The sequence below is a fragment of the Centruroides vittatus genome, unplaced genomic scaffold (genome assembly GCF_030686945.1).
Source record: "Centruroides vittatus isolate TY-2023 unplaced genomic scaffold, ASM3068694v2 contig_459, whole genome shotgun sequence".
In the NCBI taxonomy this organism is placed as follows: domain Eukaryota; kingdom Metazoa; phylum Arthropoda; class Arachnida; order Scorpiones; family Buthidae; genus Centruroides; species Centruroides vittatus.
The window spans coordinates 1,685,460-1,796,647 of record NW_027122255.1 but is presented as its reverse complement, the minus strand read 5'-3'; the positions used below and the strand labels follow the sequence as shown (position 1 = coordinate 1,796,647).

At 29.7% G+C, this 111,188-nt stretch overlaps 3 protein-coding genes, 1 long non-coding RNA gene and 1 other non-coding gene across 6 annotated transcripts; 3 read left to right on the top strand and 2 right to left on the bottom strand.

Annotated features, from left to right (window-relative positions):
• The first annotated feature begins 10,192 nt into the window (after nt 1-10,192).
• On the top strand, nt 10,193-17,503 carry MED20 (Mediator complex subunit 20). Its single transcript, XM_067272931.1, has 4 exons — nt 10,193-10,284; nt 12,977-13,119; nt 13,185-13,435; nt 17,265-17,503. The coding sequence occupies exons 1-4, from the start codon at nt 10,271-10,273 to the stop codon at nt 17,466-17,468; spliced, it is 612 nt and encodes a 203-aa protein (XP_067129032.1). The 5' UTR covers nt 10,193-10,270; the 3' UTR covers nt 17,469-17,503.
• Nucleotides 17,504-17,631: 128 nt separating this feature from the next.
• Nucleotides 17,632-39,519, bottom strand: LOC136977431 (urocanate hydratase-like). Its single transcript, XM_067272918.1, has 22 exons — nt 39,289-39,519; nt 39,084-39,214; nt 38,869-39,022; nt 38,615-38,805; nt 32,526-32,592; nt 32,194-32,250; nt 26,853-26,939; nt 26,693-26,781; nt 22,970-23,032; nt 22,775-22,883; nt 22,626-22,696; nt 22,459-22,556; nt 22,310-22,385; nt 20,649-20,681; nt 20,492-20,580; nt 20,355-20,425; nt 20,196-20,294; nt 18,848-18,947; nt 18,687-18,768; nt 18,060-18,108; nt 17,920-17,970; nt 17,632-17,858 (listed from the first exon to the last, which is right to left on the bottom strand). Exons 1-22 carry the CDS (start codon nt 39,415-39,417, stop codon nt 17,730-17,732), a joined length of 2,025 nt encoding a protein of 674 aa, XP_067129019.1. The 5' UTR covers nt 39,418-39,519; the 3' UTR covers nt 17,632-17,729.
• A 12,745-nt stretch (nt 39,520-52,264) lies between these two features.
• On the bottom strand, nt 52,265-67,561 carry LOC136977445 (uncharacterized). 2 transcript variants are annotated; one of them, XR_010881090.1, is made up of 3 exons: nt 67,424-67,561; nt 52,563-52,636; nt 52,265-52,492 (listed from the first exon to the last, which is right to left on the bottom strand). It is a non-coding gene; the product is annotated as an uncharacterized lncRNA (long non-coding RNA). The 2 variants fall into 2 exon arrangements; XR_010881091.1 differs by lacking the exon at nt 67,424-67,561 and adding an exon at nt 61,465-61,698.
• Nucleotides 67,501-110,401, top strand: LOC136977425 (leucine-rich repeats and immunoglobulin-like domains protein 2). Its single transcript, XM_067272907.1, has 20 exons — nt 67,501-67,874; nt 73,093-73,164; nt 79,042-79,113; nt 79,386-79,457; nt 79,854-79,991; nt 82,630-82,773; nt 89,226-89,369; nt 90,268-90,339; nt 90,418-90,489; nt 90,575-90,718; nt 92,601-92,825; nt 94,069-94,232; nt 97,756-97,892; nt 98,618-98,795; nt 100,305-100,586; nt 100,734-101,009; nt 103,606-103,869; nt 103,942-104,076; nt 106,869-107,381; nt 107,481-110,401. The coding sequence occupies exons 1-20, from the start codon at nt 67,705-67,707 to the stop codon at nt 107,675-107,677; spliced, it is 3,471 nt and encodes a 1,156-aa protein (XP_067129008.1). The 5' UTR covers nt 67,501-67,704; the 3' UTR covers nt 107,678-110,401.
• Nucleotides 75,549-75,676, top strand: LOC136977504 (U11 spliceosomal RNA). The gene has a single exon (XR_010881099.1). It is a non-coding gene; the product is annotated as a U11 spliceosomal RNA (small nuclear RNA).
• Nucleotides 110,402-111,188: the final 787 nt, after the last annotated feature.

Genomic DNA, 111,188 nt, shown 5'->3' with positions numbered 1-111,188 from the left:
ATCCGAACGGGTCGAATAATCCCCAGGAATTTTTCGGGGGGTGGTCCGTTCGGATATGTCGGGCCCCGTCCCTCACCACCCGGTCGCCCCATTGTGGGCCTGGCCGAACCCATAATGGGCCTACTAAAAGAGGCCCTCTTAGTGCCCACAGGGCGGAAAGAGTTAAAAAAAAAAAAAAAAAAAAAAACGTTCAAGTGGCACGAAGAATTGACAGAGGGTTACGTAAGTGTGGAAGATCGACTGCACTCAGAAAAGACTACCTTGTGGAAAGAACCTAAGGAAAAGAATTATTTGTGTTCATCCGAACGTGGCCATTTACCGTACAAGTGAATATTTTCCGAAGTCTCCGATGGTAAGAACTCTTTCGTTTCATTTTCAACACATCTTATTCTCGTATCGTAATTTACTGTTTTTCTATTTTAGACATGCCGAAGATGTTCTTCGATCACACACACACACACACGCGCGCACAGACATAACATCACTTTACACGAAGATATACAACGTTTAACCTTTACTCGAATTCTCGCACTCACGCACTTACACGTCAAGCGCCTCGTTCTGTGTATGTAATTCGACACAATGAAACAACCCGAACACTCGCTTCCCACAAGTCCAACCCCTGGGTCCTCGTCCCGGGAAGTGGAAACGCCAATTTTAAAGATTAAAAGACTTTAAATTGGCGGCCGAAGGGGCTCTGGTATCGCACATCTTGCATGGATTAAATAGAATTTCAGACATTAGCATCAATAATCGTTTTGTGATGAATTTTTCTGTTAAATTTAGTGTGGTAAGAAATTATCTGCGCACAAATCTCGCTCGTATTTCAGTATTGCTAACTCGTTAAAGATCTTCGTGCTTATCGTATATTTCATCATACTTGCAAGCATCATGGCAGCTGGTTTTGTTCATCGAGAACTGTCTTAAGCTGGGAAATTGATATATTTATTCACATTTTATGCGTCGCGGGCCGCAAAATATATGAATGCGGCCCGAGGACCGCAGTTGCTCATCCCTTGCGCTAGACCATCATGCGCAATTAACTGATTGCTTCTGGAAGTCGGCTTTTTACAGCAACGCAGCTTCCCTGTCATGAAATGTCACGGCACGCCACTGCATAGTATATGTTTATTTTATGTTTCTTTTTTGTCGGTTTGTGTGAGGTACGTCTCTTCCGCCACCACGCACGTACGAATGGACCCTAGGCCATCACTGGTGCAATTAACTGATTGCCCCTGGAAGTCGGCTTCTTACAGAAACACAGCTTCCCTATCATCAAATGTCACGGCACGCCACTGATTTCTTGCCTTTTACAATGCATTCTACGCTATTTTAGTTTTCGGTTTCGGGTATCGTTGAACTCGTCTTGGTCACCCGAGTTAAGATATATACTCAAAGTCCCGAAATTCCATAGGATGCAATCTAAACAACTTCCAAATGGGGCTTCGCATAAACACATAGTATGATTATAATTTTACTGTCGTAAAATTTTCCGCGATTCCTTAAATTCAGCCACACGTTCGTCTTTGGGGTCGCGATCCACAGTTTAATGTTACCCCATCGTCGGTTTCTGAAGATCCATAATTTGGGCTGCCGGACTGTCTTGACACACCAGGCACAGATCGCCCCGGGTTCTTCAGCAGACCGAAATCGATCTCAGAGCGGTAGACTGAAGTCTTAACAGCTCAAACATCCGGCCGTCATTGTTATACCAGGTGTTGAAAGTATAACAAGTAGCGGCACTTCCATATAAAGTTTTTTATTGTACACAGGACACTTGCACATAAATTGTTTTTAGTTGGTCTGCAATGTACCATATCTCTTACACAATATATTATTTCGGTGAGAAATTGAAACCATTTTGCTCACGACGCGTTTTAGGATCTTAAGCTAAACAGGTTGAAGAAATTCGTGTCCCCCCGCATATACACTAACATCTATATGTTACAGTAAAAACCTGTTTTTAGTGAAAACGCGTTTTAACTAGTTGAAACTAGTTTTTACTGGATGTCATTGTTAAAACTAGAATTTACTGCTAGTCAAAAATGAATTTCAGTTAAAACTAGTTTTAACTAGACAAAACGGGTTTTAACAAAATGGCTTAGTAAAAACTGTTTCGACCAAGGTCATTCAGCTAACACGTTCCTATAGTGTATGATGAATTTCGTATCGCTTTAACTTTTTTCCCCCTGACATCTTGTTTACGTTTATTTTGCGATCCCTTCTAAGGCAATATAGGTCAGTCAGGCGATATTATTTTAAAAGTTCACCAAAAATCAAATTATCATTATGTCTATATGAAAAAAATCACTTACATTTATTAATATCTTTAGTTTTAAATACGATATTTTTCAATGCATTTTATTAGAAAAATTTATAAGGAAAAAAATAATATATATCAGAACTGACACGCAAACTTGATAATTTGTAACATTTTGTGAAAATTAACATTGTCTAGTTGATTGATGTCTAGTGCCAGCAAACAACATAGTTGTTTGCTGGCACTGAGCCAGAAAGTGTGAAGTCCCAAAAACGGGTTAACATTAATTATTTATATTAGAAAATTGTTAAAACGAATGTAGAAAATCGTCCATTGTTAAAAGGGACAAAAGCCGATCAAAGATCGTATTTGACGCGTTAGTCATTTGAAACCGCGACGCATGAAAAAAAAGGAGAAAGATGTCGAAAGACAAAAAGGCCTAATGTAAAATAAAACGCAATAATTGTAATGAGTAATGATTGTAGACGAATGTCCTCCAGTATAGATGGACCTTTGACAAGTCGCTCGTATACGAAATTTAGATCATTAAAATTAGGAAAAAGGGAAAAGTTAATTATAAAAAGGAACTTCATAACAAAGCATTGAATTTCAAAAATCTCTCAGATTAGACAACAATGGGGAAAATATGAGCGCAAGTTTCAAAGTTCCATCAATTCTTTCCAACCTGAGTAAACGGACGGTGTCAAGTAGATTTGTCGAGGTGGTTCTTTCTCGTGACTAGAACAGGGGTCGTTTTTCGCTTGGAAACAAGCGAGGGACCAATCGAGAAGAGAGAAAGGAAGGACGTGGAGCCAATCAACATGAACAATACGAAAAAGAGAGATTGAAGTAATCGCCGAATTGGAAGGACAAGAGACTTTTCCGAGAGGTTTCAAGGGAGACAAGAGGTGTTCCAAGGTGTCCATCGAAAGGTCCGCCGACGCCAACCGACGAGTCGCTGCACCAGCCGCTGCCCCGGGGCCTTCTATCGAGCGACGATAGGAAACACATCGGCACAAAAAACGTTCGAACGTTCACCTTTGTAACGATCTGTGCATAGTGTGAGTTGTTTTATGTTTAAATAAACGGGTTTCTTTGTGAGACACTTATTGTCTGTGTCACCTCCCTCACACCCACACGCGAACGACCCTAGACCATCCTGTCGCGGGATTAACGATCCCCCCCTAAAGGTCGGCGAACTTACAAAAGAGGTAGAATATTGTTTTGTACAGTTCGATATAACACTTATGCATGTATGTTTATTCGTTGTGAAATTATCGCACATTATATCAAACATTTGTTTGAAATCAAAATTTTATACTGCTATTAACTAATATAACGAATTATTATACTTTATTCACTTCATATCGAACGAGATTATATCTGTTGTTAATAAATTTTACAAAAATCGATATTTCGATTAAAAAAAGTTAAAAAGTTAATGTTTGATTTTAGTTTTATCTAAAATGAAAACATGTACAGCAGTAAATTCTAGTTTTAACTAGACAAAACGAGTTATAACAATGACATCCAGTAAAAACTAGTTTCAACTAATTAAAACGGGTTTTTACTGTAACATATACATATGGAAATTATCCGGAATTTTTTTTTTTTCATTTCGCGACGTTTCAAGGACCCTTGAGCCAAAAAATGTAAAAATCTGAAGGGGGCTGATTATGCCGGATCGCCGGATACTTTTCCCCGGTTTAAACAGCCGGAAAACAAAAATTATACGAAAGGTAACGAATTAAATGAAAACTATATTTTTTTTAAAAAAATAAATGACATTAGTTTATCAGGTGAATAGGCGGGACGATGCAATATTTTTGTTCTCCGACACGTTTCGTATTATTTTCTCACGTTTATTCAATATATGTTTAGAACATAGCATAAAACAACTTTAATTTAATAATTAAAGTTGTTTTATGTCCATTTCCTATATCCAGAATGTAATAACATTCTGGATATAGGAAAAAAGAATTGACTCATCGCATTGGATAGATGCTCATCACAAACAAATGCCAAAAATTATTAAATAGTATATTAAATAAACAAATAATAATAACGAACGGTTTTGTACATTAAGAGACAGGAAAAAAATTCCAATACTCTGGTGTCAAAACGGAAAAACGATTAGTAATTTTAAGACAGGCCCGCGGGGACGCTCTCGCGATGTGTGGCGCGTGGGGGGTGGTTGTAGGCCAGTTTCAAAAATCAATTTTATAAAAATCATAGCGTTTTCGTGGTTTTATGATGTTAGATGTTTGTGGGATTGTGTTTTTGATGTACTAATCAAAAAACTACTCAAAATATATAATTTTCGTTTATTTATAACGAAAACAAATAAGTATAACGTTTCAGGAATTCTTCAGGAAAAAATCGTCAACTCTAGAAGCGGATTTTACAAGCTGTAAACAAGTCTGTTGCTATATAAACTCTGATTCGCTTTCCTGTATGTGTTTTTTAACTATCGCAACCAATAAATGCATTGTCACAAACCCCGGGCCAAAAATATTTCAGTATTTCCAGAAATACACCCCCTAAAATTCTATAGCGACTAGAGGTAAAAAGGCAGATTATTGACAGATAACATCGATAGTAAACTTCTTTTACACTCTAATTGGTTAATATCTTTGTCTGTTATTAGATCCACCAGTAAAATCAATTGTCTGAAAAATTCCCGGAAAATGCCACACCCCCGCAGACTACTACTTCGAATTATGTAAACAGTCGCTATAAAATCACTTGTTTTAATCGTTTTTTTTCACTTTTAATTTGCTAACGAAAAGTTGTTTGACAGTATTTAGACGAATAAACATGTTTTCAAAACCATTTAGCAATAAATATTCCCATGAAACTCCACCTTTCAACCTTTCAATGCTAAGTCTATGAGACACCTTTCTGCCGTTAATTGGCCTTAAAAATCTTGTTTTTACGCCTTCTATGCTCTAATTGGTCATTTGTATTATGACTGAACCGATATCAAGCAATGAGCGTTCTTTCGAAACCTTAACTCGGTTCCCCCCCTCCGTTAGTCGCGTTAATAAAACTTCCTCCGTTAGGCGCGCGAGGTACCGTATATATGTTACCCCTGTGGCTTCCTGTGAAAATTTTTTCGAACAAATTTGAAGTTTTTTTCAGTGCGATCTTCAGTACTTTGAAGGAAGGTACTGAGGACATTGTTTTTCAGCACTTAATAAATTAAAAAATACGCGCATTTAAAAATGGCTAGTCTACACATGTACCCCGCGCGCCTAACGCAGGTAAACGTCGACGTCATCACTCAGGGGAAATTTCATTTCTTGTAAGAGACAAAACATGTTATAAATTCTTTGGAAATTCCGTACGCGAGAATTTATAATCTAAACAATTGCAATTGAATCATCGTTTAGGTAGTTAAACGTCGGCGTATCATAAAACTGCTTGACCGTAACCAGAAATGAACATTCACCATTGATTAGGCATCAATCGTGATCACAGAATAACGTCAGAATGGACGAGCGGTCTAAGGTGTCAGACTCAAGGTAGACTCTTCCTGTATAATGCAAAACCGTGCTTTCTGGTCCGAGATAGTTGGCGTGGGTTCGAATCCCACTCCTGACCCGAGTTTTTATTTTTTTATGTGCGGTTGATTGAAAATGTCTATTTTAGTGTGACGTAAGCGCCTGGAAGACATTTTGCAATTCATTTGGTTCGAAACTGTAATGATAATTGGGTCAGAAGTGTGCAACATGTTGAATTCCGTTTTGAGACCATGGCAAAAGTAGAATAAAATTATTGAAACATTTAGAAGCCTCGAACAGAAATTCTGCTTCGCACATAAGCAAACACCTGCGGCGAAACAGAGTTTCTGTTCAAAATTCAAAGCAAAAGAAGTTTCCGAATTCTACTGTCGCTGTCGCCTTCATTTGCACAAACGATGACAGGAGCGAAGAAGAAAATTTGCGACACTCAAATTTCCGTTGCATGCAATAATGCCTGTTGGCATGCTGATTGGCTTTTAAATGGTCTTTTGAGAAGCGGCTCGTGCGGAGGTTTCATGGTGTAACGGTAAGCACTCTGGACTTTCAATCCAGCGATCCAGCGAATATTATTTATTTAAATTAAATGAATTAAAAATACTGTACGATTAAAAATTGCAGCCTGGCATTATGAGGATGTCACAGTAAATAATTGCTCGTTAAAACTAATAAATAATTATACAGATATAAGATTTTTGTTATTGTCCTTATTTTCCATTTATGTTTTTCGAACAGATTAACACTAGGATTTATCGGTGAAAAACAAAACTGACATTTGTGCAGTAGGAAAAAAAAAACATCTTACAACGATGCCTGGTATGTATTAGGTATATAATGAATGATATAGAAAATGTTCCTTTTTATGATTATACTTACTAAAATATGAAAAAACACATAAAAGTGATGTATCTGTAAATCTTTTATACTCTTAATTTTTAATCCGAAATGGCCGGGCAGCCGTTTTATCAGAGTTTTTGGTTACCCGATTTAGCATTGGTCCACATTATCTCAGATAATAGGAATTCTACTGTATTCAAATTTATAGATGTAAGCCTGAATGGAATACAGTTTGTACACACAATTGTTAATTATGTATGCGTAGGAATATACATGTATAATGTACATATTCATGTATAATGTACAATATACATGAATATCGACTACTATTATTACTAGTAATACTACTGTTGATTAATATTTGCTACGATCTGATTCCTAAATAGGCTCTGAAAAGAGCCTTTTGGTTGCTAATTTGTAAAAAGCAAATATTTATAACAGAAGACGAATTTCTAGAAAAAATTTCGTTTGGGCCAATTTTTCTTCTTCTTACTTGATTTTCTCTAATACCCGTTCGCACTAGGCCGGATGGCCGAGCGGTCAAGGTGGCAGCCTACCGCTCTGGGGGACCCGGGATCGAATCCGAACGGGTCGAATAATCCCCAGGAATTTTTCGGGGGGTGGTCCGTTCGGATATGTCGGGCCCCGTCCCTCACCACCCGGTCGCCCCATTGTGGGCCTGGCCGAACCCATAATGGGCCTACTAAAAGAGGCCCTCTTAGTGCCCACAGGGCGGAAAGAGTTAAAAAAAAAAAAAAAAAAAACCGTTCGCACTGAGCATTTCAATCTAAATTGTGACCAAAGGTCGGCGACTATGCCGTAGTGCGACCTCTCTCAACCGTTTCAATTTCGACTGAAACGAGGTTCAATCGCGATCGACTCAAGAGAGCAATGTTGCCACGTCTACCGAATTTTCGGTAGATCTACCGATCTACTGATTGAAGCACCAAATCTACCGAAAAATTGACGATAATTTAAGAAAGAAATTTTCATTTTCAATGTATCTAAAAATTCTCAATAAAACATTTCTTTGTACCTTCATTTCTTATATATTGTAAAAGACTTTATTGCAATACAAAGTTATTTCTGCTGATCTGTTTAGCGTCCTCTATTATGTAGTAGCATAATCACTGGTTACATTATAACAGAAAAGATTACTGGATTCGTACATATAAAAAATAACCAAAAAGTAATAATTGCAAGAAAACGAAAATTGGAATCATCGGCGAAAAAAGCGTACAAATACCAAACAGCGGACGTGCAGAAAGAACTCTTGAAAAGCGGACTGTTCGCGCAAAACCGCAGACGGTTAAGAATTTCATAATATTTTATTCTAGTTCTGGCTCCTCAAAAGTTGATTTTTAACCTGTCACTCCTTCGAAATGTTCTGCTTATTGAGAGACACTGGACCTGACCTAACTGTAATATATACATTGTAAAAAGCCTTCTTAGTAGACTTGGGTAGTTCATGAACGAACTAGTTCGAAAGATCGATCTCTCAAGTGACTGGAGTGAACTAGTTCACAACTGCTCACTTTTTTAGTTCTTTAGTTCGCTTTAGTTCCTGACCGGTATTATCTAGTTTATTGTTATGTGTGTGTGTGCTATATTCAAGTGTTGAATAAACTAAATAATTATTCATTTTACACCTGTGGAACCTACTCCTATTCGAGGTAAAATCGGTGTATATAAAACTATACATTCTTTTTCGTTGTTGCAAGCGCTATAAGGGAAAAGTGCCAGGAAAACTAAATTTTAAATAAAAATTGCTATACACTAGTGAATGCGGGGAATCGCATTATACGGGGATACCAACTAAGATACGATAAAATATGGACCGAGTATATAGCCCAATATATGATAGCATATTCAAAGTATATACCAAATTTCAAAAATTAGACATAGAAACGAATGCTGTACACAGGCAGTAACCTTTTTTTTTTTTATTTTTTATTTTAACTCTTTCCGCCCTGTGGGCACTAAGAGGGCCTCTTTTAGAAGGCCCATTATGGGTTCGGCCAAGCCCACAGTGGGGCGACCGGATGATGAGAAACGGGGCCCGACATATCCGAACTGATATATATGTCAGTCCTTATTATATATACCGGTATATATGAATTATCATATACGGGGTGTCTCAGTTAAACGTTTCAGAACTTCTAAGAGGGGTAGGGTGACTCGGAATCATATCGCAATGTGGGGTCGGAAATGCTCTCCTGGCACGGTAGATTATGTTGCGCGAAAATTCCGAGCGTTCTTGCAGGGAATCGTCATTTCGCACAAGGACACAGAGTTACTAGGATGGCTAATTATACGAACGCAGAGTTAGCCGATATGCATTTGGTGTATGGGGCTGCAGATTGTAGTGGGCCAGCCGCACAGTGCTTGTACGTGGAACGATATTTGGCCAACATTGGATTGGACGTGGTGGTCCCGTGCATTGGCCTGCTCGGTCACCAGACCTATCATGTCTTGATTTTTATTTCTGGGGCATTTGAAAACATTGGTTTATGACACCCCCATTGACAATGCTAAGGAGCTGGTTGCAAGAATCGCAGTAGCTGCCGGAAAAATTCGAGATGAGCCTGGATTATTCCAGAATGTTTGGAATCCCATGTGCCGTAGATGTGAGGTTTGCATTGCAGTCAGTGAAAGAAACTTCGAACGTTTTCTTTGACCCATGTTCCTTTTGTTTTTGTACATTTATTATTAAAACGAATATTCACTTACGGTCTTTCGGCTTCTTCTTTATGATGTTTCTGTGTACATCACCGCTTCAGGAAAGCATTTCCGACCCTTCATTGCTATATGATTCCGAGTTGTCGGGATGCACCCTACCCCTCTTAGAAGTACTGAAACGTTTAACTGAGACACCCTGTATACCTAAAGTCAGTAAACGAAACGAACAAAATACACATAGTTCACAGGTGATCTCAGCACTGTATGTTGATCTGAACTAACTTGAACGAACTATGTGAATTAGGATGCACAAGCAATTTGAAGGTCAGTGAAGTAAATGAACTAAAAGAGCGAACTAGTTCATTGAAGTGTAATGAACTAAACTGACAGATCTTTAAAGTGAACTAAAATGCACAAGACTACTTTTTAGTGCCCGCTAATTTGACGGCCGGATGGCCGAGCGGTAAAGGTGGCAGCCTACCGCTCTGGGGACCCGGGATCGAATCCGAACGGGTCGAATAATCCCCAGGAATTTTTCGGGGGGTGGTCCGTTCGGATATGTCGGTCCCCGTCTCTCACCACCCGGCCGCCCCATTGTGGGCCTGGCCGAACCCATAATGGGCTTGCTGTAAGAGGCCCTCTTAGTGCCACTGGGCGAAAAGAGTTACAAAAAAAAAAAAAAAGTGCCCGCTAATGACTGTTCCTACAGAGTGAAAATACTTTTTAAGTAATACAACTATTTTATTATATACGAAGAAATTTGGAGAAGATTTTTAAAATATATTAACATAGCTTAAAAGCATTAAGTAATACGCTTTAAATTTAATGTTATAAAATATATCCTTTATTTCTCATATTTTATTTTATTTTATTTTATAATCGCATTTTATTTTTTGACACTAGAGGGCTCTATAAACAAACTTTCAAATGTACGGTACACACGTTTTTCTGAAGACATATACATTGGATATAAATGGGAGTTGTAAGGTAATATATAGCGTTAATTTTTTTGACATTAAATACGGAATTTTGGTACTTTTCTGTTAATGGGACTTCAGCCGATATGTACAGCTACGGGTAAGATTCAAGCTGTGAATGAGGGGTTTCGCACCAGCCCCAGCATTGTTGATCCTTCGTGAGGTATTCGCCTCCAATGATCAGTTTTAACATGCATCAGTAAACTGCCTATTCTACATGCTTCACATGTAGTCGTGCGCTTCAGTGTTCGCTATCGCTCGCACCTCAGCACCCGATGGGTGTGAGGCCCTACATCCCCTACAATTATATAACATCAAGTACTCCACCAACATCAGTTGGGCTACTTGAAGCCAGCACAGTCGCTTGGACTAAATAGTTAAACGCGATAGTCTTAGTGGATGACGGTATCGCGCATCAGAATAAAGTTACAACTAAAGTTAACAGAAAAGAAACGAAATTTTCGAGTAGTATATAAATTATAACAAAAATTAAGTTTAGATGAAAATCTTGCTAATCTCATTACATTTTATCGTTTGCTGATAGAGGTTATTTAGGTACAATTGAATGACATACAATGTGAATGACTCCGTTGGGACCTTAACAGATCTATAGATCATGTCCATAGGAGCAAAAACGTCAAAGAAACCATCCCTCTTAAATGGGAGCTCATGCCCACCTGGGCACTGAGGTGCTCGACTACATGTGAAACATCGTCAAGGCAAGTGAAAGCAGGCCTTGATGATGTGGAGCATGCAGAATAGACAGTAGTGCTGGTACACGGAAAAAACTGTTTTCGGTCAATAAAAGTTAATGCATTTATTATGTTATAGGCACTGATCACTGGGCCTATAACATAACTTTCTTGCAAGCCTGATGTCCTGCAAGCAAGATGACGACCAGAACTGCTGCCTATGGATTCCACATTGGGAGGCAAATATCTCACAAAGAGTCTGATGTTTGACTTTTCTTTATTCTTTGCCAATAAATATCACTAGAATGTCTTATCATATGCTGTGCTGTCTGTTAAACACTCAATAGGCTTAGTGGAGCACACAGCGTGACTCCTCACAGAACCTGGAAATAGACTTTAGACTGATTTCGGAGGGCTATATCTTGTGAAGAGTCACATTTAGAGGTCTAGTTCCTTTGACTTTTTTGCTCCTATGGACATGTTCTACATCTCTGTTAAGATCCCAACAGCATCATTCACATCTGCAATCTTACTGTTATTTATGGATGGATAACCATTCATCAATGATGCCATGCTAAAATTTCACAATTTTTAACCCCCTTATATCATTCATTGTTACATTATGACATTATTATTATCATTATATTTTTACATTATAAATGAAGTCACATTGGTTGTCCCATTATTATAACATTAAAATACTATGGCAGTTATATAATGATATTAACATAAAATGATTTATTTACACTATCATCAATATGAAACTCTATATGACAATAGCATTACATTAATCAAAATTTTATTTTTACTATAACTTGCTAGCAAGTTATTTCATTTCCATGGCTTTCTAAGGTGTTTTTTAATTGACACAGTGGAAATGTTGGAGGTATGTGTGTCACTTTCTGTTAAGATGTTCTACTTTTTGACTGTAAAATTTTGAAGAGATATTTTTTCGTTTTTTCCCCATTAATTACTTTATACTTGATCAAAAATTCTTTATAGGCTTGCACAGATAGAACAAAAGAGTTCTGTGTAAAACATTATTTTCCAGAAACGACTTCAAAGTTTTAATGAAATTATCATATATTGTTTGAAATGTTTTTTGCTTATTATTTTTTCATGGTTAATTTTGAGACATATTTTCTTTTATTCACATGTTTATTGATATTTTCTTTTATCAAATGGATAATAGATTTTTAGAAAAAAATTATAAATTTTGCAAATATAATTATTTTTCTTTATTCTTTATTTTTAGCAAACAAAATGAAACTTTAGAGCAGTGCTACTTAAACTGTGGTCTGCAGACCAGTTCTCCAACAGTTTACTACTGGCCACAATGAGATTGACTTAAAAGTTCACAGTTTTATTTTAAATTAATAAACCTGTTTAAAACTTATAAATCATCTTTAAAAGCTTTCTAAAAATATGTTTTTCTATTATTTCTATTTCTTTTTTTATTATTTAAGCACTTACTGCCAATTGCACTTGGACTAGCAATTGAAAACAGCCCACCTACCTACCCATTTTTACAAAATGACTAGAACCACATTTTGTCGCTGTATTTTTCCTACTGCTTCAGCCTAAAAGTTAAAAAAAAAAAAAAGAAAACAAATGCATTTAAATTCTGTTTTCTCTATTTTATAATTATTTTTATTTAATTTCACAAAAGTACTACTCTGCAAGGGATTGAAATGAAAAAAAAAAATAGTCCATGAACACAAAAAGTTTGATAAGCACTGCTTTAGGCTACAATAATACTTGATTTTTAATAATCATAATTTAAACAGTTTTAATATTTACCTGAGATAAAAAAATTAATTTTATTATTAATTATTAAAGAATCATTTTATGAATCAGAAATCATGATAAATTTCTCACAATTCTAGTTACTAAAAAATTCTCAATACTAATTCTGATTAATCAGCCCATCACTAATATATATGCATATGTTTGTGTGTTTGTTTTATAACGAAAATATTAGATGACTGAAAATCATTTCATTATTTACAGTATTCATCAGTTTCCAATACCCGAAGGAAAAAGTGGTCAACAAGCTGCCGAAATTTTACAAAAACGATTAGAAACAATTGGATGTGTAAAAGCAGGAACATTTTGTGTGGATTGTGAAACATATTATTCTGCTCCACATATAAGTAAGAAGAATAAATAATTATTAATAGACAGTAATGAAATATTTAATTTAAATTATTTTCTACAGATCCAAACAGAGCAATTAATGTAATCCATGATAGTGAACATCCAGCAACATGTTTTGCACTTCTTGATACAGGTACATGTCTTGTTGCTGATACCCAGTTTGATATGTTAATGTTGAAAATGGCTGGAATTTACACACCAAAGAAATCTACTAAAATAGAATCTAAAGGTCCCAGATATGAAGTAGCTGATTTCCTTGTAAAAGTAGGAAGTGTTTCAATGGGTCCCAGTTTCAGAGGAATTCTTGTTGAAGTGAGTATTCAACAAAAACTATTGTATTGTTACTTTGACCGAGAAAAATTTGCTGTTGATAATCAATCACATAGAAATAGCTTGAATTTTTTCAAAATTTTCACATAGTGCAGAAGGAAAAGAGAATTTCCAAAATACAAGCTTAAACTAGGAGCCGTATTCTGGTTGCCGTCTCTGGTCTCTCGTCTCTTACAAGCTGGTCGCTGATTGGCTAATCCAAATGATTAGTCAATCAGCAACCAGCTTGTGAAAGACTGTGACCAGAATGCAGCACAGGACCTTGGAATCAGAGTTGGTAAAAAATGCACCAGCTCCAACTCTAATCTCTATATAAACTTAAACCATAGACTTATGCATAAATATAGGTCAGTGGTTCCCAACCTTTTCTAGGATGCGGAACACTTTTGTGAGCAATTTTCTTTAGCGGAACACTTACTTAAGTTAATATGAAATACATAAGCTTGTCATCAGTTATTTTATTAGAATTGAGCAGTTATAATTCAAAATCTCTACTCATATTATTAATGCCAATTCTAAGACAGGAAAAAATATACCTAAATAACTTTAATGGGAAACTTGTGCCTGATGTTTTTTACATATTTCATTCAGTTTTTATCATTGCCTTTATCTTATTCGAAACAGTAGTACACTCCATAAGTACGAGTCATACATATATATTTAAGTTTATGAAAATTTTATGATTTTAATTTTTTGATATTCGGCGGCTCAAATACGATTGTACAATTTTCAATTTGCGACTAAATCTGCGGAACACTTGGGAGATGCTAACGGAACACCAGTGTTCCACGGAACACCAGTTGGGAACCACTGATATAGGTTATAAGTTTTAAAAAATAGCCTGATTATGTGATAGTGATAAAATATCTTACAGTATCATTTATAATCATGCTACATATTATTAATACATATTGAGTTTTTATGGAGTCAGAGACCTAAAAATTGAAGATCCAGAGTTGGAATTGATGATTTTGTGTATCAGCTCTACAGACTTGAATTGACATTCTATTAAATCATCTGCAGGATATTTATTATATAACAGGCTAATTTTATTTTTGATTAATTTATTTTATATACAGCATTTATTTAACTAATATTAAATATAGAAAATAATATCAATGCCTAAAAGCTCTTTCAATCACATTTATCATTACATTTTGGCATACTTCCTGGATTTCTTGACAAATGTTTTCTTTAACCTGTTGAATTGTCGTTAGCTTGTTACTATACATCCTTTCCATTAAATACCCCAAGTAAGGGTGACTTATTTGGGGTATTTGACTGCTCTTGGTTTGACTCAGGAGCAGTCAAACCAGGTGAATGGAAGACTAATCAATATCACCAAATTTTGACATTAGAGAGCCAGGAAATGAATTGTGCAGAAATTTGCATCACAGCACAAACCGTGTGATGTGGCATTGCCCCATTGAAACCAAATATGCTGTAGACCTTGTCAATTAATTTCAGATTAAAAAAGTTTGCAGCCTGATTTACACCAAAAAGTTCATAATGGATGATCCATTTTGATAAAATGTTTTAACTATTATTACACTGTTGCAGCATTAAAGGTTCCACAATGAATTGTTAATATGTGAACTACATAGCTGACTGAGGCATAACAAACAGATTTTGTGACAAAACAAAATCATCCTATTATATATAAAAGACACTGTATATCATATTTCTATTTAATCAATTGTTCAGAAATGATTGAAAATATTTCAGTATAAAAATGTTTAATATGAATATTTAAAAATTTAACTTGCTTTCCAACAAAACTAAGTTGCATGTTAGTTAATGTAAGTTTTATGTGCAATGTTTATTAACAGATACCAGTTTTGAAAGTAAACTGATTTCTTAAAATTGATTTTACTTTCCTGGCTCTGTTAAATACAGGGTGTATCAAACTTCACTAACTATTAAGAGAACTAATTGGAATTATGAGAAAGAGTTTACGTATTTTATTTTTTTAGTAATAAGGTCTGGAATATTGCTGTTGATGCAATTATAAGTATTTCAATACACTTGTAGATAGGAATTGCTGGATTGGTTGTGGCAGACTACGATTATGAACAGCATGCTCCCTTGATTTAACACCTTTAGATTTTTATGCTTGAGGTTTCATAAAGTAAGGTGTACACTGATAGGATAATTAGCAAAGATGCTGAACTTAGAAATCTTATTACTGATGCAGTTCAAAAGATAGGAACACTTTCAGCATTTGTGGTGTTATCACTTTGAGCTATGTAGAACCATGTGGAGCATTAATTATTTGTAAAATACATTTTGAATAGTTTTTCTCAAAGTAAAATCTGTTTTTCAAAATTTCAATTATTTCTTGTAGTAGATAGTGACTTTTGATATGCCCTGTATAACATAGGGATTTTGTGATTTGTCAAATGACCCACCCCATGATTTTTACATTTTTGGACTCAGGACCTTGAAATGTTGGGAAATGCAAAAAAATTTGAGAGTTTTCTGTATATATGGATGTTAGTGTGTACATGTGACATGATTATGTTGCTCTTTGAAGCTTAATAACTCCTGTGCTTTTTGTCAAAAATTTCTAAAGTTTTGCAGTGAAGTTTGTGTATTAGGAGATTGCTGTTATTAAATTTTGGCAGATAAAGGTTGATGGGATAGGAAGCTAAAGAAGGATCGTGTCATATCTCAAGTAGGGTGTAACTTAATGATGATTTTACTCATTATTAGCATTTACAATTTTTTATAAAACTTATTCCTATCATCAAAATTAAGCTTTTTGCCATTTTATTATAATTAAAAGTATAAAAAGTTTTTTAATAAAATATCATAACAAATGGCACCACACATGCAGTTTTAAATATTACTAGGAAAGTTAAGCAGCTTGTTGCTGGATTTTTTAACAAACATTTCTGTATTAACTGTGAATTCAAAGTGAAACATTGAAAGAAATAAAAGATTATTATATGAAATGTTAGAAAGATTATGACTGCTTTAATGAAAATATTTAAGATTTTTTTTTCGAGTTTTTTTATAATAAACTGCTAAATAAAATGACTATACTTAAATTGATACATAATTATCAATTTCTCTTTATTTATGCAACATGAAATATTGCTCAATGTTTTCTTAATATTTTGTGTGTTATATGTGTTTACTGGATCAGTGTAAACATTGAGTTGTTTTATATCTGTACTTTGTTCCCTTAAAGATAGATCTGTAATCTAAAAAACATTTAGTAAAATTTTCTATATCACTCAACAATTTTAAAGCAGTTTCTATAATTATTAAACTTTTAATTTTCTTTTCTTCTTGTTCTCTCTATACTTTATATATTATTGTTGACTATCTTATACAGTTTTTTAATTTGAAATTTTTACAGTAACAAAATCTATCTGAAGCAGGATTATGTTTTAATGCAATCTTTAAAATTTTTTGCTTTACCAAGAAAAACAAATGCTAAACTGATTAAAAGAATTAAAGTTTTTTATTGGATTAAACATTTTTTGAGACTTCTCTTATTTGTGTTTTTAAAACTGTTTGTACATTTGAGTTTCTTCTGAAATACTCAATTGAAATCTATACACAGTTTGATTCAAATATTTTACTTTGAATGTTATAGGATCTGATAATGAAGTCAAAGAATTCTAAAAATTGTTAAAGGATTCAACATATTCTAAAACTTTTTTTTTTTTAACCTTAGCCCACAATTAAATATAATTGATATTTTTAATGTGATCTAAGGTGCTGTTTGAATATATTATTTGATAACAAATTATTTAAATCTAATTTGAATATTTGAATCTAATTTTAAAATTTAATATTTTAGGTAGAATATTGTCCATGTGTAATTCCTTCTAACTGCTGGGATTTGATGAAAGAGTTCTTACAAGGATTTATGGGAAATTGTGTACAGTCACCACCTCAATATCTACAAAGTAAAATGAATGAATTATATACACCTGTAGATACTGTCCAACAATATATGGAGCATTTCAATTCTTTCAGACGAACCACATCTGGTGGAAGGTGAACAGTTATTTGTATAAATTAAATTTTTTTCTTATACATTCTTGAATTTGTATGATTTGAGGATTAAATTATTTTTAGTAGTTGAAAACATTCAAAAAGAAAAAGTGTAAATATTCAACAATTTTATTTTATTGTTAAAAACATTATATATCATTCTAAAAATCATTTGAAACTTAAAAATTTTAATTTATTTTATGAGAACAAAAATATATAATTTAGCATTTTTCTTTCAAATGTAATAAATTTATTATTTTGCATATATTTAAACAATATCTAATACTGATTGGTCTACTGCATCCGGCAAAGTCACTCGTAGATTTGAGTTTTCAGACATAGTAGTGAGTATAATATTTTTTGCATCAGTATTTCCTGACCAACTTCTTCTTGCAAGCTGAAACTGGATATTGAAATATCTTGTTTTTGTGTAGAGAATATAATTTGAATTTACTTACCCCATTACTAACATCCCAAGAAAGCATCATATATGCTTTTGTTGCTGCATCCTAATCAATATAAAAATAAAATTTAAAGTTCAAAACTTTTTATTGTATTTTTTAGAATTAAAAATGCACTATCATCTTAGCTTGCTTACATCAGTTCCATCAAGGACCAATCCAAAACCTCCATTAATCACTTCTCCCCTGATAAAAAAAAAATCAAGAACATTTAAACTTCTCACTTCAGCCAATAGTAACATGGAAAAAATGTTGCTATTGATTTACATTATATGTTGTATATTAATAGTAAAATTTGTTTAACACATTTTGGTACATTTTTCTAATTGTTAACTAATTACTAAAACCTATTTTGCAATAATTAATATTAATCATTGAACTTAATGACTATTATGCTTTAAATATGTGAAACAAAATTTGCAAGAATAAAAGTATTTCTTTTACTTTTTAATTTATAAAAATAAAAAGTTTAGGTATTATAATCTTGGATAATAATTCATTGGATAATGCAAAAACTTGACGGTGACTAATTCCATCCAACAACATATTTCCATTAAAGATGCAAATAAAATAACAAATGACCATGACAAAAGTAAAATTTGAACTCAAAACAAGAACAAAAAACAGAATCAAACAAATTTGGCCAATTAGTAACAGAGGATGTGAAGATGTGTAGGAAAACTTCATTGGAATGTTTCTAGAATATATTGTAGATATAAATTTTATTCTAAATACTTTAAAAATAGTAAATTCATATAACTTACCATCCAACGCCCCCTCCATTGTGTAAAGCAACCCAAGTTGCGCCTCTAAATGAGTCTCCAATGCAATTTTGTACAGCCATATCTTTGCAACATTAATTTTATGTAAAGACTAAATAAATTAAATTACAGTATTTTTTAAATAAAATATTTTATCTATTTACCTGCAGTGAAAGAAGAACCATCATATATGTTAGAAGTTTCACGAAATGGACTATCTGTTCCACTCACATCATGGTGATCTCTACTTATCACAATAGGTGCCTGCAACATTGAAAACTATTATTGTATTACTACAATTTATTATTAAAAAATGCAGTATATACAATTATATACAGTAAAACCTGATTCAAACCTGACAAAAATTTCTTCATTCTGGAAAGATTCTTCAGAATGGAGCAATTTTCTATTTAAAAAAAACTTGTTAAACAGAAACTGTTTAACTGGGAAAAAAATGTGCAATTCTAGTTTACACAGGTTTTACTGTATATAAAATCTGCAAGTATAAATAAGCTGTTCAAAAAATATTCAGACTAATCATGAGCTTATGAATGAGATTAATAAGATTAAACATGTTATTAAATTTCAGATTAAACTTTCAGTATTTATAGGTGAAATATATTACATTTTTAAAAAATCTAAAGAAAGAATGAAGTGTGCTACTTCATTCTTTCTTTAGATTTTTAGATCTTTTTTTAGATTCTACTTCTAAGTCAAAGAGCTTATCATTCAAACAGTTATTAGGAAAACTTTGGTTCAAATTCACTATCTCTTTTAGAAAGAGATGGTGAATTTGAACCAGAAAGTGGTAGTCAAGATTTGTGTCTGCTTTGATGTTGTAGAAATAAAGATTTTTATAACAATACCAAAGCCGACATGAATGATGACATAATACCCAAACTGGAAGATGCTGAATTTGGTTAACCATGAAAAAAAAAATTATTATTTCAAATATAGCTGTAACCCATAAATACATCAAATAAATAGTTTTGAGAGTTTGAGCAATGTGTAGTTCAAAGGCAAAGACATAAGGAAGGTGTGAAATTATTTTGATAGTTTGGAAAATATAAGTAATTAAGGTATTTCTTTCAGTTTTTACTCTCTCATTTCCTGTGGCAAGGTATAAGAAACTGTTGGAGGATACATATGTTTTATAAATAACCTCATTAAACCTTGGTTTAATTGAGGAAATATGGTGTGTGGGTGTGTGTGTATATATGTGATTTCTTAAATGAAAACTATTGACATTTAACTGTTCAAACATATACCATATATAATGAATGACATCAAAGTATCATTTAATTTTTTCCATATATTACTCTACTCTGTGGGCACTGAGAGGGCTTTAAATCGTGCCCATTTGGATTTGGCCAGGTCCATAATAGATGGGAGTGACGGTGGTGAGAGATGGTATCTGGCTATCTCAACTATCTTCCTAGTGTGTGCTAACTCAAATTTTTCTTAACAAGTATTTTCTAATATCTATTCTTTAAAAATTAGGAATACTTAAACCTTTATTTTTCCACTTTTTATAGCGTTGTTAAATGCCAAGGCAATTTCAATTCTTCCATTCTGATCAGAATATAATATTCTTGCTTGTGATCCAACTACCTAATATAAAATATTAATATTAACATTGAACATAAATTATATTTAAAGATTTAGTTTTACCAATTTATGATTTCCAGCTGCTGCAATCCATTTCATATTGTCTTTCAATTGTTCTTTTATTGCATTGCTTTCTATAATATTCATACTTTTAATGCATAATTTTCAAATTTCAATCATTGCTATTGCATGATACTTACTTTCTTTTTGAACAATTTTTTCTAAAACATTATAAGCAATATTATCTGTAACTTTCAGATCTTCTGGATCATTTGATGTACAAACCCATCTAAATGTGTTTAAGAAAATTAATGGAAAGTATAATTATACATTAAAAGTCAAAATCATAATTTTTACCTGAAGGGTCCAAAGCCTAATGAAAATATGTATCTGTCGAAAAAATATAAAAGTAAAAAGAAAATATACAAAATTTATCTTTTGAATTCTTTCTTGATACATCTTAATTAATTTTTAATGTAGATTTAAAACATATAACTTGGTATATATAAACCATATCTCAAATAACAAATTTAGAACCAATTTTTCTAATGGTAAATTGAAAAATTTTGATTTTACTTCTTTTTGTATCAATTTTTATGTTGAAACAATTCTTTCTAAAAAGATCTTTTGACTTACATGGTAATGATGTCATTTACGTAAAAATGTAGAAATTTATTGTATATAATTAATATTTTAACTTGTAATAATGAATTAGAGAGACACTGTACTGTAAAAATTTCATCTATAAAAAGAAATCACTTGTATCAATACAGTAGACTTTACTTACAGGTATTATAACCATGGATAATATTTTTCAATCGGTAATTTCTATCAAAATTAGCAGATCCAAATTAAAATAAATTATAAAAACGTCACTTTTAATTATTGATAAAATATGGTTATCATCATAATTTTGTTTGGGTTAATAAGCATTTTTACACTTTATGTTGTCAGCTCTAATGTGATTATTGCTTACAATTATTAGTTATCAATATTTGGTTTTAACCAGTGTTTTAAATGTTAATTATTTCAGTCATTATTTGCTCATTATTAGTAAAAGTTTGTTAATCTGGCAACTACAAGGCTGGAGTGGTGTTGGATTATTGAAAAATGCCAGATTACTGGATGTTTTTGTATTTTTGCAAATTCAGTAAGTCATACAGTATATGATCTTACATTGTGGACATTGCTGTAGATTTTGTACCCAGCACGCACTGCTAAATACTTCCAATTTATTTACATACACAATTTTAATCAGTCTGAAGCTCTAAAGTGCATGACTATGCTGTTAAAACAGATTGAAAAACCTGCAGACATATTGACGAACACATTATTAAACAAAATTAGCATTCACATTGATTTATGTGCTTATATTGTATTTTTTTAATTGTATATATTACATACAATTCACAAAACCTTCACATGCTCAGAGTATGAGAAAACTGTTTATAAATTATTGGCTATTTTTCAGAGGATGTTGGATTATTGAACATTTTAGATTATCATGTACTGGATGTACATACTTCTACTGTTTTAAATTGCTGTTATTTTTTACCATAATTATACTCTGGTCATTATTCAAGACTAGCAGACAAACAATACACAGAATTAGATATTAATTAATAAAACTTCAACTTTTTACTGTTACAACTTTTTACATGTTAAAACTTTTTTATTTTAACATGTCCATATTGATGAATTTAGAATTTCTTCTAATTGTAGTCTTTTACATTATTATTGTTTTCAGTTTAGGTGCATCCCAAAGTGATTATAATATTCATGAGTAAATTAGAATTAAAACTTTAATCATAAAATTTGCAAATGTTTGTAAAGAAAGTTGAAAAAGATCAAGCAAAAATGTGTTCAAAGTTAAAGCAATTTTTCTGTAGAAAAATTGCTCTTTTTACTGTTTAATTGCTTTCTATGTTATTCATAATAAAAAAATACAGTTTCACAAATAAAAAATAGGTTTGAATTTTACAATAAAACAATTCTATTAAATTATTTTTGATTTTTACCCCATCATATCTTGAACATAAGATGGATATCTAAATTTAATACATGTTGCCATTTGTTGATATCCAACATCAGCACCTATTAATATAGTTTAGAATAAGTATATCATAAGAACTTTAGTAAATTTTGATATTAAACTGCTATAACTCACCAGCTCTTTGAGCTTCAAGCAGAAATGCATTACCATAATCCCAGAAGAACATTCCATCAGAAGCAAGCTTATTGATTGCAGAAATTTGCCTTCTTAAACTGTTAAAAAGAATTACATCTTATACTGTATTTCTAACTTAATATAATAAAGATACTTTACAAAGTTACCTTTCTTGAACTAAAGTTTTAAATTTTGATGGATCATCTGAAATTAATTTTAAAGCCTCTTCAAATGATAACTGAAAAATTTAATACGAATTTCAATATTTTTAAAGAAGAAATACTTTAAATTTTGTAAAAATGTATTAAAATTTTACTTGGACTGGATAGTATCCCCCATTGAAAGGATTATGGCATGATGTTTGATCAGAGCCCATATCTATTAATCTGTTGTTAGTTGTATCTAATTCATGAACCATTCGTTCCCTGAAATATAAATTAATTTCAATGTTATAACATCATACAATAATGTAGATAATGAATTATTTGGGAAATATAATTTTAAAACTTACCATACATCAACAATATTTCCATGAAATCCAATACTTGTCACTTCTTTATTCTTTTTAGCTTTTCTATGTAATTTATATATATAAATTTTTAATAGTGCTAATTTTTATATTTTTTGTTGATCATAATTAGAAATCTTACCATAAAAAAAAAAACAGCACAAAATAAAATCATTATTTTCTTTATTTCTAAATTTATTTTCAGTGCTTAAATTTGGTTTATGCTAAATAAATGATAACTTTGTTTTGTCACTTAAAATATATACTGTGTTAAAAATTTCATATGCATTCTATGCATATTATATTTCATTTAACTATCTTGTTGCTTTTATCTCAATGGACTGAGTATTTTATTGTTTGCAATATTATCTAGCAGGGACAAGTCTAGATGGGTGCCCAGGATGCAGCTGCACCCCTCTTCTGAGCTTTTTCCCAGCAACCTCAGGTAGTAAAAATTTTTGTAAAGCCCACTGTTAACTTTTTGCACTTTCAACTAAAGATTTCTGGATTGGATTTGCTATTGTCTTTTAGTATTTTGAGAGATCTTCAATAAAAATTGGAAACATTTGTTAATATTGTATAAACTAGTTGGAAAAACATTCATAATATAAACTAAAAATACTATTTCATTTTAAAATCATAATACAACAGTACATGTTATAATAGACCAAATACTGTATCTAAATGTGTTCGCATACTTTAAATATACTGAAAAAATAAGAAAATTCTTAAATTTTATTCGCTTCATTAAATCTTTATATTCTCAAACACTTCCAATTATTTTTATTTGATAATAATAATATATTAAGAATTAGATAATTGATTGCTTATAATTGTGTATATTTATTTAATTATGGAGAAGAATATAAAACTTTATAAACTGAAGTTAAATGTTACTTAATGCAAATATATTAAACTTTAACTTGAAAAATTGTATTTAAAACTTATAGATTCATGTTAAATAACCAATGGAATAATTCTGATTGATTTATTTTGACAATTATTACTTACAAATTAGTTTTTCATTTAAAAAATTTCTAATAATCAATACTGATCATATTTGAATGTTTTAATAATACTCTTTTGGTTAAAAAATTTTCTGTTATATTGTTTGCTTTTTTTTATTATTATTATTATAAGTAAAGATGAACAAATTTTAAAATATGAGATTAAAGGAAAAGTAAATTTATCAATTTCTTACTGTTTTAAGTGAATAGTGCCATCAAGATGCTATTATATGATTATAAGTTATAACAACATCCTGATAGAACTTATAGATATTTTAATAAGATTAATTGGAATTTTTTCCTTTTAGAGAAACTAATACATGGAATGCAATAGAAACGTTTAAAATTTCCCTATTAATACTTCTTCCCTTGTTTTTCAGTTAACTGAATTGGGAAAAAATTTCCAATCTGGAAACCTTATCTTCGGTATCTCTGGTTTAATTTGCCACAAGAAAAAAAGTAGACTAGATCCTGAATGTGTTTGAATGCTTTTTTTTTTCCTTTCTTTCTTTCTTTTGTAAATAAAAATCCGCAGAGGCGAGAATGAGAACATTTATTCGTTAATTTATTGTAGTTGAGATAAGAGTACCTAAAAAAAGGCTACATTAAAACAGTCAAAATTAAAAGCTTGAAACTTTATTTCTTAGAATTTAGTAAATTGTTTGTTTTCTTATTATTTCTTGTTTTACTTTATTTATTTGTTGATATATAGAAACAAATAAAAGAAGTTAAATACAGTAATATATATTAAATAAAATTATTAACTAAATAAGTTATAGGCCTATAAGGTTAACTCTAAATACAATATTCAAGTATTCGGAATATTTGAATTCAAGAAAAGTGATATTCGCCCATCTCTATTTCAAACACTAATTTGTAATTCGAACAGAAAATGCAATTGGCCTATGCACTTTTTAACTTTGCTCTACAGTAGACCGACCCGTAACATTTACAATCCAACCGGAAATACATTTCAGAACCAGTGAAAGTGAGGTTGATAAGACTGAATTTTGGTTATTTTTTAAAATTTATTTTATTTATTGATCTAAAAAGTGGTGATATTATATTGGCATGTCAATAAAATTGCTCTATTCAAAGACTGATTCTACGATCTATTGAAAACACGCAAAACCTGCGACAGACCGTTCCCGGAATTCGTGGACGTCTGATCACCCTATCTACAGACACTACTATTCCCGTTCATCATGGACTCGGTCAGGCTCACCAGTGATGGCAACCGATGGTGAGGAACAGGTCAACATATGTTCATCTCCATAAAAATTTCCTGAGCCCAATCTCTTACCAAGAATAGAGGTTTCGGTGTCACTTTTACTCCCTCTGCCATCTGGTTACTACTACAAATTATATTTATTAAGCAAATATGAGAAAGATAGTTTGACTAAGTGAAATCTTTGTCGTTGACCGGAAAATGGATTCACTTAAGGAGTTTTTGAGTTCGTCCTATCGAAAGTTTTATGCATTTAATTGCATTTAGAAAAGAATATGCAAAATTTTGTCATTAAGCGCGCGACTTTGGATTACTTTGAACATGGATTTTATGATTTTTCTACACGATTATCTGACAACCATGCTGGCAGAAAACAGCAAGTTCTTATAAACCATATCAATAAATAGAAGATGTTTTCAGAGTTTTAATATGATATTTGTAGATCTGTAGTTTTATTTGTAAGAATCATAAAACGTAGTTTTTTTCTCGTGTAACAAAACTGATGAAGCAGGCTGAATTAGACAAATACCTGAATAAATAGATACTGTATAAACGTAATTCACTGTAATGTAGCGGAACATTGTTAATTCCATTGGGGACGATGGAAAATTTTCCTCTGAAGAGTTTTATTCCTAGCAAGAACTTTATTGTTTATTTAAAATAATGTTAATATTTTAATCATTTCTTTTCTATTTTACTAAATTTTTAAAATTGCTTAAGTATAGTAATTATTAGAGCAATAAGCTTATATTTGTTTATTTCATTACATGAATTAAAAATAATGTTTTAAACTCTCTTCACTGTGGACACCAAGAGGGCCCTTTTTTCCCATCTCCATGAAAGAGTTTGGTTTTGTTTATGGGACGTGACAATGCAGCACGTGGGTGATCTGCCAAAGGAGATGCATCCACGGCGAACTTTCTATGGGAAACTGGCCCCTATCTAGGTGTTAGAAACCTAAACAGAGGCTAGTGAAAAAGTTGGCCATGTGAAGAAAACCCGGAAGACTCCAGGTAGCCGGCACGTTGGTGAGGCTTTGCGCCTCACCAACGTGCCGCTTTCGACCAACTACTAGTGTTCATTGATTTTATCCACTCTGCCACTGGTGGACTCTGTCAAAGGAAGTGGCCAAGCGGGGAGGGCGGATCCAACATAGCCGAGACAGATCAATAATGAAAAATTTCTGAGGTTTCTGACTAGAATTCGAAACCTTGTTCTCCAGAGTGATAAGGTGAGGCTTTTACCACATTGGGCATGTGACCTGAAACCTGTAAGATTTGCTCCTAGACCCTTTCCTGAGTATATAATAATATGAATAATAAATCTTCCTATTAAACGAATATGGAAACATCAAACATTTATATCCATGTTGAAAAACAGAAAATCTTAATTGTTTATTGTTTCTTTAAATACAAATGTAAATAAAACTATTTAAATCTAGATCGCTGATTCTTAAAATTTGTTACATGTTCAATTTTTGAATGAACTTACTTTAATCTTTCCACTAATTTATCTAGATCGCTTATAATTTCCAGTACCCATCCTTGGTCGTAACGTTTTTTAATGACATCGTAATTGATCTGTTGTTAAAAATAAATTTATAATGGAATAAAATTAGAACACTTTTATTTAAAAAACAGAATAAACTTACTTCTGCAATGACTCCAATGCATCCACTAATAACAGCTGCTTTAGCTTGAGCTCCACTCATTCCACCCAATCCAGATGATAAATATACCTATAATTCATTGCGCTTATAGAAAAATTCATTTAATTTTAATTAAATTTTGTTAATTAGCTTATTTAAATTATTCCCAGTTTATTCCTTCATAATTTTAAATTCTACATACTCATTTTCAAAAACATTATGCATCAAGAAGGAACTGTTGGAATTGAATGAAACTTTATTAGTGCGAACGTCAAGACGATGGTAATAATTGATTACAATATTATAGCAAAGTGACAACTTTCTGAGGAACAACTGTAGAATTTAAAGGAATCATTAGTACTTTGTAAGGCATGATGTATCGCCGCAGGTATCCCGGCTATCTCTAGCCTGGATATCTGCAGCGATATATTTGACATGCAGTCTTATAGGCACCATACCTAGGGTTGCCAACTCAGTGGGTCAGAAATCCGGGAGTACTCTCGAATGCAGCACCCTACCTGGCGGGAAATTCAAAAGTACGAAAACCATGTATATCAAACCCAAACTATTTAAACCACATAACTGATAATCTAAGCTTTTAAACCCATAACCCGGGGGCAGTTAATAATGTAATTAATTAATTTATTGTTTATGTAAAATAAATTGCAAAATATCTTTTCGGAATCCATAAAAACATTTTTTACATAAACAATAAATAAACTAACTGTCCCCGGGTTATGGGGTTTAAAACACTTAGGTTATGGAATTATGGGGTTTAAATAGCTTGGGTTTAATATATATGGTTTTCGTACTTTTGAATTTTTCGCCAGGTAGGGTGCTGCATTCGAGAGCACTGTCCGGGAGGTAAAATAAAAAAGCAATGAAAATCTAATATTTTTACATTGCAAGCAGATCACGTAATGCCTTTTGATTGGACACGATAAAATCATAAAATTCTTTACAGGTGTATTTGAAATTTGTGCACACTTGTATTTCAGATTTTACATGTGTTTCATTCAGTCGATTACGACTTTTTGACGAAAGTTCGTTTACTACGCTGAAAACACGTTCATCAGCGGCGTTTGCAGTAGGAATCGATAAAGATTTCTTTGCCAGATTCACCCACACATTTTTCAAAAATATTGACCTAACGCAAATCTACTCTCTTTGTTTTGCTTGCCACAACTTCACGAATTTCTCTTAGTAAACAGTAGTCGTCATACAATTTATCCTCATTTATACGCACATTCAGAGAACTCAGATCTTTTAATTCATTCCAGTCAATTTCTTCGTTCATTGTCAAAATGTTCATTTTTTTGTAAATACTCGTAGAGTCGTCAAATTCTAGCTGCTATGTCATTCTGTATGTTTTGAGGGTTGAGGGGTAGTAGCAGCTCCGAATTTTTTTTAGTGCGGGAGGCGCGAAAAAATCCGGAAGATTTTAACAGCGTTCCTGGAGTCGGGAGATTTTAAAAACTAAGGGTCTTTTTCCGGGAGAGTTGTCAACCCTAACCATACCCTATCATGAGTCAGATTTGCTCATATATGTAACTGCCACTCCAGATCCCTTACGCTCGCTGTGGTCTAAGTTAGCGTCCTATCTGGTTTCACAAATGCTTAATGGGCAATAAATCTGGAGACCAGACAAACCAAGAAAGTGTTGCAACGTGACGGATACGTTCCTGGGAAACCCTAGCTATGTGCGGCCGTGATTATCTTCCTGGAAAATGGCTGTTTTCAGCCCTACCAGGATTTCCCGAACGTAGAGGAATGGGGACCAGCGGGTAACGGGGCCTACCTATTTTTTGGCTAAACGGTTCAGAATTTTCAATCCCAACAGATGCTTGCAACTAGCAGTTGCAGAGCAAACTTCGAATTCTGAATATGGTGGCTGTTCTGTACACATGCTTGATTGTGTGAGGAAAAAACAGTTTTGTGCATCTTTCTTCTAATTGAAACACTATCATTTGTTTGACTGTAGGTACCCTTGTATATAACTTATTGTTTCAATAATATATATTAATGCTAACTATTCCCTCAACTATTAAAATACATACATATAAAGAAAAGATTTCACTTTATCCCTTTGTGTCTAATCAAGGTTAGAAACATAAAATGGCATAAAGGGGTAATAGGGCTCAACCAGAATCAAATGATAATAAAGACGTTGACGTTGATGCAAGCAATGACAATAATACCTGTATCATTTGTGGAGAATTTGGTAGAAACAAAGAATTGTGGTACAGATGTACTGTCTGTGCTGCTTGGGCATTCTGAATGTAGTGGGTTTGATTCCCCAGGTGATTACATTTGTGATTATTGTATTGAGTAATTAAAGTTTTTAATTTAAAGTGCTTGAACTTATCATTAAACACACAAATTATTTTGAAAACAATACATATATAAAAAATTATTAATTCATACGCAAAAACTTAAGTTTTCTAGTTTTTGAACAAACATTTCTAACGTTTCAATTTTTTTTCAATGTTTTTATATGATAATTCCCATTACCCCACGTGGCTGGGTATTGGAGCTTAGTGAAATGTTTTTTTTTTTTATCATTAAGACAATATGGAGAGAAATACTCAAATTTTGATACATGCACTTTATTTCTTAGAGTACACTGTTTGCATCATTAAAATAACTTCTCATAATATTGTTAAGTTTTCTTAATAATATACAAAATATCTTAGGTGGGCCCATTTCTCCTACTTTCCCCTACTGCTGCGTCGTCAACGAACGAATCGCTTCGTACCTTTGTTCAGTTCCTTGGTCTATGCTAAGGTCTTTCTCAAACTCCGAATGCGTCGTATAGAAATGTGTTGAGTTCCAAGACCTCCAAACCAAAGGTACACCGAAAATTTTGAACATAGTGAGCCTCTGTGAACCTTTTTATAGAATGATTTAGCTCTTATGCTTCTTTCCGTTTATTTATTTATTTTTTAAATCTTAATATATAATTGGTTCAATCACCGTTTGATTGACATTTTTGGTCTGTGGATGTGATAATTCCTAGAAAATAACGGTGTTTGAACCGATTACGTATTGAGATATTGAGATTTTTTATAAACTACTGAGGTAAGAATTTTGGCGTTCAATCGGGTTCACAATTGTAATCTATTTACGTATCTGTGATGCAGCTGAGTAAAGAATTTTGCAGTAATCAGCCAATTCTATGTAGGAATCAAGCTATTTTGTTTATTGCTTTTTGCCCATAGTCACATTAAATTTTTGTAATAACCAAACCAGTTATTTAAATTTTAGGGCTTATCGCACCAGTGAATATGATATTACAAAAAAAATTTCTTTAGTTTATTTTATATCTAAGTTAACAAAAGAATAAAGAAATTTTACAATGATCGAATCTAAAGCGTACACAATACACAGAAAATTCATTGCGGACTCTTTCAGAGTTCCTCTTCAGTTGGTAAACTAAAATTTTTGGTGATATATTCACTGATATAATAAGTCCTAAAAGTTAAATAACTGGTTTAGTTATCACAAAAATTTATTAAGAATCAATTACGGTTTTATAATAAAATTCCCTTTCATATAATGGATATTTTGCACATGAAATAAATAAATAAATAATTATAAATTAAACATTATATTTCATAACTTAAGCAGTTATATGATGACAAATTTTCTAATGAAAATATCTGATTCTAATCCTATATATTTTATTTATTCTCTCGACAATATTTTCTGAGATGTGTTAAATGTATTTATTAATTTAATCGATAGTAAAATCATATGATTCATATTGAGTAAAATTGGCTTCTGTCAGTTTATCCGTATTCGCTGAATATTTAAGAAAAAAATGACAACTTGAAATTTTCTGTAGGCTACAAGTTTAATAATTCCAATATAAATTATATAAAGAGAGAACCAAGAAGAGCAGCAAGAGTTCTAATAAATTTTCAAAAATTCTTTGTTCAAAATATTTTTAAGTATATTTTCAATTATTAATGAAAATATTGAAAATAAACAAATATAACTATTCTCATGACATTTTATAATGCTTAGATATTGAAATTTACTTTAAATAATTGCCGAATTTGCGATGAATTTTTAAGTTGGTTTCTTTGAATTTTATACAAAACTAGCTTTTGTTTACTCAAATAACGCGTTGACAAAATACTGTATATTTTATAAATTCCAGGATATACTTCATAATAATAAAAACTTGGAAAATTACAAAATTTATTTTCTAATGAATTGTAAAAAGAAAATACAGAAAAAGTTTCTACGAAACTCTTAAATTAATGAGTTAACTATTTTAATGATACATCATTCTCAAAAAATATGCTTTCTGAGAATTATATATCATTAAAGTACTTTAAAACATTTTAAAGTACTTTAATGATATATAATTCTTCTGATTTATATATCAGTATAATTCTAATACTGATATATAAAACATTTTAAAAATATTTTTAATTTATTGTGAAATTCATTTTTTCGTTTATATATAATATTAAATAAAATAATACAAAATAATTTTATCCTATCGAGGTTCAACTGTATGAAATTGAATCTCCGTAGATCAGAATTCTCTCCTAAATAGCGCTATTTGGGAACGGGTAATATTTAACGAACATTTAATGGATATTTAACGGATTTAACGACTTATATTTAATAATTAAGGGAAAATCCCTTGAATATTAAATGTGAAACTCTACAGCATCTGTGAATTAATAAAATTACAATAAATCTGCATGGCAAACATCACCGAATTGTAAACGTCAAGAAATTTGATGAAAATTTTATTCCGAGTTTTATATAATACAGTAATATAACTTTTGAATAGCTTTCAAAGAAGCTTTTATTATATTTACAAATGTATTTCATACTTATCGAAATGCATTTTTTTTTTTTTTTTTTTTTAAAATAAAAATGGCGATTATTTAAAATGTTCTCAATTTTCACAGAATAAATTAAATTATATCGAATAAAATTTCGTTGATTAAATCAGGTATATATATATATAATAAAAATGAATATTTTATAACATATTCATGCATATTTTATATTGATATTTTTCTATAATTTTAAAGTAAAATTATTATTATTATATCTTTTTTAATAAATTAAAAAAATATAATTTATTAATAATACAATTTTTTTAATTTATTAAAATACAAACAAAAATATGCAAATTATTCATTTCGTAAATATTTGAATTTTGGTTTATTAATTCAAAGATATTTTTGGTAAAATTTTACAAAAAAAAAGAACACAAATCACAATTGTAATTTTTATTTATAATTAACAAAAATAAATATTAATTAATTACAAGAAATTATTCAAAACTAATTTATTTACAATTAAATTTTTCTCTTACCTTTCCTTTTAAATCGTCCAATTGTAAATACTTTCTTCCTGCATTGATTAGTGTTAACTTAATCATAAAAAAAAAAGATTTAAATTTAAAAATTTACAATAAGAGAAAACTAAATAAACTTCTAATTAATATCAGAAAATTTATTTTTATATTTAATAATAATTTTAAAAATGTATGAACTTTTTAATGACGAGGACGTAACATTAACGTTTGTAGCAACTAATGTATCATTTAAAGATACAACTGTTGATGCATAAATCATCTTTTAGTACTGTTATTATATTAAAATTATACATTATAGATTATTAATTCGTAAATTATATATTTCTTACCGTTGTGCCGTGAACGATGCCTTGAGGACCAATGTAACAGTAACTACCCGCAGTCATCTGTCCGTACCTGAAGAATTAATGAAGGAGAAAAAATATGGCACGATAGATTATTATTAAGTCCAAACGTGTAAATTAAAGTATAAGTAATTTTTTTTTTTTTTTTTTTTACATTCTTTGAACATTTCTTGAATGTAAAGTTTCAAAAATGTTAGGGTAGAGCGAGTTAATAAAGTAATAGAAACTTTAGAAGTGAAAGTTGCAAGTGACAAGTCATATATCTTATATCTAATTTTTAAAAAATTAAAATAATTGATAGCAGTTGTCAGTAGATTAATTTCTACATCAATCAATTCAATTATAATTACCTAAACTCGCTAAAATATTTGTTTCGGGATTTATTTTGTATCTACTATTTTATATTTTATTGAGATTGCCATAACCAAATCATAAAAATTGGACAAAAACAAATATTTTAGCGAGTTTAAGTAATTATAACTGAATTGATTGATGTAGAAATTAATATGAACGGATATTTTTTCAAAAATATACGAATGCTTATAAGAAATTAAATTAGAAAATTGGAAATTAGTAATAAACGGCAGTGAGTTAATAACAATACTAGTGAAAAATGTATTTTGTCCATGTCGATCTCATAATTTGTGCTATTTACTATTTTGAATTTTTACCCCAGTATGGGCCCCATCATGGCTGCTTGCGGCTCAAAATGTGATCAGTTATTTTCAAATTAGAAGTTACAAAATGTACATCGTTGTGGGCCGAATGTCAGTTCGTATAGGCCGTTCCACGGGGGCCACGTCCCAATTAGGGCCAATTATTTTAAAATTTCGAATAATAGACTGCGTTTGCTCTGAGTCAGATGTATGTTCGTGCGAATCCGAATTGGAATAAGACGTTTTTAAATTAAATACAATAGACGACGCTTGTATTTTGTTTATTAATTTATTTTTCGTAAGTGTTGACGTGTATTAAAATAAAGAATAGCCACCGAGCAAACGACCCACCGGAAAATCGGGAATTTTCCGGTGGCCAGTTCATCACTGAAGAGTCACTTGAACAATCAGTCATGTGTTTGTGATTGTTATGCAACACGTATACTATACTTTCTCATACATCTTTAATGTTTTACTTTTGGAAGATAAATGTAACAGAAAAATTTACATTTAATCATGATTACACTCAAGAAGATATTTTCGATAGACAAACATAGTTAAAGTTATAGGCCTACGTGTATATGTACTGTACATACTTATACTTGTATATACAGTTTATCAAATTTTACTCAAGATTGAGTGATGATTTTTCATTTTACTGCGGACAATAAACAGTATTTTATTATTTTGTTTTCTAAGTTACATAAAATTGACATTATCTCAATTTATCCCAAAACAAAAATTTCGAAAAACTTGTCCTAAAGCAGAGTTTATTAAATTTTATGCCCCAAAATTAATTTCATTGCAATGGGGTAAGTTAATTCGTAAACTCACTGACTTCATAGCAATGAGATAGATTTTGGTGGATTCCTTGCATAAAAGTAAAATATATTATGCATGTTCGTGTTAAATGTTAATTTACTTTGTATTAACATTTAACACGAACAGGCATAATATATTTTATTTTTATGTAATGTTTGGAGAATTTTCTATTGATGTTGAAAAATATATTCTCGAATCCTCGGGTTTTTAAAGATTCCCGAGGATCTCAGAATGCAGTTCGCAGTTCTAAAGAATGTTATTAGAATTAGATAATTTTAAGAGAATAATCATTCTCGATTTTGCACGTTCTTCATTTGTCGCTGCAATTGGAAAATATTTTAAGCAGTTTAGTTATTTAATTAATGAAAATTTGTTCTGTGGTCTACAATTAAATTCGAGGAGATTATTGAATTAGCTCCATTAGAATGATCATCAGAGCTCTAACGGAATTTTAATATAATTCATGGTCACGAAATGGAGAGAAGAGTTTTAAATCCTTTCAAAAAGATAAAGAAAATAAGCAATCTTTTTAAAAACTGGAAGAACTTTTAATCAATGTTTAATATTAATAATTTTGTTTAAGTATGGAACTCGCAAGTTATTATTTACTGAAATATAAAATGTTTCCTTCATAAAACATCATCGTGATGCGATTTTCAGTAACATTTCCGTTCATCTATAATCTTTCTTACTTGTTAGAATAAAAATGGAGCCAGTGTTTACTAGTCTTCATACACTAAAGAAACTAGTTCCTTGTTCATTACATAGTAAAACGTAATATATTATATAGGACATATATTAGAAAATTATAAAATATGTTTAAATTGTTATAATCTATTCATTTTTCCGACATTTTTGCAAGAAATTTGAGTTTATAAAAATGTCGCACGACATCATATGACTTGTGTTTCAATTTTCGTTCTATTTTATTCAATTTAGTTGCTATTGCGGCGGAGTGATTTACATTCAAGATCCAGTTAATCGTCTGTATTGTTATTCTAGGAAACATTACAATACGGAGATTTCATGGAAAGCAATGCAAGGTGCATTGATTACAGGTATAATGAGTGACTTGGAACATACTATCAAATGTTGTTAAAGAAATTTGATATCCATTTAATAATTGGTTACAATATTACTGTTCTATTTTTGCATTGAAAGAAAAGAAAAAGTTATAAAATGTGCAGAACTGTCTGAAAAACGAAATATATATATATATATTTACATTTATTTATCTTACAGAAATCGATTATTACGAAATGTTATTTATATGGATCAGATGTAACCTTGACCAGGGCCGGATTTACCAATTTAGAGGCCCTGGGCACAAATTTGGTGGGGCCCCCTTTAAGAGTAGGCAAATTTGATTTAGAAAATTTACACAAAATACTGTACTTTCAACTAGATTTCAACTAGAAAGTTGTAAATTTCATTTAAAAATAAGGTTATTGTAAACATACATATATTTTACTGTGTAAAACTAATTATTTTAATTTAATTGAAAAATATCTATGTAAAATTTTTTCCCGAAATTTTCCGATGTTTCATAGGTTTTTTCCCGGGTTTGGTTTTCTTTGCCTGTGGCCCTCGTGATTAGGCCACACTAGGCTGTCGCAGTAATAGGAAAAAAAAAATAATGTTTAAACATAGTTTTGTGGGGGGCCCTATTTTGTGGGGGCCCTGGGCACCGGCCCCAAATGTCCCTATGTAAATCCGGTCCTGACCTTGACTATTAGATTTATGAAATGGAACCAAACATTCGTGAAAATGCTCTAAAATTAAACTTTTGTGAATAAGAATAGATACGCTCAACCAGCAGCTTCCGTACATTGGGCCACTTGAGGCTTCTTTTTGTCAGATAAAAAATCATTTTCCTAATCCATTATCAACCCAACAACCCAATAAAAGGAGACCCCAAATTCTATTATCAACAAACAACAGAATATTCATGACTTCTAGCCTATTCTGCAAACTAAGGAACGATATTTGTTCATTGTCCCATGCAACTTTGTCTCATGTTGACCAAAACTTGGCCTGATAAAAACTTGGGCTTGGCCTTGAAAACAAGAAATATTCCTTGTTTTTAAGGCCAAGTTAGCCCCGATTGCAATCAGCGCCATTTTGTGGCAGCACTGATCGGACGTTGAATCATAGTTTGAAGCTTTTTGCATAATTGTATGACGTCTTTTTTTAGCCTGCGGCCCATTTTTTTATAGTCTGAGCCCCTTTTTATAGTATGAGCCCCTTTTTATAGTATGAGCCTCCTTTTTTATAGTCTGCACGAGGCTTCCTCGCGTCCACGTGTATGTCGTATTTTTGCACTCCTTACAAATTAGCAAAAATATACCATGAACTTCTATTTTTTGATCGTCATTTTTTGATTATCATTTTATCACTAAGGTCTTTGAATTGAGTTCTAATGGTAAGAACGTCAGGAAACGTTGTCAGAGTAGTAGTTACAAGCCGATAGTTATATACTGAAGATAAAATGCCGGCGTTAATACTCGGACCGTTGAAACTCTCAATTTTACTTTTTCAACATAATATTTTGTTTCATTTTTATCATTTCACATTCAATTCAGACACTTAATTAGGAATGTCTTTTTGAGCTCCTTGACAGCGGTGCATCAGTGTACACCCTGCATGCCCGCTTAAGGCGGTCCTACATGTGCTAAGGTTTAATAAGTTAAAAAATATTCTGTTATGGTACAGCACATAAGAACATGATGGTGGATCTACTATGAAACTAATGAAGCGTAATTGAGATGCATAAGGAATAAATAAGAAATGTTTTGCTTTTGCTCATCCTTTTTGGATTAAGAACGTGAGAATATGCATGTGTGTATGTAGATTAGTGAGGAATTACAGTATTTTGTTATTTTTCGTAAATTATACCAAAGTTGCATATTAACATTGATTGCAAACATGCTAATGTGATTAATTGTTGAGCTGTTATATTATAGTCAAACTTGGCTTCTGACATTTGTTTGTGGCTCGAAATTGAATTAATTAAAAAATAAAAATTATATGATAATGAGGTCCATACAATTTTTAAGTTTGGGAGTTTGAAATTCACCTGAAAGCCACGTAAAGCCATATATTTAGTGATTTTCAGATACAGAAGAGTTATTAATTAATTTACGCTAATCAATTTATAATTAGAGATTTTCAATTTAATAGTTATAATTAATGTAGAGCTATTTAGTATTTATGGAAATGATTCGTTTCCGAGTATTTCTTTGGAGCTATATCGAAGTATTTAATTTTAATAAATTTCTAAAGCTTCGCACGTCTCAATAGTAATAAGTCAATAGTAAAAAGTCAAAGCTTATCTCTTGGAACATTTGCCAAGATAGATATTTGAGTAATCATTTCTTATCATGATACTGATAGTCTGATATTGTATACTTCAAATAGATCTGAAGACAGAATTCTAGAGAAAAATGAAAAATGATCTAATATCGTTCAATAGAAAATACATTTCTAATTGAAATATTGCTAAAAATAAATCTTTACTCTTATGGAAAGAGTCATAAATATTTAGAAGCATTTGCAACTTATATTTTAGCTTTATAGAACAACATAATCGATAGATTAGATTGAATATGAAATATTCTGTCAAATGTTTGTTTCCAATTTCGACTTTCGGTAGAAAAATGATTATTGGATTGTTTGATTATTAATGCTACAACAGCACATTAACATTATAGGGTCAGTCACAATTTCACTCATTACGGATGGAATTGATCCGCAATGGTGTCTGTGAAAAATCAATTAATTTAATAAATAATTAAAGTAACCTTGGTCGAACTCATTGCATTATAATTAAAGAAGATGCTTTCAGCATAAACAAATTTATTTTAAATAATAATAATAATTGTGGAAAACAGATTATAAATTTTATTGTTTTGAATTCTTTATTTCTTTTTTCCTGAATTTAAATTTATATATTTGAACGTATATTTTTATAACAGAATTATTCTTACTCGTTAGTTTCCCCTTGAGTGACTTTTATTATTACTCTTTAAATGAAATTAATTAAATAATTTAATAGACAAAAATATCTGGATTAATATAATTAAAAGAATCATTTAAAGAAAGTGTGACAGAATTTTTCCTGATAAGGACTCGAACTCGGACTCTGTTGGAACTACGATCTTCACACATTGTTAATCTGTGACAAATTCATAATTATGAAAATTAAATAAAAATGTGTATAATTAGTTATCCATTTATTATTTATCAAATCCGTTAAACATTATTCAAAAATGGCTGCCAATATATTTTAGTATGATAAGTATTTTTTATCTTTAGTTTCTTATTATCCTTGTTTTATAAGTTAAATATTATTGTTTTAATAGTTATTTTAAGTTGGTATATTAGTTTTATTTTACATAATTTTTAGGAATAATACGTTAATGTTATAGTTTGCGTAAGTAGATCTAAGACTCCAGTATTGAATATGCGCTGTTAATTTGAAGTTACAAACTTACTACAACACCTGTGCATTTATGATTTTGTTGAAGTGAGGTAAAGAGAAATGTTACTTTAATAATAATAATAATAAAAAAGCCCAATGAAGTCTTTTATACTTACATAGTTACACCCAACGCGAACATTCGATCATAATTATCTGGAGATGAGTAGTTAGGTATCATCATGCCATTGGTAATAACTAGCCTAGGAGATGATGCAAATGATGGAAATAATCCTAAAGGATGTCCCGAATACATCACTAAAGTTTGCTCTTCCGTCATCGTTGATAAATAATGCATAACTAACAAAAACTAAAAGTATTTTATGAAATATTTCATCCGTAATATTGATTTAATAACTTAACAATGGCTTACTTGTGCCCAGTTAGAAAATACTTGTCCGTTACCACCATAAGTGACCAATTCGTGAGGAAACTGTGCCACTTTAGGATCCAAATTATTCATAATCATCAACATAATGGCTGCTGCTTTTTGACATGTAGCAGGATATTGATCGATTGGATAGGCTCTACAAAATTATTAATTTTCTATTGATATTTTAAGTAATATTTTAAAATAAGGAAACTTACCTCATCTCTATAGAAGGACGAAATCTATACATATAAATATGCCCATAATTTTCCAATTCTTCAAGAAATTCTGGTGCGAGTATGTTATGAAGATTGGCCGGAAAATATCGTAATGCATTTTTCAAAGCTAACTTTTTATTCAAATTTTAAAAATAATTAATAATTATAACTGTGTAATATGGATAAAAGTTAAAATTTAACTAACCTGTTTTTCTTCTCTGTTAAGATTAATGTTCCTGATAGGTGCATGAGGTACATTATTATCCCTATGTCTAACAGGTGGTGGTAGAGATTTAACAGGCAAACCAGAACATATTTCAATAAGTGTACTCATCCTCTAACAACTTCCCTTTGTTCGATTCCAATAAACAGTATAATTTATCGAATGTTAAAGTCCATTTATCTTTCAATATTCGGATGTTTATAATCTCGCCTGATTTGCTTCTGTCAAGGACGGTGTTACAAAATACTTACTTTTCATTATCTGTAAGTTGCGAGCATTTTATTAAAGATTATGTGTAAGGACTCAAGTAATGACCAATTACACGTGCACGAATTTGGCGAAACAACAGTAATTTATTCTAACAGTACAATAACCGCGAGATGCTTCCTAACCCTCAAGTTTACACGATACACGACTTAAAACTAACGAAATTTACAATACTCTATATACATATATACATACACATTTTCCTTCTATACAATAATTGCATATATTAGCCTTCGACGAATCACGGTATTATGTTAAGTAAATGCAACACGATCTCGAGTTCCAAGCGTTCCTTTTCTTTACGTTAATTCACAAAACTAATAGTTCTTTCCGATACCTGAACGTAATTTACGTCACCAGAAGTACGTCCCTCGTTGATACTTCTCAATTACACTACGATGGAAACGGATTGTGCTTCCCGACTGAAAGTGGTCGCCCTTTCTAGACTCCTGTTCTCCCGGTCTAACTCCGACGTCCTTGCTGACCCTTCCTCGGCAACCTTCCTCGACGAATCCAAAAGCAGCCAAAAAGTGTCCTCAATCGTGAGAGTCCCTCAATTTATATTTCCCGCTCTCCGGAAGTCCGCTTCACTTATTGTCCCACTCTGGACCAATCAGAAAGCTTCTCACGTATCCTAAGGTGACATCATAAGAAAATTCCACGCGACACGGTACAAACCAAGAAAACCCGATACATACAAAAAGGAAACCGAGAAAATAATTAATAATAATAATAATAACAATAATACATAGTTGCGTAGCACTACATATCTCCCCCCCAAGCGACTCACTTCCCGTAGTGCAAACTACGGAAATCAATTTTGCGTTCACGTAGGTTATAAGGTTTCTTACGCACCTCAAGGTCAGTGCACTTCTGCACACCACTTGTGTCAACACCTTGCGTGTTAGTGACCACCCCACGTCTCCTCACCAACCGATCATCCAGGACTTCATCATCATCCTCCAGTACAATTCCTCTATCCTCCCTCTTTTTTTTCTTATTACAAATCGGATAGCCATAGCAAGGTTTTAGGCGATCGACATGGACAGTCTCCTGATCCTTCATATTGCAACCCTCCACACGATACGTAGTTGGGTTTATCACCTTGGTGATCCGAAAGGGTCCTTTATAATTATAAGAAAACTTATTCCCTTTAACACCTTTCTTTCTCACCCAAACCCTCTGCCCTTCCGAAAAACTTACTAATGTTCTCCCTTTGCTTCGATAATCCCTTCCTTTCTTGTTGTAATTTCGCGCATGGATACTCGCATTTTCCCGTAATGCACGGAGTTTCGTGACCAGGAATGCCCTACGCTCATCGGTAGACATATCATCAGGCAGGTATTCGATATTAGGGGTACGGGGATCAACACCATACAAGAGGAAGGCAGGTGACTCATTTATGGCAGTGTGGTGCGAATTGTTATAGGCAAAACATGCAGAAGGTATCATTTCATCCCATTCGACTCTCCCATCGTCAGAGGATTTAGTTATCATTTCGACTAACGATCTGTTCACCCGTTCGCACGTGCCATTCGCACAAGGTCGATAAGCGGTAGTAATGTTCCTCCTAATTCCTAACCACTTGCAACAGTCCGAGAATAAAGATGATAGAAAGTTGGTACCTCTATCGGAAATAATTACTTCTGGGGCACCGTACCTACAAACGATTTCATTAAATATTGTATTACTCACAGACCATGCAGTTTGGTCCTTCAAAGGGTGTGCTTCGACGAAACGAGTGAAAATATCTACTATTACAAGGATGAATCGGTTACCGCTGCTCGATGTGCGGATAGGTCCTACTATATCCACAGCAATCTTTTGGAAAGGTGCCTCAGCCGTCTCGTTTTCTTGGAAAGGAGCCTTTCCTTTGTGTACATTATGCCTCTGGCACCTTTCACACGTCTTAATGACACCTTCGACCTTCTCTCTCAAATTCCGAATATAATAGTGTTTCTCAATGTTAATTATAGTTTTTCGCACGCCCCAATGCCCCGACAGATTGTTTTCGTGAACAGCCTTAATCACTTCCCTAGCAAGATCCTCCCCTACGCATAATTGGCTAACATACTTGTCACGGGACTTCAAGAGGCTTCTTCTATACAGGCATTCGCTTATTACTACATACTGGTGCATATAGCTCCCAATATTTCTATTCCCGGGGCTTCTCAGTAAATCCCTTTTTATGGGGCCAAAAGTTTCATCGCGATCCTGTGATAAACCAATCTCGTATCTATTAGGGATTACAGCCCTTGTAGATTCAACATCGAAGTGATGAACCCCGTTAACGTTCCTCGAAAGGAAGTCCGCTACTTTATTGTCAACGCCTTTCACATGTTGGACTTCTATATGGTAGTCCATAATCTCCATTATCCAACGAGTCAGACGCTTGCTCCCATTTTGAAGGAACACAAGGGGTTTATGGTCAGAGAGTATTATCGTTTTTTGGCCTAGAATTAAAAATTTGAAGTGTCTTAAGGCTAAAACAATTGCTAGACATTCTTTCTCAATTGTGGAATAATTGATTTCTGCCCCTTGAAATCTCCTACTAAAATAGCCTATCGGAGCCAGTCCCTTTTCGTGCCGTTGTTCGAGCACCGCAGCTGCCGCGTTGTCAGATGCGTCAGTGTGCAAATAGAATGGTCTATCAAAATCCGGGTGAGCTAGAATTGGTGGGCTTGCTATTGCCTCTTTTAACTTTTCAAAACCTCTCTGACATTCTGGGCTCCATAAAAATCTCTTCCCTTTCTTGGTGAGTTCTGTTAATGGAGCAGCGATATCGGAAAACGACGGGATAAAATTCCGAAAAAAACCAACCACACCGAGAAAACTGCGGACCTCTTTTACACTACGAGGTGTTTCCACTTTCTTGATCGACTCAACATTGTTGGGATCAGGTCGCACACCCTCGCTATTAATAATATGTCCTAAATATCTCACCTCCTTTGCTAATATTTGGCATTTACTCGGATTTAATTTTAGGCCCTCATCCCTTAATGTACTAATTACTCGATCGACAAGCTCAAGATGATCCTCCAAACTTTGTGAAAATAATACAATATCATCTTGAAACACAAAGCAGCTATTTCCGACAAATTTTGCTAAGATCTTCGTCATAATGTATTGGAAAAACCTCCCACTATTCTTCCCACCCTGAGGCATCCTACAAAGTTGGTATTTTCCCCATGGTGTGGAGAACGCAAATATGTGTCTTACCTTGGGATCTAGAGGAATCTGGAAATACCCTGCTTTTAAGTCCAATACCGAGAAATATCTGTTCCCATTAAGTTGGGATAAGATGTCGTCTATTCGAGCCATCGGGAATATTTGGGGTTCTGTTATATCATTAATTTTTCGCAGGTCCAAAGTGATACGAATCTCACCAGAGCTTTTAGGAACAACATGTATAGGAGAGTTCCACTCCGATGAGCTCTCCTCACATATACCTGCTTTTATCAGCTCACTAACTTGCTTCTTAAGGCCAGGTAAGTAACTGTACGGAATTCGGTACTGTCTAACGTTGACCGGACGTTCCGACGTCAGGCTAACAGAGTGCATATGTCTGCTAGTGCCAGATAACTCGGCAATTTCGCTAGCAATAGCGTCCGGATACTTTCTCAAAATATTTATTATTTTCCTCTTAACCGGTTCATCTAGGTGATCCAATCTCCACACCTCTCTTTCTACCTCTGCCACCCCTACCTCACTATTTATATTAATACAAAATCTCCCTTCACGACCTTGCTTATCTGCCTTAACCACTGATTCGATCCCCACCAACAGCCCAGGGTGCTGGCAAATAATGTCCATCCCGATGATCATCTCGTAACCTGCCCTTTCAGGAAACCCAACACTTGGTGTTGTCGTGCATACCTTTTTCCCATCGTGGAAACAGCACTCGATTGCTACGGCCTCATCACTGTTTATGAGTGCTCCCGACATCCCACTAATACATGAATTGTTTGGGACCACCCAATTCCTATTTTCACGCCTGATATATTCAGTCAATTCATTCTTAATTACGGTCCTTTCTGCACCTGTATCTACTAGACCAGCAATTTCACGTCCTAGGATTACACCTCTTACAATCGGTAACCCCCGGTCTGACAAGTGGATCTTTCTGGTCAGTTCTAATTTAACTAACCGGTCATTCGCCTGACCTTTCAAATGACCTCTGACTAGTTTAAACCTCTTCTCTTGTTGCATTTTCTCGAAATATGGCCTATTTCACCACACGTGTAACAACGGCGCTCTTTTCCCCACCTCTCGCGGTTATTGTTCCCCTTCATGTGCTCGAGTAAAGATGCCATGGACTCGGTCAAACTCCTTATTTGAGTCTCCAACTCCTCTACACGCTTACCCAATTGTACTTCCCTTCTCTCCAACCCCCTTTCATGCTCAACATTTGCGCATACCTCACTTATCCCACCTCGTTTGTTGCAGGCCGATTCGATTTCCTCTTCTTCTTCGGCCTTTACTATCGCCTCATCCAAGGTGTCCGGCCGCCTCTGCATCACCTGCCTCCTAATCTCCGCTAGTAGTCCTTTTATAAAGCATTCCTTAACAGCATTGTCGCGAAGCGTCGCTAAATTAGAATTGCGCGTCACCGCTCGTGAAAACAACGACTTAATCCTAATCCCGTATTCGCAAACCCTCTCCCCTCTTCTCTGGGAGATCTTTAATACCTGATCAAACGGGTCCTGTTCTTTTTCTTTACGACCAAAGCACTTTATAAGAGCCCTCCTTATTTCATCATAGCTCATGACGCCCTGGTCCCTTAAATCGAAAAATAAAGACAAGGGCTCACCTTTTAGGCGGGCTTGAACTACGGTGACCTTCACAGTCTCATCCCAGCTTGCCAACGACGCGACGTTCTCGACGGTTTGGAAAAACCTACTCACATCTAAAATATCTCCGGGCAGGTTCGAAAAACATGGGATCATGCCCATAAATCCCGTTACAATAGGCACATTGCCCAATTCCCCTGCCCCTGAAGATCCGCTGGTAATTTGTTCATCCATAGTTTACCGAAACCTTTTGGTTTTACAATAATATAATTTACAATTCCAATGGCTATAATTACAGATATAAGCGGCAGTAGGATGAGGGGTTAATACAAGATGCACGTTTGGTCGGTCCTTTTACAACAAACAACCCGATCAATATCCTGTCGCGGACGCCAATGTTGATTATCCGATGGATCTAAGTCCACGGATGTAATAAGGATGTATGTTAAGGACTCAAGTAATGACCAATTACACGTGCACGAATTTGGCGAAACAACAGTAATTTATTCTAACAGTACAATAACCGCGAGATGCTTCCTAACCCTCAAGTTTACACGATACACGACTTAAAACTAACGAAATTTACAATACTCTATATACATATATACATACACATTTTCCTTCTATACAATAATTGCATATATTAGCCTTCGACGAATCACGGTATTATGTTAAGTAAATGCAACACGATCTCGAGTTCCAAGCGTTCCTTTTCTTTACGTTAATTCACAAAACTAATAGTTCTTTCCGATACCTGAACGTAATTTACGTCACCAGAAGTACGTCCCTCGTTGATACTTCTCAATTACACTACGATGGAAACGGATTGTGCTTCCCGACTGAAAGTGGTCGCCCTTTCTAGACTCCTGTTCTCCCGGTCTAACTCCGACGTCCTTGCTGACCCTTCCTCGGCAACCTTCCTCGACGAATCCAAAAGCAGCCAAAAAGTGTCCTCAATCGTGAGAGTCCCTCAATTTATATTTCCCGCTCTCCGGAAGTCCGCTTCACTTATTGTCCCACTCTGGACCAATCAGAAAGCTTCTCACGTATCCTAAGGTGACATCATAAGAAAATTCCACGCGACACGGTACAAACCAAGAAAACCCGATACATACAAAAAGGAAACCGAGAAAATAATTAATAATAATAATAATAACAATATTAGTTCGTAGACGGTGTTACAAAATACTTACTTTTCATTATCTGTAAGTTGCGAGCATTTTATTAAAGATTATGTGTATTGATACATTTAAATTCAATTATGTACTTTGGCTATTAACATATAAACTATTGTTAATTTTGTGATTTACTGAATTACTCGTACTAGCTCCTGTAGTAGCTAGGCTGTAGTTCTGTTCTGTAGTTTCTGTTCAATAATACTTCGTAGATTAAGCAAATTAATGATAGAGATAAAGGAAAACTAAATTAATTATATTTAAATAATAATAAATAGATGTTGGAAGTAGTAACGAGACGATATTATTCGAAATATTTTGAAAATTTAAGTGAGATTTTGAGCATTTATTTAGCCTAAACTCGAGTTATGATCTGTTAAACTGTTTAAAGCTCCGCCTATAAATTAATATTGAACTGTAGTTGTGTATCTGTACATAGAAAAATGTATTAAATTAAATTTTTATCTTTTAAAACAATGTGTAATAAGTGTAATTTTTAGGACAAAATAAAAAAAAAAATATTTCTCTGAGTATTTTATTTAAGTTACCCTATAAATTATTTATCAAACTAATTAAGCAACAGTCTGTTTTTATTGGAAAAAAATTATAAATGTTTATCATAGATTGTAGATATCATTTTGTTTACAGCGATAAATAAACAGCATAGAAATAGTTATCAATGAAAATCTTTGAAAGTTGTCGACACAATAATCATTTCACAGTTGAGAGGATTTCTCTTCTTTTTTTCGATTCAAGAATAGAGAAATAAGGAAGCAGACTATTCTCCTTCTCAGCACACATGCACACACCTTTAGGTACCAGACCATGTGAGAAACAGCATTCAGACAACTTTACGACATACAACCTGACTGATTTATGTCACTTGGTGTGGGAGGTGTTGAAAAGGGATACCGAGAGGGCTGATTCGAGCGAAAATAAACGCGCTTTGAGTATTTTTGCAAAGGAACCCAGTTGGGGGTCGTTCGATGTTTATTGTCTGGCGCGTCCCACTCGGGTTTTCTTTAATAGAAAGAGGGACAATGAAAATGAAACACCACCGATGCAATTGTTCCCATCTGTAAATATCTAACTGTAACCAGATGTTGACGACGAAGAGTGTGAGAACAATTCCTTTGCCTGAATTCAAAATGTTGTATAATTTAATGAAATTAAAAATTTTCTATATAATTTCTCCATTATAAAACATCAGTTTGCAATTTAATTCATTTAGACGGTTCTTTTCAACGATATAAAAAATTTAATCAGTACAATTTGTAATTTAATAAGATAATTTCTTAATGATAACTTTTATTATATCTAGCCATTAGTTATATATTGATGTATACGAGACATAAAATTAAATAAATTTTACATAAAATAAATATACTTTAGCCTATATTATTGGCATCATTTTTGAATTTTTAGTCAATAAAAATAGTCTTTCTATAATATTTAGAGTAATAAAAGGATATATAATGGATATTATATAAAATAAGAACCATGCGTAATAAAATTGGGATAGAAATTTAGAAAAAAGTATAAAGTTATAATTATTTGTTTGTAATAATTAATTTATAGTAAATTACAGTATTTAATTAAAATAAATTCTATATTTTTTAAAAAATTAATTCCTTTTAACGAGTGAATTTTTTAAAGATAATTTATAAAGACTGGAGAGGGCGAAAAATATATTTGAAGAATGTTCAACTAGAAGTTACTACTATATTTGTAAAAAGGTAGAATAATATTTATATTTAAGAATTAAATATGATAAAAAGGTCTTGACTTGAGGTCCCGACACAGGGTCTAGCATTCAGAGAAAAGGTCCAAGCCAATTTTGCTTCTCTCGAGTACTAATATATACATAAATGAATACAGTCAAACCTGTTTTTATGCGCTCTTTTTATGTGCGATTTTTATTTGTGCGATATTTTTAATGCGAATTTTTAATTTATGCGGTTTTTTTTGTGCGATTTTTTATTTGTGCGGTATAGTTGGCGACTAGTCTCGTGCGATTCGTCATGTCTCACGTTGACTTATTATAGCTAAATAAACTTATTATAGCATAAATGCACTTATTATAGTAATATTATTGCATGAATATGCGAAAAATGAAATAATTTACTTTTTAAGTCAACAAAACACCACCTGGACAAAAATATGTAAAACAGACGATAGACCAGACGATGCAGTCAAGTGCTGACATCTGTTGTCAATAAATTCTATTTCGTACGGTTTTGAGTTATTTTCTACGTGAGACTTTTTTTATGCGTTCCCTATTCACCGCATAAAAAAAATATATTTTTAATTGTGTTGCGAAAACTATTTTTTACAGCCATTCGTGAAGTTTCGTGCGATTTCTTTTTATGCGTTTTTTTTAATGCGGTCCCTATCCCCCGCATAAAAACAGGTTTGACTGTATTTATAATAATTTATTTTACGTATATTTAAATTTATAAACTGTATAAAAATATTTATAACGAAACTTTAATTTTTAATTATTCTATTTTTTTTTTTTTTTATTTAATACATTTTTTTGTTATAATGAATATAAATTATACAAATTACCATTTAAAACCAATTTTAAACCTGCTATTTTTAAATTTTGAATTAGTATGCATTTAACAATATAAGGCTCTTAAAAATACCATTATATTTAAAATAAATATGTTTAGAAGTCACGTTTTTAACTTAAAAAAATTCTCTAATAATTGACAGCGAATAATAAAACGTGTATTTTGATATAAATGGATCATTTATCAGATATCTTCCTTTGGCTTATCTCTACGAGCCTGAAAACTGAGTACTAGTCGAATAGCAAAGGAGATTGACAGTGAAATTTACTAATCTTGAGATTTTCATCAAACGATAAATGGACTCGAAAACAGTTTTACGACTCGCACGTTTTCTGGAACATAATTTCATGCTGAAACTGGTTAGTTCCTATAAAGCAACTCGCTAAACTCGTATTTATTTTACCTTTAAACTAAGAATAATTTAATAGTTCTTGGAAAAAATATATTTAAAATAAAAATAAAATAAACTTCGAAATTTATAATTTTAAGAATTATAAAATGATTTCTTTGTTATATAACTTAAAAATAGATTAATGTAAAATTGTTTCAGCCTTCTATTAAGTTAACTTGACTCTCTTTTCATCTCACACTTATTAAACTTTTGCTATAAAAATTAATATCTGACTTAATTAATAAAGTAAAATGTTCCCTTTTATACATTAAATATTATAATTGTATAAATATAATTAATCTATGAGCATCGTATATCTAGCTTTATAACATAACCGTAATTTAACGTTTAAAAAGCATAAAAATCTGATTTAAAATAGTTAAATATATACTAATTTAAATACATATATATATATTTAATTATAACATGCCTAACATATTATATATTAGTTTTAATTAAGCGTATTGTTCGTATAATCTTTAATTAATTTTTTTTTTTTTACAATAGAAACTTTACACCATAAATTACATGATTCAAATACATAAATTTTCTTTAAAAATAAACCTTAAATTGTTTATCTTTTTATAAAGAAAATTGTATTTATGTTGAGTTAATGTGTCTACGTGAGGTAAATTTTAATTTAAAAAAGAAAAAATTCGTAGGAATTTAAGAAAAACTGTCTTAAAAGTTCATTTATCCGATTGGAGTTTAGATAATCTTCAGCTACAAAATGCCTGTAAATGGGAGTTTAAGCTGATAAAAAAAAGTACTTAGAACAAGTTGAGGTCAATAAGTAAAACCTGTTTCTTTTATATAGACCTATTTAAAACACGAATGGCTATTAACACCTACATTTAGTGATTGTTTCCTTTTATAAGATCATAAAGAAATAAAAAAAAACCTTTCAAAAGTTCATTTCCAAGAACTAAGTTTCTAATTTTAATGTTTTTATAAATTAATCCTCTAGTTTGAATAGTATTTTTTTAAATACTGCCTAGTAATTATTGTAATTAATCATAATATATACATTTTTAATAATTTTAAATGCTATTATTAAATGAATGGAAATTTAATTTTTTTTTTAAATTAAAGGAAATAAAACTAAATATGAGCGTAAAATAAACTAAGTGAAATTTTAAAAATAAAATAAAAAAGATATGTATTTTTGCGTGTGAAAATGTCATATTTTACGATATATATGAATATTTTTAACTTAAAAATATGAATAAAATTATACAAAATATGGTAAATCGTAACAGAAATTAATGAATAATGCATTTAATATAAATTAATACTTAAAAATTAGCCAGTATTTTAATAATAAAAAAATTAAATAAACTGTAGTGAACTTTCGATAAGAAAGCGAAATATTTCACTGTATCGAGTGTTCAAGAATTCATTATATTTAAAGTAAAATTAGCCATTATTTTCAACATAATTTCGTATATGATGCTTAATAATAAGGCAAAATATTTAAATATTCATTCTATAGTTAAATATGTTGCTATTTTATTACATTTATTCCTGAATTAAATTAGAAACTATTTAAATAAGCACACAATTACGCTATTAACTTATGTTAGATTTTCCATGTTAAATATTTTCGATGAATTATTTTTGGATGTTTTAGATATTTTTTAAAATCAAGCTTTGAATTATTGCAACAAATTTAATTTTTAATATTCTAAGAAGACTTGAGTAGGAACATGTCGTTCCCACTTTAAAAAGGGCACATCCCTTCTTATAAATGTATTTTTTAAGTCTATTTCTTGAGTCGTTTTTCTAAAAAAGAAGTGAACTTATCAATTAAAGCATAGAAAAAATCCTTCTTAGAATTTATCAATAAAAATAGATCTTATAGAAAGCAAATTCCTCAAAAACAAGAAAATATATCCAGTAAACCCCGCTTTTACGACGGACGTAAAAATCGGTCACAAATCGAATTCTAATATCGCATAGGTAGTGTCGTAAGTTGATATTTTATTCTCTGAACTCTGTATAATACCAACAGAAATGGATACAACATTTCATAGTCAGGATAGAACATTTATGTCGTGAAAGCGGGAGTTTGTAAAGCGAGAGGTCGTAAAGCGAGTCCATTTTTTTTAATCATTTTATTTTACTAACAATTTAAAAAGTATTTAAACTGATATAAATTTACTATAAAATTATCGAATCGAATTGATTAATTTTTATGGAAATTTTTAAATAAAAATTAACTTTTTCAATATGATAATTTCAAGCTCGTCAATGCTAATATTGATAGATAAAACCACCAAACACTAATAGTTAGTCGCGGGTTCGTGTCTCACCAACGGGCTGGCCACGTGGTTTTCTGAATTTTCTTCACACGTGCAGCACTTAATAGGGGACAGTTGCCTGTAAAAGTCCCCCGGGAGGTACTCCCATCTTGGCAGATCTCCCTTGTGTTGCGTTGCCATATCCCATTATATCCTGTATAAATAACGAGCAATTATTTATTATGACAATCACAATGCCTGGCTGCAATTTTTAATCATATTTTAAATTTATTTTATTTAAAATATATGCTCCCCATCTTAAATTAGTAGTGGCTTGCCCCTGTACATCATACTTTTCCTTTAACAATGGAGTCGATATCTAAAATGCTTTCAGAGGAAAAGTTTTGAATTAAAATAACCTGACTTCTGGTTTACATCGGAAGTTTGTATATATATATTGTATAATCGTGGCCGCCTGCCCCTAAGGTTTTCATATGTGTCTCGTGTTTAATCTATTTAACTCTGTTTTCGACATTAAGGAAAGACAACGGATGGATGACAGTGGGGAATTTATAGGTCTACAATTTTTTCAAATTGCAGCCCAAAAAATTTTTATACTGTATTTGGTGTGTAACTAAAACCGATATTAGAGAGGCGTTCGAATGTGCATTAATAAATTTTTAAAATGTACCCCTATATCACTAGATGTAGTTACTTGCACTATGGATGAAGTGTAAACTCGTAGACACTGTATATAGCCTACAATGTTTAAGTACGTTCATTACATTCGGATATTTTTCCTTCACTTGTTTCATTTTTGACCAACTTATTTACAAGTATTTACAAAGTTCGGGGGTCTGGATCTCCTGAGCATCCTGTTACGCTGCTGGGTACATAAATTTAAAGATGGCAAGACTTTGGAAAGGGTGATGACGTGTAATACGTATTAATTTTACTAATTCGTCATAACTTTTTTTTAATATAATGTAATTTCTGTTTATTTTTGGCATGAACATTTAGAGACATATAATGAATGAAATTTTAAAGATGTTGAATTAAGTTTTTTAAATAAATTTTAGGTGAACACTTTTACAATTAACAAAAATAATTAACTTTTTTTAAAAAAATTAAGTAGAAAAGGAAAGAAAAGTTGGAAAAGGTTTTTTTTTTAAATCTTTATATCCTGTTTACTTATATAGTTTAATTGTATTCTTCTGTTATATTTTATTTGAACTTTCTCAAAAAAAGTTAAAGTATTTTAAACATTTCCTTAACTTAATTTTTTCAGCTACGCTGAAAAACTATTAATTAATAAATATATAAATACATCATTATTCATTAATTATACGAATACAGTATATATATATTTATTTATTATGTAATTGAGAACTAAAAATATTAATAAAGAACTCATTTTTCCACATGCTCTACTTTCATACATAGGAATTTATATTTTTAAATCACACTATAAAAGTTGCGAAAAGTATTACAATAAAAGACACCGATACATAAAGTTTTCATTATCTTTATTTCTCAAATTTGTTTATTACATGTTATCAGGAATTTATTACATCGCAAAAATAACATATTCTTGCATTAACGTCTTTCAATTAACTTCTTGTATGAATTAGATCTACACATCGTGACGAGCTTATGAATGTTCGTCATTCATTGCTTGTTCTAACTCCGAATGGAATTGATGATGAACTCTTGGGTCGATGAACCAAATCAAGATTCTTCTGAAATGCTAAGAAATGGGATTTCAGAATTTAAATTGGATTATTTAATACGTAAAACGAATAAAATCTTTTTATTACCTTATCTTTTATTCGTCTCAAATAGTGTTACGTCAAGATGAAACAAAGACACAATAATTCGTCTCATTACCATTCTAGGGAAGAAATTCAAATATGCTCTTTTAAATCAGAGTTTTTAAAAAGAATATAGTATTGAATTAGCGAGTGCGATTATTTATTTTATTTCAATTTAAATTTGTTTTTCATAAATTTGATCTATACACATGATATTTCGAAAATCAGTTAGTTCAATTAACTAACATTGCTATATCTCAGCTAACTGGCTTTTGGACCATCCTATAAACTCAAATATATACTTAACTTTATAATGTTTTTTGACATTAAATTAAGGAAATAATTATAAAATAAGGAAAAAACTTAATTAATTTAAAAATTGATGGATTTTTAATACTGTATTAATATACTGGTATATTTAAAAATCAATTATTTTTAATCGAGTTAAATAAAATTCTTTTTGTATAGTTTTTTTTTCATTTTTATTTTTATTAAAGTATTCAATTATTAAATTAATATTTTTATATTTTTAAATATTCAAGATTCAATTATTGAAACTAAATTTGACTGTTAGATTTTCATCCAAAATTTAAAAATTAATTAATTTTAGAACGATACGGTTATGAACTTTATTCGTCAGTTGTATTCAAAATCTTTTTTATAAATGTTCAATAAAAGTATTTTCCTATTTTAACTGTGTTTTACTCGAAATTAAAAGGGCTGCTTATGAACTTTTATCTTGCATTTCTTAAAGAAAACACAATAGTCTTATATTATTTAGGTTTTGTAAGGTTCGCAAGTAATTTTACACGCCTGACTTTTCATACGGAATTTATATTTATAATTTTACAAGAAGACTTTTGTGAGACGATTTCATAATAAATTTTTAGTGAAGATTTCCAGAGCGTTCAGTGGATGCCTCTAATATAACTAGATTATTTCCCCTTTTTTTTTAGTTTTTATAATTTTTTAGAGGTTTAAAGAAAACTAAAATGAATAATTTCATGTCACATTTTTAATGTCAAAATTAATATAAAAATTCTTATAAAGTTTCAACATAAAATTCTCTACTGAAGAGTTCCATATGAAGAGTCTAGAGTCTTTACCAGGAATTCCAAAACGTTAAATAAATAAATCTATGTTAAAAAAATCTGTTTTTACATAAATAAATCAAGATATAACAAATAAAAAAAAGTGAAATCATATTTACACACTTAAATTTACTAAAATTACATTGTGCACGGATTTACATTTTAATAACTGTTTTATTATATGAAGATAGTGGCTATTATCTGCAACATTTTTCGTTTATTGAACACATTTCAGTTGACCAAAAAAAAGTTAATCACTGTAGTTAATGCATCATTTAATTTAATTCTAATTCAAATTAAAACGTTTTATTATGGCTTAAATTTAAAATTTTTGTTAAAACTAGAATTACCATATGTAATGCGCTTATTTTTATATTTTCTTTTCTTTCATTGTAATATAAGTCTTGTATACATTGAATATTTATATTATATTATTTTTATCAAAACTATTCTTAAGTGTCTTTTTTTATAATTTGGCTATGGCAGTCCTATAAAAAACTAAAGCTCTTTGTTTTTTTTTTATTTGAAAACTTTAATGTATTTAAAATCTTGATAATTATTTCAGTAGTGAAATCTATTTAAATCCACCGACAGTTTAAATCCACTTAAAACAGTTTAATAAAAAAAAAACCGAATGAATGACGAGGTTATAACTCACCATGCCATCTGGTGCCTAAAAATAAAACTGATATCGAAACATAGAAAGAGTTCGAGGGTATTCTAATTCTCTCAACGATCCCGTAATTCGAAAAAAATGCAATTTCCTGTTGTCGATTGGCTTGTAATTTTGTAAAAACCAAGACAGTTTATAAACCTGCATTAAATTACAAACATTTTTATAGAAAAGTTCAAAAATTTCCTGCTATTCGATAATTTCATAGCTTAACACATTAAAGCCTTTTATTATCCATTGCGTTTTCTTTAAATTGTTACTGTAACGATTTAATAATAATTTTTGGTTTGTTTTATATTTCGAAAATTAAATTTTGATGGATAGAAATAACGAATTTATATCTTTTAATATTGCGACGGTTATAACGTGTTTACTATTATTTACTGTGCTGCTGTACCCAACGCTACATAACGTGACAGAAGGTCATTTACTGCTATCACGATCGATTCTTGATGATGTTATTAAAACGACAACGAATCAAATTTATTTCCTGTCCCCGTGACGATAGAAAAAAAAAAGAAAAAAAATTGATGCATTCGATCGAGGCAACGTTAACGTGATCGATGCCATGCCATTACTTATAATTTTTTTTTTAAATTTTATCCATTTTAAAATATATATATACACACTTAAGTAAGTTTATATATAATTTTAATAATTTAAAAATTTAAATGTATATATACAAATATTCAATGATTATTATTATTTTTTCTTTTTATAAATAAAATGTAAATATGGCGTTCTCTCGTGACAGCCATTTTTGAATTGACGGATCACGTGATGAAAAGGTTTATGAATTTCGTAGTGGTTGGAGATTCTTATTTTTGATTTGATTTTACATTTTTCAATAAGGGACCTTACTAGAGTAGAAAATTGAGTCTACCACCAATCTCGTACTTTTTTTTTCTAAAGAAGTCACCAATCTAGTATAAGCCGATCATAACGGCAATTGAGTCTTTTATTGGATCTATGGTGTTTTTTTGAAATATCCCGGATGTAGGGATTTGACGTAAAAATGGCGGGAAGAAAAGTTATTTGTCATCATCTCGATTTGACAGTCGACAGATTGGACAGATTGTCGGCTTCCTGCATCCTCCGGGATGCTTTGACAGATGGTTCTATGTCTGAATTCCAACCTTTAGAGCCGACTAGGCGTCGTCGTTCGAATTAAAATGACGTTCTATGATATACGAGACCGTTTAACGTTTAGAAAAACTCGAGTAGTCCGACATTTTCGTTTACTGACCCGACATTTATAAATGCAGACTCCATATCGCTTGCAAATTGTGTGGACTTCGTGCTGAATTTTTAACTCTTATTGGCATATTACGTGGGACGAGTGCCTCTTAATTGCACGTTTTTAAATTATGATCATGGATCCTTTAAAAAAATTATTATTCATAAAAAAAGGAGATTCGTCTCTTAATCACGGGTTAATTAATCCTGGAATTAACTGTAAGAAGAATATATGCTAGATTTTTGGATGTCCTTTGAAACGTTCCTTTTTTTAATGCATTAATAAGAGGACTGCATTATAAAATATCTGAATTTGGAGGTTTATTGAATGATTTAAATGAATTTATGATTTATTATTCCATTATTTATTCTTAACATCTCTGTAAGTTTAGTAAGAGTTAAACGGTTTCTGTTTTGACGATCGGATCAATTTTTAGTAAATTGATAATTATTTATGTATAATAAACAATTTTGTCAGTTAATCAGCGATTTTAGTGTTATAAAAATAAAGGAAATATTAAACTTAAACTGTAAAGATTTTCCCTTTCAGTTTATTAAAAATTTATGCAAATAATATTTTAAAAAATAGATTTTTTTTATGTAATAAATAACGATAAATAATTTTTAATTAATTTCAGTAAGCACTAAATTTGCTTATTACTATAATTAATAACTACATTAATTTTACTTAGTGCGTCATTTGTTCTCTTTGATTTCTCCTAAAATCATTGTTTGTATGCTTTCAGGTGTACAAATGGCAAAACTTTGAGTACTAAATTCTTAAACTGAAAAAATTTTTAAAATTTCTAACATTTTAAAACATAATAACTTAATCGTTTTATTATATTCTTTCAAGAGAAATCTGTTAACTTAACGGTATATTACAACGATTGTGTAAGAGATAATGCGATAAAATCTTCTTGATCCTATCTAAAACCGAATTGATAAAAGATCTATTAAACAAGCTCGGTTAGAGCTTATTTACGGGTCCCTTAAAATCAGGTTTTCGGTTTCTCTCGGTTTAAGGTCAGATTGACTGCATGACCGTCAAAAATGTGTGTAGCAATATTTTCGTAGCAAACTGTGAATAGTATATCCCGCCTAGAATTACTCAGTTGGATGGAGTCGCCTTTCTCAAATGCACCGTCCTTTCCCATGTCAGACTAACTGGCTGCACGTGGGGGAGGAGAGTAGAGAGGGCAGGTGTCGGCCTTCTTTAGCTTTCTAGAATGTCCGACGCCCGGACGTGTGAAAACATTTCTCGAACGTTAGTAGAAGGAAAGACGTTTGTGAGTCGATCTCTCTCTCCCCTCGGTTCCATTTAACTCGTTTACAAAAGAAAAGTTTTATTCTGCTTTCAAAGAGAATCGTTCTCTGTCTCCCTAGGCCTATTCCTATCCAGGTATGTGATGTGTTCAATGCAAGCCTGTGAATGGAGCTTTGTAGGATTGTACGGACAATGAAACCCAGTTAGGTACAAAAAAGGAATGCACTATGAGGGCATATGTTTAAGTTAGGGTCCGAAGAACCTATTAGAACGTAATGAATAACCTCGATCAGTCAAGTGAACTTGAATCTATAGGCTTTATGCAATCTTGTTTTTTTCTTTTTTTAAGGCCATTCTTGTAAAGACAGAATTCGAAGAACGTTCAAAAATGAAAAATTCCGAATAAAATTGCCCATTCATCTAGTGTAACACCGGCTAATTCAATTTTCGTTTAGGGCATTTTATTAAGAAAGCTCTCCACCAACTACTCGTAAGATTTCAAAGGTAGGTGAATTTCAAAAATTCCCACGTTCGGGGAGCAGAGAGGGCTAAATAAGAATTTCATACATAATTTTTTGGCGCCAGAGATGTTAACATATACAGTTACCTGGTAGACGAGCACGTTTATTTGTAATGCTATACTCTCAGTATTTTGAGCAACATAACACCTTTGCTACCAACAAGGCGCCTATGCGGAGTCGTTATTCATTACACGGTTCAATAAACAAATTTGTTTAGAATCAACAAAACAAAAAAATAAATAAATAAAACTAAGTTTTATCGAGTGTAACGCATAAAACTCGAATATATTTAGCATGACTTTCTGAAAATTCAAATGTTGATTATTCAAAGTTAAAATCAAAGTTGATTATTCCAAATGACATTTTCCCATTTACATGGGTCAATAGCGAAATTAACAATAGATGATCCTTGAAATAAAATGTCGTTAAGATAAACTGATACTCGCTATAAACAATAGGAAAGCCCTTGACTATTTGACACCAGGTACTGCAACAACTAATATTTTATAGTTGTAACTCGAGTTAGTTACAGGCCAATATTCTCATAAATCATCAAGATAATAACCAATGTCGTAACACTTAATTCAACTCTATCAATTCTAGTTTTCATGTTTTTCTCATTATTATTCATGCAAATGAGTCGAATAGCTCGTCTTTCTCTCGTTCGTCTCGTCACGTAAGTTACGCGTGCCGGATCCCCTAATCACTCGATTGGCCTCCTCCTCTCGTGACAAAACGTGACGGATGAGAGAGAGAGGGATGTGGGTGGTCGAACCATCTGTCGGACCGAGATGATGTAATTTCCGTTTCAAACATTTGTTCGAAAAATGGTTTCGCCCAGAAACATAAAACAATATATTTAATTATTCTTTCGTATTTATTTTAAGCCTTAAATATAGTCTTAAAATACCCTTAAATTAAGAGTATTTGAAGACTGTTTTAAAGAATAATAATTCCTAATTCAAAATTTTGTCTAAACAAGGCTATTCTAAGCCTTGAAAATCTATTTAAAGTAATCATTTAAGGCTACTTTAAACCCTAAAACCTACACGAAATAGCCGAATTAGAGCTACTTAAGTGGATTTTTAAGAGATAATTACTTTAATTTGAAAGTTTATATTAAAATTTCGAAATTATTTATTTTATAATCTAAAACGTGATCGACGGAACTTTAATTATATTTTTATATTAAATTATGTAAAATATGAATTGAATCATTAATATAGTGAACGTCATTCTATGATACAAAAATTATTATAAAAATAATATTAAAATATGGTAGATTTTAACTAAATTTTAAAAAATTTATACAAGTAAAATTTGATGTAATGGAATCGTTTTCTCGTAGCACCACCCACTAAACTCACCGGTTTAGTTCGTTTTGCTTCTAAGAAATGTTAAGGACAGACAACATAAATACAAAGCAATTTTTATTTTCAAAAGTCCAACAGGCAGAAACAGACAAAATAAACACAATGGCGTTTTTTTAACAATTAAAAATGAAAATATAGACTATAAATTACTGTGATGCTGTCTTATAATGCTTATTTTTTTATATTGAAGATTACTCTAATGCTTTTTATTAATGAAATCCATCACAATCCATAAAGCCAATCTTTTAGACATGCACTCTGCATGTTTCCATTTTTATTATTATTATTTCTTTAATATACTTGTCTGTAGAGAAACCCGTTGTGTGGAGGTGGATTAAAAGTCAAGGTTTCTGTCCAGTTGTCACGATCGAGTAAAGGTTTGAAAAGGCAAAAACATACACGCCCATCTCGTCTTTCGTTTTCTAAACCTACAGCACCGACTGTTCGGATGTCATTAATTACTCCTTGTTTCCATTGTTCGTGTAACGCCTTATATTTATGCTACACCCTAATACTCCTCCTTCTGGTAATGTTCTCGCTTATAAAATATGCTCACACGATTAAGATCAACAGGCTGCATAAGTTTTCTACTTATTTTTTCCGATAGCTATTAATTATATTCTTGTTATATATTCTCTCTCTAAGGTATGCTAATGGCGAATAAAGTTAATAATTCTTATTTTTATCTATACTAGTATAAGGAAACATTTAAATTATAAGCTCAAACCTTAATTTAACGTTTTTCTCCCATCTCCAGTATTTAAATGCTGCATTAATATGGGAGAACAATACCGTGGTCTTATTGTAGCTTATTAGTAAAGAAACAGTACTTAATCCTATACAGAATAACGGAGAAAATATTTAAACAGTAGGGTTAAACGTCTGTTTGACGTTTTTCATTGGGAATATCGCAACGTTAATATATAAGAACGATAAATCGAGGTTCTATTCTACGTTACTGGGAAGAATATGAACTTTGCAAAATCTGCAAAATTTAAACGTTTCTGCACTTTGTAACGCTTAAAAAGCAATTTAAATGCTTAAAACAATTTATAAGTTCGTTTATTTAGTCTCTGTAACCGTAAAATGTCAGCAAATTTAAGTATCCAATTATTTAAAAATGTCTCAACGAAGCTTTGAATAACAACTCAGTTGTAACGTACAAACTGTAATTTTGGATATTGAGTCACCAGAAATAGTTTGTGAACCTGTTACTCTTTACGCTGTAACTAAGTAGAAATTTTGTATATAAGCCAAATTTAAAAAAATAAAAACCATTTTTATAGAAAATTGTGCCAAATTATTGATTAAAAATAGATTACGGTTGGATTAATAACCAAAAATAGGAAAGAAAAATCGATAATTTAAACAATGCTGACAGATGGTGGATGGTAGTTAATTTGCCGCTAATTGAACCCTATAATATTCACATTAATGATTAGTCTAAGTCGATAATTTAAATAAAAAACTGTCCAAAAAATAACTTTAAAAATTTATTTTAGTGATAATTATTAAAATTAAGCTATAATTAAGTTTAAAAACTAATTGTCTAATAGTATTTTCCATATTAAAATCCATAATTTAATAGTCTTTTAGCAAACTTAATTGACTTCTAATATTAAATTTTTAATAAATTAAAATAAATTTATGATTTATTTTATTAAAGTCATAAATTTAAATACATATAAACATTAAATAAATCATGCAATTTAATAAACAATTAATTTTTTAAATGAATTTTTGTACTTTTATAAATGATATATTATATATATTGATATATAATTGTAAATTATATATTTTTATTTATTTTTCTTCCATTTTTTTAATGTAATAAACAATTTAATCAGCACAACTTTAATCTACTTACAACCATTAGAATGGTAATTACACAAGTAATTTATTACTTTTGCAATTGCTTGTTTAATAAATGGTGTTCCCTTTCAAACTAGCAAAAAGAAATCTTCTACAGCTTTGAAGATTCATTAATTTTATTTTATTATAACAAACAGGATAAAATTCAAATTTAGTTTTTTAAAATAGGTTTTTCTCTGCCACAAATTAAATTTTATTTGATTGATTATAAAATCTAGTATAAATGACAAAGTAATAGTTCAACATTTGAAATAGTCATTGTTTTTTATACGACATTTAACAATTTAGAATATAAATGAATCTTTTGATAAATGTTCTGTTTAAAAACTTTAAAAAATAAATAAATAAAAAATAATATACAGAATCCAAACTAAGTTAACCATTTTTATCTTACCAAATGCTTCGTTACTCCCAAAAAAACTATTCAATGCGAGATCCTTCTTGTTCTTTACACAAATTTAGTTTACTATTTATGTTCACAAATGTATTTGAATCACATAAAACACGGTTAACTGACCACCAGTATATATTATCTAAAACGTCTTAAAAATACTTTTTATTGATTTAAAATATCGTGTTTAAATTAATAATGATTTAAATATTTTAAAATTATAGATTTTTAACCACCCAAAAATGTATTTAACAGTTAACTTGTAATTAAATAGAACATTTAATTCATCACCGTTTAAATCTCATAACAATATTTTTTTAAAAATTCAATATTAATGCCATACTTTAAGTAAGGATACTGTTCTAGTTTTCGTCAATTCGATGATTGATCTGAGCTTAAAACAAATAGTTACCGCCCATTTTATATAAATGGAAACACCCAGCGGAGAGAAAATTCGAAAAACGTTCACGAAAAAGTGGCCCACCTGTAGCAAGCTACAAGAATTCCCATTCGTTGTAGGTCCAACTCCACGATGATTTATCATACAACACATGTTAAATCGCTAAACACACCGGCGATGGGGTCTGTAAAGAGCTTCCTTTCTCTATTCCTGCGGATAAAACAATGCATCTAAGTAACTTCACCTTTACAGATTTACACAAGGAATTATAAGATTAGCTTCCTCTATCTGGTTAACGACATAAATAGCTACTGACGTTACAAAACATTAGCAGACAAATGGTAGGGAATGGGAATTTTACGAGTTTTAACTTAATCTATTAAAGTCTTATCTGAATTTGGGCACTTATTTAATGTTTTCAATGCTAATTTATTTTTAAAATATTAGAATATTTCACTAAGTAGAAGTCAAGTAATTTTTTCCCACCATATTCGGTAACATTGTGTTAGACAGTAGCGGTTTTATGCACAGGCATCCTAAACATTTGCTTAAGATCCTCCGTTTTTAGGGGCCTCAGATATTATACACGAGATCTTGGTTCAGTATTCAGAATCCAATACTGGCTAAGATCTTGGACCTTGATACAATCTTTACAATAGAAAATTGTATAAAAGAGGCCTCGCACAACCTAAAAACTACACTAGTGCTGGACTCTTTTTCCAGTTTAGAGATCTATTTATCACTTAATTCCAATTATTAAGAAAGCTCAGTTAAACAATACGCCATGCGATTTTTTTTTCAATTCATTCTGTAACATCGCGTTAAACAGAGGCTGTTTTGCCTAAGGCCTCGTGCTTTTAGGAGCCCCAAACACGATATTCTCTCTGTCTTAGTCCATTATAAGCTAGTATTCTACATCCTGTACAACATTTATCTTATATAAACTTACACAGAAAAGGCCTCACGAATACACGTTTGCATAGGGCCTTGCACAAAATGATAAAAGATGTCAGTTAAAGATATTTTACGTAATTTTTTAAGCATTCTGTTAACATCTTTTCTTAATTTAAAGCGTCTACTTAACATTTTCAATGTCAATTTGTTAAAAAAATTAGAGTTAAAAGATGCGCCAAGTGAATTTGTTAAGAGTTGAGATTGGCTGTAAACAAGGCGAAAAGAATTTGTAACCTTCAATCGCATCAAATCATGTTAGCTGTTAAAATAATAGAAACAGACTAGGATACCGGTTGGGTTATAAAAACTGGCACGAGGCAATGCGCTCGTGACTTTGGCTCGTGATATAACGTCACTTTAGTGTCACATGACAAACCCCCTTTTGACTTCCTGTTGTCTTTAGGAGTACAGGTGCTATGATTAGAGCATGATGATACCTATCCTTGGATATAATCCAAGACGTGTTTTTCTTTTTTTAAACTCGGTTAAATATATTCTATCAAAATATCTCCCATTAAAACCGGAACGATTGAAACATCCTTTTGATGATAATGGAAAGTGAAAGGTTGCCATTTTCAACCTTTGTTTTTTAACACCGTTGTCAATTAAAATGGCATTTATTTTATCGATTCTTTTAATTATATTTAAATTAAATTTAATCGCAATTTAATTTTTTTAGATAAAATTATTTTAATATTAATTAAAGTTATCATTGATTTCTTAGTATCGATAATAATTAACAGATGGCGCTGCATCAATTTAGATTAAAACGCCGCCTTTTTTTTCGTCGGAAATATTTCTTTTTGTTTTATTTTTAAAAATAAACTTATAGTTAGATAAAAGCAAGCAAACTTTTAGTGAATATTCGTGATTTAAATTTTAAATTAATAAAAATGTATTAAAAATTTATTTTAATGTCAAAATAAATTATTTTTTAAAATTAGTTCTTTAAAGTTTGTAATGTTAATTAAGTGCATCGAATGGTTCTCGTCACGAACGAAGAAAATATGAAACTATGGCTAATTGAAGAAATTTTAAACACGTTATTCGTTTAATATTACAACGATTATTTTTTTTTTCCTTATTCTATATTTATTTTTACCACAAACTCAGACTCAACATAGCCGAGTCGGAATAAGACCATTAAAATTTTAAACATGGACCCTGCACCTGTTAAGACCAAAACTTTGGATGGAAGAAGGAGAAGAAGAAAAGACAGAAAAAAAGCGAGACATTTCTGCCATTATTTTGTATAAATAAATAGCGGGGGTAGAAGCTTTAACACGCTTGCGCAATATGCTGATGAATTACAACACGTGCTCGTGCATAAGGATCGTGCATGTGCTTTTTCTACGCTACTTCCTCCCTCCCTCCTTCCCTCCTTCTACAAATTAGAAGTGCTAAATAGTGCTGAATTGACATGGTATATAAATTATAGCTTTTATGATTTATATATTTTGATTTTGAATATGAAATAAACAAACTCTAGACCGGTTTTTGTAAAGAAAATAAGCGAAGATTTCAGGAATATCGAATGAATAATCGATAATTATCAGGTTTTCTTTTGTGTATCTATTTATGGATATAGTATGGAAGATATCGATGAAGATCGTGTAAAGAAAGATAAATTCTAAAATTTCGATCTAAAAAAAAGATAAATTTATATTTAACTACAAGAATGAGAATGAGTCAAAAAGCGTGCCGCTTCACAAAGAACATTAGGGATGAGTAAAAGGAGGACAATTAACGAGAATTCGGAAATAACTCTAGTTTGAATCCTGATATAGGATTTGTCATTTGGTTAGACAGTATTTCCTTTATTTTCTGTAAATTTTTTAAAATTAAATGTGCCTAATAGATAAACGTGAAGTAAAACGAAATTAGAAAGATTAACGGTAATTTAATAAATAAGTTTGTTGACACTATTAATTTGCCATATTTTAATGAGCCATACGCGTTTTATCTACAATACATTTAATTTCCTCACGTGTCAACACAATCAACAAATGACGTTTCGCAGCTGTATAGGATTAACAATTTGACAAATGTACACGGTAAACTTTTCAGTTCCTTTTCTTGCAGGTGCAGTTCGGAGCCAAACTACCACCCTCACACTTGGCCTCTGTATCAACAATGTACCCCAACTAAACCACACACACATTTCTTTTCCCACGAAATCTGTCTAAAACCGTGTTATTTCAGGTGAAAAAAGAATTGTCTCAAAGCTTTAGAATAGACGTATATATACACAAAGTTTTACCGTTCAATAAAACCAGACATTTTAAACAACGAAAATTCATTCTTTTCTTTAAACTTATCCGAGTCACACCTTCTAAATCTATTGCAATGGGCAAGATTTTCTTACCACATCTGGCATTATGAAATTTACACACGTATTGACTCACCCGCTCCCACTTTTTTTTAATATATGTGAGCGGGCTTTAATTCTTTGGATTAGTAAAGCTTAATCTCAATAGAATCTTGTAAGGGAGGAAACTTTTAAGCTTGAATCTATCCTGCTGTGAAAAACGTGACGTTGCAAATGACCCTGAAAATGAGCTAGATCTTGCTGAACGCTTAAACACAATATGGAATATTGTTCTATTGTTACTTTAACTGGAAACAGCTGTAATTAAGAAATTACTTAATTTTATTTTAAAGTTCCTTCGTGTATTTACAACTCTGACAATTACTCTACATACTTTAAAACTTACCGAAGACTATATTACTGTATTATTATTATTATTGAACTTATCGAACATTTAAATATTAAATAAACGTTATGGGCTGATACGTAACATGCTTACGCAGCTGTTTTTAAAGTCCGTAGTTCGTCTCGCTATTTCAAGTTTCTATACTGACAAAGCATCTTCAAATTATAAAATGATGATTCGTAAAAATATTTATAAATATTATAAATTATTAGCCTTATATATTATTGTAATATAATAATTTATGATAATTCTTATATTTAACGCATGAATATACAGTATTTTAATTTTTTGATGTACAATACCTCATCTTGAATATCTAGTATTACATATCATAATTTACTACACTTACACGTTGATAATTAAACTTTATATATAAAAAAAATTAATGATATTTGATTTTATTAAAAAATTTATAGATGTTAAAATGGTTATAAGTCTTTTTAAATAAAATTTGCTATCTTTAAAGAGGTCAGATTTGAGATATCACTATTTATTTATGATCACTAAATAGGTATAAATCTATAAATCTTAAAAAAAAATATATTTTAAGATTAAAGTTTAACTTCTAAACTGCTTACATTTATTATTACTGATAATTAGAATGCCAATTTTAGAATTTAGATATTGTATCGTGGTCTAACTTAAGCAGTTTTGTTATCGTTTTACTGCAGAATAAGAGTTTATACATACTGAAAGAATTCTGTAGACAAACAAAAAAAATTTTCATCTATTAAATGGTTGAAATAATAATTTATTAGTAATTATTTATATAATATTATATATATATAAAATTATAACTTAATTATAAATTTAAAATCATTCTTTTAATTTAAAATATATAGTTTTGGCAATGTACAGTACAAGATAAAAAAATTTTTTATCGGTTTTAAAGTTATGTAAGTAATATTCACAAAAATAATAATAGAGTTATATAATAAGAAAAAATCCAGAAAAAAATATCTTCAGGAAGATAATGCGCATGCTTACAGGAAAAAAATATTAAAGAAAAATCTGTGAAGTTAAATAGAAGTGGGAGGAGTAAAATTTCGAAGTATTATAAGATGTAAGAATTATTTTAAAATACTTTTCTAGTAATATATTAAAATGCTTTTAATTTGTACTAACATTTAAAAAATTCTGTTAACTGACTTTTGACTATCCTGTATATTTAACAATGTTCAATCTGTTTCAAGTAAACTGAATTCGTATTTTATATATTGAATTTGTGTTAATTTATATATTGAACAAGAAGAATTCTATTTTGAACACCTTTTTCTAAAGTTTTTACGTAATACAGTACAGAAATTTAGTCTTTACAATGGCTAACTGACTTTTGGGCTATCCTGTGTATAAAAAATTTTATTTTATATTTTATATTTTAAAAAAATTTAAAATTTGTAAAATATAACTTATTCATATTATTAAGATTTCTTATATTTTATAATAATTTATTTTAAATATATAAAATAATATACAGATGATAAAATATTTAACATATTTGTCTAATTTAAATATTAATAAGTCACATTAAAAAATTATTTAGCAAATTTTTAAAAATATTTTTTAAATCTTAAAACAATTGGAATGATTTACTGTTAAAAGTTTAACAGAGAAAAATCTTTATAAAAATTCTTGATTTTATTTCAATATTTCGAAACATATAATGTATTTATTTTCCCCATATTAACGGAGAGAAAAATGAAGGATTTAAACATGTGTTTTTATGTAGAAGCTATGAAAAACATAAGAAAAATTAAGGAAAAAATTAATAATGAAAGCCTCCCCAAAAAACTAAAATTGTGATTTTATTGGAAATTTTTAAAATAATTATTCAATAAATTAACAAATACATATAGATAATTTTTATATTGTTAGAGAGAAAACAACAGAGAATTTAAGTATATTTTTGTATAAAAAGTTAGGAAAAAATTAAATAAAATCATAGTTAACATTTTAAAAGTAATTACTCAATATTTAAAATTATATGTACAGTACAGTATACATATAATTTTAAACATTGAGTAATTACTTTATTACATTAATATAATTAAATTAAAAATTACAATATAATTTTTAACTTAATTATAATAATTTTTAATATTAATAAAGAGAAAGAATAGGGAAGTTAAACATACTTTTGTCTAATAAATAAGAAAAAAAAATGAATAATTAAATTCAACACAAAATAAATTTTATCAAAAATTAAATATTTAAAATTTCATTTCAATTAATATATTTAAATATATTTTAACACGTTAAAAATTAAGATTAAAAAAATTCCCGATAACATATAAACAGAGAAGCACGATCTTAATGTTTACATTAAGAGGACCGAAACTACTCGTTACGAATCGACCAATGAAACCACACCTTACCTAAATACCACATGATCCGACCAAACCAATAAGAAGCGAGCGATCGCTTTAGCCATCTTCCAGTATAAAACGTGGGTGTTTAGTGTCGAATATGTTCAGATCAAACATAAGAAGGTCGAAGGGTTACTTATCGTACATAATAATCGTCCGGAAAGCGTGTATGTAGTCCAATTAGTTAATAATGTTATCGGCGAGACGTAAGAATCGGTGAGAAAGACGTTTGTGTTTGTTGTGTGTTGCAAGATTCCCGTCACCCAAGACTTATCGAGGGGGGAACTGTCATGGCGGCGATCGTAGGAACGATCGTTTGGTTGATGATTCTAATGTCGTCTGTTGCCTGTCAGAATCGTCTGTGTCCTTCATCTTGTTCGTGTTTGGGATCGTTCGTCGATTGTGCGAAACGTGGATTGATCGAAATACCAAAGGATCTACCCGACTGGCTGGAAATATTGTAAGTATAGCAAGCGACCTTCGTTATATTGACTTAGGGTTTGTATGCGAATTGATGTATTCTAAACACGTAACTAGCCGAGATGTGATAGAATAGAATTACGCACGAAGAAGTGCGTAATTCTATTCACATTCGAAGGCTTAATTGATTAAATATCGCAATTTAGATGTATGTAAATATATCGTAAATTGCGATCGTTCGAAGGCTTAATTTATAAAATATCGCAATTTACGATGTATTTACATACATCGTAAATTGCGATATTTTATCAATTAAGACTTCGAATCTATATTTAAAAGTGTGTTTAGTATAGCAAAAAAGGTTAACGTCGATAAAGCGTCAGTGCGGCTTTTCTACGAGCTGCAATCTATCTTGCAAATTATACAATCGCTCTGGAGTATTTAATTCATAATCTTATTATTAAATATTCCCATTAATGATTTGTGTCCATCTTCGTTTTTTTAGCTTTAACTTTGTTAGTAAATGTAAGGTTTTCTTATCTTCTTATGGGTATATATATATATATATATGAAAGTTTGCGAGTTATTAGTGATGAAAATGGAAATTTTAAATCTTCAATATCCGAGCTAACGATGTTACCAGATGTGCCGTTGTCAAAGCGGGAACATTCGAGGAGTTTTCTTAAATATGTCATCGAATGTTATTTTACATAAATAATGTTTAATGCTATGAATGCATAATTAGTTTTTGTTTTTTTTTCTCCTGATAATTTTCGAAGATAGGAAACTAATTTCACGATTTCCAACGATAACAATAGGGAGATGGGTGTGGTTCATTTGTTAGGGTTCCCAGTTTTGGCAACAAAGTAATGAATGTCGGCTTCCCTCTCTCTTTTTTAGAAATCTGTTCTCGATTTTTTCTCCCTTCCAGACTTCCAGTTGGGTCTATAAGTGTGTCAGCGTAGAGCAGATGCGATTTCTGCACCCATCCCGTGATTTAGAAATGTCAGAATTAACCTTTTGCACCCCTAACATCTTCCTCTCCTTTCGAATCGTCACATAAATTGATTTAAAAATTTCTTTTTTTCCTTAATTTTATAACTTCTAGAATTAACTTTATTTAATAATTTTACAATTTTTATAAATATTTACGTAATGTTTGAGTAATTTCATCCACACGAGAAGCCATTTAGGTGGCATTTAAATATCATATGTGGTTATAGAGAATGGGGATATTATGGGTGCTGCGGTAATTCGGTCAACAACTCGATTGAAACAAGAAAAAAAACATGAGAAAGAAACAAAACCGTGCCGTTTGATTTAAGGGAAAAATTTTCACTCGATCACGTGATTTCGACGTCATGGGTCTGTGAAAAGCATTTACGGTGCTCTTGTGTATCGGGCGTGGTCACGTGCGATTACTTTGCTCTCCGATATAAAGGTACAGAAGAGAATTTTTGTCGAGGAATACGATTTTTATGAATGCAGTTTTTATCCATTAAACTAGTCGAATCGATCGAGAGGCAGAGGAGAGAATCCACGAAATTACAGCGTGCGAAATGCCCTGAAAATTCAACCATTTCGTGTCCATTCTTGAAATAATCAATTGCAGTGTATTTTTAATTTTTTTTTCTTTTGTCCAATGCATTCTCTGGCGGTAGCTTCCGTAGTCTGGTTGCCATAACAACCGAACCACATGGCACGAGGTGTTTACCAGCCCGGGGGTGTGCCGGTCGTTTACCATTCGGGTGTTTAGAGAAGGGACGGCAGAGGATGACGAACCCGAAACTTGTGAAGTATTCTTTCGTCATCGGGTATCGTAATCCTAATGAGTTTCCAGCTTAGTTAAATGAATACCGTTGACAAGTCCAGGTGTCCGGTTTAAAGTGATGGATGGTAGGGGTTCTTGCTTTCAATAAGAGACAACTATTGTACGATTTTGATAAAAGTGGACTCCCCGAAGCTGGTCAGGTGCGTTTGTGTAGGAGCATTCACGAGTTTTCTTCATTCTAGCACAAACTCGAACGGACTTCACACCTGTTTACAATAAATGGATCTTTACATTTTTCGTGGTTGGCAGATAAAAATGAAAACTATTCTCGCTTCTTTCTTGTTTTTCTACATCAGTTTGCTCAATTTGTTAATTTGTATTTCAGTTTTATTTACGTAAAATCTGTCTTCTTTTTACATGTTTTAAGATTTTAAATTATATGGCATATTTCTACCGCTGTTAAAAGACATTTTAAAAATTAATATCATTAATATAAATAACTTTTCAAGTTAGAATGTGATATAACGTTTAAAAATTTAGATATTCTTGATTTTTTTGTAACGTTTTAAAAGATAGAAACTACTTTTACTTTGAATTTCATAAAGGTGCCAAAGCCGAATCTTTTCAGTTTTTATGAACTTTTATGATTTATTTTTGTGAATGAATTATACAGATTTAAGGAAACTGTACATATTTTAATTATTACTTTAATTCAAAATTACGAAATTATTTAAAAAAAACAAATAGTCCTATATCAGTATAATTAATGCACAAAATCCGGTAAAATTATAATAAATTAATTAGGAGCACATGTTTTCCAAATGCTTTCAATTACGAATTTTAATTTAAAAAATTAGTTGGTTTCAAAGAAGTTTTTTCTTTTTTTTTATTTATTAATTCTTAATCGAAATTAGAAAGAAATTCATCTCTTCAATTATTCATTGACAGGATACACTGTTTAATTATTGTTATGTTGCCTTAATTAAGTTTTTCATTATAGCAATTAATTAGAAATCCATATTAACCAATAAATTTCGCTTTTAATTAAGAACTAATTAAGATTTATTATATATATATATATATATATGTGTGTGTGTGTGTGTGTGTGTGTGTGTGTGTGTATGTTTGTATTTATATAATTTGAATGAGATTAGTTGAATTTTTTTATTAATTAATATATAATTAATGAGTCTATTGTTTCTCAGAAGAGCATAACTTTTTTAGAAAACCAGAAAATTAACAACAAAAAATTTTGTAAATTATAAAGTTGTATTTTGTAAATTGTTAAAGTGATGAAAAAATGAATTTTTTTTTAAAATGTATTTTTTCGTATTTTTAAATGAATATTATACTGTATAAAGCAGCAGTTTAAAGTAAAGCAGTGAAATGCTGTATATTGTGTAGAATATAAAGCAGCAGTATAAGGTATGCTGTGATGGCAAATTTTATAATGCTTCCATGTATATAATGTTTAATGTAATAAATGATTATCATTAATTTATGCATAAATTATGCAGATTTAGAATTGGAATTAATCTGTATATGATAGATCTTCATTTTGTAGAACGCATCACATTTATATTATTATTATTTTTTTTTTAGGACCATAATTTATGAAAATTAGTTTTTGTTGATAGTTTTTGTCACAGCTCAGAATTATACCAGTTTATATATAGATGTTTGTAACAAAAGAAGAGGGTTACAAATGTTAAGTTAAAAAAGAAAAGAAAAAAAAAAAAAGAGAAAGTGAGGAGAAAGAAATGCGAATATCGGTTAGCAGGCATTCAGGTATTTCGAATAGAATTTAATTTGCAAACAAGCAACGGAAATCACGAAATTAAGTCTTTTATACTCAATTGAAACGTTCATTTAACGTTGAATTTAAAACATACAAAATAAATTCCTTCTTTAAAATACTTATTTTAAAATTTATATTAAAAAATTAAATGGTTGGATAATAAAATATTAATTGAGGTTGTTTGAAGTACCAATTAAGGCTTTTTTTTTTCCTCTGAAAATTTATATTGTTTTAGCATTTTTTAAAGCTTGAAAGCTTTAAAAAAAGCTTTAAAAAGCTTTTAAAGCTTAAATACTTGAAAATTTTTATTCTATATACTGTAACAGTTTTTCTAATTTTTTGAAATATCTTTAAATTTCAAGAATTTTATTATTATTATTATTGTTAAGTTTAGACTTGTTTAAAAGCTCGTGTTATTGGTATAAAAAATCAGAATAACTTTTTAATTTTTATAGTTTATTAAATACATGAAGTGTTTTTTGTTAATTTTCTCAAATATATAAATTTAATTTACTAATTGTTACATAATTGTTTATAAATTGTGCTTAATGTTTTAAATTTTGCTTAAAATTTAAACCTTATGGTTATAAATCATGCGTCATATTTTGCTTGAAACTGCCTCCGGTAATCAAAATAAAATGGCAATATATTTTTAAAAATAATAAAATTCGAAGATTATTCGTGCAATGTAAACCAATTTTCGAACTAAGTGGAGATTAGATTAGCAATTTATATTCAGCGTTATGTCGGAGAGTCGATGAAAATCGAACAAAATTGGGAGTCTATGTTTACTTAAGAGAAATAGGAGATAAAGCAGAGACCAAAAAAGGTATTCATTCATACATTTGAGAAGTGTGAGCACGTTTGGCTCCAGTAATGCCTGACGAATATTAATCAGACACCACCTAATTCCATTAAAGAAAACGATAGATTTTTCTGATATTAGGACTGTTATTATCTCACCCGTTTATCGAGACGACGTCTAACTAACTAACCCCTTCCTCGATCACTTCTCAGTCATTTCTCAAGTTAGGGCATTAGCCCTTGGCAGGTCATCATTAAGGATCCTTCGTTAATATATTCGCTTTGTGATCAATTGTCATCGCCCCAACAAAAAAATGATATTTTTTAAAAATTATATTTTCTGTTTTAATGAATTACAGTTTAATTCTTTACCTGTTTTTTTAGTTGTCTTTCGCGTTTTTTTTAAATTAATTTCATTATTTTTAAAAATGATTTACATCATCCTTGTAAGCGCTTTATATATTTTGGGTACAGACGTTCTGGAATTAATCTTGTAATTTTATTAACTATAAAAGTATTCTTTATAGTATTAAATATAATACTATAAAGAAATATATAAATTAAGAAACTTTTATTAATTATTCGAGATGTTTTAAGGTCTCTAATATTAAAAGAATATTATGTATTCGTTTATTTTAAAGTATTTTAGAATTTTTATCGTTAAGTTATAAAAATGAGGATTTGATTACATTCGAGACTTTCATAATGCGGATGTTGTGATAATGAATTTTTCAAGGAAGTTGTTAATAATAACATATATATTTAATGAGATAAATTAATATAAAATTGTTCGATTTATTTCTTATATTATGCTAATTTAATAGAATCTCGAAATGTTTAGTGCAACTGTTTTCTAAATTTTTTATTGTATTATTTTCTATGTAGATATCTACAAAGTAACCATCTGACGTCGGTAGCTGATACAGCATTCTCGGACACTCATTCTCTGCATGAAATGTGAGTACGAGTTTTGTTTATTTTTTATTCACTTTGTTTGTTTTACTTAGCGATAGAAAAAATGACGCATAGGTTAACATTCGTTATCATTGCATTTATTGATAAGGATATAGTCTCGTAGGCAGCCATAGAGGTTTTAAAAAAATGTGTATGACAATACCTGACAGGTGAGATCTCACCTACATTCCGCATTTTGTTCGATCCGCAGCGGGGATTGCGATTTATGGAGAGCTAAGGCGCCAGACCCAGTCCACCCTCTTTCCATCTTCCCGGCGGGGAAACCCCTGCGTCTTTTGTAACGTTCCTGCCTCAATAGACATTCTTGCCCTCCCAGTTCTTTCTAAATCACTCCAGTCTGACTCGAACCTGTTTTTCTCCCGTCTTCTCTCCTGTATTGAAAACCATCACAGAATCAAAATGTGCCCGTAGGGTGTACAAGCACAGGAGTTTAGTCTCTTTCCTGTCAGGATTATGTTAATGCTAATTAAGATTTAAAAAAAGAATGATTTTTCCTTCTAAGGCTGTTTCCAGGGGGGAAATTGTTTAATTGTTCTCGTAAAAGAGAGCTCGATTGTTGATAGAAATCACGATTTTCGCACCGTCGAAAAAAGTTCTACTTCTCTGTGGATATCATAGACCCGCATCACGACTTCAGCTCTAACTTTGTATCGAAAATTCATTTTGCTTTAAAATATTTCTTAACATTTGTTAACAAAATCAAATTTCTTCATGTTAATGGTCTCACCGTTAACGTGCTAATTGCCATTAAATTAATAAATATTTAAAAAACTTGTTAATTTAGATGTCATGTTTACTTTGAAAATTGTTTTGTTCTTTTCATATGTATAAACAATGCAATTCCGGTACGGATAGGAAATTCTACTATATCAAAACATATACATACATACACATAAATAGAGAGAAACGTTTAAATATAGAATAATTTTGTTACGTATATAACCGATAAGAAAACGCAAAAATTGTTCCTCACTTTTTAAATTTAAAAAGTCGAATTTTTCGGCATGTCCCTTTTTTTGGGCAATTTAAAGTCAGGCGATAAGACGTTAGAAAAGAGACCCTCGGCTGCGATAAACACCTTTCTGTTGATGCCATTGGCCCGACGTCTTCCACGCAAGGGTTAGGTGCTGGCGCCTAACTGGTATGTGAACGGGCCAAGGTGTGAACACGAGTCCGGTTCACTCGTCACTCAAAGGTCAAGGTTCATCCAGATGGATATCCGATGAGAATACCTTTTTGAGATGCGAATATACATACACACGAGCGCCTATCCCACGCGACGCACCCGTTTCTATGGCGTGATGCGTCCAGGGGAGGTTATTCGCGTTGTCGAGTGTTAATCTTCCCCTTCGTCGAAGAGTGTTACTAGAAAATAGTAGGTGAAAGCAACCCTATCCGTCCTTTAGGGAATAAATCTGGCGAATCATCCACTAGGTTTCTCACCTCGGGTGCGAAAAATACGCTGGATTCTATCAGCGGGGTTTTACTCCATCTATCACTTGTCAAGACATTTAGACGCTTTTTTGGCCCGGAGTAAGAGGCGATGCGCAAAAATTAGCCAACATTGTTGTTCCCGCCATCCCTTTTTCTTTCGACCCCAGTATCGTGAGGGAGTCTGGGTAATTACTCCCACCCGTGATCGTCTCCCGCGTAGACGTCGAAGGTCGACCACTCTCACCTTTAGCAGTCGCGACGGTCTTTGCCACCTTTTCATGTAATGCGTTAAGAACTGGTGTTTGCTCACGTGACTCGCACCTTTCTAAATTTATGAAATGTTAACTTTTTTCTTTTTAAAGACGCAGTTTGCTTCTTTTATAAAGTTATTTTATTAAACACGTTAATTGTTATTGAATTATTTATTACATAAGTGTAAATTAAGCGTTATAAGTTTTATTATTTGTTTTAATATATATTATACATATATAAAGATCAATTTCCTGGCATTCACCCGATATGCGCTCAAAAACTGCACTTTATTTTAAGTTTTCAAATTTAAAATTTTCTTACTTTTTAATTTTTTCGGAAAATAAAAGAAAAATATTAAAATTTAAAAAATATAGAAGTATTTCGTTAAAGTGACACTGAACGACGATAAACGGCAAGTCGAAAGCATGCGACTACAACGACGCCGCCATTTTGGAATCGGAAGCGAAGTGAGAGTGAAATAGACCGAATTAGCAAAATTTCGCTTCGGATAACGACTTTTCTAAGAAACTCGTCGACGCACATTGCATAGAATCTCCTACATACGAAAAAGTTTCGAACACGCGAATATCGATTTAAATATTTGGTAAAGTTTTCCGTTGACACCGCAGACAGGAGCGATTGGAAGCGATATAGGTCTGCAAGGAGGGAGTAGTAGCTCTAAAAAGGGTATTTGCTTCTTGATGGTGCGCGGTTCCTCTGGAACTGTGTGGAATCGCCATCTAGAGATTCTGAATACATAATTTTTGTGGTTCAGGAGCTGTTGATTGGCTTAGTCATCGACGCTCCTCATTAATTCTAATCCAAAGAATAGACAGATTATTTATGGCTGTTGGATACTAACGTCGATCGATTCCAATCTGTAAGAAGGATAGACAGAGGGTCCTGCAGAATCTTTCGGTTTTCATTAATCACGTGTCTACCTTTTGTGCACGTGCTCCATAGCGGTTATCTTCCCACGTTTTAGAATCGAATTTAGTAGAATGTTGCTTCGCTCCGTTCGGTTTGGTGATTCTTAATTCACATTTATTATGTATGTGTATTTTTTTTTCTTTTTAAAAGAATAAACTTTTCATGTTTTTCGAATATATAATGAATACTCGTTTGTTAGGAGTTAACGGGATCTTTATTTACAATTTCGTGTTTTTTTAAACTTTTTGTTACGTTTTTCTGTTTAGAATAGAGATCTTTCCATTTTTTTTTTTTGCAATCGAATCCGCAATAAATCATTTGTTCTTGTGGGGTTGTGTTTCTTTCTGAATCGAAAATCTAGTTTTATATTATTTTATTTATTTTATTTTTTTATTTTTATTCTTTTTGAATCTCCAGACTTTCCCATGATTTAAAAAATCGAATCTGTTGTAAATTTTCCGTAAGAAAATGAGTTAGTGATTTTTTTTTAGGTCGAAATTTCCAGCTTATTGTTATATTTCGAGTTTTTTGTTTTTAGCATGACAAGCTTTTCCATATTTTAATATCGAGTCTTTCTTTGTTCTAGAGTGATGGAGCCGCTCTTTATTCAGAATTTCGAGTTTTATATTGTTCTTGGGGTGTTGATGAATTTCACTTTTTTGTTCTTTTTTTTTCCTGAAAGAACAAAGCCAGTGCTCGCTGACTTTTTGTAGCAGTTTGTGTGGGTGATTGAAAGAGGCGCTCGATGGGTGATTTTATGAAAGGTGTGGCTAATCTTTAGAAAGGAAGAGGGGGGAAAAACGAGATTGTGGTTCAATTAAAATTCCGAGGCGAGTTTTCTTTCGTTATTTCTAATGGTTAGCCTTTATTAATATATTTTTATAAAAAGCTTTGCTGATAACGGGTTTAATATGCTTTATCGATTTTATGTAAATTATTTGTGTGATTTATATTAAAGGGGAATGAATTTAATATGATTGCGTATTTAGTGTGGGTTACTTATTCGTACGATGTTCCGAGTGAGGAATTTGCTGACTTCGAACTATTTTATGGAATGTTATTACGAATAAACAGAATAAATCGAAGATAAGATGTCGAGTTACGAAACAATTTTATCTATAAAACTGATTATTATTTTGTTTGATGACAAAATATTTACAGAATCAATAACGTTTCTATAATAGTAACGAAATTTTGAGTGCTTTGTTTTCTAGTCGATTCGACTTGACTACGTTGAGACAACTGAGGCATTTTGGTGGTTGGGGTGATAATGATAAGATGCCACTTTTCCGTTGTCCGTGAGACTTGTTCACACCTTTATTCGCTAGTTGTGATTGAGATAACATGCTTCGTTACTTGACTATGTCGAATCTTATCTGCTTTTTCTCGCGAACTTATTTAACCGCCCACTCCCGTCTAAGATATGTTAAAATTCGTGAAATAGCGTAGTCGAAACATAATGGTGTAGTACGAATCGATCATTTTGAAAGCATTTTTTTAAAATTTAAGAAACACTAATTTGAATATATGTTAGAATTATAATATGTGTAGCCGTGTTTACCTTTATTCAAATTTTATTTGCAGAATTAACAAATTTATAAAATAATCCTAAGTGTATATATTTTTTCTATAATTTTTGATAAAATAATAATAAAATAGAATTGATTTAAATAAATAAAAAATTATATTGTTTCATTGTAGTTCAAAGTCCGATTTCGAAACATTAATCTGATATGCCAAATGTACTTTTCATCTTGCAATTGTCAGATGGATTTACTTTAGGACCTTTTAGTTGCAGCAGATGGCATTATGTTTGATAATTGTTTCGTTGACTCGGTTTCTTCAACCCGATCTCTCGGGGATCATTAGGTCGCACGTGTGTTGAAGCTAAAACTCCGATTACTTTCAGGTGCGACTTTGAAGTATCCGAAGGGTTTAGAAATGCAATCGCTCCGCCTACGATGGGCTGAGATTCAGGGTGTGAAAAGTAGCCGAGACACAATGTCAAGACACTCCCCTGTCACCTGGTGCGTCACATAAATTTAGGCGGTTCTCGTAAAACTGTCCCATTGCTCGTATCCTTATTGCCGGATTGTCCATAATGCCACTTAGATTATCCCAAGATTCTTAATACGCGTTTGTTGTTTTTTTGAATTCCTCTGTGTACTCGCTGATGTAAAATGTCGAAATTCGGTTTATTATGTGGGTTCGAATGAAAAATGCCTGATATTGCTAACGATTCTAGTTACAGGTGTCTGGTGGGTGCGGGTAACGCACGTGCTCAGACAAAAGATAGAAAGCGTCAGGTGTAAATGGCCGTCTCATTACATGTTGAACCTCGCCTCTCCTTCAACTCTGCACGTGTTGTCAAGGTGAATATTTAGTTACTGGGCGGTAACCGTTTCGCCTAACTCAATGCCGGATGTAAAGTTTTTGAAATAAAAAAGAATTAAACCTCCAAAAAGTGAGCTTTAGCACATTTAATAAAAGTTTAATGCTATGTTATCCTATGCAGAAAAGCGTTCTCATCTGTTACCAGTTCGTGGGAAAGGATGAGACGTGTGCCATTCGCATCCTGACATGGTAGTATTTCTCTATTAAATTCTGACAATCACCGGCTAGGAAGATTGGAACCCATGACTCAGTCGTCGAGCTAGAAATTACATTAAGTCGTTAGAATAGACGTAATTGGATTCACTCTCTAAATATCAATCACGATTGGACGGACGGTGTTGCTGCACGAGATGATTACTTTCAATTTGGTCATCACATCCTTCCTCTGGCTAAATAGGAAGTGTGGGCGAAGTAAACCGTCTTTACGGTCATTGTTAAATTTGTTAATGCGAAATGGAATTCATTTATGTCACCGTGAATAAAGTGGGGGACGGTTTAGTTTCAACTAAATTTAATTGTCGTCTTGCCGTTGAATCAGTGTTATGAAATTTAGTGATTGAGAGCCAACCCGGTCTCAATAAAGTGTTATAAGAAAATTGCTTTGCCATATCCTGACTCGAGAATGCTCGAATTTTAATCATTCGCTCTCTTAATTTAACACGCTGTCACGCGTTATTACATTTATTCCTGTCGATAAAAGGATATCCTTTGAATACTTCGGCAATCAATCACGTGATTAGATATGGAAGAAGAATTTCTTAATTTGTTTCAAGATGCAAATTTTATAATTTAAGAAATAAATGATGTACACATACATATTGATAATTAATAAAATTTAACTCATTTCAGAAACTTAAATCACAATCAGATTAGAACTCTTAACACCACGGCATTTCGTCATCTAAACGAATTAGAAATCTTGTAAGTAAAAATATTCTATTATTTAATTAGTCCTTCATTCTATTATTAACTCTGACCTATAACTTTATTTATATATCATGTAATTTTGTAATGTAGTTTTTAATTCCGGTTCTGTAAGGTGATACACCAATTATATTCAAACGTGGAAACATTAAAATAGAGATAACGAATTAGTGCCTCTTATAATCCTTCTTCCTAGAACATTAGCACTTTTTTATGTTCGAAAATGTTGAAATAAATAAAAAATACCTCATAATTTTATTTTATTTTAGGAAAATCGAACACAATCATTTAAGCGATATCCCTGATCTCGGTTATTTACCAAATTTGACGATGTTGTATCTGTAAGTATATTGTCAGTAGTTGGATTAAATTTTATTTATATATAATTCTTTTATAATAAACGGTTCTAAACACCTCTAAAATAAATAATTCCTTCTTAAATTATTTTTTTCTTTAATAAAATCCAATTTTTCAGTTTAAGATGTATTTTTATAGCATTTATTGTAAGAGTATGTATTCCAACTAGTAAGTCTCGATCTCAGAATTTCAGTTCTTTTAATATGCTAGAAGAGTATTCTGTTTTAAAATAGCGTTGGAAAACGTTACGCTATGATAATAACTTTATACATATACACACTTAGGCTACTTTCTTATTAAATACAGACGATATTGGTATACATGTATAGAAGTTTTAAAAGAATTAATTTATGATAATTTAATTTTAATTAATATTTCAGTTCCAACAACGAAATCTTCACGATTAGTAGGACTGCTTTAGAGAACTATCCCAAATTGAAAGTATTACACTTAGGTAATAATAAAATTGTCGACATTCCTACTGGAACCTTTCCGGATCTCATTAAGCTGACCATTTTGTAAGTAATTTTATATTATTATAATAATTTTAAATCTTGAAAACATAATACAAGTTCCCTTTATATCTTATTACGCAGACAAGTCTTTTTTTTTAAATTTTATTCTATTATGATGCCCATTATTTACTCCCCTTTTCCCTATGACGTTATATCGTCATAACAACCGTAGATGTAGCTTTATTCATTTATATTTTCCTTTAGTGATCGTAACTCTTGGCAAGGACATTTCGACCCACGTAGTTGTGCAGGTGTTGGCAGCTGTCCCGTAGACTGCGTGGTGTGATCGCAGCTGGTCTCCTTGTCCGTTTACCTTCGAAACTGTCGTAGAAAGCGCTATTTTTTTCCTTGTTTTTAAATGAACAACTAGATGCGAATACGCGAACGGAACATTTCGAAGCTGGAGCTATAAGTTCTCTCCACTGAAAATACTCCAGTCGATGACGTCAGTTGTTTAACTTCCCGAGCCCTGATGAAATCCTTTGCGCATTGTTGCTACTTATAGTTAGCACTTGTTATTTTTGTTTCCTTTCCCCTATTTCTAATTTGGTGTTTCGGTCCCAGGTGTTAGTACCGGCAACGCTTTGATCGCAACCTACTTACGCAATCTATAAATGACGTATTCTATACTTTATCTCCTGCACCCACTTTTTTTTAAAATGTAAATTATCAGTCTTTTCACACCTTCGTTCATAATTTTTTCCGATTTTTCCTATATTATTTTTTAATAATTGGAAAATTAGAAGTTGTTGAGCTAGACGACATCTGGGCTGAGTCATAACCCTTTCTGTACGTTCCCACCTTTGTGTTTGGAAAGGATTGCAGTTATTGAAGCTTTTGTTAACAACCACCCCATTTTCCCGGTTCTTTTTTTTTTCCTATCTACATATTTTTCTCTCATTTGTGATTTAGAATTGACTTGTAACACCTAACATTAATAATTGCTTGAATTTTAGTAAATTTTCTGGAAAAATAAATTATTATTGGAAGCTTTGAATAGAATGTAACAATTTTAAATTAAACAATTTTTTACAAGAAATACATGAAGCATTCTGTAAAATAGATGTTTCCAAGTTCAATTATAGCTTTATGAATATTATGTAATATTTAAATCTATTCAAATATATAGTTTATATTTTTTTAAAATTACAGAAAGGTTAATGACTAGTACTTTTTTGCTTATGTATAGTTTGCATATGTGAATGTATTAAACTTAATGATTGCTTCTGCATTATCCTAAGATTGACAGATTTTGCTACTATCAAATCAATAGAAATTTGTGCAGTTATAATTCATTTTTTTACTTTCAAAAGAAGCTAAGTAAGTCCATATTAAATTGAAGAAGAAGAAGAAGCTAAGTAAGAATGATTAAATTTCTAGTTTATTTAATAAGAAGATATCGTTAAGCAAATATGTTAATGATGAACAGGTAATTTGTTTTTCAAGTGGAAAAATGTTTGAGCTAGTAATGTGATCTAGTTAATTCTCTTAGAATGCTATAGACATGCTAAAAAAAATTAACTAGAGCTCAATGCACCTAATAGTACACATAATAATAATCACATATACAGTAGACATTTTGCTAAACTTTTTTCCTTTGAGGAGAAGGCAGAAGTTAATTTTTTATTTCTTTATTTACAGATCCAATTATTTGGTTTGTATTTATGAAATAAAAAATAAAATAAAGATTTAGATCTGCTTTTGTTTTACTGGAGTTGTTTAGTGCAGGCCTGGCCAACCCAAATTGTTTCACGGACCACTTTGATCATGTGTAACATTACAGTGAGCCACAATTTAGGCAAACATGCTTTTAAAAAAGTAAAAGAAATACAAAATGAATAAGATTTTATTGTTATACCAAGAGTTCATACTCGCACTTGTGCATTATAACAATGACACATGCAAATTTTCATTTATTTAATTGTTTTGGTATACACATAATGGGAAACAAAAGTTTTAATAAATATATAATATTGCTTAGTGGGCCACACAATTTAACATAATGGGCCACATGCAGTCCGCAGGCCATGGGTTGGCCAGGCCTGGTTTAGTGCTAAGTTTAAACTGTTTTTTTTTTTTTTTGGTGTACTTTTAAATTTATCTAAATCAATACAAACACACGTAGTAATAATTGCTTATTTTATTTAAATGTTTTAAAATGCAGAATATGTATTTTTGAGTTTGTAATAAAAATGTTTAACAAAAATTATAGAGTGATTGACTAGAATAATTTAAATATATATTTATATATATATCAATGGATATTAGTATAATGAAATGTATGTAAAGGAAAAATAGTCATGTGTTAATATATAAACAGTTTTCCTTTTAGAAGAATTTAAAAATAAAATAGCTATACTTAATTATATTTATTTGAATAATAAAGTTCATTTTTTAGAAAATATAATTTCTAAGACTAATCAAAATAAATAAATAAATAGTGTTTAGTGTTCTTTATAATTGATAATATACTATTAAAATAAAATTTATTAAAATATATTTTTTCTACTATTAAAAACTTGTCAGTAAAATAATATACAATTTTATAAATAGTATAAATATAAGTTCTGTAGTTTCATATTTATTTTATATATTTAAAGTTCAGGCTATTTATTAAATCAATATTATTTTATTTTTACAGACAACTTAATAACAACAGGATTGTCAGTCTAGAAAAAGGATGTTTGGATAATTTAACTTCATTAGAATCACTTAGGTTAGACAAAAATCGTTTGGGTGAAATACCAAAATTTCTGTTTCGGAAACTTGTATCTCTGAAGACTTTGTAAGTTGATTTTTAAAAAATTTTCTTCTAATGATATAAAAATTTTGACAGTCATAATTACATTATACTTTAATTTTTTTAAAATATGCATTAGATATAATTTATAGATATAATAATCTAATTTAAAAATTTTAAAATAAATATTAAAAAATAAATTTACTTTAAATGAAATCTATTTCTTATTTAATATTTGAGATAAACATAGCTCATTTTTTCATGTTAATATACAAATATTGTAAAGTATATAAAATTATAAATTTATTTACATATATAAATACATAGCCAAACAATTTTCCTTAAATACTCAGCTATAAACCCACTAATTTTAATAGTTAATACTGAGTAATTTGCTACTAGAAATAGGTGTTAGGTATCATCTCTTATCTAAATTAATAATTATAATTTAAAAATAATTTAGAATCTTATGGGAGAAAAGAATTATCCCAGAGTGGGGTTTGAACCCACAACCTTTACTTGCCATCCATGCAGTGTGTTTGCCAGTTGTGCCACCCCAGACCCCAAGCAAGCCTAGTATTAATTATTAAAATTAGCAAATTTATAGCCCAAGTATTTAAGGCAATCGTTTGCCTATATATAGTGAAACAATTATATAATATATATATTTATTGGGCTCTTTGGGTCGTTTAATATACTTATTTACATATACTTTATGATTTTTAGAAATCAAAAAATTTATTAATAAGGTAATTCTTAAAGTAAAGCAAAGTAGCTATAAAATATATATATATATATTTTATATATATATATTCTATATCTGATTTGATTATTTATCAATACACATCTCTGTATCAAAATAATCAACTTAATGATTTATAGTTATATGAATAAAGTGAAATAAAATTAAAATTTTCAGTTAACAATGATTACAATATTGAAAAGTCTAACTTTAAAAAATTTTTCTTCTGATTATATCAATATACAGTAGAGAGTCGTTTATCTGAATCAATTGGGGATTGGGGTTGTTTGGATAACAGATTATGTACGAAAAAACATATTAACCTGTCCGATGTTGAAATTTTTCTCTATTGTGTGTTGCTTCATGTTGAATTTTCATCGATTTTAAGCCTAACGAAAATTTTTATTATAATAATCGAGGCTATTGTATCATTAAAAATTATTTCTTTATTTTGTACAAACAAAATAAATATATTGAAAAATATAAAAACATAAAAATTATACTTTAGAAGTAAATCTAGTATCAAAAAAGTTCGATTCAGCACAACACAGTCAGACTGGAAAGCGTTCGGATAACTGGTGTTCGGATTAACGACTCTCTACTGTAAAGGCAATCTATAGGGAGTAAAGAAGTAAATGATAGAATATAAGATGAAAATAAAAGCATTATTTAATGAATTGTAATTGCTAGAATTGACAGAAATATGTAGATATATCTGTTTCCCCCCCTTATAAATAAAGAGAAATATATCAATTTTGAAATCTTGTAGTTTCGAGAATCTATTATAAAATTAATTTTCTTAATTTAATATACAGCAAGTCTTCCCTTAACATTGTGGATATGTTCTTGGAAACTGATGTTAAATGAAACAATGTATAATGAAACCAATTTTATCATAGGCTAAACCATTTAAACAAGATATAATTTGGTTAATATTATTCTAATTGGGATTGTGTTTGCAAACTCCAGCATTTATTTCCCACTTCATAGAAAAATTTTACTGTTTATAAAGAAAATTCAACAACGATAACTGTAAATGATTACAAATGTACTTGTATCTTTTCTCAATGTTGTTATAATGAATTGATGTTAAGTGAGAACTTGCTGTATATATTTATTAAAATTTTACAATAATTCATTCTCATTTGTTCTACTATTGAATTTTATTTAAATGTTAGTTTCTTTTTATTAGAGTAATGTGGAGATGCATTATAACTTAATTGAAATATGAGATTAGTTAAATAAAATACAGTGAATTATGATATTGATTTTGCATTATTGAATATACTTGTAGTGAAAATGTTTTATCAAGCTTATAGTTTACTAAATTAATTTTTTCTGTTATTGATAAAATAAAAAATTCATTAAGTGAAATAATTAATACTGAAATTAAGTCTATTTTTATAGATTTCAGGCATGGATATTTATATCGTTATTTTAAATAAGAATTGTACACACTGTAAGCATAATAGTGTGTGTAGTTGCACTTGATTAAATTTAAATAAAATAAATAATAAATTACAAAAACTGGTTATAACAAATATCATTTGTCGTCGTCTTTATCTGAAATTCTTTTGAATTGTGCTAAATATATATTGTATAATTTATAAATTTAAAAAATAAACAGTATATTTTTAGTAATATCATCTTTATACTTTAACAACCTATTTTCATAATTATTTGGAAATTTAATATCAAGTACTTGTAGAATGTTAATGTAGGCATTTTCAAATAAATATTGAAGTTAATATGTTTCACATGATGATGATTTCATTTAATTGGCATGAGTACATCCTGTTAATTTTGTAAATAGTTTAAAATGGATAGTTATAGCAGAGTTTGTAATTGAGACAGTTGTTTATTTCTTTGGACTAGTATTTGTTGTGAGAAAACTCTATGTATAAACTTTCAGTTGGAAAGAATATATTAATATTATAAATACAAGTATTTATAAATTTTATAAATAAGTTGTTTATAGTAGATGTTTAATTTCAATAATACATTGCTTGATCATTTTAAAACATTGATCATTAATTTGAAATAAAGAATCATCCTCTCTATTCACAGAAGTAAATTACAATAGTCATATTGAGAGTATAATATTTAAAAGATTGTTTTTAGAGAAAATTTTTATATAAAACATAACAAAATATGAATTTCTTGTTCTGTATACATTTATTCTTATTACAAATAAAAGGGTATACAGTGTGATCAATATAGAGCATTTAAGACTTAGTGCACAATCCAAAATATCCAATATATTTTATATTTAATCATAAAGGTCTTATTTACTGTTTATTATTCATACATGAATAATTTAATATTTGAATGAGACAAAGTATTTTTGTCAGATTAGGATGATTTGAATTATTAATTTTTGCCACCATAAGGGAAAAATTCGATTTAAAATTAAGCTTTTATTTAAAACTTCAACTTTTATAAACATTAAACAAGAAAAGAAACAGTAACTAACATGAAAAAGACTTAGAAACAGACATATTAAAAGGAGAAAATGTTGGTATTTATTAGTCTTCTTCAAGCCTTTATTATTTAACAAACAATAACTGTAAAAGTAAAATGATATTTTCATAAAATTCAACAAATAAATGTTTTAATAAAATTTTGGATAATGATTTTATTTGAATATACATATATATAACTATTAAAGTTCTGAAAAATAATTTTAAAGAATTTTAAGATTAATTTTTTTTATTGCATCTTAAATATTAGATAAATAGACTGTGTAAACTATATTTAATGATGATAAAATTAATATAATTTTAAAGTTTAATAATATATCTGTTAAAAATAAATTCAGTTTTTGATTTTACATGGAATGATTATTCTTATTATATAATGAAATAATTAGAGAAAATAAACAATTCTACAGAAAAATATATTGTAATAAAATCTCTACAATTATAATGTTATTTCACAATAAAAGTAAGTAATTAAATGCAAAGTTTTTTTTACAAATAAAATATATTATCAATTATTTACAAGTTATTTTTTTTCCTTTTTTATTTAATTTAAAAAATCCAAAAAAGTTATTTACTTAGACATTATGTGAAGTAATTGTACGGTATAATTTATGGTTTTAATAAAATATTTGATCTTATATAATTAACTTCTGATTTATCGAGTTTTAATAAGTACTGTTTAAATTTCAAGAAATCCATTTTCAGTTAAAAATGCCAAATAACTTACTTAAATTAAGTTAATGCATTTATATGATAATCTTAATAATTGTTTTTGTTGTGAAATATAATCAGCTCTGTATGGTGGCCAGATGGTCAAGGCATGAAAAGAACATCACCCTCCCACTCTGAGGACCCAGCTTTAAAGTTTGAAATTTTCATAAGTGGTTTTGACCCAGATATATTTAGTCCATCCTTTACCACTTGTCTGCCCACACTATGATCCTGACTGAATTTGCAATGAATATAGAAAAAAGATTTTCTTTGGGCCTGGAAAATTTGGCTTGGCATATGGCTTGAACCTCCAACTTATTTCTGCTTTATAAGCTGTTTATCTTTAGAATATTCTAAATTAAAGTAATTATTAACATTAGTTCAAGATGGTATCTAATCACTTATCAAATTACATAGTTTCTTTAATTAAAATCTAGTTTAATTGTAGTCTGAGAAAATCTGAAATTTAGATATTTTGTTATTGAAATGTGAGTCTAGTTGTTATGTATATGTATAATATAATTGATTTATTTTATTTTTATTTATTTATTTAGTTAAATATGTACATGAAGTCTCTCTCATTGGAGGAGAAATACAAAATAAAAAATAGAACAATGATTAACATAAATTAAAATTTCTTAAATATTACAGGTTATATTTATACCGTATTTTTGTTTGTAGTTTAGATCTAGATAAAACTAATATATAATCATTGTTCAGTAATATATTTATTCCTCAATGAATTAAATTTTTACATTTTAGAAAAATACCATAATTATTTTTTTGATAACAATTTAGAACTTTATGTAATGTACAAATTAAAATTTGATCAGTACAAAAATGCAATAATAAATTAAATTATCACTTATATACAAGGTGTGACCAAAAAGAAACCAGACTTGATCTATAAAGATTTTAATACTTAACTAATTTAAATCTGGCTGCAATCCCTTAAAAGTAGTCCTCTTCTGCATATATGTAGTAATTCCACTGCTTCTCAAAAGTCTCAAATTCTTGGAAGCCATTGTTTCAAAAATTTCAATCAAACAGAAATTGAATAGTAAAGCAGTTCAGTTTCTGTTTGATTGCACCACATATTTATATTCAATAATTAAATATTGGTAAATAATTATTAATATTATAATTTAATGATGTCATTGATGATAATAAATGCCTGATGTACAGTGAATAATATTTTAATTAGTTAGTGAATTTTATAATATACTTTGTAATATTTGACATTTTAGAATAGTCTTTCTAATATTTTTAATTACTGATAAAGGATTTATTCTATTAATTTTATATAAATATACTAATTAGTTTTTACTTGAATTTAATCATTTTAATTTTATCAATCATAATAAACTGTGACATTGATCATTTTACATTTAGTTTATCTTCTAGTAAATAGGCAGTCTTTAGTTTTCAAACATTTATCTTTCAGACACCTTCCTTTTACTTATACCAAATTGTACTTTCATACATTTTTCAGATGACAAACAGAATTTTTGAACTATCATGTGACAATCAGTGCTTTCTGCCAGTTTTAGTTTTGATAATAAATCTTCATTTTCAGAAATGTTGTCTGTTTTCTGTTTAATCTGTTTTAATATTTTAAATAAGGTTTTATGTATTTTGTTACATTCACTGGAAAAAGCTAAAACTTTCCTACCTTTATAAGATGTTTTTTTTTTCTGAGAACAGAACTACTTTATAATGTGCAACACTATTGCTCAACTTCATAATGTTTGACTTTTATATATATTTTTAAGAAAGAATTATGTCTGAAACTTAAGGACTGTCTGAAATTGTGTTGATAACTCGGCTTGCCAAATGCTTATATCTTTATTAGTTATATGATAAGCCCCAAAAAATTCTATAACAGTGTACAATTTATATGCCAAACAAATTAAGTTTTCTCAAAATTGTTACTATAACATATTTTTAATAATTATGCAACAAAAAATTAAAATGTTGAAATTTCTCACTCCTTAAAAATATATCTCACTGAATATATATTTCCAAATTTAAATATTGACTAATTTGTAATCCAGCAAATAGTTGATCAGAATGTGATATTTATACTAATTTAATAACCTCCAACATGACAGAAGAGGGTGGAATGATCATCATATTACATTCTTTTATCTCGTTGGAACATTTCTAGAACTTCACTTTGAAAGAGAGCTGAGTAAATTGAAGGAAATGGACGTGAAAGAAAAATCTGGCACTCTCTGATTTGTTAACTCATGCTACACTGCTTGGTACTCAGACACTGCACTGTCTAAAAAAAATCACCTAGTTATAAGGTTAAATAGTGATAAGTGTCTTCGTAAAATGTGTACTATTATTTATGATAGATTTATAATTATGCTGATATGATGATTATTAATATATATATATATATATAACACCACAGGAAAAAATGTTTTTGGATGATGGTTAACTTTATTTTGTAATTTTTTTTTCAGTAAATTAGGTTACAATTATTATTGCTTACATTTATTAAGACAAATAAAAAAACATATAATACATATTTAGCTTATATTTTATGTCTTTTTCAGAGATCTGAATCGTAACAGAATACAACAAATTGAAGGACTTATATTTGAACGTTTAAATTCCTTAGAAACTCTTAAAATAAAATATAATAATATCAATCAATTATCTGATGGTGCATTCTTTGGTCTCAATAATATTAAATCTTTGTAAGTAAAAATTAAATTTATTTATAAATTCTGTTTTATTATATTCCTTAATATGTGTTAGATTTCATTATTGATTTGGCTATTTAGTTGTATTGTCCCATTTATTTTCAGCTTATATAATAATTCTAACATTGTTATGTCAAAATTAACAGTTACATTTAGCAATAAATTTCTTTTTTTTCAAAATATCTAAACATGACAATGTTTTCCATTTATATATAATACATATAAAATAAGTAATATTCAACTCAAAAAATAGAAGTATTTGATGCATGCTAACATTTTTGATTTGATTAATGTATAATTTTTTATCAAGAATACAACTTATATAATAGTTGATTGGTTTGAAAAAGAAAATATATTTCTAAAATTATTCAAAATACAAAACAGTGATTACTAACTAAAAATAAGACAAGATAGAGTATTGTATGCTATGTACTGTAATTATTTATTAAAAATCAATTAACTCACTATCAAAAGAAAATATTCTTGCTATTAATTTCATTAAGATTAATAGCTATTTATTTTTGAGTGAAGAACACAAAACATTTATTTTATGCCTCAGATATGTGGTATAGGAGAAAACGAGGTCAAATGTAAATATATAATAAATTACTAAATCAAAAACATATGGATCAGTCACATGTTTTAGATTTAGTGATTTATTATATATTTATAGAAAATATTTTCATCTTTTATACATAAAGTATCTTTGAAATCTGACTAAAAGAATATTATAAATACAGTAAGAAAAATTTGACAAATTGAAATGTTAAATATAATTTTCAGGACATTTGCTTTATTTAAATCAATTAATATTTAAGATTTTGAATTTAAGAAAATTAAAAGTATGTTCTTGGTAAATACAAGTTTATATATATTTCTTTTTTCTTTTTAGACATATTGATCATAACAACATTACAGGAGTTGATAAAAGATGGCTTTATGGTTTATCATCATTACAACATCTGTGAGTCTTAAGAAAACTTTTATATTATTTTAATGATATGAAAATTGAGAGTATTAATTTACTGCTATTTTTATTTAGATCATTAAGTCATAATACAATATCAAAAATAGAGAACTTTAGTTGGGAATTCTGTAAGCAGCTTAAAGAACTGTAAGTAATTTAATAATTATTTCCAATATTTTAATGTAATTTTATTGATTTAATGATAATTCATAACTGAATTTTTAAATATTAGGAATCTTAGTTATAATGAATTAAGAAGTATTAATAAAGAAATGTTAAAGAATTTGAATTCATTGAGGAAATTACATCTTTCATATAATTATATATTATATATTGAAGAAGGATCATTTCGTTCTTTGAGTTCACTTCATATTCTGTAAGTATCAGTTAATTTTAATATGTGTATATCTATTCAGTTAAAGTTTTATATTTTAATAAAAAAAGAAGGTATCAGATTTGTGTGTTATAAATTTACATTTTGCTTTTAATACATAAACTTTTATTGTTACTTTCATTATATTTTGCTAGTTCTTTTGTTTTGCCTTTTATTGGTAATAATTCTTCAACAGTTTTTATTGCATTCAATTCTTGTTTTTATTATTTTCTTAAATAATTTGGTAATTGAGTTTAAGGAATATGTCTATAGTTTTTACAATTTCCTTTGTCATTCTTTATAAAATGGATTAATTTGTCAATGTTATGTTACTTTTCTTGATTTTAAGAAACATAAATCTGAATTAGTTTTTGTTTTCATTTGAAATAAAGCCTCATATTGCATAAATATTTTTATTATTTCTAGAATATAAATTTTTCATTGATTTCCTTAAAGTGATTGCTTTTTTAAAGCATTTTAAAAATGCATTTTCTCTTCAATATACAAAATAGTCTATTATATTGTCAGCTCAAAATGAATTTACGACAGTATTATTTAGAAATGATTAGTTCTACATTTTTTAAATGACTTATATCCTTTTTTAAATCAAAGAAATGACCTTGTTTACAATTGGTTTTGTGTGATTGTTTTTATCATGTTTTGAATAAGCTGAGGATATTCTTTTTATAAAATCATTTTCTATATCTTTGAGTAGTTCTTTTTATATATTATAAATTTCTGGTATGTTGGATTAATAATCCTTGTTATGAGTCATCCATGTTTCTGTTTAAAAATTGTTTGGCATATCTTATATTAGAAATAAATTTTAGTCTATCTAAAAAAAAAGAGAAATATTTATTATTATCAGGCATAATAAGAACTTTTTTCTTGGATTGAGTGTTGCATATTTGAAACTACATAAAGTATGCCATTCATAATGAAAGATGTTATACAATTTACAATCTTCAAAGGAAAAGCAAAACAATACACTTGCATTTTATTTTCAAAGATAACCAGATTTAAATTATGTGTATTTTCATAATTGTACATATTTGCTTATATTTATTAATATTTTTAATTATACAATGTTTATAAATAATTACATTAACAATTACTAAACCTGATTATTAATAATCATTTATTGAACTGTGAGATTTGTAGTCTGAAAAATCCATTAGTTTAGTAAATGTTTATGAATATCATCAAGTTTCTCTCTCATTATAAATTGCTTGCAAAATCATTTATTCTGGAAACTTTATTTCCCAAATTTTTGTAGATAATTGAATGCTTGCTGTTCTTTCTCATTAGTTTTATTTCATTATTAGTAGTTAGTATTCATTTATAAATCAATTTATAAATAATGAAACATAGTTTTAAGAATTTCTTTTTAAAAAGATAAGTTTAAAATTTTGAAAGTTGATTAAAAATTTCTATTTATTCATGAATTATTTGAAAATAAATTAATATATTTCTGAAATCAATAATTATAATTTTGTTACTTCATTTAATATACTCAAAATTATACTTGATATATAATATTGTCATACATAATGTAATAGGAATAATACTAGAAATAAATAGATATATATTTATATATTGTTATTATTTTTGAAATAACCTACAATATACTGTTGAAAAAATAATAATTTGATTGTTGCAATTAATGTTTTAAAGATTCAATTGATTATAGCTAAATTTCAAAGTATTAGCTTTACAAAATTAAAACTAATAAATATATTGTTGGTCAAATAAATATTTGACTTTGAATAAGTTATTTGATTTACGTAAATGTATTTATTACTTGGAAGTTATTAATAATAATTTCGTGTAATGAATTTCTGTATGTATTTAATATTCCTTTTAATAGCTTTTTTTAATTTTACAGAGAACTAAATAATAATGAAATTTCTTGGACTATTGAAGATACAAATGGTGCCTTTGTTGGTATGGGAAAATTAAAGAAACTTAATTTAGCTTATAACCATATTAAATCTGTTGCAAAGAAGGCATTTTTAGGTCTTCCACGGCTACAAACTTTAGATCTCACCTACAATCCAATAACTTCCATTCAAAAAGATGCTTTTTCTGAGCTAAAAAGATTGCAAGAATTGTAAGTAATTTTTTAATAGAAAATTTTATAAAACATTTTAAACAACTAGCCATCCAGAAAATCATTAAGAACTAGAATTTATAAATGATTATTATTTATTAATTTATTATATGTTATGAATTATATTGAAAATAATTCTGTCAGATGTGATATATATCTGTACATGTTAATTTTTTTCTAAAAATATTTGTTGTAAAAGGAAATTGAAGTTTAAGGATTTTTCATTAATAGAAATCTTACATTATTTTTTGAACTGAATTCTTAGTTCCACTCACAATCATTTCTTTGTGATCAAAAGAGAATCTATATACTCACACAAAAACAATGATAAGTGATATAAAGACATCTATCAAACTAACAATGAATCTACGTAAGATAGCAGAGAAGTTACATGTAGTTATTAATCAGATCACATTACTAATTAACATATTCTTAATTACTTATCATATATTCTGGCATATAAGACGACTTTTTAACCCAAGAAAATCTCAAAAGTCGGGGGTTGTCTTATACGCTGGGTGTCGTGTTATAGGGCGAGTATATCCCAAACTCTATATTTTATCTGTAAAAGTCGGGGGTCATCTTATATGCCCAGTTGTCTTATACACCAGAATATACAGTAGCTATTTTTATAACTCTAATAAATGTAAAATTATATTAGTAAGATTGGTTTTCAGCACAATTTCTATCATGTAAAGATAATAGGCCAATTAAAACAAGTATACAATATTCAAAAGTAATTATGCATTGGAATTTGTAAATCAGTATTTATTTATTATAATGCATAACTATTCTTGGACACTGTATGCTTGTTTTAGTTCAATTATTACATAAATGTTTTAAAAATTTTTAATAATAAAGAAATAGGCTAAACCAGTTAGAAATTTTTTATTAAAGTTTTAATATTTAAGAATCTTTCTACTTTAGTTAATTGCTATTAGGTAAATATTATAAGTATTTTTTATAATTTTACACTATCCTATATTAGAATATATCTGCATATTTTTTAATTTTTATTTTCTCAAATTTTATTATTTGATAAAGTTTAAAACCATACTATTTTCTTTATACTAACTAAGTGTGATAGATTATTAAATATATAGAATAAAATTTCATATAATAATATATGTTTAATATCATCTATAGTTTTTATATTATGTTATTTGACCTTAAAATTTATTATGAATGCTGAATGAAATTATAGTCAGTATTTTGAGTGTACAAATACATTTTTTTATTATAGACGATTCAACAGTAGCAGTTTACTTTGTGATTGCTCACTCCAATGGTTTCGTGAATGGTTAGAATTGTTTAAATTCCAGCAGTCTGTCATAGCTAATTGCAATCATCCAGAATGGTTAAAAAATAAAAGTGTTCTTGAAGTCAATTCTAAAAATTTTACTTGTGGTAAATAAGTTTTATCTTATTATTTTAGTTTAGTAAAGTACAAATTTATATATTTTTAATATAAATTAATTTTTTATTATGTAAAAGTTATGAAATTAGTTATTATGTATTTATCAGTTATTTAAAATTAAAATATCAGTACGATTCATAAGTATTTAAATATATTATTTATGAAAAACTTATAATTTGGTTGATAAATAATGTCCCATTGTGTATGGAACAGTGAATTTTATTTTCAAATTGACATTTGATAATATGTAGCAAGAAATATCATTTCCCACAAAGTCTTCATTATTTAAGTACTAGTGTCAGTGTGATACCAAGTCTGGATCATGTTAATGGAGCCCTATTCTGACATGTTTCATTTTGCCATTTGTCTGAAAGTGTGAACTGACTAGATGCTGCTTGAAAGGGCCAGGCATATGATAATCCTCAGCATAAGATTGGAGTTGAATAATATTTTCCAGTCTTGTTGCTGAAACTATTGCATGATTCCTTGTGCCATATGGGATCTCATGTGAAGCAACTATTTAGTGACACCTCTCATGCAAACATTATTACAAGTTATCTTGCGTACATTCAGAATATTTCATGTGGGTACGGACAACCTGTGGCCTCTGGGTTTTTCTATAGATATAAATTCCCAAACAGATTTATAAATCACTTACAATGTACAGTACATGTGTCCAGTGAAAAAAAATTATAAGGCTATAAGCAATCAATATGAACATGAGTTATCCATATTATTCACATTCCAATTACAAAATGTGGAATTTGCAAAAATATGATTTTTTAGTGTTTAGGCCTGATCTCATATCAAAATAGAGTTGTATAGATGTTTACTATAGAAAGGTTGCCATTATTTGAATTAGAGTCTCTCTTCTACTTATATATATATATTAAACAGAAAATACAGTACTTAATTTCTTGTTATAACAGTTAAACTACATTAATAATCTAAATTAATTCTGAAAGCATTTTTATTTATATACAGTGGAACCTCGCTTAATGAGTACCTCGCACAACGAGCAAAACAAATTGTAAAAATTTGCCTCGCTTAACGAGTGATGTTTCGCATAACGAGTGATGAGGAGAGGGGAAGTCCCGAATTGTGCGCATGTGGCATGCTCCATCAATCTGTGTTTAGCACTTGTTCCGCTATCATCTTAGTGTCGCTTGTGATCACATATTTTTCCAAACTTGTGTTCACACATATTATATATAAACATCAACAACCATAACCCGTAAACATGCCAAACGATATGCCAAATTGTTGGGCTATGTGAAGGCTATAATTAAATAATAGAAATTAATTAATTTGACTAGAGGTAGGCAGTTATGCTGCCATCTTGTATTAAATTTAATGACCAATTCCAAATTAAATTTTAGAAATGTCTGAATTAAAAATTAACTATTTATTATTATTAAATTTAATACGAGATGGCAGCATAATTGCCTACCTCTAGTCTAATTAATTTCTATTATTTAATTATAGCCTTTACATAGACTAAGAATTTGGCATATCATTTGAAATGTTTATCAAACATATTATCTGTGATTTTTTTTTTGTTTTCTGCAAACCGTATTCTCATCCTAGGTTGGTTTATTTTGTGCTAGAAGAAAAGATGATGCTGATTTATGCTCCTTAACAATGCACATTGTACAATTTTCTTTGAATAAACATTATACGTATAACATTTAAGTATTTTTTTTCAGTGTGGAATGCATTATCATATTTTACATTAATTTTTATGGAAAAAATTGTTTTGCTTAATCAGTGTTTTGCATTACGAGTACGATTCTGGAACAAATTATGCTCATTAAGCAAGGTTCCACTGTAGTTTCATTTGAATGCCATTAACATTGCAATAAATTATAAAATTTATCAAAATTCATTAAAGAATGTATTGAGTATATTTAATATATGAATAAAAGTACTAAGCTATATATATTAAGCTATACAAATATTCATTTTTAATTAACAAAAAATTAAAATTTACAAATTGAAAGTGTATATTCTGAAAAAAAATTATTAAATTATTTTCAAATAATTGAATTAAGCTCTAAAATAAGATTATAGTAATTATAGTATAGATTATAGTAATTTATTAAACTAAGATTAAATGATGGAGAAAAACAATATTGTAATAATTTAATTAAACATTTTTCAAGATATTTTATATCTCATTGTCATTTGAATACCTAATGATAAACAGTTGTAAACACAGAACATGTATATAAAATAACTTTTAACAGATTTGAACATAATTTTTTGTCTGGAGACCAAATTACTTAGCATTTAATTATTAATACTAGCAGGAATATAGCCCAATCTAATCTGGCAATTGTTTGGCATTAATATAATTTTTGTTTAACTTTTGACTTTTAAACAAAAAATTTTAAAACAAAGTAATTATATTTTAAGTAAAGCTGTTGTGTTAATTTGCTTTCAAAATTTAAAATCTTCTATTACTGTTATGAAATTAAATTTTGTGATTTGATTTATTTCATTAATTTGATCAATTATGATCAGTTAATTAAATTTATTTCTATACTAATTTAATAAGTTTTTAGATATGTAGAGTCACATTTGATAATTTCAATATTTTGTAAAGGGATGCATTATATCAATTATAATAGTTTTTAAATTTAATTATTATTTAATATATAAATAATTAAATTTTCAATTATTATCTAAATGTTTAATACTCAATATGTCTATAAATAATCTTCAAATTTAATTTTGTAGAATAAATGATTTTAGTGTAAAATATTGACAACAAAAAGTATATTTTTATTTTTTGAACTCAATTATTAGTAAAAATTATGTCATTTATTTTCAGAAAAACTAATATTTATCAGTTTTTTACCATCCGATATCTTAATATTATTTTTATTTTTCCATTTTTTCATTTTCATTGTTTTGCAATTTTCCAAATTCTTCAGATTCATCACTTCCAAACAATGCTGATCTAAAATTAGTGTTAGTTTCTCCTATAACACAAAACAGTTTTTCAATTTAGTCGTCATCTATAATCTTTCATTATGAATTCTTTTCTCCTTTTTAGACAGTTTCAGGCAGCTAAATAAAGCCGTTTACAATAAAATAAAAAATAAAATACAAATTATAAAAATAAATTATTTTAACAGATAATAACAGCAAAGAATATTTTAATAAAAGCAGATATGTAGAAAATTATAATATTGCTTTCTTCTTAAAGATTGCATATCTCAGCAATGCAATCCTCAAGAATGGGATAAGTTGCTTCTTGTTACTGAAACAATGAATTAATCTATCATCTGGACAGGATTTCTACATTCCTGACCTTCATTTTAGAGAAATTGTCATCTCCAAATACAAATGATATTGAATGCAAACCTAGTAGGGCAAGAATAAACTATGAGTTTACTGTTGGAAAAAGCTTTTCTAAAGAAATACCTTATAATTGGAAAAATTTTTTTCTAGGCAGCCAAATAAAGCCAATTTTTCACTTATTAAAATAATTAATATTTTTTTTACTAGATGATTTTCCTAAACCTTATATTACTGAACATCCTCAAACCCAAGTAGCTTTGAAAGATGATAATATAACTCTTGTATGCAAAGCAGCCAGCAGTAGTAATTCTGTAACAACTTTTCTGTGGAAGAGAAATAATGAGGTTTGTTATAGCTTTTAATAGATAAGTATAATTTATAATAGATATAAATAAATATAATAAATAAATAAGATTTTAATGTGGATGCTAAGTGTTTATTAAATAGAAATGGTTTTCAGTGAAATCTGTTTAAAATTGTATAATAGTAATATGAAAATACATATATAAAAGTAATCAAAGTCAGAATTGTAATATTAAATTCCATTGATAATTAATTTAAATTAGCATAAATTTAACTTGGGAAAACTCAACAAAGACTAATGTTTAATAATATGAGATAAATTGTAATTTTGAATTTCTTCAGAACTCATAATTAAATCATAAGATTTAAATAATTGAAATGTATTAATTGGATTTAATATTTCAATAAATTTAAAGCAAATCAAAGATGTATTTGCAAAAAATATACTTAGATTTAATTTAATGTTAAATTGCATTAAAAAGAACCTAAATCTTATGTAAAGTGATTATTGTCAAATTATTGATGCACTTACAGGCAATTTTTTAAAAATAACTTTTCTTCAATTGCATATCACTTTTTCAATACATTCTTATAAATGTAATAATCATTTACTATATTAATTTATTGGAAGTTTTCTTATCTATAGTTTATTTATTAATTAAAATGTTTGAAAAAATATTAAGTGAAATTATTTACTTATTTTCTAGAAAAAACAAGAATAGAAATAATTTTGTATCTTATTAATGAAAATACTTGTATTTTACAGATATTAAAAGATGCAGAAATGGAAAATTTTGCCACTGCTGGTAAAGGTTCAATTATTGACTATGCAAGTTTATTACATATACGTTTTATCAATGACAACGATAAAGGAGAATATCAGTGTGTCATCTCTAATGAGTTTGGTTCAGTTTATTCTCAGAAAGCTCAAATAACAATTCATGGTATAGTTTATCATTTATTTTTATGTTATTATATGAAATTGCATGTTATAATTGAATTGCAAATATTTATGATATCTATAAGTATTTATTGTAATCAGTTTAGCTGTAAGATACAAAGTTTTAATACTTAAACTTCAAGTCAAAATAAACCAAACTTTTGGCACAGGTTTTATTACACAAATACACAAAAATTTTTACATCACACAACTTTCAAAATAAGCTCCTTCTGCATTTATATACAGTAGAGCGTCGATTATCTGACCCCAATTAACCGACTGCGTTCTAGTCGGCAAATTCAAATGTCCGCTAGTGATGTGGCGCTACAACATTTGGTTATGTCTTGGCTACTTTAATATTATTTTTGTTAAATTTTTGCATGTTTTAGCTGGCAGCACTGGCTCGACCATGAAAGGGAGGCTAGTATTTAAACCAGGTCTAATAATACACTATACCAATAATGTATTTTTTCATACTTTTCAGTTATCCGACCAACCCCAGTCCCCAATTAAGTCGGATAATCGATGCTCTACTGTACTTCTATCAGTATTTATACATTTGTCAAATTAGTTCTGAAAGTGATTTTTGTAATGTCTTTAGTGGCTTTCATTGCTGCAATTTCCACTCTGCTGTTTATTGGAATCTATCTATATCCCTTCAACTTTTTGTTTTAGGAACAGATAAGAATCTGCACGGGTAAAATTAAGAGCATGAGGAGATTGGAAAAAGACTGTTATGTTGTTCTTGATTAGATTTTTGCTGACCAGGAGTGATTGATTAAAATTAAAGTGGAACCACTATGATTAAAGTCTTTAAAGACATCACAAAAATGACTTTCAGTACTGTTTTGACAAATAGTATGTACTCTAGCAGATGTGTGTAGCTGCAAAAGGTGCTTATTTTAATAGTAATGTAATTAAAGTTATATTGACTCTTATCATGTGTATAGTTTAGAAAATGGATACAGTAATAGATGGTGGTTCGTTTATTAGCATAGACTTATTAGGTTAAAGTGAACATTCAGGTGGCTATTTATTCAGGTGAACATTTGTTTAAACTGATTAAGTTCAGAATGTAAAGAATCTTTGGATATAACAGAATATTGACATAAATTTAGTTTAGTTATTGGATATATTTAGATTTCTAATTTTTTTTCAGCTTTTATATTTTTATTATTTTATTTTGCCTATCATCATATAATCTGTTAGAAATGAAAGCTTTTTACAATGTAAATAAATGAAAAAAGAATAGTTTTTCTTTCAAATTAAATTCTTTAATGAATGAATGTTCGACAACTAAAGTTTTATTTTTCAAAATTTCAAAAAAATATTTCAAAAGTTTATTTATAGCTTTTATAGAATATAGCTATAGTTTATATAAGTTATTTGTCTGTTTACTATAAACTGAAATTTCAGATTTATGACATTTTCATGACATGAAATTAATATTAAGAAATTTGATATGTTATAGATTATAAAATTTAAAGTTTTATATAAATATTGTTCTTTACAGTATTTCCAACATTTACTAAAACACCTGAAGACATTACTGTTAAAGTTGACAGTGTTGCAAGGTTAGAATGTGCTGCTGAAGGCTCTCCTCCACCTGAAATAGCTTGGAAGAAAGATGGTGGAGATGATTTTCCTGCTGCAAGAGAGAGAAGAATGCATGTCATGCCGAGTGATGATGTATTTTTTATTGTTGATGTAAAACCATTTGATATGGGTGTCTATACTTGTACAGCCAAAAATGATGCTGGAATTGTTATGGCCAATGCATCTCTCACTGTACTAGGTATTTTATGTTGCTTCTTTAAATACTCTTATATTTTATTTACTTATCTTGTGTGTATAAATTTAATTTAATGCTTTTTATAATTTTAATTATATTTAAAATTTTTACTTACAATAAAAGTCATCATAACATATTTTTCTTTTGAAGAAACCCCATCATTTGTTAGAGCAATGAAAGATAAAGAAACTAAATCGGGAGAAACAGCTGTCTTAGAATGTTTTGCTTCTGGTAGTCCAAAACCTAAACTAACTTGGCTAAAAGATGGTGGACCACTCATTCCAACAGAGAGACATTTTTTTACAGTAGATAATCAATTATTAGTAATAGTACAAAGTCAAGTTTCTGATAGTGGTGAATATACATGTGAAATGTCTAATACCCTAGGAACAGAAAGAGATTCATCTTACTTGACTATTTATTCAGGTGAATGTTTAATTAATTGTATAATAAATGTTTTATATAATTAATTAATTAATAGAAATATTTTATTATATAAAATTTATAGATATAGTTAAGTTTACATTATTGCTATTTATAAAACAATGTGTAATTTGTAAATTTCAAATTCATCCTGCATGTTGTAGACTCTACTTGTGTGCTAAAATAAAATATTTACTACAAGTAAGATCATAATTAAATTAAAATTAAATTAGAATAATTTTTATTTAAAGTTTTATTAAAAGAAATTATAGTAAATATAATTTCATATTTACTAGTTTAGTACAGATGTTGTCAAATAAGTATCTGGATTAATTTTATATAATATGGATGCATATCAAGCAAACTGATAATACTAATTTTTGACAATCTCCTAAGAATGTTGAACACTTTTTTTCCATTTATTCATCAATTGTCATATATACCAGCAGTTAGAAATTTTTGGTTAACTCCTGCCGAAATAAAAATGCTTGTTACATAATTGTCTTTGAATTTCTCTCTTTACCAAGATGTTCTTTGAATGCTAAAGAAATGAGTCATTAGATGCCAAGTTAAGACTATAGATAGAATAAGAAAGCAATTGATCAATTTTAGCAATAATAAACAAGATGAGATTAGCAATAGTATAGTGTGGTATTGTCACAATATGATCATATTGATTATTTGTAAAGTCATACAAATGTATCATATTGTAATCAATATGATACATTTGTATGACTTTACAAATTCTGGATCATTCATTATAATAAGTGTTATTGATGAATCATCCTTTCATTATTAATTCCATAAGCTGTTTCTATACAATGAATGTCCTCACTTTACTTGCCATTGACTATGCTCTGAATTTTATGAACAGTAAAGAGTTTCTGTGCTTCCACTACATTGGGGTTTGGAATTGAGAATGTAATGATGAATGAATCTTTTGCAGTGATGATATGGAGCAGGAATTTTGCACCTTCAGTTTCACATTACAGAAAATCTTGATGCTGATTTGTATGAAAATTCAACTGTGAACCCTCATTAGTAAATTTTGTGATATTGAAAATACAGTAAGACCCTGCTTAATGCGGGGGATGCATTCCTAGACAACAAAGCGCTGAACGAAACAGTGTTAAACAAGGCCATTTTATCATAGAGTAAATAGGGATAGGGGAACATGCAATCAAAAATAAACAAATTTTACTTTAATTTTAAGTTGTTTTTATATTAATTTGTACAATAATATATGTTAAGTAACACACAAACATGCACACAGAAATGTAAAGTTCATTTTTTGAGACAAAGGTCCTGACTTTTTTGAAGTTCTTGTTTTTTTTGCAATAAAGTTGTAAAGTTTTATTTGTCGCTTTTTTCTTTCCTTAAGCAAATGTCAGTAGCAGAAGATTGCATCCAAAACTCCTCATCTTGCTTTTGCACTTCTTTCAAAATCTGGATCATTCATTACAATTTGATCAACGATTTTGGTTATCATTACCAAACTTTTACTAAGGAAATCTGTAGAGAAATTCTTTGGGGTTCTTCATTTTCAGAGTCACAATTTTCCAGTTCTATATAAATTTCTTGTTCTGCCAGTTCTTGAAGGTTGTTGTTGGTAAGACTCTCACCAGAAACCTGCAGTAACTTCCAATATCCTGCTCGTCTACATCTCCTAGTCTTGCTGTATCAATTAGGTTGACCAAAGCTAACCTAACGATACAGTGATAGGCTCTTCTAGTTGAGAATTCTTGGATACTTTCAGCCATAACTTCTTCCACACTTAGTTTGTGCATTTATCAGTTAATTCTTGCCAAGCAAAGTATTGCCTATGACACCCATGATGTTATATTTTTTCCAAAATTACACCAAACAAACATAGATTTAAAGAAAATGCATCTTTTTGCCACTGATTGGTTCATGTTTGTAAATAATCGTATTATATATGAATCAATGAAATGCCACAATACTTTAAATCAGCATAAATCTTGAGGTTTTTTTTAGGCTTCAAGCAGACCATGTTATATCGAATCAGCGTTAAGAGGGGTCATACTGTATAGTTCCTTAGAGATAATAGTGTATGGCCAATAATCATTTCCAAGGAGTCAATCACTATGTTATGCCTGCAATGTTACAATATACAACATTACAATTATGTCCTCCATGATATAAATCAGCTCTAGAGTGATGAAAGACAGATTAACTTGGACACAGCTTGTCTTTGATGAATTTTTGAAAGCATTGACTGCATCATTTAAATGCCAGGAGCATTCCATGGTGTCATCACTGAATAAAGTATTTGTAAATATCTGTTGATTTGAATTCTTCAATTGTGGGAATTTTATCATTACTTACTGTTCAGCACTTATAGTTATCCTTCTTTCTAATTTCCAGAAGAGTTGTGTTTCTTTCATTAGATGCAGAAATGTATGTCATACATGAAACCAGCCATCACTAGTTCCAAAGAAAAGAAGAAATCAGTCGATCTCTATACTTATTTGATTAACCCTCATAACTTTTTACAGTGTAATTGAAGAAAAATAATTGTTCTATTATATTGAATTTCCTTTTAAAATATGCTTTAATTTTTAAAAATTATTATTAATAGATTCTGACAGAGAATCTGGATCACAAGATGATAGTACAGCTACTGGTATAATCGTTATAGCAGTTGTGTGTTGTGTAGTTGGTACTTCACTAGTTTGGATAATCATTATATATCAAACAAGAAAACGTGCTGAGGAATATGCACCAACTAATTCCGATGAAGCAGCTATACCAAGTGAATTAGCACCATTTGCTACTTATCCTACTACTTGTACTGAAGAATATAAAGAATCTGTCCCACATTTGTTCTTGGATTCAAATTCTGGTATGAAAATTTTTAAGGGATTGTGTTAGCTATGATATGAAGTGAGATGTCATAAAATTTTTTTTATTTCAGAACATTCCAGCAAAGATAGTGGGACAGGTGATAGTGCCAAGCACAGTAATGATGAACTTCTTCCTTCTGATGGTGTGAAACATCACAGTCTCATTTTATTAAATGATAGAACACATCTAACTCATTTAGTAAGAGGTAAAAATTACAATTTTTAAAGTTTTTCTCTTACTTATTTTGTAAATGTTATTACAGTATAAAAATTTAAATTTATATATTTATTCTTTTCAAATATAAATTTTATTGTAAGTCATTTTTCTATAATACAGTTAAATGATGATTTTCATATTAGTTCCTGTAACTTTTGGGAATATTGATGAAATCATCAGTTATCACAGTTATTGTATATATATGTTATTGATTTCTGGATGCATGAGTGAATTCAATTTTTGATTTCTTTATTACCTTTTAAAAAAAGTGATTTTATTCAATTTTTCTGAACAATATGATTTCTAATTATAAGTTGAAAAAAAGAAATCATCAAAAAAAAAATTAGAATAATATCTAAAAAAATACCCACAACTAGAGTCAAAGAGAGTTAAGTCAATTAAAAATATAGACCTTAACAAATTTCAGGAAAAATTTAATAATCTAAAATGTTTGTTTTTGATTATTAAATTTAAGATATTTGAATGTGTTTGTTCTTTTTTATATGGTCTAACTGAAGTATATCCATCAAAGTGATTGAAAATGTTTTTGATTATAAATTTTTGCTGAAGTTTGTTAAGGAATGTGTTTTAATTAACAATATCTACTGTAATTTGCTACAACTTATTTAAATTAAGTTGTGCAAATTGTTGCTTGGTAAATGTCAACCTATTGCCAGAGGGACAAGTGTTTGAATTTGATCCAGATTCCTGTAATTTATCATGGATATAGTTAGGTTACTCATCTCTCTACCTTGCTATGGCCTCATTACAGGTTTGACTCATCTGTAATGAGTGAAATTGTGGTCACCTATAATTTATAATGGCTTTAGTGTAGTATTTTGCAATGATGAATCACTTCCAGATTTCAAATCAGACTTAAGATTATTGCAAATTTGACCTAACTATCTCATTTGAATTGGGTTGCATAAAATAATAACAATGAATAATTAATTTTTTTTTTGTTATAACCTATTGCATGATATTATGAACTAATGATGCCAAATGGAAACATGTCTAGTTTCATAGAGAGTATAATTTTGTGTCGGTCTTAAATTTAATTACTTAGCATTAATATATTATTATTTCTTTTTCATTTCTATATTTTATCATTGTTTTAATTACTTTTTTATATGTTTTATATTTTTATTTTATTTTAACAGGAAACTTATAAGATGCATATTAAACAGATAGCATATTATTATTATTATTATTATTATTATTATTTTATAACTTACTTAAGATAGTTATGTTAACACATATTTAATTTAATTAATATGAATAGTCTTTAAAACTTTTATCTGTAGATACTACAGTAGACTCTCAATAATTCAAACTTCCTTAATTTAGAATTATCATTTACTCAAATTTTATTTTTTTCTTAATTTAACTCCCATAGAAACATAAAACGCATTGATTCTGAGTCAAATTACAAGTAGTTTTGAGATCACATTTTGCTAATTCAAAACTTAAGATCCAGCAACTATTTTATATCTAATTTTGTATTTTCAAGGTGGAAGATATTATGACAAAATTGAAGTTTGGTATTGTATAGAATTATGCCTCAGCACAATATAAAATTCAAAATTTTCATGATTGCACCTAAAGTAACATTATTTTTAAACACAAATTCAGTAATACCAGTTAAATCTTTGCTCTATAAAATCATTATTTTTAAACTTTCAAAATTTAAAAGATTTCAAAGTGAAACAAACACACTTGTGATTTGATAAATTATTGAGTTATTGGCCAATCAAATATATGTGTTTGTCTACGTGTACTGTACCTCTTTATTTAGAATTAAACATTCATACTGTATAAATATCACTTTACAATCCAAGTTTGGATTGCATGTTGACATTTCCATTACTGATAATGAATTGACCATTTTCATTTCAAAGTAGATAGAAATGGCAAATAAGCAATTATTTATTGTGACATTGTCACGATGCCAGACTGCAATTTTTCATCACAATGCATTAAAGTTTAGTTGTCTCTTTCCCCTGTATATTACACTTTTCCTGTTAACAACAAAGTCATGCCAGTCATCTGTTTAACACCGTTCAGGGGAATTTTTTGAATTGAAATAATGTGGCTTCTGGCCCGAAACAGAAGTTTAAGTATAGTTAATCAGGGCCTTCTGCTCCAAAGGTTTCCATATCTGGTCTTAACAAAATTCACAGACAGCTTTGTCAATGTCAACATCATTGCTGATGTAAAGAACCAACTGCAAGAAATGAGTGATGAAAATGAGGAAGAAATAAATCCTGTCAAGGACAAATATCATATACCTTTCACATGTAGGGAAGCCATTGACAGAAAAGCTCTTGAACTTTTAAGGGCTCTTTAGAAACTAATTTTAATATATATGGCTTAGAGAAAATTTCATCTCTGCAGTTGGTTCATAGTGCTACTACTACTGAACTGACAAACTGGGATCAAATCTTAGTGATGACTAAGTCAGATCCATTCAGCTTTAGACCCACAGACCATTGTATATCTGGAGAATTGTGTCCAGGATGTAAAGTCATTGTTAATGCAGGATGCCCAGTATTAATAATGGCTCATCTACTTAAAGGTTATGCCACAAATAGAAGTCCACATATCTCTCTCTCCCCTCATCTTTAGAGCACATTTTAAGGAATTCTTTTACTTTTATCTTATATAAATATTAATAGTTTTAAAATTAGCTTAAATGTCAGGGCAATAATATTTCATATAGACTTTTAGAAAAACATGTTTTTAAATAAAATATTCTAGAAACTTATTTGAAATATCTTATAGGTTCCAGTTTAGGGAGCATTATGGGAGCTCAGAGTGATATTTCGGATGACATTGGTCAAAGCTGTCCAAGTACATACACCACTACAGGAAGTGGTCAGAGTAGTGCTGGAACTCCACAACAGCATACACCACTACTCCACAACAACCACACTTCAAAAACTTCTAAAAAGAATAGTTACTGTTGCAATCCTAGTGATTTGAAAAACATTCATGATAAATTAAGTAAAGCACCTGTAATTCCACCAAGCGAGGTCACGCGGTGGCCTGTTTTCTCTCCCAGCCGATCTTTTTCGGCAGAACATCTCATTAATAAAAGAAATGAGAAACCAATATTTCCCAGAAATGACTATGCTGATACTTCAAAAAATTCCTCCAATGAAAAATTGGACACTCTCTGTGGGAGTGCAAATTTAGAAACAGATTGTGCCATTTCTGGTTTTCCTCACACCTCTTCACCAGCTTCGAATCACAGTTGGAGTATGGGTTCTCTACATCCTTCGAGGCCATCATCTGGTAAGTTTACAATATAACATAATGAAAGAACTGTTATTTATCATTATCATTGCAAATATGTTTTTTTCTAAATTAAATTTAAAATAATTACTTTTTTAGCTGATCAAGATGACACAAAAAACATTTCTATTGATCTTCAGTCAGTAGAACAGACTTCTGGTAACAGTCCAATGTTATCTAGGCTTTCCAAAAACTCTGTTGTGTCTTCAACACCACACAACAATACAAAACAGTTTCCCATACAGAGGGTTGCTGGATTGACGTCTGACTCATCTATGCATGTAGGGATTGTATAGCATCATCAATTCTATGTGAAAAGACCCTGTACAATTAAATAGCGTGCCATTGTTTTTATTAATAATATTATTATTATTATTATTATTATTATTATATTATTATTATTATTTTGTTAATGTACAGAAGTCTTTTCGACATGCTGCAGTCATTTGTGAGAAAAAGAAGCATGCAAGAAGACATTGACAGAGATCAAGTTGTAAGATTTTACTTAGTTTGATCCATTGTAAATTATGCATAGATGTATAGAAAAAAATTTATTAAGATTACTGTCAAATTTATAGGAAATATTCCTATTTCTCAATTTGATGATGAAGCTTTTACGAATACAACGTCAGATGTCACACACATGGTTCATGTATATTTGTGTGCATGTATGAGTGAGTCGGTGTGAAAGTGATAAATTTCATTGTTAAGTTTCTTCATTCTGTATATAATATTGTACAGTTAAATTCATCATCCATCAGAAAGATGTAAAAATAGGGAAACAAATGTTTTGTTGTAAATTCTATTACAAGAAAAGAAAAGAAAAGAAAATAATGAATTTTAATGAGAATATTCAAAATTAAGCAGATAAGTTATAACAACCCAAAACACTTGGTTACGTCAGGATCACATTAAAGGCATTATTTTTATTACTAACCAATTTCATCTATTATTATGCATTCCTATGTTAGATCAAACAGTTATCTTTTAAAGTTGACAACAGGATAAATTATCCAGATAACAATAATTAATTCCCACCTAAATATATTCTCGGCACTGCCTGTATACTATATTTGTATTCGTGTCTGTTGCATAAGGTTTCTTGAAATTGGTAATCTTAAATCGTTTTTGGTTCTTATCAAAAATAGCAGTTCACTAAAATATTTTCAGTTTGTTGAAAAATTAATAATAAAATTACAAAATTTCTTTTATTTAAATGCTGATTTTTATTTTAAACAAATCAAAAACATTTATATTGATTGATCATTTATTTTATCAAATTTTGGTTAAACCATAATGATAAGTGATTTAATCCTAATATGTTAAGTGGTTTAAAATAAAAAAAAAGCTCCTAAATGTATAGAAAGATTGTAATTTTTGAAGAGTTTTTCTATATTTATTTGACTATATTTTGTGTATTTAGATTGTCATAAAATTTTAAAATAGTGAAATGACAAGTTAAACTGTGCCATAGATGCAGTCAAAAATTTAATTAGAAAATATTTGGTTGCCAAAAAAAAAAACTGTAATGGTTTCTACATTTTGTTCTGTTCTGTTTTTCCTTCATGTTCATATTGTTAAAAAAAATAAGAGAAATATCATTCTGTAAAATATATTGTTAATATATATATATTTTTTTTTGTATATAGTCACCAAATAGCGTTTGCCAAGATTTTGTTTTAGTTCAAGTGAATCTGTTGTAGTATATAATATGATAAATGCAGCATTTTGCAAATTTCAGGTGTAATTATCAGACGGGTATTTTGCAATTATGTTCAACGAAAAACATTTAAGATTCTTGACAGGATAAACTATGGGCAGCAACGTCAGCTATGCAATCTTTTGTACGCACCGCATTTTCTAATTAAATATTTCAGTTTATTTTATGATAAAATGAAAAAAAAGAAAAGTAGCAACTGTTCAATAATTTAGTTGTGAATTTTATTCTTCTTTATTATTGGATAGTTTTTACTTTTTAAAATGTATTTAATGAATATTCATTATTAGTATAATGAATAAATTAACTAAAACTTTCAGATGTATAAATATATATATATATTTCTTTGCACTAAAAATTATTTATTTCTTTAAAAAAGTTTCCTGTCTTGTTAAGTAGTATGATAGTCCCACAGATTGTGTATTATATTGTGATGTATGTAAGAATTATATTGTGTATATATTGATGGTTCATTTAATCACTGTGCCATAATGAAAAAAGTCTAGTAAGAGTGGCCATAAGAGTGTACGATGATTGTTATTTATTTGTTAGAAAAACGTAAAAATTAATAATAATAATGATAATAATAATAAGCAGCACTTGACATTACTATTTTCTTCTATGCTTCCATTTCTTTGTTCTGTATGGAGTTGGTAATTTGTAATCTTCCAAATATTTAACAAAAAAAAAGGATCAAATTGATTTTTTTACATATAAAGGGTGCTAAATAGACAACGAAATGCGCTTCTGATTTTTTGCAAAAAGATGTTACAAGTACTTTTACTATTTATAAAAAAAAAAAAAAAAAAACGCAAACCGTCCTAGAGAGGTGGTTCTATAGAATTTCAATATGCAAAGCACCACCAACGTGCCTGCTTAAAACTTAAATAATATAAATATATATTATTTTGATCTTTCACTGACAAGAAATTTAAAACGTGAGAAAGTTTCCAACTCTGTCCAAAACGAAGGATTTTATTGTCCAGAGAAAAAAATTAAAAAATACCAAAAAAAAAACGGGTTGATGTCATGTTGTGTTGGTGTGACTATTGTGAAAAATTAATTAACCGAAAGTATTAAAAATCTGTTTCGGAATAATTGTAAACAAACTCATAAGTATAGAAAATGGTCAGTCTGTTCTTTCATGAAATGCAGTAATGAAGTACCTGGTGTTTAAATCAATTCCTTTCGTCTGTTCTTTTCGATGGTAAACACAAGTGTTGTGAAATAATGTGTGTGTAATCATAAATGAATCTCCCCCTATTTAAAATAATGGGAATTAATAAAAGTCATCTACACAATATTTTTTGTTTCGTTATTTCTCTCTCAATATAATAGATTCCCGCTTTTAACGATTGATATGATTTATAAAATGCTATATTTAAGGACCACTTTTTTTTTGTCTTATTTCGGTGAAGTATTTAATTCAGGATACTGAACCGAAGAGAAATTTGTGTTCGATTTACAACGGCTCGTTTAACGACGATTTTCGAGAACCAGTTAAGTCGTAAAAGCGGAAATCTGTTATATAGACCAGTGATTCTCAAAGTGGGGGTCGCGACCCCCAAGGGGTCGTGAAAAATATTTGGGGAGTCGCTGAAAAATTGATGCCAGATCAATTTTTTCAAATATTTTATAAATTTACTATGGATTCATGTTTAGAAATAATAGAAATAAAAAATAAATTTTACTTATTATTCAATTTTACTTAAATAAATTGCACATATAAATAATATAAATATTTAAATACGAGCCTAACCCCCTCCCTCCGGGATGTGTTTTGACACATACTTATTCTTGGAGGGTCCTTTGAAATTTTTACGTACAGGAGGGGGGTCGCGGTCCAAAAAGTTTGAGAAACACTGATATAGACTATAGATTAATATTTTATACAATTTAAATAAATAAAAACTTATAAAATCTGCAACGAGTTGCGTAACTTTCCTAGCTGTTATAAAATTCTATTTAAAAATAATTTTTCTATCAATTTGATCCGCATTATTTTAAATACTGAAATGTGGAAGACGAGAAACTTCCAAATCATCTTGTTAAAAAATACAGTGGGTGAACGGTCAACGAACATAATCCGT

Excerpts from the sequence above, each read along its gene's own strand:
- LOC136977431 (XM_067272918.1), bottom strand. The coding sequence starts at position 39,417 with ATGAGTACACTTATTGAAATATGTTCTGGTTTGCCTGTTAAATCTCTA. Across the intron at positions 22,884-22,969 it reads GGAAATATTGTTGATGTATG|GGAACGAATGGTTCATGAAT; the intron begins GTAAGTTTTAAA and ends TTTATATTTCAG. Across the intron at positions 17,971-18,059 it reads TGGTCCTTGATGGAACTGAT|GATGCAGCAACAAAAGCATA; the intron begins GTAAGCAAGCTA and ends TATATTGATTAG.
- MED20 (XM_067272931.1), top strand. Across the intron at positions 13,120-13,184 it reads TTATTCTGCTCCACATATAA|ATCCAAACAGAGCAATTAAT; the intron begins GTAAGAAGAATA and ends TATTTTCTACAG. Across the intron at positions 13,436-17,264 it reads TCAGAGGAATTCTTGTTGAA|GTAGAATATTGTCCATGTGT; the intron begins GTGAGTATTCAA and ends TTAATATTTTAG.
- LOC136977425 (XM_067272907.1), top strand. The coding sequence starts at position 67,705 with ATGGCGGCGATCGTAGGAACGATCGTTTGGTTGATGATTCTAATGTCG. Across the intron at positions 89,370-90,267 it reads CTCAATAATATTAAATCTTT|ACATATTGATCATAACAACA; the intron begins GTAAGTAAAAAT and ends TTTTCTTTTTAG. Across the intron at positions 103,870-103,941 it reads GTTCTTGGATTCAAATTCTG|AACATTCCAGCAAAGATAGT; the intron begins GTATGAAAATTT and ends TTTTTATTTCAG.